This window comes from Micromesistius poutassou (genome assembly GCF_964030765.1).
Source record: "Micromesistius poutassou genome assembly, chromosome: 18".
Taxonomy (NCBI): Eukaryota; Metazoa; Chordata; class Actinopteri; order Gadiformes; family Gadidae; genus Micromesistius; species Micromesistius poutassou.
The window spans coordinates 12,168,194-12,308,792 of NC_140288.1; the positions used below are offsets into that span (position 1 = coordinate 12,168,194).

The 140,599-nt window shown below is 48.4% G+C and overlaps 17 protein-coding genes and 2 pseudogenes across 20 annotated transcripts in view; 9 read left to right on the forward strand and 10 right to left on the reverse strand.

Annotated features, from left to right (window-relative positions):
* The window catches only part of utp20 (UTP20 small subunit processome component), a 33,618-nt gene extending 33,097 nt beyond the window's left edge, over nt 1–521 (forward strand). Inside the window, 1 exon segment of the mRNA XM_084483434.1 lies at nt 1–521. This exon segment is cut by the window's left edge and continues 90 nt beyond it. Coding sequence (XP_084339560.1) covers nt 1–66 — 66 coding nt within the window. The 3' untranslated portion in view covers nt 67–521.
* Nucleotides 522–537: 16 nt separating this feature from the next.
* On the reverse strand, nt 538–4,216 carry arl1 (ADP-ribosylation factor-like 1). Its single transcript, XM_084483435.1, has 6 exons — nt 4,134–4,216; nt 3,477–3,614; nt 3,195–3,276; nt 2,317–2,428; nt 1,813–1,991; nt 538–1,370 (listed from the first exon to the last, which is right to left on the reverse strand). Exons 1-6 carry the CDS (start codon nt 4,135–4,137, stop codon nt 1,340–1,342), a joined length of 546 nt encoding a protein of 181 aa, XP_084339561.1. The 5' UTR covers nt 4,138–4,216; the 3' UTR covers nt 538–1,339.
* Nucleotides 4,217–4,676: 460 nt separating this feature from the next.
* Nucleotides 4,677–13,836, forward strand: LOC311362933 (DENN domain-containing protein 11-like; the record flags this gene model as incomplete). Its single annotated transcript, XM_084482845.1, has 9 exons — nt 4,677–5,176; nt 7,573–7,672; nt 8,012–8,170; nt 10,512–10,668; nt 11,382–11,520; nt 12,157–12,288; nt 12,734–12,884; nt 13,347–13,415; nt 13,641–13,836. The coding sequence occupies exons 1-9, from the start codon at nt 4,804–4,806 to the stop codon at nt 13,834–13,836; spliced, it is 1,476 nt and encodes a 491-aa protein (XP_084338971.1). The 5' UTR covers nt 4,677–4,803.
* Nucleotides 13,837–15,621: 1,785 nt separating this feature from the next.
* Nucleotides 15,622–22,238, reverse strand: LOC311363114 (uncharacterized protein; the record flags this gene model as incomplete). The annotated part of the gene is made up of 15 exons (XM_084483046.1): nt 15,622–15,911; nt 16,842–16,967; nt 17,248–17,331; nt 17,413–17,443; nt 17,610–17,782; nt 18,088–18,231; nt 18,442–18,500; nt 18,671–18,809; nt 19,030–19,186; nt 19,355–19,500; nt 19,734–20,104; nt 20,258–20,421; nt 20,527–21,082; nt 21,158–21,262; nt 22,118–22,238. The coding sequence occupies 15 exons, from the start codon at nt 22,236–22,238 to the stop codon at nt 15,759–15,761; spliced, it is 2,529 nt and encodes an 842-aa protein (XP_084339172.1). The 3' UTR covers nt 15,622–15,758.
* Nucleotides 22,239–29,904: 7,666 nt separating this feature from the next.
* Nucleotides 29,905–51,483, reverse strand: LOC311363368 (protein bicaudal D homolog 1-like; the record flags this gene model as incomplete). The annotated part of the gene is given in 13 exon segments (XM_084483314.1): nt 29,905–31,009; nt 31,638–31,789; nt 32,048–32,242; nt 33,904–34,294; nt 34,977–35,155; nt 35,615–36,136; nt 37,443–37,518; nt 37,520–37,598; nt 37,601–37,611; nt 38,163–38,470; nt 39,658–39,810; nt 40,614–40,826; nt 51,265–51,483. Coding segments are annotated over 13 exon segments (3,603 nt in total).
* Nucleotides 51,484–55,872: 4,389 nt separating this feature from the next.
* strap (serine/threonine kinase receptor associated protein) lies at nt 55,873–65,335 on the forward strand. The gene is made up of 9 exons (XM_084482869.1): nt 55,873–56,306; nt 56,429–56,564; nt 57,751–57,832; nt 59,535–59,607; nt 59,901–60,000; nt 60,366–60,503; nt 61,368–61,504; nt 62,297–62,446; nt 64,348–65,335. The coding sequence occupies exons 1-9, from the start codon at nt 56,195–56,197 to the stop codon at nt 64,407–64,409; spliced, it is 990 nt and encodes a 329-aa protein (XP_084338995.1). The 5' UTR covers nt 55,873–56,194; the 3' UTR covers nt 64,410–65,335.
* Nucleotides 65,336–65,667: 332 nt separating this feature from the next.
* On the forward strand, nt 65,668–80,466 carry tmpoa (thymopoietin a). Its single transcript, XM_084482887.1, has 6 exons — nt 65,668–66,272; nt 70,580–70,697; nt 71,494–71,646; nt 73,614–73,762; nt 78,876–78,976; nt 79,433–80,466. Exons 1-6 carry the CDS (start codon nt 66,021–66,023, stop codon nt 79,839–79,841), a joined length of 1,182 nt encoding a protein of 393 aa, XP_084339013.1. The 5' UTR covers nt 65,668–66,020; the 3' UTR covers nt 79,842–80,466.
* A 337-nt stretch (nt 80,467–80,803) lies between these two features.
* LOC311362948 (histone H3.2) lies at nt 80,804–81,214 on the forward strand (the record flags this gene model as incomplete). The annotated part of the gene is made up of 1 exon (XM_084482860.1): nt 80,804–81,214. The coding sequence occupies one exon, from the start codon at nt 80,804–80,806 to the stop codon at nt 81,212–81,214; it is 411 nt and encodes a 136-aa protein (XP_084338986.1).
* A 921-nt stretch (nt 81,215–82,135) lies between these two features.
* LOC311362832 (histone H2A) lies at nt 82,136–82,519 on the forward strand (the record flags this gene model as incomplete). The annotated part of the gene is made up of 1 exon (XM_084482721.1): nt 82,136–82,519. One exon carries the CDS (start codon nt 82,136–82,138, stop codon nt 82,517–82,519), a length of 384 nt encoding a protein of 127 aa, XP_084338847.1.
* A 1,021-nt stretch (nt 82,520–83,540) lies between these two features.
* On the reverse strand, nt 83,541–83,852 carry LOC311362909 (histone H4; the record flags this gene model as incomplete). Its single annotated transcript, XM_084482803.1, has 1 exon — nt 83,541–83,852. The coding sequence occupies one exon, from the start codon at nt 83,850–83,852 to the stop codon at nt 83,541–83,543; it is 312 nt and encodes a 103-aa protein (XP_084338929.1).
* An 845-nt stretch (nt 83,853–84,697) lies between these two features.
* On the reverse strand, nt 84,698–85,165 carry LOC311363470 (histone H2A; the record flags this gene model as incomplete). The annotated part of the gene is made up of 1 exon (XM_084483416.1): nt 84,698–85,165. One exon carries the CDS (start codon nt 85,163–85,165, stop codon nt 84,782–84,784), a length of 384 nt encoding a protein of 127 aa, XP_084339542.1. The 3' UTR covers nt 84,698–84,781.
* Nucleotides 85,166–86,127: 962 nt separating this feature from the next.
* LOC311362900 (histone H3.2) lies at nt 86,128–86,538 on the reverse strand (the record flags this gene model as incomplete). Its single annotated transcript, XM_084482794.1, has 1 exon — nt 86,128–86,538. The coding sequence occupies one exon, from the start codon at nt 86,536–86,538 to the stop codon at nt 86,128–86,130; it is 411 nt and encodes a 136-aa protein (XP_084338920.1).
* Nucleotides 86,539–87,544: 1,006 nt separating this feature from the next.
* On the reverse strand, nt 87,545–88,592 carry LOC311363027 (histone H1 pseudogene; annotated as a pseudogene). The gene has a single exon. The product of its transcript is annotated as a histone H1 pseudogene (transcript).
* A 488-nt stretch (nt 88,593–89,080) lies between these two features.
* Nucleotides 89,081–91,551, forward strand: LOC311363369 (annotated as a pseudogene). Its single transcript has 2 exons — nt 89,081–89,105; nt 90,834–91,551. The product of its transcript is annotated as an uncharacterized misc_RNA (transcript).
* Nucleotides 91,552–96,290: 4,739 nt separating this feature from the next.
* On the reverse strand, nt 96,291–98,304 carry LOC311363025 (histone H2B-like; the record flags this gene model as incomplete). 2 transcript variants are annotated; one of them, XM_084482944.1, is made up of 2 exons in its annotated part: nt 96,291–96,843; nt 97,944–98,253. In XM_084482944.1, the coding sequence occupies 2 exons, from the start codon at nt 98,251–98,253 to the stop codon at nt 96,578–96,580; spliced, it is 576 nt and encodes a 191-aa protein (XP_084339070.1). The 2 variants fall into 2 exon arrangements, with proteins under 2 accessions (XP_084339070.1, XP_084339071.1); XM_084482945.1 differs by lacking the exon at nt 96,291–96,843 and having other exon boundaries at nt 97,876–98,304.
* A 1,109-nt stretch (nt 98,305–99,413) lies between these two features.
* Nucleotides 99,414–100,752, reverse strand: LOC311363004 (histone H4). Its single transcript, XM_084482919.1, has one exon. The coding sequence runs from the start codon at nt 100,141–100,143 to the stop codon at nt 99,832–99,834; it is 312 nt and encodes a 103-aa protein (XP_084339045.1). The 5' UTR covers nt 100,144–100,752; the 3' UTR covers nt 99,414–99,831.
* A 44-nt stretch (nt 100,753–100,796) lies between these two features.
* LOC311363003 (histone H2A) lies at nt 100,797–101,194 on the reverse strand. The gene has a single exon (XM_084482918.1). It carries the CDS (start codon nt 101,179–101,181, stop codon nt 100,798–100,800), a length of 384 nt encoding a protein of 127 aa, XP_084339044.1. The 5' UTR covers nt 101,182–101,194; the 3' UTR covers nt 100,797.
* A 2,087-nt stretch (nt 101,195–103,281) lies between these two features.
* Nucleotides 103,282–113,591, forward strand: tcp11l2 (t-complex 11, testis-specific-like 2). Its single transcript, XM_084483206.1, has 10 exons — nt 103,282–103,402; nt 106,898–107,090; nt 107,611–107,743; nt 108,060–108,180; nt 108,650–108,873; nt 109,197–109,333; nt 109,521–109,693; nt 110,987–111,168; nt 111,683–111,855; nt 112,252–113,591. Exons 2-10 carry the CDS (start codon nt 106,919–106,921, stop codon nt 112,539–112,541), a joined length of 1,605 nt encoding a protein of 534 aa, XP_084339332.1. The 5' UTR covers nt 103,282–103,402; nt 106,898–106,918; the 3' UTR covers nt 112,542–113,591.
* Nucleotides 113,592–129,314: 15,723 nt separating this feature from the next.
* magi2a (membrane associated guanylate kinase, WW and PDZ domain containing 2a) overlaps nt 129,315–140,599 on the forward strand; it is a 148,426-nt gene continuing 137,141 nt past the window's right edge. Inside the window, 1 exon segment of the mRNA XM_084483315.1 lies at nt 129,315–129,705. Within this exon segment, the coding sequence (XP_084339441.1) occupies nt 129,429–129,705 (277 nt within the window). The 5' untranslated portion in view covers nt 129,315–129,428.

Sequence of the window (140,599 nt, forward strand, 5' to 3'; positions counted from 1 at the left end):
CGGCCGGGCTACAAGGCCAAGAAGCCCAGGACCCAGTCACTCAAAAACCTGGCCGTGCTGCGCTAACAATGCTAGGGAAGTTAGCATCCGCATTGCTGACAGACGCTAGCACAAGGGGACCTAGCGTCCCGGCCGTTGCGCTCCCCGTGTTGAGCGGCGGACTGGGTTTTGGGGTCTGGTTCACTTTGTGCGGCCACAGAAGAAACAAAAGCAGCTCATTCAGCCGTTGGATCTGAAGCGTGACCAACCAGGAGGATTGTGGGTAAAAACAGGCACCGACACGGACGACGGCTGCTTGTACAACAGGCCACGCAATGTTTTTAAACGATCCCTTAATGTTCTTTACGTGTTTGTTACGGCAGGAACTCTGTTTCTGTGGCTTTGTATATTGTGCTGAATTGACCAGATGTTATTGGATTCTTTTTAGGTGGTGTTGATATTAAAACCTTTCCAATGACGACTGTGTACTGTTATGAGCAGTTTGATGTCACAATTAAGAACGCAAAATGATTTCAAAATGGTACAATCACTGAAAGCAGTCTTTACTATGTATCATTTACAGTATACAAGCAAATATAAATATGCAATCATAAAACTTTGGGTATACAATTCTTCAACAGTTAGTGTTCAGTAACTAAATGACTAACATGCAATCCAGGTAAAGTTTTATCTTGTAAAGAACATCCCTTAAAAAAAATAGTGGAAACACAAAAAGGTTTTAACGGGCCTGATTGAGACTTGAAAGGTGGAGTGGGGGGGAAATGGGGGTCGCCAGTCGGCCCCCTTATCTTCAGTAGTTTTGGTCACAAGTTTCAATAGCGGATATTTCGGGATAAGAAAAAACAGTGAACATCCGCTGACTTGAACCTCTCCGTTGCACCGCAGACGTCTGCTCGGCCAAACCGCCGCGCCTCCAACAGAACGTATGAATGTGCAGTCGAGGGTCGGAATGAGCTACACGTCTGGTGTTCCACGGTTCTCTGAAGGCTGGCGGCCGTAACGGAATCAAACAAACAGAGCATCTGAAAGGGCCGTCTTTCTCAGCGTGGAAGAGTGGAGTCGAATCACATGGTTTAAACACAAGCTACCCCCCCCCAGTGAAACCAGCCCCGTCACGGTTCACAGAGGACCCACAAACGACGTCCTCCAGCGCGGCCGCCATTTGACCGAGACGGGAGGACTGGAGTAAGGCGCTTCAGTCTCTGGTGTGTGTGTGGAAAGGCGTTTTGGGCGGGGCATGGGGAAGGCCAATCGGGAGGCTTTATACAGCGGGGGGGGTTCAAAGATCACGGAGTATGTACAGAGAAGGCATGGCGGGGGGGGGCGGTCACACAGACATCTACTGCCGGCTCTTCAGGGACTCCACCAACCTGGAGAGGGAGGGGGGAGAGAGAGAGAGGTTGGGGAATGAGGAAGTACTTTCAGGTGGTCAATATCCAACACAACTCCACCTGTTCCCTGTGGAAGTGAGACTAAAGCAGGAACACTCGTCCAGAACCCTCACCAAACACAGCCATACCAGCGCTGCATTTACCAACATGTTGCAACTTGAGCATTGTATGACTATTGGAAAGTGTCCCTTTAGTAGTGTAGGGGGTGACACGACGGCGGTCAACACGTCGCCAAATGAATGAGGCTCCCGTTATAAGACTGCATGTTTCTTGAAGGCGGTCTCAGGGCAAGAACCTCTGCTAGTTTCAGATCGATTGTCACAAACCAGAGGTCATGCATTATTAAAACCACCCAGATGTCCGGCCTTAGTGCCCGTCTGTTAAGGAGCATTATGGGGGGGGGGGGGGGGGGGGGTCCTACCATTCCATGGCCTCGTCCAGGCCGGTGCCCTTGGTGGCCGAGGTCTTGAAGATCTGCCACTTCCTGTCCTTGAGGCAGGGCAGCCCTAGGGCGTTGGCCACCTCGGTGGGGGTCATGGCCTGCTCCATGTCCTGCTTGTTGGCGAACACCACCAGGATGGCCTTCTTCAGCTCCTCCTCCTGAGGAACACACGTTAAGACCACAGAATGTTTACCTTCAATAGCGTATACCTTCAACATTATACCATTTACCTTCAATAGCGTATACCTTTCACGTTAAACCACTAACCTCTAGCATTACACCATATAACTATTTACGTTAGAAGGATATGGTATAATGTTACACCGTAAACACAAATGTTACCGACCAGTGTGATGCCCATTAAATACATGACCCCCCATTGACCACCCTCCCATTACCGCTGTAGAAGAAAAGACCCGAGAGCCACCCCCCCCTCTCCCATTTAGCGTCTAGATGTTCTGGGACGCGGAGGAGTACTCTCACCTCCAACATGGCCACCAGCTCAGACTTGGAGATGCCCATCCTGTCCCGGTCGCTGCTGTCCACCACGTAGATGACCGCGTCTGTGTTGGAGTAGTAGCACCGCCAGTAGGGCCTGAGGAGTCAAACCGTAACCTTAGAGTCAGAAGCCAGACATCACTGGAGCAGTGACGTTACTATACGTAACATCATTGCTACAGTGATGTTTAGTTCTCACAACTCCAGTTAGTGATATTGCTGTATCACACCACTCGCTACGGTGACAGTAAAGTATCTGGGGAGGAGGTGACAGCTTAGTATAGTAAAATTAAAGTTTAGTAATACATATCAATTACTACTAAGAATAGTCCCCATAAGAATAGCGATAAAGTGGGTCAACGGTGTTATGGGCCCAGAGCGTGGGGGGGGGGGGGGGGGGGGGGGTAGGAAGGTAAGAGTCACTAGATGTAGGTCATTCAATGGAAAGTCAAGCAGCTCAGAATGCAAATGAGAGAGAGCAAAGGAGGAAAGGAGAGAGCTTTGAAGAGGTAGAGGAAGGGCAACAGGAAACCATCCACACTGCACCAGAGAACCACAGCAGTGTTGGTTCTACCTGTACCAGTCAAGTCTCTGTGGGGAACTGGCTAAGACTGGCGCTACTGGGAAGATAGACGCTGCGGTCGTGCTTTTAATGTTCTTGACATCATAAAAAAAGCAACTGTTTTATGATAGGTCAATATCAATATTTACAGCGAAGCTTAAACACACATTGAAGGCCAGCGACTAGCTACAACTGCTCCAAGACACAGCTACGTATTTTTACATTTCCTGTGTTAATCACACAACAAGGCCTTGGAACCTAGACGTCTCTGGACTTGTGAACAAACGTCGCTCCTCCACACCTGATGCTCGTCTGTCCTCCCAGGTCCCACACCTGGAACTTGAGGTTCTTGTAGCTGACCGTCTCCACGTTGAAGCCGATGGCTGAGGAGAGGGACCAGCGCAGGGTTAAAGGTCAGGCGGGTATCTGTTAACTTCAGAAAGCTCCCACATGTTCAGCCAAACACGATGAATGCGTTCCCGGTCGCTCCAGATCAACACTGAGCGCAACTGTCAAACTTCTGCTAAACATGTGTGGAGGTGGAGGAGAAGAAGGGCTGTGAACGGGTCTCGGAGCTACGTACTCGGGATGGTGGTGACCACCTCGCCGACCTGCAGCCGGTAGAGGATGGTGGTCTTCCCGGCGCCATCCAGCCCCAGGATGAGGATCCTCATTTCCCGGGTGCCAAACAGGCCGGAGAACAGGCTGGAGAAGAAGCCACCTGCAGACACAGCGGAGGAGGAGACGGTGGCGCATTACCAGAGGAACTACACGGTCCACACAGCGCGCAGGACCCGGGACCAGAGTGGACCAGCCCGGCAGACTGGTTCCATACCGCACAGGACCAGGGATCAGAGTGGACCAGCCCGGCAGACTGGTTCAGCGGGTCTGGTCGGGTCGGGTCGGGTCGGGGGGTGGGGGTGGGGGGGGTTTACTGTGAATGTGACACCAGCACACACAGCCCCATGCTGTCTGATGGTGTTTATACACATACGGCTTAAACGGGCTTCGATTAAATACACAGTTTGAAAAAAGTAGGTCCCAATTGATCCACATAGGTTAACAGTGCCATGGTATCCAGCAGCTAGCATCAGTGGTAGCAGGACCAGGAGTCCACGACCCCGGTCCACCCGGGGGGGGACGGGGATCACTACACTCGAGGGTCTTTGGATGAATAGATACTGTTGCGCATTACCAGACAAATACGTTTCGCCAAATAGAAGCCAGTGTGATTACTTACCCATTTTGACAATCGGATTCTCAGAGCAGGTTCACTAGCAGCTCAGCTGTCTGAGGAACAACCGGAGCTTCCGTGTGGCTGACGTGTCTCTGGAGGCGTCACCGACCCCGCTGCGATCCTCCGCCGCACATTCACCACCATATTAACACCTATTATTCAGACCGATTGTGGATGTATTTTAGTAATACATATGATTAAAATGATGAACATTTTTGATTTTATGTAACTATTTGAGCCGTCTTTATTTTTTCATGCGTTTTAAAGACATCCCTATCACTAAATAAAGGTATGGAAAGTGCGTCACCGAAAGCGAAGGCTCTGCGTTGTTCAGCGGACGGGTTGCGTTCAAGACACATCCGCGTTCACAACGCGTCGCGCTCCTTGAGCGTTTTGAACGAGGTGTCTCTGAACGCACCATCACACGATGGGTTTCCGTCTCCACAGCATCACGTTCATCACTACAGAGTAGAACTGGAATACCTGGAATACGGGGAAAACGCAAAGTGTTCATCTTTTTTTTTACGCGAAATGCGTGCATAACGAACCAGAAAGGCTGCACATCCTGACTTCATCTTTCGACCCGACGCATCCGAGTTCAGATCAACCGCGGATGGACCTGGCGTCTGTCCGCTGAACGTCATCCGTGAGGGGAGCCTGGGTGGGGACCGCGATGGTAGAGCGGTCGGACCGAGCGCCTCTCCTGGACTGGGAAGAGGTCCCCCCCCCGGAGAAGCCGGAGGAGGCGGGGGACGACAACGAGAAGCCCCCGGCGAGCCCCTCCAGCAGCCGGGCGCTGGGGTGGAGCACCAGTCCGGGGGGTCCCAAGTCTGTCTGCATCGACACAGGCGGCGGCGGCGGCGGCATCGCCCTGCCCGCGACCTCCATCACCCCGGCGGCCCCGGACGCCCCGCTGTGCCCGGACGCGGACGACCCTCCCTCGGACTCCACGCCCGAGGAGCTGTCGCTGGAGAGCAGGATGGTGAAGTGGGAGGAAAAGGACCAGATCGTCTCCGTCTTTGTGGTGACATTTAACACAAGATCAGGTGAGGCGGGAATACGGATAACGCCTTTATATTAACTATCACTATGGGATTATCAGAGGCGGAATTATGTGCACAGTGTGTAATAATGTGATCGAAAGTGGACAGCGATGCAAACAAAAAAAAACCAGAATGGAATTGCAGACAGAGAGAGAGACGAGGGGTCTCAGCCACGCCTAAAGCTGAAGCCTTTTATGTGGAAAACCGAACCCCGAACCCCAGACGAAAACCCGCAGGTCTACACGAACCGTCGTCCACATACCGACATGATCCACCAGACCTGAAGACCAGGCGTTTAATGGGTGGATGTTCATGTAACCCTCCCGGGTGGAGGTGGCTAGGGACGGCTCGCAGTGATTAAAAAAAACAGTCTGGCGGTGCGATTCATTTTTAATGAGGGCTGTGGTCAAGATCCACTCAGGATCTATACCTCATCTATACCCTAATCTATACTCGAATCTATACCCTCATCTATGAAGAACTTTTGAGTGTCAAAAAATATTTTATCAAGGACACTGATTGCTCTCATCAAAACGTACAATAACTGACGAAAAAATGTAAATTGATATTATAAGAATGCATTATTTATTACCCATTTAGGCTGAAGACACGAGTGCAGTAATATGGGAGGAACAGTCAGTCTGTTTTAATGTAATCAATAGAAACCTTGATGATGGTGGGCAGAGGGTATCGATCAACAGGTGTGTGTGTGTGTGTGTGTGTGTGTGTGTGTGTGTGTGTGTGTGTGTGTGTGTGTGTGTGTGTGTGTGTGTGTGTGTGTGTGTGTGTGTGTGTGTGAGACTTATGCATGGCACTATGCACAGCATTTTGGCTGAGTCACCTCCATCTCCTCCTCTCCTGTCACTGACTTGTTTCCTCTGTCACCTCCCTTCATATAGTCACCTCCTCTCCTGTCTCTGGATACTACTCTCCTGTCTCCTCTCTCCTACTGTCACCTCCTCTCCTACTGTCACCTCCTCTCCTACCGTCACCTCCTCCCTCCTCTACTGTCACCTCCTCTCCTACGTCACCTCCTCTCTCCTACTGTCACCTCCTCTCCTACTGTCACCTCCTCTCCTACCGTCACCTCCTCCCTCCTCTACTGTCACCTCCTCTCCTACTGTCACCTCCTCTCCTACTGTCACCTCCTCTCCTCTACTGTCACCTCCTCTCCTACTGTCACCTCCTCTCCTACTGTCTCCTCCTCTCCTCTACTGTCACCTCCTCCTCTCCTACTGTCACCTCCTCTCCTACTGTCACCTCCTCTCTCCTACTGTCACCTCCTCTCCTACTGTCTCCTCCTCTCCTCTACTGTCACCTCCTCTCCTCTACTGTCACCCCCTCTCCTACTGTCACCTCCTTTCTCCTACTGTCACCTCCTCTCCTACTGTCACCTCCTCTCATCTACTGTCACCTCCTCTCCTACTGTCTCCTCCTCTCCTCTACTGTCACCTCCTCTCCTACTGTCACCTCCTCCTCTCCTACTGTCACCTCCTCTCCTACTGTCACATCCTCTCCTCTACTGTCACCTCCTCTCTCCTACCGTCACCTCCTCTCCTCTACCGTCACCTCCTCTCCTACTGTCACCTCCTCTCCTACTGTCTCCTCCTCTCCTACTGTCACCTCCTCTCTCCTACCGTCACCTCCTCTCCTCTACTGCCACCTCCTCTCTCCTACTGTCACCTCCTCTCCTACTGTCACCTCCTCCCTCCTACTGTCACCTCCTCTCCTACTGTCACATCCTCTCCTCTACTGTCACCTCCTCTCCTACTGTCACCTCCTCTCTCCTACCGTCACCTCCTCTCCTCTACCGTCACCTCCTCTCCTACTGTCACCTCCTCTCCTACTGTCTCCTCCTCTCCTACTGTCACCTCCTCTCCTACTGTCACCTCCTCTCCTACTGTCTCCTCTCCTCTACTGTCACCTCCTCCTCTCCTACTGTCACCTCCTCTCCTACCGTCACCTCCTCTCTCCTACTGTCACCTCCTCTCCTACTGTCTCCTCCTCTCTCCTCTACTGTCACCTCCTCTCCTCTACTGTCACCTCCTCTCCTACTGTCTCCTCCTCTCTCCTCTACTGTCACCTCCTCCACTCTGTCTCCTTCTGGTCTCACTGGGTCTTTTCTCAGTCCTTTGATTATCTCCGCTGTGTGACCCATCCTCCCCTTCTCTGGTTGGGGCAGTAGAGACTTGTGGAGGGTCCTCACCTCCTCCCTCACCTCCTCCCCATCCTCCCCTTCCTCCCCATCCTCTGGTCGGGGCGGTAGAGACTTGTGGAGGGCCCTCACCTCCAGTCAGTCCTCAGCTGGCGGGACGGCAGCAAACCTCATTCTGCTTTGTCCAGTATAAGGATTTTAACTGTGTGTGTGTGTGTGTGTGTGTGTGTGTGTGTGTTGCTAGGTAACATGCTGGAGTGGTGTCTCCCCCGGGACATGGACCTGGACGGCGTGGAGTTCAAAGCCATCGCCAGCGGATCCCACAGGGTGTCCACTGACTTCATGTAAGACACACACACACACACACACACACACACACACACACACACACACACACACACACACACACACACACACACACACAGGATGTTGGAGTCCCAGCTGAAAGGTTCTGGGTTCGATCCCCATTCTCCACAGTCTGCCCTGAAGGCGTCCATAACTCACCCTAACACCATCCTTCACAAAGTATTGATATCAGTACACACACACACACACACACACACACACACACACACACACACACACACACACACACACACACACACCAGAGCCAGAGCCATCTGCTAGTTCCTCAATTGGTGACCTTTAATCTCTCTCTCTCTCTCTCTCTCTCTCTCCCACAGTTACTTCCGGAAGGGGAGTTACTTCGGCCTGGCGTGCTTCGCCAACATGGCGGTGGAGAGCGCGGTGGAGCGCGGCGCCAGGATGAAGTCGGTGGGCATCCTGTCCCCCTCCTACACCCTGCTGTACCGCTACATGAGCTTCCTGGAGCACCAAGTCAGGTGAGGGCTCCGCCCGCTAGCACGCCCACGGGCTAGCATGCTAATAGGCTAGCAGGCCAATAGAATAGCGTGCTAACAGGCTAGCAGCCCAATAGGCTAGCAGGCCAATAGTATAGCATGCCAACAGGTCAGCATGCTACAAGACTGCTACAGCATAGCAAAGGGCCTCACAAGGCTCTCGTCCTCCATGGTCCTCTGGTTGACCTCTGGTCCTGTGTGGAGGGCACAGCGCACACGGGAATCAATAACACACGTCGTGGGATTATTAAAACGATAACTCGAGTGCAGGCCAGAGGAGAGCCTCTCTGCGCTGATGGAGTATGGTCATTAGTGTAGGCGTCAGTGGACCCAGACACGAGGCGTGTGGGGTTAGTCTGTTTGGACCTGCAGACCTCTGTCTGGACGCGGTCCCAACACAACACAGAGCAGGTAGATAGATTTTCACCCTGACAGCTCGTTTTCCCGGAGAACGGACACACGGTTTTTGACAAACAGTGCCCGGGCCCTGGTGTCGTCATGGTTACTAGAAGGGTTGAGGCTTTCGGTTGAGCCAGTGAAGGGAAGCACAGACAATGATACCAAATACAGCCAATATACTTACCAATATACGTACAATATACAGGCAATATACTTACGAAATACATCTAATAAACATATACACTTACGAATATAAAATCCAATATACCTACCATTATACAAACACTATACATACCAATTTAATACCAATACATCTACCAATATACTGACCAATATACATCTAATATGCTAATTAACATCCTCCTGGGCCCTACATCATTTAATCAGATGATGACTTGTGGTCATAAAGGATGGATTCCCCTCCCCATCAGGGACCGTCTCCTCCTGACTCCTCTCTCTAAGCCTCCTTGCTCCTCAGCCCCAGGGTGCGTTCTGATCCCAGCCACCACACCATGTGACTTAACCCCAACCTCAGAGCTCCTCATTGGTCCATCACCCAGCTCCCCAGACCCTGAACCACACCACACACTCCAGATCACCCTTCGACCGCCTGCTATTGGCATGAGGAGGTGGTTAGGATATACAAAACAAAGGACTTTCTGTGGACAAGAATGCAGCGAAATGCGTGACTCAGTGACCCAGGGCCTAGTGACCCTGGCTCCCTGTGTCGGACGGGTCCTGGGGCTGAGAGAACCAGTGACCCAGGGCCTAGTGACCCTGGCTCCCTGTGTTGGACGGGTCCTGGGGCTGAGAGAACCAGTGACCCAGGGCCACCCTGGCTCCCTGTGTCGGACCAGGCCTGAGTGTAGTGGACCTGGTTTTGTGCCCTATACACCCCTGTACCCTAGTCCCGTCTTCGTCGTGTTGCTTAGAGGCGGTTGTGGGCTGATCTGATGATAATGGTTTTATGGGTCACATGTGGAGGATAAAGAGATGCTTGATCATTGTAAGGATCTTCATTCACAAACCCATTCATATTATTCATTCATTCATGTGACACTGAATGGCCCTACCGATTCATTCTGAATGAAGTGGATTGTGGTCACGCTTGTAACCATGGTAACCAGACAATAATACTCCGGTCGGTCTTATCTTGTAAACAGACAAGTTTAATCCCCGTCTCTGGTCCCCTGCTGCATTCTTATCCCAGTAGATTTAACTCAATTGGGTCTTGCTACTTAAACCTGGAACCCAAACACTGGATTAACCAATCAGCTGAGGGCCAGTAAGTGGTCTGTCTGAGGATCAGTTTAAATGAGCACACACATCCACACCACCCGGAACCTGTCTCACACACCCTGCACCTGTCTCACTCCTCCCTGTCTCTCTGCCGTACAACTACACAACACAGTGCAGTTTCACAACACAACAACACAACCAAACTGCTCCACGCTACACAGCTTCACAAATACACAAATACACAACACAATGCCATACGATTACACAGTAGAAGCGGTCCTCCTCCCCTGGCCCCGGGTCCAGACTACAGGTGGAACCAGAGGGCTGCCCGTGTCGTTCCATATGCATGGAGGAACACATCAGCTTTACACCATGAATAAACCATGACCCCTCCCTCCATCTCCCTCCGTCTCCCTCCATCTCCCTCCGTCTCCCTCCGTCTCCCTCTGTCCCCCCCCCCCCCCCCCGCCTTTCTCCCTCCCCCCGTCACCATCCGTATCGTCTCCCTCTGTCCCCCCGCCCCCCCCCCCCCCCTTTCTTCCTCTCTCTCCCGCCCCCGTCTCCCTCTGTCTCGGCCCCCATCGTCTCCCTCTCTCTCTCCCCCTCCCTCTCCCTCTGTCTCTCCCCCCCCTCGTCTCCCTCTGTCTCTCCCGTCCCCCGTCCCCCTCTGTCTCCCCCCCCCCAGACTGCAGCTGCAGGCCCCCGGCCACTACTCCCCCCTGGAGGCCTTCTATGAGGACAAGAGGGCTCTGCTGCCCCCCGGTGGTGAGGGGGTGGTCACCGCCAGCCCGGCCCACACCTGGAGCACCACGCTCAGCCACAGCATGCACCCCGAGATGAAGGTGGGTGAGACGCACGCACGCACACACACACACACACACACACACACACACACACACACACACACACACACACACACACACACACACACTCTGTATCATGCACGCACGCACGCACGCACACATGCACACACACACACACGCACACACACACACACACACACACACACACACACACACACACACACACACACACACTCACTCTGTATCACACACACACACACGCACACACACACACACACACACACACACACACACACACACACACACACACTCGCTCTGTATCACACACACACACACACACACACACAGACCTGTAGCAAAACACACACACACAGAATCATCCAATAGATTGCTACATCAAATCAAAAGATTTTTAATACAATTGGTGGTCGCGTATGTCTTTGTATGTCAGTGTGTGTGTGGAATGTTAACGTATTCAACTCCTGATTACACAGTTGTATAGTGCCGATTATGTATTTTAAAAATGTCAATAATAATAATAAAAAAAAAGTTTTATATATATAATAAAAAATAAAATAATAATCAGGAGGTCCGAGTTCCGGACCTCGGTGACCTGATAGCTGGCTATGGCCGTGGGTCCTCCTGGTCGTCATCTGAGTGTCACTGGGAGTCCCGGTGCTGAACGCCCCTGATGGGCATCAATCCCGGGGGGGGTTCTCACTGCAGCCCTGCTCTCCGATTGGCTCCCCCAGATCACCCACCCGGCGGGCTGCATGTCCCAGTTCACCCGCTTCTTCGGAGAGCAGATCATGGTGATGTGGAAGCTGGCGCTCCTCCGCCGAAGAATCCTCATCTTCTCGCCGCCGCCCGTGGGCGTGGTCTGCTACCGAGGTGAGCTCCTCCCCCCCGGTCCTCGTCTGTCGGCGTCAGAGCCGTGACGCCCCCTGGGTCCGTACTTCACGCAGTAGACACTCACACAGCGGTGTCAGCGTAGGACAGACACAGCTCTGAACACTGATTATGAACACTAATTATGAACACTCATTATGAACACTAATTATGAACACTAATTATGTAGACTAAACGAATGGTAGATATGGTACATACAGGTGAGTCTCAATACACTTGAATATAATATTAATTTTGATTATTCAATTTAAAAAGTGAATATCATATATTATATAGATCCAGTACAACCAAAGTGAAATATTGAGAGATATATAATGAATTTTGTGTTTTCATGAGCTGTAAGTCATAATCATCAAGATTAATACCAACAAAGGCTTGAAATATTTCGCTTTTGGTGGAATGAATCGATATAAAATACTTTCAATTTTTAAATTGAATTATTTGAAATGAATGAACTTTTCCATAATATTCGTATTCGTTGAGCTGCACCTGTAGAGGAGCAGACCCACGACATCACGACGAGCCATGACCCCTGGTGGTCTGCCTTCCATCTCCAGCTCCCACTCAAGTATCTCCTTGCCGTGTTTCATTCGTCCTCGTCTCTCTCCTTCTCCTCAGTGTATTGCTGCTGTTGCCTTGCCAACATCTCCATCCCCGGAGTGGGTGTGGCCGTCCCGGAGTTCCGCCCCTTCTTCTACGTCAACGTGGCTGACATCAGCGCCCTGGAGAACGAGCTGGCCTACGTGGCATGTGAGCGCTCGTAGCCGTGTGACGGACCAGGGTGCAGGATAGTCTAGCGGTTGGGGTGTTTGGCCCCACCCAGAAAGGGTCCTGGGTTCGAAACCCAATGTCTGCATCCTAACCTCTCTTGAGCAAGACGCCCAAACCTCCACCTGGTCCTTGATGAATCCAAAACAAAACTCACTGGAAGTCCCTTTTGATGCCAAGAAGTGAGTCTCTGCTAAATGATTGAACTGCTCAAATTGTGTGCGTGTGTGTGTCCCTGTGTGTGTGTGTGTGTATGCATGTGTGTGTGTCTATGTGTGTGTGCACGCCTGCGTGCCTGTATGTGCACCTGCGTGTGTGTGCCTGTGTGTGTTTGTGCGTGCGTGCGTGCACCTGCGTGTGTGTGCCTGTGTGTCTTTGTGCGTGCGTGCGTGCACCTGTGTGTGCGTGTGCGTGTGCGTGTGCACAGGCACGACTGAAAAGATCTTCGAGGAGAAGAAGGACCTGTACGACGTGTACGTGGACAACCAGAACGTCAAGACGTACCGGGAGGGCCTGAAGCCGCTGCTGCGCCTCAGCGCCGCCGACAAGGACAAGTACCGCCGGCTCACTGAGCAGAGGTAGGCCCCCCCAGAGGTAGGCCCCCCCAGAGGTAGGCCCCCCCAGAGGTAGGCTCAACCAGAGGTAGGCCCCCCCAGAGGTAGGCTACCTGAGCAGAGGTAGGCCCCCCAAGAGGTAGGCCCCCCCAGAGGTAGGCTCAACCAGAGGTAGGCCCCCCCAGAGGTAGGCTACCTGAGCAGAGGTAGGCCCCCCCAGAGGTAGGCCCCCCCAGAGGTAGGCCCCCCCAGAGGTAGGCTACCTGAGCAGAGGTAGGCCCCCCCAGAGGTAGGCCCCCTCAGAGGTAGGCCCACCCAGACGTACGTTACCTGAACCCAGCAGCGGTAGGCTAACTGCTCAGACTCTGAGAGCAGAGGTTGGCTACCTGAGACCAGATGGTTCCTGCAATAGGCAACACGGTGACTGTGAACCTCGTTAATAGTTTGTTTGCGTGTGTGTGTGTGTGTGTGTGTGTATTTGTGTAGGCAGATGCTGTTGTACTCTCAGGAGGTGAATGGAGACTCGATTTCTAGTGAAGAAGATCTCTTCATACTGTAAGTACATCATGGCCACACCTGAGATCTCTCCTTCAACGCCATGACATAATCAACATAATTTTCAAGTTCCTTGCCAGGAATGTCCTTCCAGAACACTCATTTGATTGCTCGGGTGATTTCCCTCGTTAAGCACTGTGTTGTGTCTGAAAAGCACTGGATGAGTAACGTTGGATTGACTGATCGACAGTCATTTCTCGTCTCTCTGGTTCCTCGTCCCTCTAGGTTCTTCTTGGAGCAGAACAACCGGATCTTCCAGACCCTGAGCGAGGTGGCCGGCAGCCCGGACCCCACCCTGACCCAGGAGAGCGTCCGGGCCATGGGCCTGGACCCCCACGGAGACCGGCTCTTCCTGCTCCACCTGCTGGAGATCTACGGCTACGACACCCTGCTGCTCTCGGACCAGCTCTGCTGCAGCTGAGACGACGGACCCACCAGCCGTCACACCCCCCCCCCCCCGGATCGCCTCCTGTGTTTAACCGGTGGGGCGGGGTCGCGGAGACCCACACAGTTCCCTCCTGGAACTGTGTGCCTGCCCCACAGCGCCCCCCGCTGCTGTGTGGTTCTCCTGCAGCCACGGGGCTGTGGGACAGAACATACAACAAAACTTTGTTATGAACCCAGCGGGGCCCTGTACTCTGTACTCTGACAGCACCCTTGGATGTTCTGATTGGTCCGAATTCGGCAGCTAATCGGCTAATGATGATGTCTGGTTTCCTTGACAACAACGAGAGACAGTGAGTTTTCAGTTGGCAAAGAGGGGTCCTTACAGGACGAAGGTTTGACAAACACACGCCGCAGACCAGTAGGCCTCCTAGAGCAATACATCCTCAGCCCTAGCTGCTTAGTGACGCGTGTCTGACTTCACTGCAAGGTGGAAGTCTGGATTAAAGTACTGAATGACGCCATCCCCCCCCCCCCCCCCTGAGAGAAGGTCAATGGTTTGTCCAAGAGGGAAAGTCGGGTACTAATAGGCTGAAAGAACCCATGTGCAGCATTTATGGAGGTTTGACGAAACACGGCCCCGTTTTGTAAATGAATGGCCAGTAGGCCTGGTTTCTAATCGATGTACAGTCGTGTGAACGCATGCGTTTGTTTTGGGATGGGGCAGGCGGTCATCACCGTCGTGTGTCACGTCATGTTGGGAGGTTCTACCGGGTCCGGGTGTAAATATCCTTTTAAAGACTTTAGAGTTTGACATAGAAGTTACACATTTAAGTCAACACACTGTAAAATCCACCAGCCAATCCGCTTGTAGTCTTGGTCGTCCGTGGCCGCGCTTTGAATATGAAACGCAGGGAGAGAATCTGTACAAAAGAAGAGCTTTTTAGTGGTGGAACGTTAGCATTAGCCATACACACTGGAGTGCACACATTAACTGGTATATAACAAACTAGGATTTGGATGCGTTTGAGTTCTAGTATTTCAATAGAAGAGTAAGCTATTGGGCTTGGTTTCCAAGGGCAACAGTCTGTTCCAGTCCACTTTAAGAGAAGAACGGAATAATGGAGTATGTTGTTCTTCCTGTGAATCCTGGGAGTGACAATCTTATAAAAGAAGAAATTGACTGAATGCACACATTAAATAGAAAGTAAATGTTAAGAATCCATTCCAATACAGGAAGATGTGTTGATGTCTGGAAGTTGTGAGCGGCGTCTGCTTAGCTGGTGTCCTTGTGGCTGGAAAACAGCCAAAGCCATAGTTATGTCCTTCAAAATGTGACATTTTTTTCTTATCATGCACTACAATGGAAGGACAGAAGTTTTAGAAACCAGTTGTAGATATTTGACCTTGGGGTTTCAAGGTTGACTGACCTCACTTTGTTTCCCTCCAAACTGTCAATCGATATTTTTTAAATGTTGGTTTTGTTTTATTTACGTGAGATATTTATGTATTTTGTTTTGTACGAGCCGTTATGAATAGTCGTCGGGTGTGGATACTCTAATGCTGTGATGTCTACGTGTGAAGTTACGGGATCAGAAACCGGCTTTGTGGTTCTGGTTTCGTGCGGCGCCCTGAATCGCTGAACCTGCTGTTCTTCGTCGTGTGTAAACGCTTGATCTAGTATCACATTTTCTCACTACAATCTATAAACACTAAGCTAAGGTCCATGCTAAGCTAAGGTCCTGATGGACCAATAAACGGCCCTCTTGTTAAAAATCAATCACTTTATTTATTTTACTGTAAAGGCATTAAGAATAAAGTGCAAAAAACACTTTCAGGATTCAACCAACGATCACTTGGTGTTTTTCTTCATGGTTTCTTGATGGTCTGTGTGGGTTTCAGTTGTGAGGCTGAGTGTGTTCGGGATGCACCCCCCGGTCGGGTTAGGGGTTAGGACGATCAGCGGCCGAGTGGATCCACCAGGTCCGGCAGGCGGGGTCTCTTGGGGTCCCGTTCCGACAGGACGCCGTGGCAGGCGTCACACACCTTGTTCAGCCTCCCCTCGTCGTACTCCAGCGCCACCTTGTGGTCAGAACACTTCCCGCACACCACCTGGGGGACCAGGAGAGGACTGCGGTTACACGGTCGGACCAGATCGACTCATCATGGATTAAGCCATATAACGATGTTGCCACTCGACAGGGGGGGGGGGGGCTGTCACTTGTCTGAGTATACACACATCGGATCAGATTGGAATAATGGTCGGAGACCTGGCTGACTCCGCTACGCCAGGTGGTGGCGCTGTAGCCCTTTCAACAAGTGGTACTAGAGACACTTCTGGTTCACGGCGACGTAAAAGCAACAACAAACTATCTGGCTGCATACAAACAAAGATCACGTACGAGGAGTTTGACGAGGCAACAGTAGCGTACATTTTGTGCATTTTTCACTGTATACAAATGCATATGAGGGAACAAATGGAGCTTTTTGCTGCTGTGGCGGCGGCGATAGAATTTCCGGGTGAAATCCCCGGCCGAAATTCTCGGGCATGCGCAGGACGCAAACTCCTGGCAATACGATACGATCGAGTACACATGCAGGTAGACAGCCGCCTATGACCGGCTCAAGCCCAGCTATCCTATCGACTTCGCAAAATCCGGTCCTGAGACGATCCTTTTGGCGAAGCAGATCGAATAAACCTGTTTACATCCAATCCAATCTTTATTCAATACGTTCATTATTACACGATTATGCTCCAGCATGTAAACGCAGTCAGTCAAATCAGAAGCCTCCCTTACACACGGTGTCCCCGCTAAACTACAAGGCTATCTGTTCAGGCAGCACTAGTGATGTTCACCAGTACAGTGAGGTGCACTGTGGTTCTCTCACTCCACTATGGTTCACTATGTGGTTTGCTCGCTCCACGTTTAAGCGTCTACAGACAGAGCGCAGGCGTGAGGGAGTCGCTCCAACAAGGACCTGCACCCTTCAGTATTTAACCATGTGATGATGATGTCATGTGATGATGATGTCATGACTCACGCAGCCACACGCCCTGCAGTGGTGGCGTCGGCGGCTGAAGGCGTTGAAGGCCTGCCGACACTTCATGCACTCCGCCGCCTCGTTGTCCCGGGTCCACCGCGGCGCCCGCCGGCCCAGCTCCTCCTCCTGGTCACGGGTTCACATCCCCTGTTACCGCGTTGTCATTTTCATCCAAAGTGACTCAGTGATTTAGTTTAAGGTCATGAGTCATGAAGGAGCCGCTACGTCGTTACGGGCGTCTTGCTCAAGGACGCCTGCCGGGTTATTGGGGATTCGAACCCAGAACTTTTTCGACTGGGAGTCAAACACCCTAGCCACTCGGATACCAGCAGCTCTATGGTTGAGATGACCAATGAGCAGGCAGTCGCATTGTGTTCAGACTTGTAGCATGAAGGTGAGAACATACCGGTTCGGTCAGAGCGGACGCCTTGGAGGCCAGCTTTAAGGTTTCAAACTTCTCATGGGAAACATCAATAGCTTCTTGGATAACCTGGAGGAAAAAATATATATATCAACACATGATATGACTCCCATATATTATATTTACATAAAACTAAATCTAAAGTCTTACCTTAATCCATTCATCTCGTTCTTTTTCAGAGCTGGAAAAGTCAAAAGTGCAATTATAAAGACAGCTCACCCTCTACCACCAAAGTCAAAACAGTAAAATCGGCTATTGACTCATTTGCAGTCTATTCCAAAATCTGTAATCATCTCTTATCATCTTTAACCATGCACTGAGCTCCTCCTCCTCCTCCTCCTCCTCACCTAGCCTCCAGCTCCAGGGTCTTCTCCTTCCCAGAGATCTGGAAGCTGTGGGGGTGCTCGGGGTTGGCGGTGCGCTGTACCGTCATGCCCTCCACCCCGATGCGCGTGCGCACGCCGTAGCGCTGGCCCACCAGGACCAGCCGGGGCGTGCAGCACAGCAGGAAGTCGTTGAACTGGGAGGGAGAACGGAACCAAGAGAGGTTACCACCACCCCCCCTCCTTCTACTGCACCCTCGGATGAGGAGACTGACGCCGCTGCGTCTCCTCACCCTTTAGTTAGACTGATGTGGGGAAACAAGTCACTGCATCATCTGTTGTGGGATTACCATTTAGACCCTGGATAAACTATCGAGTGATCAGACCAGGAAGAGGTATGGCTCTAGATAAAGACAGTGATCAGACCAGGAAGAGGTATGGCTCTAGATAAAGAGGGATCAGACCAGGAAGAGGTATGGCTCTAGATAAAGAGGGATCAGACCAGAAAGAGGTATCGCTCCATGGCAGACGTGTTCCTGGCCGCCAGCTTCAGCAGTCGTCCCTCCCTTAGGAACTCTGTGGACGGCCTCAGGATCTCCTCCTCGCTGACCATCTCAAAGATGTCCAGTCGCTTCTTCAGACTTTCCTACAAAACACCAACAGACAAGACAATACATGGTCCTCTAAAGTACGGGTTAAACCAACACAGTCATCTAAAGTACGGTTAAACCAATACATAGTCATCTAGAATACCACAAGGGGGATATTATAGGGGCCCTACTGTATCACAGGGGCCCCTATGGTATCATAGGGCCCCCTATGGTATTCTAGGGGCCTCTATAGTGGTGGTACCTACAGCCCTGTGGATGGCGCTGTTGGAGTGTCCTGCTGCCATGGCGATGGCTACCAAGGCCTCTGCAGAAGAGGAGGGAGACAACGGAGACAGGAAGTGTTGAGACTTTGTACAAGACAGGCTGGAGGCCACATGGCGAGTCCTAATATGTATGTACTGTATGTATGTTTGCGCGTGCGTGCGTGCGTGCGTGCGTGCGTGCGTGCGTGTGTGCGTGCGTGCGTGTCCTCACTCTCAGCGGGGGCGTGGTCTGGGTCGTCCCGAGGCAGTCCGGTCAGGTAGGCCGTCAGCAGCATCTCGTAGCGCGGGACTCGCTGCACCGGCTCCAGCATGTGGTGCTCCAGGCTCAGGCGCCCACACGCTTCCTGACTCTGGACCAATCACACAAGCACAAGCACGACTTAAACCAAAACATTAGAAGAACAATGATAAACTAACTCTGTAAAAGTGTGCGTGTGTGATTTAAGTTACACCCAAACTAGTGATATATATGGTGAGATGTTACGTCTTGACTTCACCGCAATGGAAGTGAATCTTTTGAACTCCCCCCCCCCCCCCCCCCTACAGTCCCATGTCCCCTGTGGTCCGGACCTCTATCTCCAGCAGGACGGTCCTGAAGGCGGCCGACCGCTCCCTCCAGGCCCTCAACAGCTCCATGGCCGCCTCAAAGTTCCCCACGTACTCCGAGTACATCCTCAGGAAGGGGGCGTGGCGCAGGAGGACGTCCCCCAGGGCGGGCCGCTCCCACCTGGGGGGGCGGGACGTGATATTTTGAAGTGCCAGGACAGTAAAACATACAATAAGTGCGTCGTGCATCGGTTTACAGAACCTGTTCTAAAAGGGTTCTGTATATACACACAGACTGATTCATAGCCGGGGGGGAGGGAGGGTGAAGGGGGGGGGGGGGGGGACCCACCAGTGCAGCATGCACTCCTCCAGGTCGGGCAGGAGGAACTGGCTGTGGAAGGAGTGGATGGAGGAGACGTTGGAGAAGAGGTTCCTCACCACCTCCAAGGGGAAGGAGCCCTGGGACGCTTCTTCAGACAGACGGGAGCAGAACACCTGAGGGAGGAACCAGAGGAACTCAGACTGATCTGCACCTCAGGTCCGTTACCGATAACATGGTAACATATCCGTTAACATGAGGCATGACTGGCTTCCTATCTTCTTATGAACGAAAAATGGAAGACTTTCACGCCTAAATTCATAAACATGATGTTAGCAGAAAGAATAAATCCTACATCAAAGAGCCTCAGGGAAGGTGTGGAAGAGACCGGATGTTTTCTAAACCGTACCTGGTCCAGGAGGTGGAGGCGAGCGACGTAGGCCCGCTCAGTCATCAGGAGCTCCGTCGCGATCTTGTACAGTTTCTTCTTCCTCTTGGACTCCTTCTGGTCCTCATCTTCTGCATCCATGTGTGGACCAACGTCCTCACCAGTCCTCCCCTCCTCCTGACCCATCAGGTCCTCCTCGGAGCCCACCTCCACTGGCCCCTGGGCCCCCCCGCTGTGGTGCAGGAGCTCCAGGCCGGTGCCTACCCGCAGCCCAGGACCGGGCCCTACAGGACCAGGACCCAGGGCTACAGGACCAGTAACTACAGGACCCCGAGCAACAGGACCAGGACCCAGAACTACAGGACCAGGACCCAGGGCTACAGGACCAGTAACTACAGGACCCCGAGCAACAGGACCAGGACCCAGAACTACAGGACCTGAAGCTACAGGACCAGGACCCAGAACTACAGGACCAGGACCCAGGGCTACAGGACCTGGACCCAGGGCTACAGGACCAGTAACTACAGGACCCAGGGCTGCAGGACCAGTAACTACAGGACCTGGGATTGGGTCTGTGGAGAGACCTCGAGAATCGTGAATCAAGGCGGTCTCGCTGTCGGTTTGATACTTTCTCTTGCAGACCGGAGACCCGGAGGTGGAGGGGCCCGATGGAGTTAGTGGAGAACATTCTGACGGGTCAGCGGGGGGGCTGAGGAAACAACAGTTACAGAGATAATAGGAGTTGTTGAATACTAGGAGGGGCATTTTGAAAAAAAAAAATGATTTGGGGGTTCAAAAGGTTCGCCGCTGTAACCTGAGTCCGTCCTGGGGGTCTGGGGTCTGGGGGGCGAGGACCTGGGGGGTTGCGCTGCGGGGTCGAGCCCGCTCCTCCTTCCTAGCGCCGCCGGACTTGGTCGGGCCCGACCAGGACCTCCTGAGCCAGACGGTGCTCCTGCTTCTCCACAGGCTGGGGCTGCGGCGTTTGGCCGGCTTATGGGCAGCGTCTCCTGAGGGAGGGCTGGGGGGGTTAGACTGGCCCTCGGCGGCACCACCTCCTCCTCCTGCACCTCCTCCTCCTCCTCCTCCTCCTCCTCCTCCTTCTCCTCCCCTTGGGACTGGACCCAACAGCGAGGTCCTCACGGGGCTGGTCCCCGTGGGACTCCTGGGGGTCAGGGGCTCCGCTGGGATGACCCGGATAAGGACCGCTACCCTCTGGGCTCTCTGGCCGTTGGGTGGTTTTCCTTCACCAGCGGGACACTGGGAGGCCAGCAGTGAGGAGACGCTGGTGGACTGGAGGCCTCGTGGTGGTGTGAGGTTCTCCTGCCCAGAGGCCTTCTCTGGGGTCCGGAGGGGGGCGGGGTCAGGGAGTACTGCAACAGGATGGGGAGACTTTATCAGTCTTGTCTTTGGATGGAACCAGATGCACCAGAAGATCCACAGCCTACCTTGTGGTTCTAAAGGAGGGGCCTGGGTTAGGTCTCTCCTCTGTGGACTCCGATGATCCGACGCAGCCCCTGAGTGTGTGTAGGATCCACTCACACCACTGCTGACTGGAATACAACCACAACCAGGTACTCAGGGAATCTGCAAGTATTTATTCTTTTGAGGTCATTTTTAAAATAAATGAAATCAGAAGAAAATAAATCAGGTAGTGGTTGGGGAGATCAGTGTTGAAGACAGCCCCTCGGTGTGGAGAAGTGAATTGTGTTCTCATGTGACTCCACTAGAGTGTGACTCCACTAGAAGCTGACTTCATTTCCTTCCTCTCACTGAGTGTTGGTGTAATTCTCTGTGTTGTAAGTCAGCTCATCCATGTCGATGGATTTCATAAGATACAACTCAAATGTAGGTATTTCAGGTTTTTTTTTTTAAGTTGTAGTTTTTGGACAATAAATACATAGGCCTTGGTAGAATAAAAAAAAAGTTGGTGTGGAGAAAGAGCAAGTATGTAGACTTCAAAAGGTAGCCCACTATCACTGTATGTTTGTATATCATATTTATTTATTTGTTTTCTAAATGCACCAAATCAACTTTTATTTAATTAATTTAATGATTTTAAAACATGTCAACTACACACAGGAAAGCCCGATATGGTCCCAACAGCACTGCACCGTTCATATTATTTACAAAGTCATATTTTGTACTAAATTTGTCCTACGCTATATATTCAATAGCGTGTAGGTCTACTTTATAGACTTGTTCTGATGGCGGCGGGCCCTTTTAATCAGTTGGAAAGTAGAGAACGTTGCTGATCGATAGTCAATCAATGCCGCTGCGACCCGAGTAGGTAGCCTACCGGGATTTTACACCAAATACAAGTTGGCCATGTTGTTGTCCGAGCGTCTACGAAGTTGACAACATTTGCTTATTAAGTTAAAGTTGATTAAATTCGTTAATTGGCTCACCATTCTCCGAGGCGTGGTCCTCCACTGCGCCTCTCGACCTCCTTCTTAGCGCCACCCGTCTGAACTCCGTCTCCGACTCGACCTTCAGCACCAGGCTATGTCTCTTTTTCAGGTCGAACATGTCGGGGGGAGGATACAGTCACGTGATCCCGGCGTTTCTCTAATCTATAAACGTGTGGACACCACAACATGTGGGTGGAGGTTGGCGGTCCGTCGCAGCAGCTGGCCGAGGGTGGTGTTAATGATGTTAACCACGCTGATCAAGTGACGCCAATCTTCGTGAAGATCCGCACCCTGGTTCTCAGGCGTCTCACGACGGGACGGCCCGTCGCGAGTATCGATCCAGCAGGATAAGCGACCATCATCGTCCTCCCTCAGCCTCTTATCTCCACGAAGCTCTGGTCGCTCAGCTGAGCGAAGCAGAGGTAGGCCACTGTGCCGGTCATTCACGCAAGAACACTTGTAGAGTTAGGGTTAGTGATAAGTAGAAAACCCCAAAATTATTTTGGGAGGTAAAGGAGATTCCTTCTCATGGGCTAGAATATGCGCCCTAATCTCCTTGAGGAAGTAAGGTAGTCTACCCTTGCTTCCAACAAAGACTGTTATTGCGTTCTATACATTTGTGCAGTTAACAGAATGATGTTATAGGAGGGATTAAGTGATGCCAAGTTGTTTACAAATCGAATATTTTTTGGTTACGCTTACTGTCATTTTTTATTATTATTTTTATGTTACATGGCACAGTGTTTCATCTGAAAAAAGTTTAATTTAATTGGTTAGTTCAGATTTAAAGGGCTGGCGGAAAGATGTTGAGTGGTATACTGATATCCGACCACTAGGGACAGTAATGCAATTGCTGTCTGCAAAAACTTACCGTTTATTATCTTGAGCACACCTGTTGATGTATGACTGCTATGCTGTGAGTGCCCTGGTGGACAATAAACCTGTGAAGACTAACGTCTGTGTCCAGCTAGTTAATCTCAGTAAACCCAATATACTACAAACACTCATTCCGTTGGTTTATTATTTTTATTGTCGACCACCATAAGGCAAGCATTATGCTAAAACAGTCAAGCACACCTTCATCTTAATCCACCTGCTCCGCCTTTATTTCATGTGTTTCATTTGTCTAAGAAGGCTTTTGTGAATGAAAGGTGTATTCATGAGATGAGGTTGGTATATGCAGTCTAATGACTGGAGGTAAAACGTAGGCCTATTTATAATGAGTAAACCATGCACATATAATTAATCACTTTCAGTGGGTCTGACCAGGCCTGGACCAAAGGGATAAGGGGTTCAGATCTTTAACAACAGTCCAGTACTGTTATCTGAATTTAAATACATCTTATACTGTGCAGCGATGACAGGAGAGCGGACCATGCCTTAGGTCTGTCATCGTGTTCCCGGTGTTTCTGAATTTAACCTTTTGGTAGAAAAGCTGTTTTTTAATACTGTGACATCACAGGCTACAGGAAAATGCCCTCAAAGACTTGTGCTGATCTCGCCTTGAAAAGTCGGATTCCTCAGAGTTATCTGATATGTGAGCTGGTTATTTTGTCACATGTGATTCAATCAACTGCCTTTGGCTAACTACTTCCGGGATCAACCGTACTGTCGTTGGCAGCTGGTTTTGTTCGTTCCTGAACTGATGGAGAGGATGAAGAAGTTCTCATGATGTCATCAAAGATCACAGCTCGTCTATAGCTGTTATCACCTTAAAGACGGGATTTAATGAGTTTAAAAGTTGAATCCCTGCATACAGATGCATCTCTTTCAACAGTTCCCTTTTTAATGATGTGTTAAATATTAAACGATTGCAATACTTTAAGAGCAGCCGTATTATTGCAATATTCACCTTGAACTGGGAAGGGGTTGGTTTGAATTGTGCTTCTACTGGGAGGTTTGTCTTTCAAATAAATGCTAGTTAAAAACTTTGGATTGATGGAAGATGATTGATGTGTAAGGCCTTACAGTAGTGTTTTAAAAACGGTTTTCAAACACACACATGTATCGGGGCACACACATTCACGCCATGTTTGCGCCAGTAAGATCTGTACAAAGTAAATTCTGGTTCAGGTGAAATCCCAATCCTACCGATAAATAGCATCAAAGCTTCAATATTATATACATAACTGTAGAAAGGTTGCGCATTTTCTTTGCTCAGTTATGAACACAAGCTCAAACTGTGATCTGAAACCAAACCTGTTGAAGACACAAGCGTTTAAATAGTCCTTTAGATCCGTCCCATTACACAAGCTCCAATACTGACTCCATTCTTCTACGTCTTTGGTAAAAACAAAGTGTGACCCACGGCCACAAACGGGAGGGTTACAATCGGCTGGTGGAACAAAGCTGTCGGGGTGGTTCAGTAACAAACAAAAAGTTTCAGGTTGATTCATGGGGTGAGTACCACTCCCCCATAGACCACCCGTTACACATCCTGTATCAGTTCCCCAGACCAGGAGGTCGGTGATGTCCACGGTGGGAGCACCAAAGGCATTGTGGGAGAGAACCTGACCCCTGAGCCCTGGGGTGATCGGTACCGGTGAACCCGTCCCGGTCAAGGTTCAGGAGGGGGCTGGGTGGAGGTGGAGAAAGGGGAAGGGGGAGGGTCTGTGGGCCAGGGAGGAGGCACTGGGGGTCCGTGGGGGGGCCTCTGCTGGGGGAGGGGGGCTCTAGGGGTCCTAGAGATAAGGATACAAGAAGGACAGTGAGCTGACAGGAAGACAAAAGTATGAAAGGGGACGTGTCGTACCACCAGGTGCCACCGCATTTTCAAAACGGCTTGTAATGGCTAATCACACTCACGCCTGGTGGTATAACATGTCCCCTTGAAGGTGTTGAGAATACCTCAATGAAAAGGCAGGTGACCCCAGTCCGCAAACGATATGTATGGGATACGTCGAGTTTAGTCCCAAGATATTAGAACTGAATGGTCAGCGGTTGTCCCTGTGGTGTCCCCCATAGCCCCGTGCTAGGAGGTAGTACTAGGATACTCTGAGTACCGGTAGTACTAGGATACTCTGAGTACCGGTAGTACTGGGATACTCTGAGTACCGGTAGTACTGGGATGCAGTGGGCTGTGCTATTACCTGGTGGGGGGGGGTCCTCTCTCAGCTCTGGGGTCGTCTGGTGGCGGAGTGGCGTTGTGGCAAAAAACTGCTGACAATCTGGAACAGACTCAGAGTGTTAGTCAGACAGACAGCAGACGCAGCACCAGACAGACAGACAGACAGCAGACGCAGCACCAGACAGACAGACAGACAGACGTACCACCAGACGACAGACGCACCACCAGACAGACAGACAGACAGACAGACAGCAGACACAGCACCAGACTGAGTCTCCTGGCATTATGGCCTGACTTACCTTGACTTACCTGAGGTTCACAGGTAAAAACCAAACTCTAATCTATTTATCAATATATCTATTTGTCCCTATTTCACCCCCATTTTACCCGCTTGGTACAGACCATTGGCTGGTAAGCGGGTCTATCCATCATTGTGCTGGATAGGCATTCCCATTTGTGATGTAACCAATGGGTGGCTGTTGAAAAGGCTTGTAATGGCTAACCAACAGCTCCCCCTTGTGGTAAAACAGGAGCAGATCTCTACAGATCAATGACTAAGGTTAGCTCAGAGAGGAGCGACAGAAGTGGGATGTTGGTCATAACGTGAAAACAAACTGCAAAGACACAGAAAATACTGTTCATTTATATATGATAATTACAGGAAATAGGAATATTGACATGACAATGTACAGGTTCAACTTTAAAATACCTATGTACACGTGCATATAAAGTGCTCAAAAGCAAAGTCAGGCATCTGATACATTTGGTGGCGTGTTGTTTAACAGTGTGCCGGAATTAATAGTTTCATGTGGTGCAAAAAACAGCATCCAGCCACTCCAAAACACCCCCCTCACGCCGCAACTCAACAACCATGTTCAGTTACGTGATACAGGCTTTTCAGGAGACATTTGTCCTCAGATTGCATATTTAATAAACGTGTGAAGGTGGAATGGCATTGCAGCTTGGCTGGTTGGTTTAAAACACACGGAGCCATCAGTTTGTTTATGACAGGGGTAGTGGGCTATGGTTTATATGGCGAAGCAACAGCGTAATATATTGAAATCCATCCCCATCGTTGTGTTTTTGATTTATACGTTATTGGATAAAGGGGATGCAATTATGGTGTCTCTCCCTCAGCTTTCGTAGGAATTCTACTCTGCCTTTACCCAGAAACTTAAATCTAACCTTGCAGAATTGCAGGGAGAAACACCAAAGGATATCAGGATATCAGTGCTTTAGTTCTGTTCTGCATGACCTCTGTCTCACATGGAATCCATTTTGTTTGGTACTCATCATCCAACTGCAGCCAAGGGAAGTTCATGTTGATGAACCAACATGTTGATAAACAACTGAACCGGCCAACCCCTTTGTCTCCAACATGCTGTTCTTCCAGATAGAATGGAAAATAGATTTTTTTACATTTTTTTGACAAGATATTAATCTGCATCAGATTGGAATTTGAATAATGGCAAATCATAAAAGTAGGAGGGTCTGTATTGGATACATTATTTCATGAAGTGTGTGTGTGTGTGTGTGTGTGTGTGTGTGTGTGTGTGTGTGTGTGTGTGTGTGTGTGTGTGTGGTTCTGTCTGGGCAGGGCACGTGGAGGAGAGGGGGTATCACAGAGAGGAGGTGGTTTCCTTTTTCGCTGATGGAATCTAATCTGGACGTGATCACTTCCCTTGTTCCCAGGAAGTGACCTACGGCCCAGGCTCAGAAGCATGTGGGTGGCAGACGAGAGGGATTGGCCGTTTACGGAGACGGACGAGAGTCATAGACATCAACAGACCAAGCGATGCACAGCCTCCATGTATGAGCAGCATGAGGATGCAGATTGAGGGGATGGGGATGGTGGTGATGCTAAGCTAGCAGCTGCAGGGCCCACACGTCAGATGAGGAGCCATCGTTTACTCATGCCCTGCCTGTCAAAAGTACTTGACTTTTGCTTTCAGATTTAAGTATAGTGTCTTGCACTTTCAAAACTTAAGACACAAACAAGGCAAGGCAGAAGTAGTGCTTTACACTGCTTTCTGCACACACACATTCTTGAATGAACATACATACATACATACATACATACATACATACATACACACACACACACACACACACACACACACACACACACACACACACACACACACACACACACACACACACACACACACACCCAAAGCAGAGATATTCAGTACTGCTGTACTCTAAGGCCAACAGCAAAACTAAATAAAGCCAGTATAAATGATTTAATTCACCTAATGATCTCATAAGTTCCTCTTTTGTCTCAATGGCCAGTGACAAGATACAAGCAGTGATGTAGATTCGATTTGCCGGTAGGATGCGGTCGGCCCCTCTCCCTGATTTTGGTGTGATGTCATTTGCAAACTCTCCGATAACAGGATGTTTCATCTTCCTCTGCAGTGGCGGTCTGAGGCGACAGGGGGCGCCAGAGTCCCAGAGACAGTCAGTTGATAAGCAGCATCTCTTTAGGGTGTTGGTCGGGAAGACAAGGGCAAGTCTGATATGTAGTCTCTGTGTCTCGGTGCATGGGTATTTGGGCTTAGAAAAAAATGATAATATGTATGGCTTATGTCAAAAGATGTGTTACTTAAAATGCTAATCTTTGCAATACATTATGTTTGTGTCTTTGGTTTAATATTATTGATGTTAATACGTGCCGATGCGCTACGTACATTGCTGAATGCAGTCTCCTTTGCAGTAAGACACTAAAAACTCTGTAGCCACAGTTGATGTTTTAATGGCGTTGATGTTAATGGTAACACTGATGCAATGAGCGACAGATAGGGGGCGCGGAACTTAGACCTAACCAGCCAATGAGCTTCAGTATTAACTCATTCATAAAAAGAAACATACAGTCAACAGTGAAAGAGCCGATGATGTAACAGAGGATAAACGATCAGATGTTGATCAGTAAAGGTGCTTTGTTCTCTGACCGACGGCCAACTGACATTTGGTGGCTGTCGTTCTTGCCACGTGTTTCTTTTTTTTGCTTTTGTGGGCCCACTATGTTCATTGAAACGTGAATGAATGGGTGAATGTTATTCTCCATTCAGCCAGTAGTACTAGACAGAGTAAGTACAAGTACTACAGCTGTGAAATCATCATCCCAATATAAACATGCATAGCTAGGTAAATGGCTTTGAGTGAAAACTATAAGGACTTTTCCAGCAGTCTTTTCCCACAATGCATTAAAGAAACGTAGACATTAGATTACAGGGGGTTGCATTAAGGTATTGTCTGAGACGGAAGATAAGAGATAGAGTTAAGGTTTTTAGACTAGAGATGGCTAAGTTTAGTTATTATGTTCAAGATTTGGGGATAGGGTAGTCGTTTTGTGATTAAATTGATTAAATTAGTGATTAAATTATTATTATTATTATTATTACTAAACTTTTAGTTTAGTAGGACTGCTGGATCCGATGTTAGGGTTTGGAGTTGTTGGGGACATTGTGGGTAAAAGCGAACATGGCGAATAAGCACCGGAAAAGTCTGTACAGTCCGTGTACCCATTTGGCTAGGCTAGAGTGAACCCTTGGCATGGCTGACTGATTGTTGACTTTAAAGTTACCCCCTTGCAGGTACAATCATGTGAATCGTAGCCCATTGTGTTTCCCGTAAAGTAAGTGATGTCACCGGCCATGTTTGGTGAGTGACGTCACCTTGAGCCAATAGGATATTGAAACGGTGTGAGCCATCAGTCCATCCGGCCCATGAATCTGAGGATTGATTTGATTGTAGTTTGGATGAGGACTGTCTTGGTTATGTACAGCCTTTCAATATTTTACTATTTAGTAATTTAGCAGTCACTTCTGTCCAAATCCCCACACATAGACGTCAGACACACGTAATCAAAGAGCAGAAAAGCATCGGGTCTTTGGCTTAAGAGTAGACTGCAAACATTGGGCTTCGAACTGAGAACCTTCGGCTGGAAGTCCCCCCCCCTTTGCCCTTAAACCAATCAAAATCAAATCCACCAATCAAGCTTTTTCCTGGATGTACTCGTGGTTCTTTCTGCCTCGACCCCCCCACAAGTCCCCTCGTTCGTAGCAGTGACATCACAACAACGCTCATGGCGTCTCCACAAACGACAACACAAAGATGACCTCATCCAAAGGCTTTGGATGATTATTTGGTTAATTGTCATGTGTTCGTATGATCGCGTGTTCCGCATTCAAAAGAGAGTGAGTATTATACTAGAGATGGAATGGAGTAACATGTCAAGTGTCGTGAAGTGAGTTTAAAACAACAACGGTTGGAACCTTTTGAGTGTAGATCACTTCATGCATATGTGACGTTCAGCCCGGGGGGGGGGCAGAACCAAGAGCTCATACTATAAAAACACTCTTTAAAAAGTCTCTGTGACCGTCCTGTAGACTAATCAACAGTCTCAGAAACAGAAACAGAAAGAAGGCGGGGCCACTTGTGCTCCTCTTGTCAAATCCCTGAGCAAAGTCACTGAACATTCAAACCCCATTGGTCAAGGCTTAGGCACAGGAAACAGGAAAAGGGAAACCACTGTGTTCCACCTCTCTGTGATCCCCATTCTCTCCATCTGCCCGGCGACAGAACAAGAAGGATGATGGGAGTTGTAGTGTCCGCGTTGAGTCAGTGTTTAGTGTGCAGTCAAAGTTAAAGGGGGGGAAGGGGGAAAAGGGTCTGCAGGAGTTTAGTGTGTGTGTGTGTGGGGGGGGGGGGGGCGTCAGTGCCGGGGCTGATGGGAGCTGTAGTAGCGCGGGTAGAGAGGGCTGTAGCTAGAGGAGTGGTTGTAGGAGGAAGGGGAGGACCTGTTCGCACTGGAAGAGGCGTAGGAGGGGCCCCCGTACGCCGAGGAGTAACCGTAGGAGGAGGCCGGGGAGTGGAAGGAGGAGTAAGGGGAGGAGAAGGACGGCGTGTAGCGGGCCGACGGCCGCGACAGAGTGGACAGCGGCCGCGCCCGCGGGGCGGAGCTCCACGTGGAGCGCCGGCCGGACGGCAGCGGGGAGCGGTACGGGGAGGGGGAGGCGGAGCTCGGCTGGGCGGAGCTCGGCTGGGCGGGCCTAGTCAGGGCGGAGGCGGAGCCGGCGCCGGCGGGGGAGGGGGAGGGGGAGGGGAAGGAGGGCGACAACGAGACCTGGGGGCCGTCGGGGGCGTGCTCCCTGGAGAGGAGGCCGCGGGACGGGTTGGCGGGGGAGACGCTGAGGCTGAAGCTGCGGGCGTCGACCACCACCGTCCGCAAGCCCAGGGTCCACGGGGAGTGGGGGGGCAGCCTCAGCGTGGGCGTGGGCGTGGGCACGGAGTGCGGCGTCCAGGCCGACGAAAAGGCGTGCGTCTCCAGGGACGGCGGGCTCCCGAGGCGCCGGGGGCCCGGGGGCTGCAGGGGCGAGGGCGGCCCGGGGGGGGGGGCGGCACCGGGGGAGGTCGGGGGGGAGGCGAGGCCCGAGGCAAGAGCTGTAGCGGCCGGACCCACGAACGAGGGGCTACGGGTCAGGACGTGGGCCTTGTCAAAACCCGCCGAGGTGGGGCTGACTAGGGTGGAGGGGGGCAGGCTACAGGGGCCCCCCGGGGTGGTCGTCGCGGGGCCCCGGGTCAGGCCCGCGGACAGGGGACTTACTTTGGGTGCGGTGGCCCGGGCGCGGCCGGGCTTGGCCCCGCGGCCGCCACGGTGGGTCTGCTCCTGGTCGAAGGCCAGGTCCTCCAGCCGCTGGGTCAGCGCCAGCTTCTGCTGGATGGCCATCCTCAGGAGGGAGTTGAGGGTCTTCTTCTCGTCCTCGGCCGCCGCCAGCTGCCGCTGCATCTCGTCCAGCTGGGTCATGTACTCGTCACACCTGGAGGGCGGGGGGGGGGGTTTACCAACCAGCCAACCGACTAGACTCCTCTCCACCAGACATTGGTTCTATCTGGGGGGTGAAGATCTGATGAAGATTAACTTTTAACTTACTTTTTTGGTATGGGGCTGTCCTGGCTAGGACACTGGTTCTATCTGGTTCTATCTGGTACGTGGTGGACCTAGGACACTGGTTCTATCTGGTTCTATCTGGTACGTGGTGGACCTAGGGCACTGGTTCTATCTGGTTCTATCTGGTACGTGGTGGACCTAGGGCACTGGTTCTATCTGGTTCTATCTGGTACGTGGTGGACCTAGGACACTGGTTCTATCTGGAGGTTGTGGTCCTACTGGATAATAGGACAGGGTGGTTCTCTCTGGTATGGGGTTGTACAGGCTAGGACACGGTGGTTCTATCTGGTTCTGTCTGGTTCTGTCTGGTGTGTGGTGGTCCTGGCTAGGACACGGTGGTTCTATCTAGTTCTATCTGGTTCTGTCTGGTGTGTGGTGGTCCCTGCTAGGACACGGTGGTTCTATCTAGTTCTATCTGGTTCTGTCTGGTGTGTGGTGGTCCCTGCTAGGACACGGTGGTTCTCTGTGGAGATCAGGGTTAGGTTAGGTCCGCTGACCTGGTGGCGAACATGGATCTGAGAGAGGAGAAGGTGGCGGCGTCCTCCTTCAGGGCCTTGAGCTCGTTCCTCAGCTTGGTCATGGTGTTGGTCACCATGGACTTCTCCGCCTCGTACTTGCCCTTCAGGTTGGCCAGCGCCACCTCCGCCGTCTGCAGGAGGTGGAGACGAAAAACACAGACAAGAGGAACAGAGCAACACACACGTCAGACGTCTGACGCACTTCCCTTTGGGTTACGGAGCAGACACTCTTCAGCTGAAGGGATGTCAGATGCAGGTCATTAAAGAGAATCCTCTCCTCCCCCTCCTGCTCCTCCCCCTCCTCCCTCCCCCTCCGCTCCGCCTCCTCCCCCTCCTCCCTCTCCCCCTCCGCTCCGCCTCCTCCCCCTCCTCCCCCTCCTCCCCCTCACCTGTTTGTTGGCCTTCAGGACCAGCCTGAGCGTGGCGATCTGCTCCCTCTTGGTGCTCAGCAGGGACTTGACCTTCAGGATCTCCTCCAGGCAGCTCTCCTTGTCCTTGTCCAGCAGCGGGGCCAGCTCCCGGGCCGCCGCCCGCTGCCGGGACAGCAGCAGGGAGCGGTCCACCGCCCGCTGGAGGTGCTTCACCTGGGGGAGAGAGAGAGAGAGACTAAGGGGCCATCCACACGGAGACGCTTTTTGGTTTAAACGCAGATGTTTTGCATCGTTTTGGCCGATCGTCCAAACGAATCCTGTAAACGCATCGCATGCAAACGGACTTTTCTGAAACCTGGTCCCAGGGTGAATAAATTCACAAACGCAGCCCTTGAGTGTTCGTCTGGACGGCCAATACGCATACTTGCGTTTCGATGATGTCATCGCCACACCCCTCGAGCCACCTCTTGTAACCTGTGACGACGTCTCATAACAACAACAATGGCCGACTACATGCTCGTGTTCCTGCTGGAGAAGATATTGTGCCTATTAGGGTTACTATCGCAAAATTAGTGGTGGGCATAGATTAATTTTTTTAATCTAGATTAATCTAGATTAATCTTGGAATTAATCTAGAGGGCGGCGGCGTTGACGGCAGACGGCTGGTACGCGTCCGCCTACCGCCGTACCAAGGCGGGCAGCTCGGAGGAAGATTTGGATTATTACAACAACAACAACAACACCAACTATTTCGACGCTCTGATGTTACGATCAACCCAAAACGTGTCATAGCTCACCCAAGTTGTTTCTATTATCATTGCTACATTGTCTCCAGCATATGGCGCGATTATGGACAGTATATTTTATTAAACACTCAGCTTCTGGTTAGTTCAACTTTGAGAATAGATTAACGGCGATATTTTTTTTATCGCCCGATAAGAGTCTCGTGTTAACGCAGCACGTTAACGCCGATAACGGCCCACCACTACGCAAAATATTATGCTCCTGTGCCACCACGCGGAGCAAAAAAGACTGATGGACAACCACATAAGCCACATTTTACAAACAAACAACAGCCATGCGTGCGCCAATTGAGACGATCAAAAGGGTTGCGTTTTATTACTTGAGTGACCGTTTCCGGTGAATTTCTAAAACTAAAACAGCGCCACCTATACGCCTGGAACATGAAGTAGCGTGTTGAGTCGTATTGAGATGGGTCCGTGTGGACGCAAATGTTCTTGATACGATGCCAGGGAAAACGGGGAAAAAAAAGATCGTTTTGGTACGTGTGGACTTGGCCTAAGGTAATGGAGGAGGCAGAGCAAAGGCTCTAGACCTGCTGTCTAAATAAGGTACTCTACTGTGACCACTCTGTGACTTCAGAGAGCTTCTACTTTACAGGTGTGTGAATGGACACTCTCTCCACCTTCCATGTCACTATAGGGGTCGACTTTGGGGTCGGTTTGTGATCAGCAAAATCACCATCACACCTTCAACAGGGGCCCTTTAAGACGGTTCAGTGTTTTAAAGTGTTTTAAAACCTTTAAAACGGTCCAGTGTTTTAAAGTGTTTTAAAACCTTTAAAACGGTCCAGTGTCTTAAAGTGTTTTAAAACCTTTAAAACGGTCCAGTGTTTTAAAGTGTTTTAAACCTCCTCAACGGTCCAGTGTCTTAAAGTGTTTTAAAACCTTTAAAACGGTCCAGTGTTTTAAAGTGTTTTAAAACCTTTAAGACGGTCCAGTGTTTTAAAGTGTTTTAAACCTCCTCAACGGTCCAGTGTTTTAAAGTGTTTTAAACCTCCTCAACGGTCCAGTGTTTCAGGGGCCCCAGTGTTCAGGGGGCCCCAGTGTCCCCGGGGGCCCGGGGCTTCGTACCTGGTCCCTGATGATGGCGTTCAGGTTGTAGATGTTCAGCGGCTCCCTGCGGAGCTCGCCGGCGGGCTCCAGGGCGGGGGAGGAGGAGGATGACGACGATGAAGAGGCACTGACGCTGGGCGAGCGGGTGGGCGGGGTGTGGGGCCCGGGGCTCCGCTGGGAGGCGGGGGGGTGGCCGTGGGGGGCGTCCCTCCGCGGGCCCTCCCCCCCGGACGGCGGCGGCGGCTCTTTGGACGGGGACTGGGAGGGGCTCCGCGACTCCCCGGGGCTGGCGGTCGCCGCGGCGACGGCGGCCAGGCGGCGGGCCAGGCGGGGGGTGAGCAGCACGCGGCTCTCGTCCGCCGACAGGGCCTTGAGGCCCGCGGCGAGACCCCTCAGACCCCGGCCCTGCCTGGGAGGGGGGTCGGTGAATAACGCCATATGTTATAGCTACTAAATATGAACACATGAAACAGACGCTGGTGGACGAGTGAGGGAGGGACCGCCCGGGATGCAGAGGTACAGGTAGAGAAAGTAGAGGAGACTAGGAGAGGGTGGGAGTAAGGTAGGGAGGAAGGGTAGAGGACAGTATTGGCTGACAGAGTACAGAGTGGTGTCATCTGCGTACAAAGACACAATGGCCCGGTCTCCAGAGGACAGAGGAGAGGATAGGAGAGGATATAGAGGAGATAAGAGGATAGAAGAGTCAGGTAGAGGAGAGTAGAGTAGAGTCAGGTAGAGTAGAGTAGAGTAGAGTAGAGTAGAGTCAGGTAGAGTAGAGTAGAGTAGAGTCAGGTAGAGTAGAGTAGAGCAGAGTAGAGTCAGGTAGAGTAGAGTAGAGTCAGGTAGAGTAGAGTAGAGTAGAGTCAGGTAGAGTAGAGTAGAGCAGAGTAGAGTCAGGGAGAGTAGAGTAGAGGCAGGTAGAGTAGAGTAGAGCAGAGTAGAGTCAGGGAGAGTAGAGTAGAGGCAGGTAGAGGAGAGGAGGGTAGAGGATACAGTAGAGTAGAGTCAGGTAGAGTAGAGTAGAGGCAGGTAGAGGGACCAGGAGGTTTTGGCCTAACTTCCTAAACGCTGTATACCGGGTGAAGGCCCACCTGTAGTAGTCCAGCATGACGCGGTTGGGAGTCTCGTTGTTGCACAGGCAGACGTGGTGGTACAGCTGGGCCAGCTCCTCGCTCAGCGTCACCAGCTCGTCCTGAGCCGCGTTCAGCGCCCCCTGGCCCTCCGTCACCTGACCCTGGGCCGCACGCAGGTCTGACTCCAGACCCTTCACCTGGGGGGGAGGGGGGGGGGGGGAGAAGAGTTGATAGGGTGGGAGGAGAGGAGTGGTAGGGAGGAGCGGACCAAGGGGAGGGGAGGAGTCAAGGGAAGGGATAAGGAGGAGATGAGAGAGGAGATGAGGGGCAGGGAGAGATGAGAGAGAGAAGAGAGCAGTAATGTAATTGTAATAAAGTAGAGTGGGGGGGGCAAAATAGAGTGGTAGGAGGATTATGGAGTGGAGGTGGTGTAGGGTAGAGTAGAGCGGGAGGTGGGGGTGAGGATGGTGGAGGGGAGGAGAGGGGAGGAGAGAACAGAGTAGTTGAATGGGGAGGAGAGGAGAGGGGGGGGGGCAGCGGTAGAGTACAGTGCAGCAACAGAAGGACAGGTCAGGTGTTTACATGCACGGACACCGGTCCAAGCAGAGATCACCACTTCAAAGCTACTGATGTGTGGCGTGGTGTTGATGGATCACCTTGTCTCGCCCCTCCCGACAGCTCATCTCCAGACGGGCCACCTGCTCCTCCATCTCTCTGACCGAAGGCCCCTCCCTCGCCTTCTCCTCCCCCGCCGCCGCCGCCGCCCGCTCCCTTATCATCTGCAGCTCCGCCTTCAGCTCCACCACCTCCGTCACCGCCACCCGGTACTTACACTGCAGGATGTCCAGCCCCGGCGTCTGGTACGCAAACACGTGACACCGGCTGCCCCTCCTCTCCCCGTCCCTGTCGCCCTCTTCGTCTTCGTCGTCCGGCGCCTCCTTCTCCTCCTCCCCCCCCTCCTCCTGTTCCGACTGGGCCTCCCCGTGGAGCTGGGAGTCCGAGTCGGAGGAGGCCCCCCGGGCGAGCTGGGCCCCGCGGCGCAGGCGGCGCAGCACAGTGACCTTCTGGCTGAGCCGGAGGGCCCTGTCGTGCTGCTCGTCCAGGGCACCCTGCGTGTGCTGCAGCTGGGTCTGGGACTCCTGCAGGCGGCTGATGAGGGACAGGTTATCCCGTTCCACCTGCAGGGGGCGACAGAGGGGCGGGATGGGAGAAAGCAGAATGACTCCACACATCTTGATGCACATTTCAACTGCTGTCCGACATAGAACCGTGACATGGCGGTGAGTTACAGAAACCCTGGATGGGGAAGCACAGCGTCGGACCTCATGAATGAAGGTTTGTCTTTGTACGAGACCTAGAGAACGTACAGACCTAGTTTTGGCCCAACACACATTTATTTAAAACATTGACAAATATCGACAAATCGCTATTTTCAATTTGTGTCACTGACAAATTGTTAATTTTCTGGCATCAGACAACCACAAACACATTGTTTGAGTGTGTGTGTGTGTGCATGCATGTGTTTGTTGTGTGGATATAGCTGTGTGTTGTACAGACAGTTGTTGTAGATCTATCTTGAGAGGAGGAGGGTGCAGAGAACGAGACAGAGCCAGGCTGAGAGCTCCGTCTGCACAGACTTTATTTATCCTCTTCTTTCATCCATTTCATTCCTTTTATCGTCCTGGGCTGGGAACCGGTTCCGTCTGGTGTTGTAGTTTATGTTTACGCCCTGCTGTGTTTCTAACGGTGTCCGTCTGTCTGCGTTCCTCTGGGTCTGATTCTATCACGTGAAGCACTTTGTAACTTTGGTTGTGAAAAGTACTGCATTGAAACATTGGGTTTCATAATTGTTTTTACAAGAAGCACATGATTTATTATTCACCCGTTCTACTGAGTGAAAGTTAACTCTTGAGAAGTGGAGAGGAGGGGGCGTTATCGTTTAAAATGGCTGAACGGAGACAACAGTATCCCTCGACGCGAGCCAAGCTGCGAGCGGTCGATAGGCTACTGTGTCAGCCGGGTTATAAATAAGCTCTTCCTGCATTCTAACCAATCAGATAAGAGAGAGAAGAAAGGCTGAGAAAAGATGGGATTACATCTGGTAGGGACTGCAGCATCTAGGTGTATCGCACACACTCCCTCTCTCCCTCACTCCCTCACTCACTCCCTCACTCACTCACTCATTCACTCACTTACTCACTCACTCTCCTTCACTCCCACACACACACACACACACACACACTGCTTTCTGATGTGTTGTTAGTTGTGGTGATAGTTTATCATTATGTGGTGAATTAAGGATAGGGTGGGGGTGGAGATTATTGGATGGTATCATTTTTTAACAATTTCAATGTACATGAATGCATTCATGTCAACATGATAAGTTCAGTTCAGACATTCCACTGGAAGTGAAAACCTTTCAACTTTATCGGCACCACCGACTATTAGAGCATGACAGAGCTATCCGATTGGATGGAGACTCACCTGTATCAGCTGCTGCCTGAGCTTCTGCATCTCCGGCAGGTTGATCTCAGAGAAGAGGTCAGGCCCCACCCCTCCATCTTACGCCCGCCCCCCGGCACTCCCCATTGGCCCGGTGTACAGACCCGACATTTGGCCCCACCCCTATTGCCCCCTGAGATGTCCATTACACCTGCGATGGAAGAAATGGAAAGAGCATTAAGACCAGACAAGTTAGTTAATGTATCACCATTTAAACACAAAGGCCACTACATTTAAAGAGGGTTAGCCCTAACCCTAACCCTAACCCTTTAAAAGAGAACCTGACAGAGAATCAATAAAATACAATGATTCTCAAGAGAATTGTTAAACCTAAAAAATATGAGTTTGTTAATAAAGTTGCATTTATATTTACATTTAGGGCATTTAGCAGATGCTTTTATACAAAGCAACTTACAACAAGTACATGTCGGTACAGTAAGGATGTTCAAGGAACCAAGTGCCCAGCACTAAAAGTCACTAGGTTAATCCATTCCCCGTATGCAACAAAGAAAGCCAGGATAAGATGCTACACAGTGCTAAGTACTATTGTTAAGTGCAAGGACGAACAACATAAGTGCGTTAGAGACGAGTGTGGGGGGGTGGGGGGGTAAGGGAGCAGATACCCAGTGCAGACCTGCACATGTCCAATTCCATTCGAAACCTCATCAGCTTCGCTTCTGATTGTGGCTCAGAGGAACCCACCTGGAGGCGGGGTCTTCGGAGGTGGGCGAGAGCAGGGCGGTGGGCGTGGCGGTGCCGCTGGGCGGGGCGGAGGTGAAGGCCAGGTGGGCGCTGCCCGTGTAGGCCACGTCGCACATGCTGAGGTGGTGCACCAGCTCCTTGCGGAGGTGGACCTTCTGCTCGCGCTCGTTCTTCAGCGAGTCCAGCGCCTCCTCCAGCTGCGCCTGGGAGATGTCCTTCAGCCGCAGCGCCTCCTCCAGCTGGCTGTTCAGCAGCTCCGTCTCCTCCACCAGCACCTTGATCTCGTGCTTCAGCCCCTCATACTCCACCTGGGGGGGGGGGGGGGTGAGGGAGGAAGGGAGGGCGGTGAGGGAGGGGTGAGAGTAGGGGAGGAGAAGGAAGGGACAGAGGGGTGAGAGGAAGGGGAGGAGATGAGAGGAGGAAGGGAGGGAGTAGGGAGGAGATGAGAGGAGGCGAGGGGATGAGAGAAGGAGAGGAGAGGAGGGGAGAGGGAGGGAGGGAGGATAGGGGGGAGGGGAGGAAGGGGTGAGACAGTAGATGGATGAAAAGTGAGAGGGGTGAGGAGAAGTGAGAGGGATAGGTGGAGGGGTATGAGAGGGAGGGATGGAGAGAGAAGGGGGTAATGGTAGCATTTAGCAGTGAGAGCTAGCATCCTGAAGTGGTGCCTCGCCCCTCCCTGCCTGCTAATGACCGTCCTCTGCATCCCGGTAAATGATACCAACACATCATCACTCAACATCATTTATGGAGGAGTTATTTTAGTCCACATGGACAGAATGGATCCAGTGTTCAGGGTATTTTAAGGTGTGTGTGTGTGTGATGCATTCTTTATTTGTCGACCTGTGTGATGTTACTAAAATAAGATCTGTTTACTTATTCACGATATGCAACCTTCTGACCCACCATCACACAAACCCCCCCCCCGCCCAACCTGTCCCTAAATACTTCTACTTCACTACTAGTATTTAGCAGACGTTGTTATCCAAAGCCAGAGACTTCTAGTGAATTAATGTCTCAAGGTGGGCAGAAATCAAGGAGTGGAAGCCGGATCCCTTGGTTTGTGGGTCGTACTTGTATACTCACAACAGAACAGGAACTAGAATAACACGTTAGCAAAGCTAACGTCCATGCTAGAAGGTTCCGTATTCCCACCAAACCCGAATGCCTAATGCCGAATCTTAGACACAACATAACCACACACGCACTTTGTTCAGTCTGAATCAGAACGCTCTCTTTGTGCTTTTGGTTTCATGGTTGAGCCCTATAGGCAGAAGCAAGGCCAGTGGTTGGACTTAGAATGGGAAAGTCGTGAATCATGTAGAGTTAAACATGACTGTGAAGTTAATAAACTAAGTTCTTCAAAAGACACGAGTGCTTCAGTTGTTCGACGTAGTATCTATGATGTGATTGGGTGGGCAGAGCTCCGCCCACAGCTCTGCCTGGGCCCCCTGAGGTGCGGGGGGGGGGAGGGGGGGGGGGCGGTGGAGGTCAGCACCTGGTTCTGCTTGAGCGTGGACACCAGCTTCTGCAGGGAGATGTTCTCCTCCTCCAGCTCCGTGTAGTCCTGCAGGAGACGCGCCTCCCGGAACTTGTACTCCCTGATCTCCTCCCGCATCCGGCTCCTCTGCAGCTCCAGCATCTCGTTACTCTGAGGAGGAGGAGGAGGAGGAGGAGGAGGAGGAGGAGGAGCAGGAGGAGGAGGAGGAGGAGGAGCAGGAGGAGGAGGAGGGGGAGGGGGAGGGGAGGAGAGGAGGGAGGGGAGGAGGAGGAGAGGAGGGAGGGGGTGGAGATGATGGAGCAGTATGGGTGAAAAGAGGAGGAGGAGAGGAGGGAAGGAGTTGGGAGGGGGGAGAGGGGAGGACAGAGGAGGGGGATGGGTGTGTGAGAGGAGGAGAGGAGGAGAGGGGAGAGGAGTGGGGGTTGAGAAGAACAGGAGGGCGGAGGAGAGGGAGGAGGAGAGATGAGAGGAGATTGGACGATTAGAGGATAGTGGAGGAGTGGGGAGCGACAAGGAGAGAACAGAGGAAAAAAAGGACGCAGGTCGAGACGTTGATATCCACTTTAGCTCTATTTTACCAGCACCAGAACAACGTTACAAGCTACACTGGTACAGTTGCCATAGAGCACCCCTTAAGGCATGGGAATAACAATGCAGACTATCCATTGCATACAAAGCAATAGGGTCATTACATTACGTTAGTGTCATGCTCCGCCTCCTCAGGTTCCTCATCCTGCTCCCCGTGTTCCTCCCCATGTTCCTCCTCTCGTGTCTCCTCCCCATGGTCCACCCCCCGCACCCCCCCCCTACCTCTCGTGTCTCCTCCCCATGGTCCACCCCCCCCACCCCCCCCTACCTCTCATGTCTCCTCCCCATGGTCCACCCCCCCCCACCCCCCCCCCTACCTCTCGTGTCTCCTCCCCATGGTCCACCCCCCCCCACCCCCCCCCTACCTCTCGTGTCTCCTGCAGCAGCCCCCCCAGGTGCTGGCTGTCGGCCTGGGCGCCGCTGGCGGTGGTGCGGCAGTGCTTCAGCTCGGCCTGCAGCTCCAGCAGACGGCCCATGTAGTAGGCCTCCTTGGTGGCCGACTCCTGCAGCAGCGTGGCCTCGTTGCTCTCCCCGTCCTCCGCCACCTTGCGCTGGGTGGAGTAGGCCTGGCCGAACGCCTGCGCGAGCAGCGGGGAGAGAGAGGGGAGCTGGTCACAGTCAAGGGGTCTTCTGGAGGTCAGAGGTCGTGGTCGTGATGTAGGGTGATGTCATGGGATAAGGTATGGATCATCCCATGAGCTTATGAAAAACGATGTAGTATTTTAGTCTAAGTATGATAACATACAGTCCCGACAGACGTGGATTAGGAAAGAGATATTAATATGTAAGTTGTGATATTGAACTCTGTTTTTGTCTTAATTGATGTCATCATCGTTATGTTTTGCAGAATTGTGACCCCATCCCTCTTCACTACTACTAATACTATCACTTCTTCTAGTACTAGTGGTACCACTATGTCAAGTACTACTAGCACTGATGCTACTACCACTATCACGACTAGTTGTACTACTACAGATATTAATAAAGAAATGTACTACTACTATCACTCCTACTACTTACACTACGACAACAAGGGTGCACTTTGAAAAAGTCCTTGCGGGCAAAACGCACACACACCCACATTTGGGTTTTATCAGAGGAAACCCAAATGTGGCCCTGCTCCAGAGCAGGGAGGGGTTCTGCTACCCAGAGCCCCCAGCCCGGGGGAGGGGGGGGGGGGAGTTGGCTGCACCCCCAACCCAGCGGGACCAGCTGCTCTGTGGTCTCTCTCTCTCTCCCTCGTTCTCTCTCTCTCTCTCTCTCGTTCTCCCTCTCGTTCTCCCTCTCGTTCTCTCTCGTTCTCTCTCTCTCTCTCGTTCTCTCTCTCTCTCTGTCCCTCGTTCTCTCTCTCTCTCTCTCTCTCTCTCTCTCTCTCTCTCTCTCTCTCTCTCTCTCTCTCGTAGTGTTTATAATGCATTAACCTTGTCCTCATCTCATCTCATGGTCGAATGTGTGTTATTGGTGACCAAGAGGGTGGGACTTCGGACCATCTTTCAGAGGAAGTGATGAGTCTAGGAGCAAGAGAGAGGGCGGGACATCTGAGCATGTTTCAGAGGAAGTGATGAGTCTAGGAGCGAGAGAGAGGGCGGGACTTCTGATAGAAGGATGTCCGTCTCCACTTCCTGTTTTGGATATCATCAAATTCTTCATCAAAAACATGTATATGTATTCCTTTGTCTCTGTTGTTCTCATTGCTCCAGAGACGGGGAAAAGAAAAGGAAAGCTCATAAAGAAAGGGAAATGGCGTCGCACTAGACTAGGATAACACTAAAATGGAAGAACCGATCGCCAGGCTTCTTGTAGGCATCCTTGAGCAAGAGGGCTCACCCATCCCTGACGACTTAGACAGTCTCTTTCTGTCACTCTAATCCCAGCTGTAGTGCATCGATGCTTATCCTACACCCCGTTGTAGCCACTAAAAATATTTCTAAATATTTTTGAGTTCCTCTTGAAAGCCATTAGGAGCGAAGGACTGAGTGTTTCCTGTGGTTCATCGTCTGCAAGATAGAGACGTGAACAGACAGGAAGAACACACACACACACACACACACACACACACCGTACACACATACACACATACACACACACACACACACACACACACACACGCACACACACACACACACACACACACACATAGAGGCACATACACACACACACACACACACACACACACTGTATACATATACCGTACACACACACACACACAGACACAGACACAGACACACACACACACACACACACACACACACACACACAAACTGCCATCAAAAAATCAACCAGCACCCAGAAGGTGTCCAAACACCATTTCAGCACCAAGGAGAGGGAAGATCTGAGCCATCTGGGAGCCAGACGCAGACACTGGCCTGTTTGAGAGGAGACGGGACAGAATGACCCCTCTGGGATTGATTCGTTATGTCTGCCCCCAAGAACAGCTCTGAGCCGTGTCCCGCTCACCCCCTGACCTCTAACCTCTTCTCACACACTTAACACCTGTTTCCAGGACAACATGCGTACAACACAACTCACACACCCGGAGGAACACGCACAAGCAGGGTTTATTCACAACACCAACCCTCCCATGGTAGTGATGTAATCCTCTCTCCCCCTCTCTCTCGCCCTCTCTCTTTTCCATTGTGTTTTTCTCCCTTTTGTTTGCCTGTCCCCTGGTTTTCAGACAGGCACACTGCTGGCATACTAATGGGGCCTTCCTGGAGAGTTCCCAGGAGAACTGCCCATCGATCACTTCCTGGGGGAGAGATTCCATCACGTCCTGGTTGAGGCGTGACGTCGGAACAAGTTCCCCCATTGTAACAAAAGATACATAAATAAACATTATAAAGGCTGGTGGAAGGGGGCCTACACACACACACACACAAACCAACATACACAAATAGAGGTGCACACACACACACACACACACACACACACACACACATAGAGGCACACACAAATAGAGAGACACACACACACACACACACATACACACACACACACACACACAAACCAACATACACAAATAGAGGCGCACACACACACACACACACACACACATAGAGGCACACACAAATAGAGACACACACACACACACACACTGGCTATTAGCTAAAGGTTAGTGTGTGTATCCTTCTCTCTCCTACTGGGAGAGCCGTCACTAACTGACTGGCTTCTCTTGCTCAGGACATATCCTATAGGATGAAGAAACAGACCATAATAACCACTATTACTGCAATTACTACAACTACGATTAGTACTACTACCACTACTACTACCACTACCACTAATATCACTATGACTACTACATTGTTCTAAGCCTCACTTCTAGGCCTGGGCGATATGGCTGAAAGACATATCACGATATAACTTGATCATATTGATCGATATCGATAACTATTGATTATTTTAATGACCTTAAAAGACTAATAATTACCATGCTGGATTTAAACTGTTCTGTTTAACACTTAGTATGACCTTGCACTGTTCTTCGTTGATAAATACTCCAATGTCGATACTACAATGAAAAACACTCAGATATTGTAAATAAGTATGGAACCGTGTTTGTGTAACAAAACCAGCTGCTAGATTCAGTGGTCCGGTCTCTTATCGATATATATTGAACATGTTTTATATTGATATTGATCAAAAGTCTATCACGATACGATAAGTTATTGTTTTATTGCCCAGGCCTACTCACTTCGCTTCGTGGCTTTGGACAAAAGGGTCTGCTGTGTGTATAATGTACACGATAATATCAATCATCCCATAAAAACAGGAGGCTCATAGACCAGGCAGACCGATGGTGAGCTGGTAGGTGATGTAACCCGGGGCGTCTGTCATAATGCAGAGCAGAGGTTCAGTCACATGACCCACACTGTAACTGGACCCAGGGAGGCTGAGGAGGAGGCTCCTTTGGGAGGGCAGAGTGTACGCGGCGGCACTGTTCATCACAACACCGTGATGTAGCTCATTGTCTCTCCGGCGGACGCCTGGTCAGTAAGCTAACATCTAGTGATCGCCCATTCATGGTTTTAGCCGACCGGAGACCTGACAGACTACCCCCCCGTTACGATTACTTTCATGTTTTGCTCTGCAGTAAAACCAACCGACCGCGGCCTCTTTGGTGAGATGATGATGGTTTAGTGGATATCTCCGGCTCTATGCTGGAACGGGGGGCGTACCTCATTACCCCCGGAGCCCCACCCTGCCCATTCCCCCCGGCGCACTCCGGGGAGATGCTCAAATGATGTCTTGATGGTCCTAATAAAGACAGCTCTCTCTCTCTCTCTCTCTCTCTCTCTCTCTCTCTCTCTCTCTCTCTCTCTCTCTCTCTCTCTCTCTCTCTCTCTCTCTCTCTCTCTCTCTCTCTCTCTCTCTCTCTCTCCTTATTTCGCATTCTAGTAGTCTGGGCCTTTGCTCTGCCTCCTCCATTTCCTGATTGATATTCTCTCTCTCTCTCTCGCTCGCTCACTCACCCTCTCTTTCGACCCCTAGAGTCTCCTTAAGTGTTATATTTGCTGCTATTGCATTCTCTTAAACCAGGGATTATGGATGGGAGGGAGATAGAGAGGTAGATAAACATACAGTATACATACACTCTCTCTAAAGAGAGGGGAGACAGAGGGAGAGAGGGAGACAGGAGGAGAGAGGGAGACAGGAGGAGAGAGGGAGCATTGTCCGATGGAGTAAAGGAAGGAGGTGAGAGTGATGGAGAGGTGGAGAGGGGCAGAAGGTACAAAGGCAGAGAGTAGAGAGAGAAAAGAGAGTGTATAGAGAGAGAGAGAGAGAGAGAGAGAGAGGAGTGGGTGAGGGAGGTGAGAGAGTGATGAACAGAACAAAGGGGGAGATGAAAGAAGGATAAAGGAGGGAAGAGAGAGAGAGGGGGAAAAAGAGAGGCAGGGAGAGAGAGAGAGAGAGAGAGAGAGAGAGATGGAGAGATGGATAGCTCGAGGAGCAGACAGGCATGCAGGGGGGAGGGGGGGGTGGGGGGGGGTGGGGGGGAGAAGGCTATAATCACATTTAAAAGATCTTTCTACCGTTCCCTCTGCACCCAACCTTTGTTCTATTTCATTTAACTTCCTCACTCATTCAATCCCTCCATCCCTCCATCCCTTCATCCCTCGCTATGCATTAGTGGTTTCCATCCCTCCAGGACATCTGGTGAAAATGTACGGAGCAACAACAACCACAGAAACCCTCATTTAGACCTAGTCGTTTATTGTATTGATTGTAAATCATCTGAAAGGCATCTAACGATTCCCCTCATTAAGAATCTATCTATCTGAGGGCCGGGTGCTGATTATGGTGAGCCAACCGAAGGGTCGTGTGTTCGATCCCTAGCGTCCGCAGCTTTACCTGTAGGCACCCTTAAGATGCCCTGACCCCCTTAGCTTAACCTTTAAGACACACATCTGAATTCACTGTCACATTCACTTTGGAGACAAACATCTAAATGACCAAGAAGTCGATGGTTAAACGTGCTGTAGGGAAGATTAAGAGATCAAGAGAAAGTCATAGAGAGAGGGCCGAAAGAGAGAGAAGGAACTTTGAAACTTTGAGACTTTGAAACTACAACCAGAGCTGTACCCTACCACTCGGTTTCTCCCCTCCCTCCCTCTCGTCACCATTAAGGTGCGTTTAATTTCACACACTTGTGATCGCCAACAATGGACAGATGCCCTGATTGGTCTAAAATCAGAAATTGGCTCAGACAGCAGGAACAACCCACTCAGGACAGATATCCTCACAGCACATTTCAGTCACGGTTGACGGATGGCAGGACCATCTCTGACTAATTGCACACAATTAACAGCTTTTAAATCATAATACATGTACAGCACCTTTTAATATCTCTAAATGATTGCATGGCCTGGTGTGTGTAATTCACTCGCTTAGGTTAGAAAAGAGAGGAGACATTGAATCATGGACTACGGGTTAATTGCTGCACTCATCAGGACAAATAATGGACGGATGTAGGAATGTTGGTTATGGAGGGAGATGATTTATGTTGCAGGGAACAACCATGACCTCATATTTGATCAATAATTCACAATCCTTTTCACTGTGTGTGTGTGTGTGTGTTGTGTGAGTGCCTGCATGCATCTGTGCCCATGTGTGTTTACACACATGTGCGTGCGTCTGTACTGTTGTTGCAAATGCCTCCAATGTGGATGTGCTTACAGCAGCATACACACGTCCTGTTCTGCGTACACCACGGCGCTAAGTGCTTGTGTACATGAACTCTGGACTGGCTCGTGATTTAAGGCCGACAGGCCGACGTGCGGAACACACCGTCCAGCGACCAGGGAGAGTGCTGGGGAGGTCCTGATTCCAGCTAGCTTCAGGAGGGACCTGCTGGGCATCTAGAACCCTGCAGAGCCCTAAGTGTACCACCAGGTGTGTGATGTCTTATTCTAGCATACTCCATACTGTATTACGTCTATCATATTTAGTTATATCGATCAGGCTGCACTATTACTTTACACAGAGGTGTCCTCGTATAGTCAAAACACAGGCCTAATTCTGGGTCTGCTCCTCAGGGTGGTAGAGTTAGTCTCCACCCGTGCCCTGGTACATAAAAGCAGCAGACAAATAATTTGTGTCATTAGTAAAAACCTGTCTTCATCCTATGATGTGAAAAAGGTGTATTATGTCATCATACATCCGGGAAGACCCTCCCGCTGACTCCTCTCTACGGGTAACTTTAAATGACTCGATATAAGGGTGAATCAACACCACAGCCGAAGGTAATACAGGGCGCTCTGAAGATCCATGCGTCCCTTCAGCCTCAGAGAGGAGGCTGAGCGGTCGAGGGCTTCTGGTGTCTGGTGGAATCACACAGCTTGTCCCCCTCTCAGAGATGACAGGGGAAGCGATCGGAACAAAGTCCCACGTCCTGGCAGCAGGACACTCGCCAGCCTTCTGAACGTTGCACACTGGCTTAGAGAGATGGTGGGAGGGTGTCCGATGGCAACGTCCGGCTCAGACGGAGGCGTTCCATTGGCTGTCGCGGTCTGTGTGTCGTCACAGTGTGGAGATACAACATTCCAGGGGGACGGTACCCTTGCTGTGTTTCTACTTTTAGACTTCGTCTGCAACGCACACACTGCATTTTTAATTGCGGTTTGTCAAACCAGCTGGTCCTATCCAACGATGTGCCCCCTCTCCCCCTCTCCCTCCCCCGTTCCCTTCCCCCTCCTCCCTCCCCTGGCTGCTCCCTGGGTTAGACACTCTGGGCAACCCATAAAATACAAAGGCTGGACATGTAGGTTAGTGTTATACTGCTACGGGCGGAGGCCCAAGCTGGGAAGTAGTACTCGTCTCTACGCAGTATTCACATTCAGATTTACAACTCAGAAAATCTGCATTTATGTCACAAATGTCAAGAAGATTTTGCGTTGAGGACATAAATTGTTGCAAATCAAGGCCACCCTAGTTCCCAGCACCGCCATCATCATCATCATCATCATCATCATCACCACCATCTTCATCATCATCATAGTCTTCATCTTCCTCATCATTGTCCCCACTGTGGCCGACACTCAAACAAGAGATCAAAGCGGCGAATCCATCTGATGAACTCTATAGCAGAGTAGAGGTAATTAGATTTAAGCCATATTTAGATCTTTGCTGTACAGTGTGACCTTTTGCAATCAACCGGCATCTATTAAACCTGTCGCTCAACGTCTCCCACTTAGCTAATGACCGCGGCGCGTATGTTTTCCGTCCTGGCAGCTCCTCCTTGTGTCCTCGTTAAAAGACCACTTTTTATCATCTTCAGATTTTTCTATTCATAGAATACCCTTCCCTTCCGGTCAAGGTTGACAGGTTCGATGTACAATAAATACAGTGAACTGACGAGCTGGCTGTGATACGCAGAGAGACCTCCAGTGAATTCTGATCCATGTCATCAAGGACCGGGAGAATGCTCAGGGATCTGACCCAGAACCTTCTGGATCAGCAGCCACCAGACCTATCCTCCCCTTACTGGCAACGTCTGTACTGACGACAGACCGGAGAACCACTCCTACACCACCTCCACCCACACGAGGTGCACCAATTCGGCTTAGCTTAGGAGGTACAGCGAGTTGACTTGTAACCGGAAGGTTACAAGCTCCCCCTAGCTGAGTGTCAAGACACCTCACCATAACTGCTCCTGACGAGCTGGCCGCCGTCTGTGTGTGAATGAATGAACCGCTGTAGGTCGCTTTGGATAAAAGTGTCTGCTTAAAGCCGTGAATATAACGTAACCACCTCCTGCTCACGGTCGCCATGACGGCACAAATGACGGGCCCCCCTCCCCCTCCAAAGTAATGTGGTCCTTTAAAATGGGATGGCGCTAGAAGCGGTGGACCCCCGCAGAGCCACGTTACAGAGCCAATCGATGCTATTGAGTCAGCTGCGACGGAATCTCACTGAAATACAACCGCACATTATATGGTAGTGTGTCTGTCTGTTTGTGTGTGTGTGTGTGTGTGTGTGTGTGTGTGTGTGTGTGTGTACGTGTGCATCTGTGTGTCTGTGCAGGGGGGAGGAGGGCAGATATGAATTATGGATAGATAAAGGAGTGTGTGTGTGTGTGTGTGTGTGTGGGGGGGGGGGGCTCATGTGGGGAAGTAGTGATAGCCCTTTTATTGACGATAAGGCGAGACATGTCATTGGAAAGTCGGGAACTGTTTTCAACAGAGAGGAGGAAGATTTCATTTGTTTTCCCCACTCTTGCACACACACACACACACACACACACACACACACACTGCAATGCAAACTGACCTTCAGTAAAAGAAAAATGCCTGGTCAGCCTCGTCTGTTTTCCGGGCAAACCGGTAAAAACGCGCTGCCACAGGTGAGGAGGGGCCGAGCTGTCCTTTGGCTCTGACAGATTGATTACATGGCACACAAGTGCAGTTCATTAGCAAGGGGTCGATGGCCGGGGGCAGAGCCAATCAAATCCCTCTTCCACATCGACATGAGACACCGTCATTATGGCCGAGGCGCTCCCCGTGTGTGAGCAACACCCGACCCGTTTCCTACACGCCCATAACGGAACCTGGAACCCGAAAGACGCTGTATATCTTGAACCTTTTATCTTTAGCCTCGAGTAAGACCGTGAGAGAGCATGGATCCTAAGCATGGGTGAGCCCAGTGGGGAGTCGAACCCTCAACCCTGGCAGAGCTAATGCCTTGCTCTGCTCAGCAGACACACAGGAGCTCTCAGTACGCTAACAACACACACTCAAAGACAGCTGTGTTATAAACCGCGAGCCCTAATGAATCCGAGGTGCAGAGGATACTGTCATGCTGGCTTGATTGTTCTTAATGTGTTTCTGACTTTTCTCATGCTGGTGTCCTTCCTCTAGTGTCCGGTCCCCCCCACAGAGTGTCCTGCCCTGCCCAGGGGCCCCCCACATCTGAGTGGTTTTCGGGTGGTGTTTGACCCCCGTCTCCTGTTGTAGCTAGACACCACACACTGGTGGTGTGTGTGCACAGAGCACATCCTGTCTGACAAAGTGTGGTTTGGATATTGAAAGAATGTGGACGGGGGATTGTAGCATGTTTGCCTTGACAGCAAACCGGGGGGAGCCCAGGTTTCAAGCACTTTTCCAGTGGCAATAATCATTGGAATAATCATTCAAGCAATAGGATAAGTGTGTGATCTTCAGGTATCACTCGTTAGTGGTCGGAGCTGTATTACCTCACCATTGGCCCATCGTTGACGCTTGATTGCTAAATATGGACTTGAAAGCTGATCAGCCATCTGTTCATGTTCCTTCCTATGGCAATGGTTGTCTTTTGTATTACTGCTGAAATCCAAATGCCTTCTACGCAGTCCCGTTTCATGACCGATTACACCCTCAAATAGACGTACCTCCTCACCGCTCATGGTGTTCGTTGGTTCACTCCTCCACCCACCATGTTGTGTGTCTGTGTTTGCCCCTTGAGGTTCACCCAGAGAGCATCCACCCTAAGAGCTCAGGTCCTCCCCAGATGCTTTCGTAAGACGACTCCATTCTCGTCTCGTGAAGTTGAAGTTCTCTTCCATAGGACCTGCTCTTCCTCCCACCAGCTCAGGACCCCTGACTCAAACCTGACCTCCACTCTTGGGGAGTTGAGCACCCCAAAACACCATCAGCACCATCAACACCATAAACACCACCAACACCACAGCGTGTCCGACTCTGTCCCCACCTATCTGGACTCAGGAGGGTCCGAGAAACTTTCTGCAGGTTATTCCCACAAGGTCTAAGTTCCACGCTGCATACTTGTGCCTCACCGTACCCATCTCTAACCACCACGTGTGCATTGTGTTAATCCAACACAACAACTAGCACATTATATCTCCACTAGTCACTACCACAGGTTGACAAAGTAAAGCAAGAACATTGTGTGTCTTTCAAGTCCCAAAATGTTGCGGTGGGGTCTGTTGGTGAAATGTTCAACGCCCTCACCCTCATGACAACATCGGCTGCTGTTTGTGCATGCTCAAGGGACTAACCTCAACGCTAGACCTAGAGTGTTCCGAGGTGTGAGAACACCGGACGGCACGCGGAGGTGATTTGCTGCATAGCATCATGTTACTACCAGCCCCTCCCTGCAGCCTCCGGACACAAAGATCTGCCCCGGGATCCTAGCGCTTCTGTTTTGGTACCTAACCCCCCCCCCACACACACACACACACACGTACACGCACACGCACGCGCACACGCACGCGCGCACACACACACACACACACACACACACACACACACACACACACACACACACACACACACCTGCCGAACAGAAGCGCTCAAGTCTGAACTCCCTCCGACTTTGCAGCCTCCCTTTGTCCGCGTGTCGACCTCTCTCCATCATCCCTCCACTCTCTCTCTCACCCTCAACCAATCACAACCACCACCTCTGCAGGTAGACTTTATCACTGTATATAATCACTCTACCGCTAATAATGACGGATGATGAACAGCCACCAGTAGGGAACCACCAGACCGTGCATACACGGGCACGCCGCCGGGGTCTCACCTCCTGCAGTTGCTCCAGCTCCTGGCGGAGAGCCTCCTGCTCGGCCTCCAGGTCCGCGTACTGCTGCTTCAGGGTCTGGTTCTCCTCCAGGACCACCAGACCGCACTCGGCGGCGCGGATCTTCTCGCGGTTCGCCTCCGCCAACTCCCGCGTCAGCCGCTCCACCTCGGCCCGGTACTGGTCCACCCCGGCCTCCCCGGAGCCCCCGCCGGCCGCCATCGCCCCTCTCTCCCTGGGCCCCCCGCCGTGTCTCCCCTCTCCTCCCCCCGTGTCTCTCCCTGCGTCGGATGAGCAGAGAGCCGCCCCGGAGGTGGACAGTGAACCCACCACTCCCCCCTGACAGTAAAACCCTACAATGGTGGAAAAAAAACCTAAACAACAGCTATGTGTGTGTCCTCCAGAGATCCTGTGATATCCTCAAAGTGTCGCCATCATCGACATCGTATCTCCCGTCGTGTTCTCCATCCGATGGTTCGAACAGCCTAGTACGCAGCATCTCAGCCCCGGTCTCGGTCTCATCGTCTGGGGTTTTAACTTGGATCTCGGTCTTGATTTCTGCTTATTCACCGGCGCCAGGACGCCATCTCTTCTTATAGCCGCGGAGCAGAGTGCCCATCGCTCCCATCCTCTGGTGACGTCGACCCGCTGCTGGCTGTGGACGGTGGCCGTCTCTCCCCCATCGCCCTCCCTTCTGCGCGTCTCACCTGCCGTCCGCCCGGCATCACTGCGGGGGGGCGCCCCCCACAGAGAGGAGTCAACACTACATGTAACACTGCACTTAAAGACAGAATATGTACGATTTTAAGCATTCATATATGTAAAAAAAATAATAAACAGACTTATGTTGTATATTTTATTTTCTTGTGTACTTACGTTATCCCAAATGTTTTCAACCCTTGCTCACCTCGAAGAAATCTGTACTTTTAAATGGAAACGTCCCGGGCAATTTGGTCGAGTCTAACGGCGTCATATCCGCTTAACTACGAGCATCGGGGAAATACGGGGAAACACAGCCGTTTTCACATATGACCTCCGTCTTTTCTCCGCAATTGTGGATCAGGAGGTTCGACCGTGAGGGTCATTCACACTTGATGCCTGATATGCGGACATCGGTGTCACTCAGTCATCAGTATAATCTCCGGCTGGTTTAAGGGGGCGGACTTGCAAGCGGCGGGATATGACATAGGGTCTCGGTTTGTTTTGGTTTGACCGCAGACAGCGCGGAGGCAGATCGGGCAGAACTCATCGCGATCATCTTAAATGTTGCTGCAGCGATGCATATATTCCATTGCATCCACAACATCTGCATCGATCGATGAAAGATTGGAGCATGAGTTAGAGACAAATAGAAGAAACGACGAACAAGAAAGGCGTTGCGAATGACTGCGTTACCAGAGGAGGAGAGTGTCTTTTTTTGGCTTCATTTCACATCTAACAAACACTGGGACAAATGCAGTTGATTTCTGTGTTTAACTGAGAAAACAGGGAGTGGAAGGACGGGACCCTATAATGTTCAGCTAACTGTTGTCAATAATAATTGTTACGAGAGTAGCGTAAGTGTGTGTGTGTGTGTGTGTGTGTGTGTGTGTGTGTGTGTGTGTGTGTGTGTGTGTGTGTGTGTGTGTGTGTGTGTGTGTGTGTGTGTGTGTGTGAGTGGACGAGCGAGGAGAGCGAGCGCGCGTGTCAGTTTAGTGAAGTAATAAACAAGTCCGGTTGTGTCTGTGCAAACATGTTCTGGAAAGTTAGTGAAACTAAGAATAAAGTACACAGCCTGTCAAGAATCGGTGGCCACTTCATTCTGACTATATTCAAACCTGTAAGCAGACCCAGGGGCGTACTTAGTCATTTGGGGGCCCAAGGCAAACCCAGTCATTGGGGCCCTCCACATTCTCGTTCTGCACTGTAGAACGAGAATGTGTCCGTCCGTCCCGACGCGTGGTATAATGAACGTATACCACTGACTGAAGTGATCTATTGCTTTTATAAAACGGTTACGTAAGTATGGCGAAATGAAAGTCATAGACACCCTCAATTTTGAAAAAGCTAGAAAGTCAGAAAAGCATTTTTTTAACGAATACAAAAAAATAGTCCCTCCTGGCTGCCGGCAAAGTGTACGGCGGTTGCTATGCAACACACTGTAGCGTCCTTCAGAGAGAAGGCTAGAGACGGTAGCTCGGTTCGCCGGCAATTTAGCCTACTATCGAGTTCACTCACCGTGTGCCTATTGCTTTACAACATTTCCACCCTCTCCACCAATCAACATGTTTTTTAGGCTTCAGTGAACTATGCTATTGCTTTTATATATAAACAAACAACAGTTCAAGTTAGGCGCGGAGTGATACTGAACTCTGTAAACTGAACGGGCGTCATAGCTGTGTGTATACGCTCAGTATACAACAGTCGGGAACCAATCAGATCGCTTGATTTAAGCCACCTGTTTTATAAATATATATATATATATATATATATATATATATATATATATATATATATCGTATAACTCTGCTTCATTTTCTCAACCCGCGCCAACTAGTTTGTTTTGGTACCGTCTTCCTGAATCAAGCCTGCACATGCACAGTAACATGGAATAGTCCATTGCATGAGAAGGGAAGGGGGGGGCAGTCAAAAGATCATGATAGATTAAGCATTTTTATGGATTTTTAAGCGTGCGAATTAAGACTAAAAAAATAATAATTGCTTTAAATCGAAGAAAACTTTGTTAATCAGTTTTGTATGAGACATTTGGGGGCCCCTGGAAATCTCGGGGCCCCAGGCAATTGCCTGTGTTTGCCTAATGGTAGGTCCGCCCCTGAGCAGACCCACTGCCGTTACCCCCGAGAGAACATCAGACCTGGAGGGAACGACTTCCCTGTGCTCCATGACTACTGTCTGGGAGCCGACAGCAGGAAAGATGTAACATAATAACAAAAAAAACATTTTCTATATACGCGTGCCAGGTGAGCAGCATTTGGCTCTCAACAGTAATAATATTTAATCATAAACCATGATTATATTCAGTGCTTGTGTTTGGTTTGAAAATAGCGAGGCTCACTCTGATTTCACCGGGGCATGTAATGATTTGAATGGTTGTCCCTTAGTTTCTGAGTATCCCCTGTCTTCATTTTTGCTATCAATGTATTAGCCGGTAGTGGCACATGCTAAATAACTTTTTTTTACTTCACATTGTAGTGACCAAACACGTCAACACCTAGTAAGAGACCACAAAAGCCTGCTCAAGTCCTTTCTACCCAGCAGCCTCCACTATAGCACCATCCAGTGACTCACCGTCACATATAAGGAATACTGACTTATTAGAATATCACTTCTCCACTGTTTTATGGAGCCAAGAATTTAAGACCTCTCCATGTCAGAAATAGAATCACAGGTCCTACATGAAAGGGTATGTGGTGTTGGTTGTTTTAAATTAACCCGAGGCCATGCACTTTTAATCTTTTAGCATTCAACAGAAGGTGAAGACATTCGTTTTGAAGAGGACTATATATTTATCAGCAGCCTGTAAAGCAGAATTTGGATATGCTGATCTATCTGAATGAATGAGTGGTATGGCCGTGCGGTTGACATTTTTCTGAGCATGTCCATTATGGTTATTCCTACTAGAGACTGAACGTAAACTACAACCTCATTCCTCCGAACCCTGGTGTCCCAAAATCAACGGCCAAATGAATGAGCTGCACTTTATATATTTGTTTCATTTATTTCATTGAATGTAAATACATTCATCACAAAGCAACATTTTTACTAACCCTTTTTCTATAGATATAAATATATGTCTTGTACTTTGTATAAAAAACATTGCTTCTGGATTTAATCACTCATACTCTTGCTACTATTTTAATAAGCATTGCCTTATAAAGAAGGCAGGATTGAACAATATAATCTATAATATATATAGGCTATACATAAATACATAATTATCAAGTCAGCCTGTATCACCAGCTGTGCTCATTATAAATTCAGCTTTCCAACACCGTAATAACTGTAACAGAAGGCTACAAACCGTATTTAACCTTTTTACAGTACTCTTACAGTACTTTTACAGTACGTGTTCTGTAAAAAAAAAAAAATTCACGTGTGGCCCTAATCCTCTTCTTTAGATGCGTGTGCGAGTACAAGAGTGCATTGGTGCTTAAGTTAATACATGAAAGAAAGTCCACGTCATGGTTTAATATCTTATATTCTGTTTTAATCTTCATGGTTTAATGGCTTATGTTCTGTTATAATTATCATGGTTTTATAGCTTATATTCCGTTTTAATCTTCATGTTTTTATAGCTTATGTTCTGTTATAATTATCATGGTTTTATAACTTATATTCCGTTTTAATCGGCACGTTTTTATAGCTCATGTTCAAGCGGCTGGTGTCGCATTCGCGCGATACGTTCAGTTGCGAGGGGCAACCTCCTCAAACGCAAACGGCAACGTGCGGATGTTCTATACTCTCGCGTATTTTCCGCTGATCGTGAAGATACCGCTGGAGACCTGCGGAGGTGAGCGAGCCCCGCGGAGCCCCCCGGTGCGACCCTTTTAACCGAACAGAAGAAGAAAGAGCCTCCACCGGAAGCGGATCATCCATGTTTATCCCGCGGCGCTCGGCTAACCGAGTCCACGCTTCTTGCTAGTGAGCTGCGATGTTGTAGCTGTTAGCATTAACATTCTACTGCTGGGAGGCTGCCCGTTGTTCCGTTCACTGACAGATCCGACTCGTATTCATCCACACTTCACACACACACTTTTAAGTTGTTGTTCTTTTACGGAGTGAACCGTTCAGTCCTCTCCGCTGATTCGCCGGTTAGCATTAAGACAGCTCGACCCCCCCCCCCTGACGCGCCGCTAGCTGACACCCCGCTCCGTCCGCTGGAGGTTCGTCTCGATTCCTTAAGGTTGTGCTTGTGTGTGTTTGCGAAGAAGCGATGGCGATGAGACAGACCCCGCTGACCTGCTCCGGCCACACCCGGCCCGTGGTGGACCTCGCCTTCAGCGGCATCACCCCGTTCGGCTACTTCTTAATCAGTGCCTGCAAAGGTGAGCTGAGCTGAGACCTGTCCCACCATTAACGTCAGTGCACAGTAAAAAGGGGGTCGTACGTACGAACGTGTCATTTATAGACACCCCCGGAGTCAACCCCATGTCCTCTCCTCCCTCAGACGGCAAGCCGATGCTGCGGCAGGGGGACACGGGGGACTGGATCGGGACGTTCCTGGGCCATAAGGGGGCCGTCTGGGGCGCCACCCTCAACACTGACGCCACCAAGGCGGCCACCGCGGCGGCAGACTTCACAGCGTGAGTCCCACTACTGACCGCCACCCTCCATGTGGGTCCCGTTTTCTAGGAGACGGGAGATGGCTGTCGGGTCATGTTTTAGTCAAGTTTTTTTTTTTTAATCCAGTGGTGACTTCAGTAGTGACTTCAGCTATAGGTCATTCATGAGCAGGTAGTAGGCGTTGGGCATCTTGCCCAAGGATGGCACAATGTGGGCGAACCCAGAACCTTCCAGCTGAGAGTTAGACCCATGAACCGCTACACACCTGAATGGTATCACAATGTGACCTCCTTTGGAAGTTGAACATATTTTGACTTTGGGTTTCCGATGGCTATAACTATCTTACACTCTAACTCACACAAATGTGACATTTTGTTTGTTGAAAAAGCAATTTGCCTTAAAAGGCAGTGTGCTGTTGTAGCGGACATCTTTGGCCTTCCAGTCTTTATAATTGGCAATGATTGGGGCAGGATAGGGTAGTGGTCAAGGTGTTTAACACTGTACATACACATTCTTGGTTCTAACCCCTATGTCGGTGGTCCACCTGTATGCATCTGTAGCAATGCCTGACACTGGGCTCCTCCAGCACATGGAAACTGAGGTGTGATGTTGAAAGCCGGTTTATTGTAGAAGTTGATGGACGATGGTACTTGACCTGGTGCTCCATGCTTCCATGTAGGGGATTTGTGTGTGGTGATGGCTGGTTTCCCCTGTGCACTTTGATGGCTCAATGTTCTACAGGTGTGCAGCCTCACCCAGCCCCAGAGTGTAATCAGTGACTCGGGCCAGGTGATGCGGCTGAAACCAGCCTTCATCCACCCACACTACACAGCATCCTAGAGCAAGATGTCTAGCCCTACCTGCCCCGTAATGACATGTTTAAAAAATCATGTATGTCTTTCTCTTTGTGGAACACAAGACGGGCGTCGTTTTGTGCTTCCTGTCCGTTTCACTCACACATGCATAACGATAACGGGGCTCTGACTGCCTGACTCCAGTCTGCCCCACTGGAGCTGCAGTCTGTGGAATCTAGCTGACAAATTCAAATTGTTCCCTAATCGTCCCTGAAAATCGTGTAGAGAGGCCCGAGCTATAATTCACTTGGACTGGAGTATCTTCTAAGTGCTAAACGTTAAGAGGGAAACATGCCCGTCACTGTTGGTGTCCTCCTCATCTTGTTCTCTGCGTCCCTCCTGAACCTTGTAGGAAGGTGTGGGACGCGGTGAGCGGCACTGAGGTTCTCACGCTGGCCCACAAGCACATCGTCAAGTCCGTTCATTTCACTAAGGTAGGTCTGGACCGCAGCTGCTTCTCTCCTCACAATAAACAACAAGCTAAGGCAGCGGTTCTCAAAGTGTGGGGCGCGCCCCACTGGTGGGGAACAGAGACGTGACAGGTGGGGCGCGACAAACGGGAGGAAATTTCACTGAAAACTCCACATTTCTTATGGTAGGAGTGAAGGCTTGACAGTAGGGCTGGGCGATATGGACCAAAAGTCATATCTCGTATTTTCAAGCAGAATGTCGCTATAAGATATATACATGCTATAAAATAAGTGCTGTCGCCGCGCTCCAACTCGTCATTCTACATCGGGGGCGCCGCGTCGCTGTGCTCGTTAACCTGCCTGTAGGCCAGGGTGGCTAAACATTTTAAATTTAGTCAGTCAAAAACAGTCGGAGCAAGATGTGGCAAATACATGTTTCTCGCTGAAGGGGATTTTAAAAAGTGACGCGAGCGGAAGAGCGGGGGCTGGGGGCAGAGCGTGTGTGAGCCAGAGGCAGAGCGGGACGGAGAGACGGAGTCCTGCACGGCTCTCATTTTGCAAACCCGCACCCGTCCTTATACCCGCACAACTTAAAACCACATCCGACCTGAATATCAGATCCAGCACCGGAGAAGTCTCGCTCTCTTGCTGCGCGGGACGCACTGAGCAGGGGTGGCGAGGATAAATCTGTCAATCTGAGCGATATTGGGAAACGAACGACCGTGCTTCTCCCCACCGCGATCACACACCGACAGAGTCGTCTTTAGGTGTTGTAATCAAGCAGCAGCTTCGTCCCGATTCAGAGCCTCGTCACTGGAATCCTCCCCGTCCCATAGCGTGTCCGCTGACACTCCAGCTCTCTTCTCGGCCGGGGGGCACTGCTCGCATATTTTGTAGATGTGTCACTAATAATGATTTTTTTTAATATTTGAAATAGGCCTACATTTGAACATTTTAAGCTTGCAGCTTTGCAGCCACTCATGCAGGTATAGGTCTCATGAGTTCAATTGCTCACCTGTCTTGCCAAATGCATTGCTCGTCTTTTTTTATTTTTTTTTACCAGATTGCAAAGTGGCACTTTTATTTTCTCTTTTTCTGAACTTGATACAAGTCTTGACACAGCTGCACTTTTATTTTCTCTATTGTTGAACTTGCTGTTATTTGATGTTATTGAGTTAGAATTTAGATACAACATGATGTAACTTGATGTTACTTCAATAAATGTGGAGATGTTAAGCTTGGCGTATTTCGTTAGCGTTGTGTTGGGGCGATGGGGGCAGGTGGGGCTTGAACATTCCCCCTTGTCCAAAGTGGGGGGTGACCGAAAAAGTTTGAGAACCACTGAGCTAAGGGATGATGTTATGCCACCAGGTGTGAGTGTGATTAGCCGTTAGAAGCCGTTAACTTTCCTGTGCCTTAGTGTACAAGTGGGCATGTCCACCTAAATCTGTGCTGGATAGATCAGCCTACCCAGTGGATTGCAGCAAATGACCTATCTATCATACATCTAGGTGGACACTCCCACTTGTGATGTCACTAAAACACAGTAAGAGGGACATTTTCAAAAGGTTTGAAATGGTCAATCACACTCACACCTGGTGGCATAATATCAACCCTTTAAGTAACCGAATGCATTACAATATCATCACACATTCATTCAATCATGTAGTATATACCAGAAGTGTGTTGAACGGCCGAGGCCTCACTATCTCTCTCTCTCTCTCAGGACAGTAACTGTCTGCTGACTGGCGGAAATGACAAAGTAATAAGGATCTACGACCTAAACCAACCAGATGAAGGTGAGCAGGTGTTTCAGGCAGTTGTTGTTGCAGGACTCTCCTTTGGCCAGCTGTTCATGACCCATGACCTTATTACCAGCCTCCTTTCCCTGAGCTTTTGAGGGGCCCTATTCTCACCCTACCGGTGGCACAATTGAAGAAACACTCCCACTTTGTTAGGTTCTAAAATATGGGCCCTGTAAACGTCAACAGGTCATTCAGACCAACGTCTTCTTCCCAATGTCGTTTTACAAAGCACTAGCATGATGAATAAATAAACATCTTGCTCCTTTCTTATCGTTTTTCCCCCCCAGCACCCCAGGAGATTCCTGGCCACACAGCATCCATTAAGAGAGCGCTGTGGTGCCATGACGACCAGCACATCCTGTCTGCCTCTGAAGACCGAACCGTCCGGTCAGTGGGCCGAGCTCAGCCCGGGTCTCTCTTCTCCCCCGATGAACTAGGACCCCCACCCCCTCCCACCTTCAGAGTCAGCCAATCAGTGCCTCATTTGGTCTATTGATTCGATGACTCCTTATTCATGCGACGATTGGATAAACACCCAATTTAACCACCTTTTAATTTGAGATGATCTAAACTATTCTGTGCAGCCTCACTTACTTTAAGTGAGTTTACGGTTTTGTTTTCATTATGCATATGGTAGCAAATGGCAAAGTGCTCTCTATGAAGCCCAGCAAGCAGTGTGATTTCAGTGGAAGTACCGTGTGTGTGTGTGTGTGTGTGTGTGTGTGTGTGTGTGTGTGTGTGTGTGTGTGTAGACTGTGGGACCGGAACACACCTGAGGCGGTGAAGACGCTGTCCTTCGACACGTCGGTGAGCAGCATGGAGTACCTGGCGGACGGGGACGTGGTGCTCATCACCTACGGCAAGACCATCGCCTTCTACAACGCACACAGGTACGCACCACATCTCTACTACGCACAGGTACACAGCATCTCCTCCACAACACACAGGTACACACATCACTTCCATAACGCACACGGGTAAACAACATCACCTCTATAACACATTCACAGGTACATGACATCGCTTCTAAAATGAACACTGCATCATTTGGGGTTTAAGGGATTTATGAAGAAAATAATTTATGAGATTGGTCCAGTGTTGAGTGAGAACGTTGCATTCATAATCCCCAAAACATCTCTAAAGGGGCTTGTTTTCTCCACGGACAGGCTGATATTAGATTAAATAATTCTGGAAACGAAATTAGCTGTTTTACAAGATGACATTCTTAAATACAAAGCAGGGCTCCAGACTAACCTTTTCTACTGGTGGAACTGGTCCCAGTAACTTTTTCATTTGGTGGCACCCTACCAAATTGGGAGGCAACCCTATTTTTGCAGATTTGTCTGGGGATCGGCATCCACTGACCATCTGTGAACATTAATTTAAAAAGATGTTACAATTTACTTCAAATTAGGTCATGTTTCATTAGTTCAGGTTCAATCTCTACCAGCTGGTAATTAGGTAATTTGTCTCTTTCTGCTGATCTGTCATCCAGGATAGTGCCTTTTTGTATTTAGTTTGAATGCTATTCCTTTGAACTTTGCTCGGTGTACAAACCACATTTCTAGCCGTGTGTCTGAGCCGGAACGGAGTTGGTTTGTGTTTCCAATGAGCACACTTCAGCGCTGAGTCCAGCCTCTCTTTGACACTCAAACCTTCGTTACCCCCCATTACATTAAACATTACTTTACAATGAACCTCTGCCCTGACCGACGAAGAGTTGATCCCACAGCCACTGACTGTGTGTCTTGCAGCCTCGAACTGATCAAGACGATAGTCACCCCGGCCAACATCCACTCCGCCTCACTGCACCCAGAGAAGGACTTCATCGTTGCCGGTGGAGACGACTTCAAGCTGTACAAGTACGACTATGGCACCACGGAGGAGCTGGGTGAGTACATGACTCTGGACTAGGGATGGGGATCGTTAATATTTATTGATATTGATACCTTTATCGATACTCCTTATCGATCCGAGTCTTTATCGATACCACTATCGATACTTTTCTATTATTTGGTGGAAAGACGACGCGACAATATGTTTTTAACAGAACTGGTATTGCTTTTATTGCTTAACAAGTGAGCATAACAAAAACGTTTCTAGCCTTCATGTTTTTAGTGATTAGGAAAATATTTAGGAAATAAATAATTGTATTTTAAATTAAATGTCATTTTTAATAAATATTGGCATCAGTAGTTTAATTATATATTCTAAAATGATTAGAGAACTATACAACTGTATTACTCATGTTTCTCGCCAAAAACTCAATTTCCCTTTTCTTTACGTTACACTTGAACGCATCATGATAACCTAGTGGTCGTTTTACTGAGCCAACCTGAACACATCACCACGCAGCACGGCTGAAACTTTATTTACTTTTCAAGCTAACTAGCTTGTATGCTGCCGATTACAACACGGATTTGGATTGGATTACTATTTTTTTTTTATTAGATTGATTAGATTTAAGTGCCGTGACGCGACTCGAGGGACACACAGTTACGTTACAGGACCTACGGGAGAAAAAAAAAACGACAAGACTCGATAGTGGTATCAATCCTTGATAGAACCGGGTTTCAATCCCCATCCCTACTCTGGACCCCCCCAACCAAGGGGACGGGCGTCGCTGCCTTGACTATTTCTGATTTTTATTTATCTTCCATGTCTGTCCTTTCCCCGCCCACAGAGTCGTATAAGGGCCACTTCGGGCCGGTCCACTGTGTCCGGTTCAGCCCCGACGGGGAGCTGTACGCCAGTGGCTCTGAGGACGGCACCCTGCGGCTGTGGCAGACGGCAGTGGGCAAGACCTATGGCCTGTGGAAGTGTGTCCTGCCAGGTAACCTCTCTCGTCCTGAAGCAGTCCGTTACATCTCCCTCACACCTGGCCTTCAACATAAGATCTGCTTCATTCATTCATTCATTCAATTCATTCAATTCAATTTTGTTTGTATAGCACTAAATCCCAGGTTGAGTCTGAAAGGGCTTAACAGGCCGTATATTTATGACACCCCCCTGACCCTAGCCCCCTGGAGAGCAAGAAAAAACTCCCTTAATTAGCAAGGAAGAAATTAACACAGAGTGGGGGATTCCTTCTTCAAGGGATGATCAGGAGTGCAATTGGTGCTATAAATGACATGCATGCATACAGGCAAAACATTTGAAATTTGTGATGGGGTGCTGGCCGGTTAACTATAAGGGGAGTCCAGGTATCCAGTTGCAGTCACCGCAACACGCTAGAACAGACAGAATAAGGAATTAGGAGGGGAAAGTGCTTACAAAAAGTTCAGGCCTGGGGATCTGGGGATATCTTTACACAACCACTGTCGTTTGAGGCTTGATCGTTTCATCTGACATCCGTCAATCAGTGGGGTGTGCTCGAGCAAGAGGCACCAGACTTTGATTGAGAAGTTGCTAAAATGGCTGCTTGCGTTATTGCCGCAAGTTCAGAGTAGAATACGATTATTATTGATGGATATATTGATGAATGAAATTATTAAATATAATTTGTTGACTTTAAATCCTCAATGAATCAAGTACATCTTAGGCTACATAAATACAAAGGAGTACAAAGTGAGGGTGCATTTCTGTAACTCCACAGCCTTTAATAGCAGGTAGGATGAGCATGAAGGTGTATGATATAATTATGTCTCAAACTATACCGGCTTATCTACAGAATAAGAAACATAAAATACGATGCTATTGCTGTTCTGAAACTGGCTGGCTGCAGTGCTTGAGTCCCGGGAATCTGCTTGTCAAATGACCCCGGTTGAGGCAACTGATAATCTGTTTATAAACTGATGTAATCATTCCTCAGGGCTTATAGACCTAGCCTGTTAACACCAAGTTAAGAATAGCAAGCTTTTAATCAAGTCATCAATAATTGCTAGTCTATTACTCAACACTGCCCCGTAGAGTTATACTGGATGTTATTGGGTTTATTATGTATGAAAGAAGAATGGGCAAAGTGATTTACAGACGAGTGCTGCCTCCCGGTGGCAGAATAGTACATAGCAGCTCATGATCTATTGGAAACTTTATATGATGCACTCTGGCTTGACCATATGTTACTATAAGTTACTTATTGACACTCAAATCTGTGTTGCCCTCCATGTTCATTCCCATATGTCTTGGATTCATAAAGTACATTTACTCTTGATAAGGAAGATTTATAATATTTGTCATGTGGTGAGGCGCACTCGAGTGTGTGTGTACAGAACTTTGACAATATTGGTATACTGTCCCATTCTAGGGCTAAATAATTTAAGATTTTGAAATAAGGTAATCGTAGTAGGAGCATAGTGCCCCATTCCTCTCATGCATTCTTCCAGAAGAGCAGCCATTCACCAAATCATGCCCACGTTGTACATTTGCATTAAAATGCAGTGAGCAGTAGTTTATTTTTTCGGTCAAACCCTTTGATCACGACTCTGCTGCGTGTGAGTCCCGCCCCTCATCCCTCTTTCTCATGAAGTACTTCACCGAATAGAATAGCAGTTTGAGCACTGAAGGCTAATCATTGAGATGCTTTGAGACAATCTTACAGTGAAGTCGTCAGATATGTTTTTTAAGGTCCCCCACTTTTCTAATGCAGTCGCACATAGTTTATTTGTGTGTGTGTGTGTGTGTGTGTGTGTGTGTGTGTGTGTGTGTGTGTGTGTGTGTGTGTGTGTGTGTGTGTGTGTGTGTGTGTGTGTGTGTGTGTGTGTGTGTGTGTGTGTGTGTGTGTGTGTTCCACAGAGGACCTGGTCTCTGAGAACCCTGAGCCACTCTACCCGGTGCCAGCCGAGATCAAGGCCTGAGCTGGCGCTCCCTGGAGGTGTAGGGGGGGGAGCTGTCCCCTCCCCCCCAGCATGACGCAGACACAGTTCTGGTTGAATCTTCGTTGGGGTTGGAGGATAACGGTTCTGTGAGGGAGGGGCAGGAGCATCTGGGACACACATGGGATTGGGGGATGAACAGGGGGGGAACAGAGGCGCAATACACACACACACACACACACACACACACACACACACACACACACACACACACACACACACACACACACACACACACACACACACACACACATAGAGACACAGAGTCACAAACACAGACAGACACACAGGCGAATGGTCGTCGGTCCCTAGTGCCTGAGCTGTCGTCATCGCTGCCCTCTGATCCATCTGAGGCCTGCGCCGCCCCACCCCGCCCCCCCCCCCACCAGAGCCGGACCAGGGCGGCTTGTCTTGTTTTACTTCAAGTTTTTATTTCATTGATGTGAGAAGAATAAACGTGGTACCTTTGCTCACGGGAGAGCCGAAGAGTGCTTTAATTTCACTTTGTCTTGCTCGACCTCGGCCATATTGTTTGAGGGGTCTGTCCTAGTGATGAAGTTGCTTGTTTTGGTGCCGAAACAGAAAGAAAAAGTCATTGCTGGAGTTTTCTTTTCTCCCCTGTTTTACTATGTCCAGTGATACAAATAAACAAATGCATTACTATTTTATTTCAACGTAATGTGCAAGAGGGCAAATTCATTGTGTTTATATTTATTCATCCGTTTTGAGATGTGAGGGTTTGTGCTTGAATGTGTCTCTGAATGGTTTGCTTTAATGAAGACTGTTGATCGTAGGGAAATACAGATGCTTCAGGTGTAGGCAAGAGTTGAAAGAGCTGATCCGAGTGCCTTATGTAATTCATAACTTTTTTCAAAGGGAACTGTCAAACACGAATAAAGCTATTTTTTAAAGCATTGTATTGAAAAATACGCACATAATGCATACATCGTGATATGTACACGGGAAAGCTACAGTACATATTTAAAAAAAATAAACTAAAGCTAGATGACAAAAGTAAAATGATTTGGCATTATTCAGGTCGGACGTTTTCCATCATCTGCTCTTCTAAAGAGACATGACGTAGCACTTAATACTGACGAGCGCCTGAGTTTGAAATACTGACCAATAGCAGCGGCTCTTCTAGCGACGCCGGAGCAAATGAGATGCTCCTTCTCACCGGCCCGCTGGTTCCGGTCACGCCCTTGTTTGGTCACGTCGACTTCCCGCGACATGCTGAGGCGCCATATGCTCTTATTTACCTCGGTGTAGTCGGAGTGCTCCAGGACCCCCAGACCCCCACCACAGCACTGGGACTTCACCAGTAGCGGGACTCACTGGTGTACTAACGCTCCGTGTGTTATAATATACTCCTATTATAAGTATATATACTTGTATTATAGCACACTTTGGTTCGGCGACTTAATTCCGACAAGTGGCGCTCTCGTGTCGGGCTTTGTACCCCTGTTCCTCCTCCACCCCCCCCGCCCCCAGACCGACTCCGTTACCGACAGACCGGAGGACCCAGCAGCCGCAACCGGACTCTGTCACCGCCGGAGACCAGAGGAACCCGCGGCCACACAGCCCGCCGCCGCCATGCCGCAGTACCTGGACGACCCGTCGGTCCTCACCAAGGAGAAGCTGAAGAACGAGCTGCTGGCCCACAACGTGGAGCTGCCCGGGTCCGGCTCCCCGAAGGACGTGTACGTGCAGCTGTACCTGAAGCACCTCACGGTGCAGAACGCGAGGAGCGGGGGGCCCCTGGACGCGGGCGCCACCCTGGACGGGTTCTCCAGCGACGAGGAGCTGCCCCCGCCCGTGGTCGTGATGAGCCACTCCTCCGGACGGGTGAGACTTTCAAACTTTTACGGGACGCGCTGATGGTGAGGTTTGATTTCTCTCCCCCCCCCCCCCCCCCCCCCGGAAGTAGATGGGTTAGGTTAGTGAAAGTAGAAAGCTTTTTACTAAACGGAGCACATATGATCTGGTAATTAGTGTAAAAGTAACTGAAAGCAGCCTTTCTGGAGCAGGCTGCGGTGCGATTCCCGCTTGCCTTCCGGCTGTGACCCTTCTTGACCCGCAGACCTCCCTAAAGTCATTGATCATCGAGTCTGAACGCGAGGATTTAAAGTCGGACTGGGTGTGAACGCGTTTCTATCGTGATTGTTAAATTAAATCTGTGTGTGGCGATGATGGTGAAATCACCATAGAGGCTCGTCATGGGGGGGGCGTTGATTTTTGAATCGGACTGGGACGAAACCAGTCCGCACACTGAAACCACACTGAGATAACTGGTTTATCCGGAGTGGTTCGTCTAATCTTCGGGTTCTTGGATCTCTCCTCACCCCTCCTGTGTTCCGCTTAGCTTTCTTCGTCCTGGTTTTGAATTCTACTTTCTGGCCACTTTCCATTTACTTTAGCGGCCATTAAAGCTGGAATCATATCATAAGATTAAGAAAAACTCAATGTCCCACACTTTTAGATGTTGGTCGTGCGTCGATTATGTTTTTGAAGAAGCTTTCTGAACTCTTTTCTTGGTTTCATTGTTGCCTCTGAAGGGCGTGGTCCCCTCTCCCCCACCTGCCCACAACAACATGAGGCATGGAGGGGAACACGAAGTACTCAGGCGCTGTCGACTCAAGCAATTAAATGTAAATCGTATATTTGACACGTTTGACACATGATGAGGTTGTTAAGATAATGCATCCGTCACTGAACTAGTAACTAGGACATTGAAACTCAAGTTTTTGTTCATCTTTGGTTTGTGGGGCATTTCGTTTTGTACATTTAAACCAAAGTCTGATAATTTATTCTGAACAAAAGTCTGTATGGGTGTTTTTGTTAAAAACCTGTTCGCCTTCAGTTAGGATTGGCGTCCTATCTAGTTGAATGTTTTATTGAGTGATTATAAAGACCTCCAGGTGACAGACATTACTGCTGCCAGGGCTGATTCTGGGCCAAGCTGCTAATGCAGCTGACTTCTGCTTTATTGAGGAAATGCTTTCTCTGGACTGTGTCTGTTTTGAGTGAGAGCGAGAAAAGCACAACTCACACGTGTAATTTGTTGGGTCTTTGTGTCATAACGCGGAGTTCTCTTCTGAACGTCGTCCCTCACCATGCCTCTGAGATTATAGCCTTGTGATTGAGGCTGAAGTCGCCTCAACCCAAACCCTGCATTCCTCACATGCTGCACATAGTTTACACACGCACGCACGCACGCGCGCGCACGCACGCGCGCGCGCGCGCGCACTCGCTCTCTTTCATAAGGTCTTACGATTCACCCATTCACCTGAAATTACTTCAACGTGAGAGTAGAGCATAATATCACGATTGGAGAAAAATACCTCAACCGAAAGTGCAGAAAGTGCATGGTTAACAACTCCTTTGTTGGGAGATGATGCATTTTGCCACAATACGTTTTGCGTGGTTTCAGCCCCCATGCATTCTTTGTTTCCCCCTAAAGTTGTATCCCCCCCCTCTACACTACGCTGTTAATCATATCAGTAGCAAAGTTGTTCATCTCTCCAACAGTTGGAAGTATTTGATATTCTTCTATCCATAAATGTGAGACTTGACGACTGGCAGAGGGGAACCACAAACTAGTCTCTGAGCCGTGACTTTTTCCACACAGCTAACACACGGGGGGGGGGGGTGGGGGCTTGAGAACCCACTTGGCGTTACCGTGGTGACATCAGCCAGCTGTGGAGCCAGCGGTTCCATTGGGTCACGGCTCGCGTGTGTAACATGAATGGGGGAGGGGGGAGAGTGGCGGCGTAGTGGAATCCATCTTGTTACGGCAGCTATGGGAGCTGGTAGATTGTGTGTGTGCTGTGTTGTGTGGTAGACGATGGTTGTTAGTTGTGTCGATTATTTCTTAGTTTCTGTAGGGCTTTTATTTTACATGTCTTGTTTGATGGATGTTTTCTACATTCCATACTTTTCTACAGTCCACATGAAGCCTATTTTCTCTATTCTATTTTCTACTCTATACTTTATTACATCCTTTCTATTGTCAATAGTGTCTTTCTATATTCTCTACGTCTTTAGCAGGTCTGTTTACTTTGTGTTGGAGCGCAGCCCCCAGATGAGCCAACTTCAGCTATTTCCTTTTTTGTAGTTTTTACTTAGCGTTGAGGGTGTGGCGTCGGGAATACCAGCCTATTATTTTCTTCCCTTTTCCCGTTCTCCCGCGTTCGCAGCTCTCCTGGAATGCTGCTGGTTACGCAACAGGCCAGCGGGCCCCACGTCCTCCGGTCTGGACCAGACACGCGCCCGGCCCGCCTCTATCGCTTACTCTCTCACTCTCTCTATCACTCTCTATCTCTTACTCTCTCTCCCTATATTGCTTACCCTCTCACTCGCCATCTCTCCCCATTCTGTCACATGCAATGTGTTAAATGTGCCGCCTGATATCCGGAAAGATAATTAGCGTTGACTGGTTGAGCGTGCTCCATTATGTTGGATGCATAAACCTGCGCTATGCAGCCGTTTGGCTGCAGGCCTCTTGTCTGGGTTGAGGAGTTTAGACTGCTTCTACCTCCTGGAGGTTCATAGTCGAGCTTCAAGTTGAGGCTTTCCTAGCCGTGGTTCCTCAAAGGTCAAATGGATCTAGAGGGGAAGAGAATTAGAACTTGTTTTTCCGTTCAGCTCTGTTTCAACTTATCAAATCCCTTTCAACAGAAGTGTTGGCTGACGTCTGTGCTCTGGCTCCGAGCCATAAGGCCTCCTCCTCTGTCTCTGTGTCCCTGGACTCCAGGCTTTACTTTGAATCCAGTTTAATTTCCTGTAGGCGGCTCTGTCTGGCGGCTAGCACGCCATTGTTTACACTGCGTTGCTCGCTGCTGGCTCTGCAGTGTGAAGTTGTGAAGTAGAGACTGTGTGACTTGATACTCTCTCTCATTACGGGCAGAAGTTTTGTAATTTGTTAGGGTTTGCTTGACAAGTTCTCCTTTTACTCAAGTTTGCATCCCAAGTTTTAACAAGAGAAGACCTGTGCTGATGACTGCAACTTGTGTTTACATTTATGGGATGTCGGTTACTAACGGTTATTAACTTATCGTAACAGCCATGAGACAAAATTAATTGTCTCTCATTTCTTTACATCCATATTGTCTATTCCTGCTGGCGTGTATTCACCTGCTTAAAGAGAAGCTGCTACAAGGATTTAGAGAACCTTATTCATGGGGAGTTGGGACCGTCACAGGCTCTGCCCAGGGGGAGGGTGTAGAGAATGGAAATAAAGTCAAAATACATCATCATACCACAAAACGTAACTATATACATTTGCATTATTCTACATAAAATGTAGATAATTATCCACAGGCTCTGCTCAGCAAGGCTGGCAATCAGGGCACACAATCAAACATGATGTGTCTACAAACTATTTCTCTGCCCTGGGGCGTCTGTTGTGTTGGGGGTCTTGCTGCCCTGGGGCGTCTGTTGTGTTGGGGTCTAATGGCCCTGGGGTCTGTCGTGTTTAGACCTGTTGGTGGTGAATGGATGTGACCTGGTGGACAGGTTCTCGGCACATTCCTGACCTTGGGCCAGTCGCTGTGTAAACACGGAGGCTTTCATCCGTGCTACTCACTCAACGGCTGAACTGCAGCCATGTCATACAGAGTAGTTGTTGTGGTTGTAGTAGTAGTAGTAGTAGTCTTGAGGGTGTGGCTTTCTGGTTTCGTCTCCCTCATGTTTGTTTGTTTATGATTGTAACCGATGTCAACAAAGCAAAGGTGCAGACATTAAAAGGTGCAGTATGTAGGATTTGCTGGCATCTAGAAGAACAGACTTGACATAAATATAATTGGTTGTAAGATTGGTTTCTACAGGAGCCCAGAATGAATTAATAACGGGTATGCCAGAAAAATTCATGCCAGTACGTGAAACAGAGTGGTTGCCGGTTTGGCAGACAAGGATCTGATTACAAGTTGTTAATGTTGAGGATTGAGTGACACATTTATGACCATTTCAATAATAACTGAACAAAGAAAATGACATTTTACTATCTTGCCAACTGTCACAAAAATGACTGCCATTAAGATTATAACAGTTTGATGGTCTTGGGTGCTTTATAATGGTTACTTTGGCATCTGCAAACCCGTGTTTACCCCCGTTGAGTCACGGAGGCTGACCTCTGACATGTTGTGCCCCCACAGAAGGCCATCCGGAAGACGGACAAGGTCCAAATTGAGGCCCTGGATGTGGCGGAGCTGACGGCCGAGGGCCTGAAGGAGGAGCTGATGAAGTACGGCGTGGACGCGGGGCCCATCGTGGGTGAGTTCAGACACGTAAACAAACACTGTATCTCCCCCGACTGGTGAAACGTGTTCAACATATCATGTTCTCATATCTGCATATAATCACCAACGCACTGGGAGCGGGCCAACAGTGCCGACTTTCTTATTTCTGCCTCCACTTTCTTATTTCTGCCGTCAGACCAAAACACACCTGACTGACGGGGGCTGTCCTGTGAACCTCGACCCTACGTCATATCCTGCCCCTTGCAGCCCGCCCCCCTAAACCCCCCATTGATTCTACTGATGTCTGAGCGACAATGTCATGATCTTAGGTCATGATCATATATATGGATATGTGTGTATGTTATCGGTATCGGCCTTTTGGAGCTGAAAGTTATGTTATCGGTATCGGTTTAAAAAAAAAAGTTTGCGTGCATCCCTAGTGTCAACCATGCAGCTGGTCAGGAGCAGTTAGGGTGAAGTGCCTTGCTCAGGGACTCAGGGACACCTTGACACCAAGCTGGGAGGAGCCGGGGATCAAAGGTTACAAGTCAACCCGCTCTACCTCCTGAGCTTAACCGACCCATTTAGAATGTTAGAGAAGTCCTTCCCTTCCAAAAAAACGTTGGAAGCTGGAAGTTCATGTTGGAGAAGGTAGTAATCAACAGACTATTCAAACCAGAGGGGGGGGGGGGGGGGGTTAAAGCTAAGCTTACTATCAACCCCTTTCTTATGGACTAGTGTTGACCATCCACTCCTCCTATGGGATGAGTGTGGTTGACCGTCAACACTACCTATTGGCTGAGTGTTGACCATGTGACCTGCTGTCCCAGCGTCGACCCGTCGTGTTTACGAGAAGAAGCTGCAGAGGCTGCAGGAAGAGAGCATCTCTCCGGCGACCCCCGAGCTCCCACCCATCGTCATGGAGACGGAGGTCCACCACAACGGACACGCAGACGTGGACCAGTTCAGCGACCAGGAGGATGGTGAGTCCATTATCATCACTTAACATTTAGGGCATTTACCAGATGCTTTTATCCAAAGCAACTTACAATATAAGTACATTTGTCAGAAGAAAGAGAACCCATTCCCTGTGTGCAAGTATAGAACAAGGATAATAATGCTACACAATTCTAAGTAGTATTTCTAAGTGCTAAGACGTACAACACACAATAAGTGTGTAAGGGGGAGGCTCTGCAGAGTCCAGCTGAACTCTGAACAAGTGAGTCTTGAGTCTTTTTCGCAAGCTCATCATCATCCTCCTCCTCTCGTCTCTTCACCTCTGTTGAGCCGGAGATGGAGAGGGAGGTTGTGATGATAATAAACAAATGGAATCTATACATGAATAATAATACTATTGCTATTCAATGAATGAAAAATAAAGCGTTGGACTTCCTCCCTGATGAAGTTGTTCTAAAGAAATTATATCTATGGATGCCTGCATCGTACTGCAGTAAATTTTCTATTAAAAATAAATTTATTATTATTATTATTTATTTTTTTTTAATTTATTTTATTTATTAATAGAGGCGAATGAGGAGAGAAACACCATCCTGGTTATCACTCATCACCTGCTGTAGTTCGAGGTGTGATGTTTACCCATCTAACCTCTTAACTTGTCATCCGCATAGGGGACATATTTCAGGCACTGTTTTGTGAAGTTTGCATTCCTGAGATTCCTGACCAACTGCCACTCAGCAGCCCAGGGTTATGACTTACTGCTTTGTAGGGATGTCACAATACCAGAAATTTAGTAGTCGATACCAATACCAGTGAAATGCCACGATTCTCGATACCCAATTCGATACCACGGTCAAAAACAAAACAATAAATCCCATGTACTCTATTTATTAAAAACATTTAAACATTACAAAAAACAGTGGCACTGGCATGTAGCCTTCAAGTAATGATTAAAAATAAACCACTATTAACATTACAAAAAAAGAACAGTGGCATGTAGCGTTCAAGTAATAATAATTTTAAAAAAAAATACGTTCTGAAAGCAGGCAGTCATGCAGCTCGCGTTTACACTTGCGTGCATGGCGGGGTTTAAAACATAACTTCCAACCTAATATTAAGTAATATAACGCAGGTGGCAAGGCAGCCACAGGAGACGCCAACATTGTTTTCAACCGCTCGGTACCGCGACGGATTAATTACCAAGTTTTGAAAAGAAAAAGTATTTGAAGCGAATAAGCAACGCTGTTTTTGATTTGTTTATTTGGTTTTGAGCGAATAGTTTTGGATGCATGCATCGGCTTTGAGTTGGTTTGTTTACTTTGAAATTGCATACGCTCGCAACACACGCGCACACGCACGCACACATTCACCGCCGCACCCACTACAACCTGCCGATCTTCAATCAAAACAACATCAAGTAAGTGATGCCGAACGCAGTCGTACCGTGCGTGTTTAGAAGCGCAACATTGAAACGGGTCCTGTCTGAAACAGTCGTGTGGCGCAGTGTTCCAAACGCAAAGTACTTCCAGACAAGACTCTTGCTATTCTTTTTATTGACGAGTCGAGGCGGAGCCGTCGCACTCGCTGCAGTTGCCGTCTTCCATGTTCCCGTGTAGGTGTATATGCTGCCCATGTGACGTCGGAGGAATTGCATCTTCGGTACCTACGGTACTAAGAAAAACATCTTAGGTTCTCGTGACATCCCTACTGCTTTGTGAGACAAAGAACACCTGAATATTAGTACCTTATCTGAAGTCACACCAAAGAATCTATTGAGTTTGGACAGACAATTTAATTGTGTGTGTGTGTGTGTGTGTGTGTGTGTGTGTGTGTGTGTGTGTGTGTGTGTGTGTGTGTGTGTGTGTGTGTGTGTGTGTGTGTGTGTGTGTGTGTGTGTGTGTGTGTGTGTGTGTGTGTGTGTGTGTGTGTGTGTGTCCGTGGGGATGAAGAGTGTGTGTGTCACCAAGCTAACCGCTGCTCCATGTTTCTACAGAGGTGGTCCCGGTGGTTCCCGTTCCTGAACCAGAACTGATCCCGGAGCCAGAGCCGCTGCCTGAGCCCATCCCCATTGTGGAGAGACTGGTCCGCAGCCGGGGCAAGATCCCCGTCACCTCCAGGACACGGAGCAGCCAGCACCACAAGGTGAGGAGGACAGCCTAGGGCAGCCTAGTGGACTTTATGGTCGTTGGTCTGTGGAGAGATGTTGTTGTTGTGCTTTTAAAATTGCATCCAGATGTTCTCCAACTGTTGACGGCGTCACTGGAGGTGTGTCTGTCGTTTTGGTGTCATCACTAGACCTGAAATAGCTTGGTTTCTTTTCGTCAAATATTGGGATGCCAACAAGTCTTAAATGTGTGCTCTTTGAATTTTCTAAAAGATGCAAGCGTTGTCAAGGCCTCTGAAGGTCCTTACCTCTTCGTGGACAGATTGGGTGGTCTTGACGTCTTCAGCCTCTTCACCGTGCGAGGGGCCTGAGGCTGGGAGAGTGACGTATGTGGGGGCCGATGGCCGTGTTGGCTCGAGGGGAGCAGGTTGGAACGGGAGGCGGGTCGTTCAGTTGCTATTGGACATGACAAGCCACGCCCCCGTCCCAGCTCCTCCTACTGGTGTTCTGTTCTGCCACAAACTCTGAGCACATGATGGGAATTAGCCGTGTTGTTCTGTCTGTCCCACACTAGCTGTCCCTTTAACACGGTCTGCTCTTTTACCACTTGGCCCTTTTCACGGTCTCTGTCTCGTAGGAAACATACTTTTCCACACACCGATGCACCCTTCTGTGTTGATCCCTTGTTCTCTTTTGTCTCTTTCTCGATCTTAGAGAGAGATATGGGAAGCGTGCTTATGACATCACCGCTCGTTATCGACCTGATTTGTGTTTCGTTGCCACGGAGGTCATTGTCGAGATGACAAACCTATCTGCTTATCTGATACCCAACAGGCTTTTATCTTTGACCGTGATATGGTTTCCGTTTTTGATATGAACCTTTCTCTTTCTGGGTGCTTTGCTCTGGTGAAGTGGAGCTGCTCCCCCTGCTGGTTGGTTTGGGGAAGATCACCTGTTGAATGGGATGGGGGGGGGGGGGGGGGGGGGAGCAAAGGAATGTGAGAAGATTGTAGGTATGCTTCTCTTTCCCTCCGACCGTGTGTGTGTGTGTGTGTGTGTGTGTGTGTGTGTGTGTGTGTGTGTGTGTGTGTGTGTGTGTGTGTGTGTGTGTGTGTGTGTGTGTGTGTGTGTGTGTGTGTGTGTGTGTGTGTGTGTGTGTGTGTGTGTTCGTCTGAGCAGACCAGTGATGCCTCGGAGGAAGAGGAGGTTCTGAACGTTAAACGCCCGCTCCGCAGGACGTCGTACCGGGTCCAACCGGTTCCCAGCCCCGCCTGTCAAACCGTAAACGTCCGGTTTAGTTCTTCACATTCGGGTGCTGTTGTTTCTCTCCTGGGAACCTTAATCCAAACAAGACCATACAAGGTTCTGATTAGTGGTTGTCCTTACCAGTACAACCACTGCATGGTGACAGCCAAACCAGTACCAGTATCTGAATGACGACAGACAAACCAGTACCGTATCTGAATGGCGTTTCCACGTCTGACTTCAGCTACAGTAAACGGTCCTCATTATGTAATCGGTGTAGATTTAAGTGTTGTTGTTGTGATCTCGTGTTTGACTCGTGTGCTCCGTGAGTACGATGGGGTCAGACCCATTAGGGAGCTGGAGGGATAGTTCTCTGTTTGAAACGGAGCTCTGTTCAGCTCCCTCACTAACGGGGCGGTCATGTGCTCCTCGGGTTGTTGATTGGTCACAGTGGTTTGGAGTTCTTCACCAGACGCGTGTTGGGTGCACTGGACCTTTTTTTATAGTGGTCTTTTGTCTAGACTAGACTGTCTCTTTGCTTAATGGTTTCCCTTAACTGGCTTCCAAACGTGACTATTTCTAGTAGAGTGGAGCTGGTGGTCTCACATCAACAGGATTAACTCAGATCACTCATCACGTGATCTGATCTCGTGTGTTCTCCTCTATCTTATGGTTCTCCTCACTCTGTGGTCACCAGCACCCTTGGTTCTTCTAGCCTCTCTCCTCCTTGGTCTTTTTTTCACAACATGTATTTCATATCTACCGTCAGCATCAAACAAGTTTTCCTTGTTTTCTTTTGCCGCTTTTCCACCGCCAGTACCAACTCGACTCGACTCGCCTCGACTCAACTCGGTTTGGTTGCGTTTCCATCTAAAAAAGTACCTCTTCAATGTGGGCGGGTCGTAGAAAAGAACCTCTCCACCATGGGCGGGTCGTCATTAGGTTTTAATCACGGGAGACGCGATTCCCGGGAAATCTGAATCTGATCAAGACTATTTCCTGATTCCCGGGAAAGGTTATGATGGGAAATAAAATAAAATAAAAAGCGCAATGACTGCGCGTCTATTGTTGTCATACGGTAACGTTGATAGAGGCGAAACTCGAGCCCTAGGAAAGGAACGACACTGAAACGAAACAGAGACGCTGATCCTCCGGAGCCGGTCCGTGGACTCCAGCCACGCCGGACACACACAACCACGCCCGACACACATAACGACGCGCAGCCTAACTCTAGCCCCGGGAAAGGAGCGACACACACGGCGAAACGCTGATCAGTGTCCCCCTCGGGAGCGGGTTCGTGGACTCCAACCACGCCGGACACAACTTAACTTTGAGTGATTATTCCCATTTACAGCCGCTGGCCAATCAGTTACCAGCAGCCTGTTTACGTCACACAAAAGTACCTACTCCTCTCGCTTGGAACCTCGACGGAGGTAGTACTAAAAAAAAGTACCCTGTACTAGGTACCAGGTACTTTTTTTGCCAATGGAAACGCAAAAAAGGCGTGGCGTGGCGAGTCGAGTCGAGTCAAGCTGGTACTGGCGGTGGGAAAGCGGCATTTGTTTTGCTTCTCATTTGGTTTCCCTTCACATAGTTCATTTCTTTAGCACATCTCAGACTTTTTCTCATTTTCATTTTGTCCTGTATTTTCTCAACTTTCTCTCAATGTTCTCTGGCGTTTAGGCTTTTCTACTGCTTCTATCTCTCAGTGTTTTCTTGCCGTCTCCCGCCCTCCCTCCTCCCAGGTCGGTCCTAACAATGTGTGCTCTGTACTGGAGCCTGAGCTTCAGCCTCAGCCCCGGCCCCTGTTCACTCAGGCTCCAACAGACCCCGCCCCCTCTCCGTCCGGGAACACCCAGGTACCTCCAGGCCACGGTCCGGCCAATGGGAGCCACTCTGGGTGTTGGAATCTCCTGATATATTAGCATATTGATTATCATATTGGTCATTAATGTGGCGGTCTTACGGGTGTAATGTTTTGCAATTAACAGAGATGCCGTGTGTTTATGCCAGGGCATACTTTTTAGGCCAGCCATTGTTTGTATGCAGTTGAGTGCAAGGTCTTAAGAGAACAGTACTGTGTTACTCTGATCCACCTTATTCATCCTGGAGGGGACATCGGAGTACACTTGAGATTTCATTCTGTGGCATCTCTACAGCGACCGCTCCTTTTTTGAGGCGTTTCATATTATTTGCTACTTCAGAGATTGAGTGAAGACTCTGCCGCTTTGAGACTGAACTACGTGACGTTGAAAGGACGTCAGCCCTCAGGGGGCAAGACCCCCAGGATCCAACCCTCGGGGGAGAAGACCCCCAAGACCCAGCCCTCGGGGGCCCCAGGGCCACCAAAGACCCCCAGGATCCAGCCCTCAGGGGGGAAGACCCCCAGGATCCAACCTTCGGGGGAGAAGACCCCCAAGATCCAGCCCCTGGGGGCCCCAGGCTCGAAGGTTCTCTCCCTTCTTGTTTTCTCCCCTCTGGGTGCTCGGTGATTCTCTGTGTATTAAACTACCGGCCCTCCTCCCAGGACCAGAGCAGAAAGACCGCTCCTCCTCCTCTGCTGATGAAAGGAGCTCTCCACACGACTGTGGTGGAGGTCGGATAATTCCATTCCTTCACTTTCACTTTTCGTATTATTTATTTGTGCTTTGTGGCACCTGGTTTTCTTGAGGCTACTGTGGTGTGTTGGTTTGGTTGACTCTATTCTTAGCTGAGTAGAGTTGGTGTTATTGATGGGGTTCACATGGTGAAGAATGGGTTCCTGGACCAAAGGTCTGCAGTCTGAGGTTCTTCCTGTAACATTCTTTTTTTTTTGTTGTTGTATTCATGATCGCAGGGACCGCAGCTGACAGCCCAAACTTTTCCTCAGAAAGCAGAGGCAGTTCTGGTGGGTAGGACTGACCCAGACTCTAGGACTCAAAACCAATTTTGTCTAGTTTGATGATTTTAGATCAAACTTTTTTTCTATTGTCACTGCAGTCGGTTGAATAGATTTAGATTTTTATGTATCAAGATTGGCTATTTTACCATACACTAAAAAGAAGGGGGGGGGGAGGCAGCCCCTGGTCCCCCAGTCCTGGTGTGTGTGTGTGTGTGTGTGTGTGTGTGTGTGTGTGTGTGTGTGTGTGTGTGTGTGTGTGTGTGTGTGTGTGTGTGTGTGTGTGTGTGTGTGTGTGTGTGTGTGTGTGTGTGTGTGTGTGTGTGTGTGTGTGTGTGTGTGAGACAATGTGCACACATGTGTGTCAGAGTGACTGTGAGCACAGCTGCTCTACGTCTGTCCAGAAGCGCTGTGTGTTCATCTGTCCGTTCCCTAAACCATCGGTCTCTCACCCATCAATGCCCACCCTGTCCCTGGAGAAGGACCAAACCAACACCCATGTGGCGAAGGGGAAGCAGCAGCAGCAGAACTCTCACTTCCTCCCCGACCTCAGTCCGGTCAGGAGGCGCGGCGGCTGTGTGGCCGTCGTTACCAAGCAACCGCACTTCAACAAGGTTTCTTATCTTGAGTTTGTCCAATCACAAACCGGGGGTGGGTGAGGCACTGTTGTAGTGTGTGTGTGTGTGTGTGTGTGTGCGCGCACACATTGGATTCATTCAAAGGGAGAAGTGTGGACGTTGAGTTTTTTTTTGGGACGGTCACGTGGTGAGCGGTGGTGTCGGGTGTCTTGGCAGGCTCCTCCTGGTGGCCGTCTGACAGACCTGCAGGTGAGCTCAGTCTGAAGGTACACTGGGTAATTGGAGTCATATGATGCAGCCTCACGTCGGGTTCATTTGGATTTACAGAAAGGCTGTGTTGCTAGCCACGGCCGGTTTTAGCATCTTGCTTTTCCACTGGTGTGTCACGCTGAGCAGCTGCTGGTGACGGTGGTGCTGATGGTGTTCCCCTCTCTCTCTGTCTCTGTTCAGGTGGACAAGGTGGTGGTTGTGGAACAGACCCAGGGAGCCGAAGCGAGGGACATCCTGAGGGAAGTATTTGCCAACGACCTCAACAGTCCTTCGGGAATCATGTAAGCCAACAGCACCGCAGACACACACACACACACACCCACACACTCCTGCTGTCGCACCAGGAGAGGGACCCATTTGATCCACTTGTGACATCACAAGTAGGCGTGTCCGTCCAGGTGTATGACGGGTCGATCCCCCTCCCTTGTGGACTGGTGATCGATCTATAACTGATCGTTAAGGTTGGAGTTGGCTCCGTCCATCACATACATCTGTATGGAGCTGTTTGTTGATTATTAACCCCTGCTGACTAATCAGCCTCAAACCTGAGTGAAACAGTCAAGTATTAAACATTGGCTTTGGTATCGGTGTGGTTGTTTATTGTCCTATTCTTCATAATCATTTTCTCTCAAAAGGCCTATGTAGATTTCATCAGTGTGAGTGTAAATTCAGTCATAAGGCAACACACTGAACATGGCTGAATGCACGTGACCTTTGACCTTTGACCTTTGTTTCAGCGCCTCTTGTCGAAAGCCCATCCGCGGCGCGGCCGGGCGCCCCATCCAGCCCAGCGACTTCTGGCAGGACGAGAACCTGCTGCTCTCCCCGAAGAGCTACTCCTCCACCACCACCACCACCAGCAGCTTCTCAGAGACCCGCCACAGATCCTCCAACCTGTTCCCCTCCGCCCACTCCACCTCCATCGCCGCCGCCCCCCCCTCCGCCCCCAGACTGGTCCTCGCAGCGCCCCCCACCGGCCACCCCCCCGCAGCGCGCCGTGGCCTCTCCGTCTGGCTGAAGCTCTTCCTCCTGGTTCTGCTGGTGTCCTTCCTCTTCTTCGTCTACCAGACCATGGAGGCCGACTTCTTGAGTCCGTTCAGCCGCTCGGAGGCGGAGCCGGCCGGAACCGCAGAGGGTGTGGCTTAGAACGCCCAGAAAATGGCTCCAAAAAAATGTGTGTGTGGGGGGGGGGGAAGGGGAATACAGTTCGCTTTATTTTTGTTTGTGAATCAGTCGTGTATCTAATTTTGAATTATCATGATATGACAGCAACTGTGGAGGGCAGTGATGTGATCTGTCCGTCACTATTATCTTTATAAATCTATATTCCAGTGTTTTTTCCAGCCTACTCAGTCTTGAGGGTGTAAACTTAGAGGCTAACGTGCCACTAGTTTCATGGTGCGAGTAATTAAACACGTGACTCTGGTCTCCGGACCTCGATCCAACATGGCCGCCGTTTCCCAAATCACGCTTTTTCCCCCCCCAAGTGTCGCTTTGTTTGTCTTTTGATATGGGGATGAGTGTTTATCTTCATGTCTCGTTTTTCTGTTGCTATTATCCTGCGTCAACAGAATTTGAATGGTTTGTTTTATGCAATAGGGAGTATTAACATTTCCCAATGCATTTATTTGAATTGTATTTCTTTAACTAATATGATATTCTCATTTATTTTGAAAATGTAAAATTTCGTTCCTGTTTTTCTTATTTGAATTATGTAAACTCAACATACAAATTATGAAATGGCTACCAAATAAACGTTATTGGATTAAAATGTTCGAATAATTTGTTTGATCCAAATAAATGGCAGTAACCTGTCCTAATTAACTGATTTTGCATATGGCCTCATACAAAGATGGCAAACTTAAAAAATAATTTAACTTCGCAACATATAAATACCGCATTAATAATATCTACAAAACTTAGAGATCGAAATAAAAAAAGCGCCAAAGTTAATTACGTAGGCGTGTTTAAACTGTGACGTCAGAGCTCTCCATCCAATCGTTATCCTTCCAGTGATCGCGCCACCTTTTAAAAAGGCCAAGCTTGAGAAGGTAACACACACGATTCTACATAGTCTCTCTCGGAAGGTCAACAGTCCTTTCACAAAAATGGCAAGAACCAAGCAGACCGCTCGTAAGTCCACCGGTGGCAAGGCGCCCAGGAAGCAGCTCGCCACCAAGGCTGCCCGCAAGAGCGCCCCGGCCACCGGCGGCGTGAAGAAGCCCCATCGCTACAGGCCCGGGACCGTGGCCCTGAGAGAGATCCGTCGGTATCAGAAGTCCACCGAGCTGCTGATCCGCAAGCTGCCCTTCCAGCGCCTGGTGAGGGAGATCGCTCAGGACTTCAAGACCGACCTCCGCTTCCAGAGCTCCGCCGTCATGGCTCTCCAGGAGGCCAGCGAGGCTTACCTCGTCGGCCTGTTCGAGGACACCAACCTGTGCGCCATCCACGCCAAGAGGGTCACCATCATGCCCAAAGACATCCAGCTGGCCCGCCGCATCCGCGGAGAGCGCGCCTAAACCTACTTCACTCCGCCTCCCCAACAAAGGCTCTTTTCAGAGCCACCTACATGTCTTAAAGAACGTTGCTCATTCCTCTTCTCTTATCTTAATGTATTGCCGACAACTACATTCATAAATCAATGTTCTCTCCAAATCCTCAGTACTTTCAAAACTGGTTCACCTAGAAACTTTACTACACTGGAAGTGATTACATCTGCGGTTTCTAGTGTACAATATTAAACGTTTAAAATATTATGGAATGAATGTTTTAAATGTACATAACTTAAAGGTGTTCCTTCCATGTTTCTCCATGATCGGCGAATTAATTAAATGACTCGAAATAATAAAGTGAGCATTACACGGTAGTCTGATACTGCACCACGATCTAAAGTAAATATAACCCAAAAATTGTAAAGCGTCAAATCGCATTCATAAGCATGGGTGAACTGCTAAACAATGTCTTTAAAAGAAAGATGCCTCGATCTGTAATGTCATAGTATTGTGCAGTCATGAGTGAAATAGTAACCAATATGAAGCGCTAGAAATACGCATATAGAAAGCATATCAAATGTACTCTGTAATGAGTTCAATGGCTTAATGTTAAAAAGCCAATTACAGCAGTAGTTGTATAGTTAAATCAGCATTCCCAATATTTCAGTTTCACATTTTCTGATTTCCAAAGGTTTACATTCGGATTAGGTACGTCATCAATAATTAACAATAATAGTTGTACATTTTATATCTGTTTTACTCTCTTCCTTTTCAATAGGGGGCTATTATGTCGAATAGTGCTACCGCTTGGGCGGGAAGGTATTCTACTGTGATTGGTCAATCCTTTTGCAGTCTCAGTCGGCCAATGAGCAAGGACTTCAATGGCTATATAATCTGGCGTGCTCTTGTAAGCATAGTACTTTGAATTTATCCAGAAATCAATTCAAAATGTCTGGAAGAGGTAAGACCGGAGGCAAAGCCAGGGCGAAGGCAAAGACCCGCTCATCCCGTGCCGGACTCCAGTTCCCCGTCGGCCGAGTGCACAGACTTCTCCGCAAAGGCAACTACGCTCATCGTGTCGGTGCCGGAGCTCCCGTCTACCTGGCGGCGGTACTCGAGTATCTGACCGCTGAGATCCTGGAGTTGGCTGGAAACGCCGCCCGCGACAACAAGAAGACCCGCATCATCCCCCGCCACCTGCAGCTGGCCGTCCGCAACGACGAGGAGCTCAACAAACTCTTGGGCGGGGTGACCATCGCCCAGGGCGGCGTGCTGCCCAACATCCAGGCCGTCCTTCTGCCCAAGAAGACCGAGAAGCCCGCCAAGAAGTAAACCATCAACCTGACTTCAGAACCCAAAGGCTCTTTTAAGAGCCACTCAAATGTTGACCTAAGCGCTACTTTCCTTTTTCTCTAACCTATATGAACCAGAAGGCGTCCCAGGTAAAATAAGGGCTATTTTATTTAGACTAAGATATAACTCATTTGTACTCTAACCCGGTCCCAACACAACCTGGATGTAATAAAACAATGTAGAGTATGGAAGCCAATAATAAGCCACATTACAATGGAGCGAACATTTTGGCGGGGACGGGTTTGAGACATCTGGTTAATTGTTTTAGAAAACAGCGACAGACTACCAGTTGGATTAACTACAAACATGTCATGTCTCCTACAACGTCTCGAATAGGATCTACTTTTTTGTTTGATAATCTATTTTACGCGTACATCTCTTGCTGACAGTTTAAGTCATGTTCTGTTGAACGTGAATACATGTTTTGCTGCAAGTAATTATTTTAGGCCAGTAAGGACGTTAAATAACATTTGCACTCGCAATGATCTTAATGTCTGAAATTTAACTTGTTGAAACCGGCAGAAATCCTAACAGCCCTATCCTCGCCTGCTGATAAAAGGAGGGTCGGGGCGGCAGCCCCGACCCCCCCGACCCTAAACTGTTAATTATAAGACAGGATACTGCTCCACTGCCAGTGTAAATAGCACCATTTAACACCTCACAAAATGTATACATTAGTTGAATGATTTAGGTTGTAAGCTTACATTGTAGTTATTTGCAAATTGAACCGTTCTCCAACAAAACGTATTAGTTGGCCTCATCGTTGTGCTGGCATAGTCGCTTAACTGAGAGGTAAAAAAAATAAATAAAAAACATTAATTAAAAATCCTACCAATAACTGGAGCCCTGAGTACTTTATGGCACCGCATACAATAAGTTTGTTACCATAATTAACGCGGCAGGCCTACACGGTTGGAGAACAAAAATAACTACGGGAAGCCTCTTGAGAATGTGTGGGTGGCTCTTAAAAGAGCCTTTGGGGGTTGAAGAGAAGGTCAGTTTAACCGCCGAAGCCGTACAGAGTGCGGCCCTGCCTCTTCAGGGCGTAGACCACATCCATGGCGGTGACGGTCTTCCTCTTGGCGTGCTCGGTGTAGGTGACGGCGTCACGGATGACGTTCTCCAGGAACACCTTGAGGACACCGCGGGTCTCCTCGTAGATCAGGCCGGAGATACGCTTCACTCCGCCGCGACGAGCCAGGCGGCGGATGGCGGGCTTGGTGATGCCCTGGATGTTATCACGGAGGACTTTGCGATGACGCTTAGCGCCTCCCTTTCCGAGCCCCTTTCCTCCTTTGCCGCGTCCAGACATGTTTCAGTTACTTGTAGAAGTAGAATGAATACCTCTGGGCTGGCGCTCCGTGCTTATAAAGGCTTGTGAGACGAGGGGCGGGAGCTCCAGTACAGACCCCGCCCACCGTCCCCATTCATATGTTAAATACATTCAACCTAATTCTTAGGCCTACTTGTAATAAACGATGCGAGCTTTTATATTTCGCTATTCAATAAATACCAAATCTAGGAAGTCTATCTAAGAGAAAAAAAAGTATGTTCCCTGTCGTTTATTTCCACATAAATGTGATATTTTAAATGCCATACATAAACAAATATATTTTCCATCACATGATACATAGGCCTTTACAAGAGCATTAATTATCCTAATTCAAGCATGCTCCTATCATATTATCTGTATAAGTAGTGGTACTGGTATGGTCATTGTTAACCCTAATTCTGAGTTGATACGACTCATACATTGCACCGAATCCCGCTGACGGGTAAACTGGTTATATAAACGTATCTAAACGCCAGCTCCGTAGTCAAATATGCCTACACCGTGACAAATGAAAAACAAAGTTTAGAGGAAACTAAAAGTCTATGTTGATCAACAAGGTTGTCGCGCTTTTTAGTGAAGATTTGGGGGTGGCTCTTAAAAGACCCATTGGGTTCTGAAATCGGATTTGTAGTTTACTTCTTGGCGGGGGCGCAATGGTTGAACTAAAATTCTTTGATTTTAGACTTTTAAAAATGGACCTGCATGGCACCGAGCACTATCAGTTGCTCAGTGTTTGAGTTTATCTTGATGTGACCGCGGAACGGCGACACTTAAAATTGTCTGTCGGATTGAAAGGCCTTATAAACTACCTGGGACGTCACGTAGTCATTTAACAGGAGATAAGCGCTTAAGTTAACATTTGAGTGGCTCTTAAAAGAGCCTTTGGGTTCTGAAGTCCGGTTGGAGGTTTACTTCTTGGCGGGCTTCTCGGTCTTCTTGGGCAGAAGGACGGCCTGGATGTTGGGCAGCACGCCGCCCTGGGCGATGGTCACGCCGCCCAAGAGCTTGTTGAGCTCCTCGTCGTTGCGGACGGCCAGCTGCAGGTGGCGGGGGATGATGCGGGTCTTCTTGTTGTCGCGGGCGGCGTTTCCAGCCAACTCCAGGATCTCAGCGGTCAGATACTCGAGCACCGCCGCCAGGTAGACAGGAGCTCCGGCACCGACGCGATGAGCGTAGTTGCCTTTGCGGAGAAGTCTGTGCACTCGGCCGACGGGGAACTGGAGTCCGGCACGGGATGAGCGGGTCTTTGCCTTCGCCCTGGCTTTGCCCCCGGTCTTACCTCTTCCAGACATGACTACCTTATGTTTCGAGAAATTTTAGTGAATGAGGGAGTCTGTCCGCCCACTGAATATAATGCCATTCAGGTCTCTACTCATTGGCCAGCTGAAAGTTGAAAGAAATTGCCCAACCACAGTAAAGCACATATTTCCGCTTCAAGCCCAAGAGGGGGCAGCATTGGACCCAAAAATAATGGGCAAGAAAATTCAACTGTGAGAGCGAAAATGATTTACTGGTGTGGTGAAAGCATGATGTACTGTTGGGGTAACCGTATGCGTGCGCTTGCGTGCGTACAACCTGGAAAAGTGTGTTCACAGAGTGATATGGTCTATCCCGTTATAACGTGAAAAATACAGTTTTTAGCATCATCTAAAGCAATTAGCTTTAGCATTTAGCTTCTACCGGAAGCACACACCCGGAAGAAGAACCTATCCTCTAGCCATAGCACGTTTTCAAAAACTATTTTGCCACCCAGAAACGCCCGATGCTCTACAATTATATTTCAAATGGATTAATCGTTTCGACGTATTTAACATGACATGCCGTAACAAAAAGCCTAATGTTGTGTTTCTAGGTTAAAAATCGACGTAAGGCTCCACGACGTTCAACTTGATAGTATTAGCCACCTAGCTTTGCCCTCCGGAAGTCAGACCAACTGACAACATACGAGGCGGGTTTAAAACAGTTTGAATTTATAATGTAAGCTCGATGTGACCGTTGGTGACAGTCTGACTAATATTTTATACTACTATAGAAGCGTTACTAAAATTAGAATGAAGGCTCTAGATGAATTGTTTAGTAGTAGTAGTGAGGGGGTTTTGTGGATAATGTTTTACACCAATAGCTGAGCGCTACATTCAATTATGACTAGTAGTTGGTGGCAATTGCGGTCAGAGAAAAGGAATGAGAAACGTTCTTTAAGACATGTAGGTGGCTCTGAAAAGAGCCTTTGTTGGGGAGGCGGAGTGAGGTAGGTTTAGGCGCGCTCTCCGCGGATGCGGCGGGCCAGTTGGATGTCTTTGGGCATGATGGTGACCCTCTTGGCGTGGATGGCGCACAGGTTGGTGTCCTCGAACAGGCCGACGAGGTAAGCCTCGCTGGCCTCCTGGAGAGCCATGACGGCGGAGCTCTGGAAGCGCAGGTCGGTCTTGAAGTCCTGAGCGATCTCCCTCACCAGGCGCTGGAAGGGCAGCTTGCGGATCAGCAGCTCGGTGGACTTCTGATACCGACGGATCTCTCTCAGGGCCACGGTCCCGGGCCTGTAGCGATGGGGCTTCTTCACGCCGCCGGTGGCCGGGGCGCTCTTACGGGCAGCCTTGGTGGCGAGCTGCTTCCTGGGCGCCTTGCCACCAGTGGACTTACGAGCGGTCTGCTTGGTTCTTGCCATCTCGTCGTTTGAGAAATTGTGTGAAGCGCCGAGGCGGTGATCGGAGCTTATATAGCCTGCCCCGGAAAGCCCGCCCCACACTGAAAGGTCCTTTTACAAGAGCTGATGTCCCGCCTTTACTTTGAGAGACACCCTTTCTTTCATTGGTTTTCCATAATTCAAAATAAATTAAGTTAACGGTTTTCTGTCAGAGAGAGCGCTCTTTACATTCTCTTTTGTTCTTTTTGGGGCATTTGAATACAAATTTGAGCGCGGGATTTATTCTGTAGCTAGCAAACTTGAAACATAAGTGTGTGTGTGTGTGTGTGTGTGTGTGTGTGTGTGTGTGTGTGTGTGTGTGTGTGTGTGTGTGTGTGTGTGTGTGTGTGTGTGTGTGTGTGTGTGTCGGTTTATTTATTTATTCATAAAAACATTTTCTAGATATAATTGAGTTAATAGATAATGGCAATGTAATATTGGATTTCTTTGTTTGGAAAATTCCAAGGTGAAACGCTGTGCTGGTACTATTTGAACATTTGATCAAATAATTTGTTTAAATAATATTATATGATCAGTTGAATCGGTTGTTGGAGTGAGTGGCACCCATCAGAAACGAGGCTCATGCATTCTCTCACTATTAGGCAAACTTTAAGCGTCACCATTTTCAATGCAATACCCTTGGTCTCAGCTGCTGTGCTCACATCCCGGGTTATTCGGGCCAATAACTCCAGGAGCAATGAATCCCGGCCGCCTGGGGTGGTAACGGTGTTCAGGCCTGCATTTGAGATTTAGTATGAGATAAGCAGTGCACAGTCCACCCAAAGCAATACAGTTACACTTCAAATACCAACTTAAATCTAGAAATCTATGTATTGTTGTCAATATAGGCTACAAGTGATACATAATATAATAATATGTATTAGTAATAAGAAAATGAGCACTGTATATCAGGGTGATTGCCAACGGACGTGTAGATGGCTTTTGTCTTGAAAGTACTTCTTAAGTACTTCTACTTCTAGCGGCTGACTTTATTTTTTATTTTTAGCATTTTTTTTATTTTTTATCTGGTCTTAAAAAGAAATACGATTCAAACCAATTGACTACGCTGGTGTCTCACTATGTCACATGTTTGGGTGGTAAATTACCAAAAGCTTAGGGCACAAGTCTTTTAAATACAACAAGGAAAAAGAAAGCATTTCAAACTTCACCGTCCTTTTGCAATGCAAGGATTCATACGTATTGCACATTCTGGCAACTTTTCAATAAACTTCACAATTGTTTTGTTGATAACGTAGTGCGTGGATATCTCTTGTGTGAGAGAAAGGAGGACAGAAAGGAGATGCTACAAGGAGAGTTGACGGAACGTTTGCTCTTAAAGTCGAGTGGTTGGCTCTTAAAAGAGCCTTTTTTGATGGAACACATGAGATCTACTTCTTCTTGGATGCTGCCTTCTTGGCGATCTTGGGCTTGGCTGCCTTCTTAGCGGGCGACTTCTTAGCCGCGGGCTTTGCTGCCCTCTTCGGGCTCTTGGCGACCTTCTTCGGGCTCTTAGCCGTCGCCTTCTTGGCTGCTACGGTTTTCTTTACCTTTTTCGGGGTCGCCTTCTTAGCTGACACAGGCTTCTTTGCAGCGGGCTTCTTGGCTTTCTTCGGGGTAGCCTTCTTAGCGGCCGCGGGTTTCTTGACTGCGGGCTTCTTCACTTTAGGCGCAGCAGCCTTCTTGGCTACTGGCTTTTTCGCCTCCTTGCTGACTTTGAAGGAACCGGACGCTCCGGTGCCCTTGGTCTGGATCAGAGTACCCTTCACCACTAAGCTCTTCACGGCGACCTTGACGCGGGAGTTGTTCTTCTCCACGTCGTAGCCGGCAGCGGCTAAAGACTTCTTCAGAGCGGGCAGGGAAAGTCCGCTGCGTTCTTTGGAAGCAGACACGGCCTTGACGATCAGCTCGCTGACACTCGGTCCGGCTTTCTTCGGCTTGGCCGCCGTCTTTTTCTTCGTTGCTTTGGCCGGTGCGGCGGCGGCAGCGGCGGCGGTAGGTGCGACTTCAACCATCTTCTCGGGTAGTTCTGGTACAAAGGTCTGAATCAGAGTGGTGACTGGCCGGCGCCGGTGGGCCGTGCTTATACACACTATGAGAACCGTAGAGACTCAACCAGCGAAGGGTTTCTCGGTCAGGAGGAAATATGGTCTCATTTGTGTTTCCTCCTTCGTTGTATGTGGATACAATTGTCACACGATGTCAGTATTTGACACGTTTAGTCAACAAAGTACAAGAAGACATGTTAAATTTCCAACGTGGCGAATTGTAGGTTCCAGGGATATCGGGAATATTCCTAAAAACGCTTATATGGCGATGTGTCATGGTTTGGATACAACGAAGACTTCTTTGAGATGTCTTTTTTATTAATGCCTAAACACTTTAATAATGCGGACAGTGCTTTTCCATATACCTGTGACATCTGACAAACGTTTGGCAGTGATCAACTTGTCATATGTGTTTGTTGCTTAGGTTTAAATTAACGAATAGAGTGGCTGGTAAACACACGCGTCAGTAGAGGCTTGCGATGCCGCAGCAGGACAATCAGACACGTGAACGTCTGCCTTGTTCTAAAATAGACAGCATATATTTCGTTTCGTTTAACAAATATGTTAGAAATGTTACAAAATGAATTATTATTTGTATCGACTGTAAAGGTAGTTCCTTCCGTGGTGTTTTCTGTCCCCAGTGTAACTTGGCGTCGGTCATATCCTGCATCGTTTGAGAGATATTTATGGGTTGTGGACGAACTGCATTTTATTGTTAAGCAGGCCTCCCTACTTGTACTTTGTAATGACTGAATACGATTGAACCCAATCCCATCTAATTGAACGACTTTTTCGTTGTGTAGGCCTAGTATATTTTACATAAAACACATAGAATATATTAACATTTAGCAGACGCTTTTATCTATAGCGGCTTACAGTCATTCATACCCACATTCAGGGTGAGTTGCCTTGCTCGGGGACACCTCGACAGCAATATATAAATTACTTTATAGGTTAACCAGATCATATTGATTAATTTGTATAACCATAAAGATTTTTTTTTTCATTTTTTGTAATTATGTTTGTTATATCAGTATTATGTCAGATGGTGTAATAGATGAGATATACCTTATTTATCCCATTTGGGGACTTAATGATCGTGTATCACAAACAGTAGCCTACATTAAAAAGGTTGGAAACTTAATTGTCTACAGAGAGTTCTTCTAGGAGACGAAATGTGAATGTTATATTTAACACTAACAATACATTAAATTCACAATACATACTTTGGATAGCAGCATTTAATGTCAGATTTACACATCAAGGGTAGAAATAGTACAAGTCCAAATTGTTTTTTCAGTTACCAAAATTCTAACCACACTTTGGAGTGAAATCCAACTACATGTCCCTGACCTATTCAAGTTAGACTCATACAACACACAACCCTATAAAATAAGCGACCACAATGTGCACATTTCGAGAACAGGACAATATAATACAATAAATAGACCATGTGGTGTATCAGCTTAGCATGAATACGACATACAAAGTATTGCAAGATATATAACATTAGAGGACGGTTAAAAATGACATGAAAAGTAGCACAAAACTACTTCCAGTTGCAATTACTACATTATAAACCCAGTTCCAAAAATGTAAAATGTAACATTTCTGTTCATGTTCATTCTGTGTGTGATTGTTTGACCTTGTACTCGAACACTTAGATTGAAAAGAAATAGCTGTAGGGCTGGGAGTTCTAGGCAGGAGGGTGGAACATCTTATCCTCATGATGATGGTGCTGTCCATTTGTATGGTGCGCCGGTACGTCCGACCTTGCGCGTGACGTAATATCCGGGCTCGTAGCGCCTCAAAGCGTTCCAGTTTTTCTTTGTGTACGACGAGTTGGAGAAGAATGTACCTCATTTCAGTATGTTTGTTCGTGTATAGACGTTTTTGCTATTATAAAAAATATATATATATTTAACTCTTAAGCTAGATGCCGGTGTGCTAAAAACAATAGATTGTTAACTTTAGAATAAATGCATTTTAGGAGCTTAAGCTCATGTTTGGCTAATGGTAAATGTAACCTGGCATCAACATGCTAATGCGATAAGTACGATGAACACCCATATCTTAACCTTTTTTTCCCCCCAGATTTCCAGTTAATGATAGATTCGCTGCGCTGTGATGTACTGCAATAGAAACACAAAACTGAACATGGTTGATGTGAATGAATTATTGTTATCTACATTGATCACAGTTTACCTCCCATTTTCTCTCTCTCTCACACAGGGCTGAGGCTGCGGCCCAGAATTCAGATCATCATCAAGTCTGGCCCAGAGCGGCAGATAATGCTGGACATGGAAGACCACACATTTGCCCGGCATTTCAGAATACCAAAAACACGGTTCAAGGGTACTTACAGAAAGTTGGCATGCAAAGTGACCAGTACCAAGGGTGGCCCCCCCCACCTATTTCCAAGAAGGTGCTCATGTTCCTGTGGTACATGGGCAACAAGAACAGCTTTCAGGAGATATCTGACAAGTTAAACGTCTTATCTTCATCAGTACACCGTGCCATACTCCCAATTGCTGTCCATCATGTCCGCCCTTGGCTGGACTTTTGTCTCTTGGCCTACAGGCTGTGAGAAGACGCACATGTGGCCTTCCAACGCACATGTGGCCTTGAGGGGGTCATGGGAGCGATTCATGGCTGCCACATCAGGATCCAGAGGCCACCGGTCAGAGGAGGAGACTACATGAACAGGAAGTACTCTGTCCTCCAGGGGATTGTTATTGCTGAAGGCCGCTTCATCAACATCTTCAGTGGAATCCCTGGCAGAGCGCATGATGCCAGGCTGCTGCGGTTCTCCTGGTTTTTCCAAGAATGGCAGGAGAAGATGGGGCATTACCATCTACTGGGGGATGGTGCTTACATCGGTCAGGCTTCCCCCCCCCCCGGTCACAACGGGGTCACAATCCCCCCGATCACAATCACCCCCCCGGTGTGACAACGGGGCTCTCACAGATGCAGACCTTCAGTGTGTCAGTGGGGACTTGCACTGGAGTTTGTCTGGAAGCAGCAGGAGACAGAGAAAAGGAGCTGGTGGAAGACACTGGTGAGGGAGCTCTCCTGTGTGGAGCTCACACTGCTTTGGCATCGGTACGTTTCTTAACATCATTGGTATTGAAAGGTCCATGACAGTCTTCTCACCCCGGGTGTGGGTAGTTCTTACAAGCGTTATGAGCAGGGCTGCATTAGAAAAACCTGATATAATGTAACCCAAATGAAATTATTATACTGTGTGTGTGTGTAGCTGATGTAAGCAGCCTCACCTGGCAGAGTCTGATTGGACTCCAGGCTGCACACCTGTTGCACATTGAGTAATCGGTGTGCACAGGTTGGACCAGCCATCGCTGCACAAACACACACTGGAGAGGACTCTTGCATGCAGCGGAAAGCCATTTGGCTTACACAGTGAGCTAGCATTAGAATGAATTTGATTGAATTCACTTTAACATGGCTCACTACATATACATGTATGCCATCTGTATGAAAAATACCCTTTTATTATTTAACCAACATTCATTTACTCTTTTAATCTATTTAGGTATCAATGCCGCAATAGCGACTACATCACAGAGATTGTTAAGATGTTCTGAAATTGGGAATGTATTTACAACTGGTGGAAGGGGGTAAATTTGAGCACATTGACTCAAAGTTCTCATGAGTTACAATATTATATTTTGTAGCGACTAGTAGGGACCGTGTTCAGTGGGCGACAAGGGATCCAGGGGGGGTTCGGACTACCGCTGGTTGGACCTTTGTCTGGTTGCAGCCTGTAGGACATGAACATAATTTACTAAACAACATTGCTGGCGTAAAACGATTTTGACGGTAGCAGTTGAATGTTGATGTCCATATCTTACAGGCTGCAGCCAGACATTATTGTCTGTGTATGGCCCATTGCTGTCTCCGCTATTTCGGAGACAGCAATGGTTGAGATCGGTTGAGAAGCCATTTCTCAACCGATTTCAATGAATCTTTTTTTTTTATATTCAAGGGTTTATGATCTATATGGAGTAGGCTAGACCCTTTTTCTAGTCAACGTATCATAAACGCATTATAATGTAAATGTAATGTATCGTATCCAGAAAAACCCCAGCTCCACTGTTCCCTTGTGTTTGTCACAACCACTCCAAAATGGTGGCGATGTTAATGTACGACCCGAAGGCCGGCATTTAATGCTCATTGATCGGACTCAAAGTGTGATCTGTGGCAGACTGCTGCTAAACCTGAATGGTGTTTTCTGTTTTCAGTGTGCAGAATGATCAGCCCCATAGAACTGGGAGTAGGATGTAGTGTAGATATTGACTGGTGGTTATGTGCAGCTCTGAAGTTCTGAAGTGTTCTTATGACTCTTGGGAGGAAAATGTTATGTAGACGGAAGACGTCAGGTTTTGGTCATACCTTCAACGTCACCATCCCTTTTCACTCCACTTCAGCTGCAATCTGTTTATTTATCTGTTAAACCGTTCAATCCATTGGTTGTGAACAAAGCTTCCCGTACTCAGAGTAGTCTCTCTGACACTCAGTGCAGTAGTTATGTGCAGTGGCCTGCCAAACTCCTCTACTGCATGTAACTATTCAGTGGACACCGTGTTAGCTCTGTTTGAGCAACAACAGCAACATCACCATTCTAATGTATCCCCTAACCCTCCATGGTACCATTGACTACTGGCCTCAACCTGATCAGTTGAAGTTTGGGCATGGCACAGCATAGAGGTGTCGGTGATTGATCCCTTCTGAATCCACCCTAAGCAATGACTCTCAAAGGCGTTTTCTCTGCACAGCGATGCCCCTGGATCACAGATGATCATAAGCCATGGCCTCACCAACATTAGGGTGCACTGCTTTAACTTTTCTGGTGTTCATCTGTTACAGATGAATATTTAGAGATCTGCAACCTGTATTTTCTCATGTTATCCGGGATGGTTCCTGACATCCCTTAATGTGAGGCTGCATGTGATTTTGTAACTCGTAATTAAAGATTCTGAAGCACTACTTCTTTCTGATGATTTCTCGCTCTGTGTCACCTGAAAACGCGTAAGTACGAGTAATACTATTCAGTGTATTTCATGAAGCACAATCAATCAGTAAACTAAATTTTAATTCTGCAAGTCTGGATAGGTTCTTTGATACCTGTTACCTAACATTATACAGCCATTATTAGCTTGCTACTGTAAATGGAACGGCATATACCACTGACACATGGCAGACATTGTGCCTCTCAGGTTTATTTGTTATGTTAAATTTTCCAAACATGTCTGTTAGAGACTGGACAAACAATACATGTTCGGAGGGCTTTAGAACAGGTTTATAATCATATTCTTTAACCGTTAGTGTGTGTGTGTTGTTAGTTTGTTGTATATTCGACGGATATTGCTTTTCACATAGGGACCGTCAATAAATTACTCCATTTTTTTTTTTGCTCAATTTTTGCCCATGGTATGGCAATGTTCTACTAGGTGGTACTCATTAGACACACCCAAGGATAATATAATTGTTTGCACCTACAATTTGATTTTACTTTTTTAAAGAATCCCATTCATTTCCTATGGAAAATAGCTTTTTGCTATTGGAAGCTACTTGTTGCTCAATAGCTTCCATGATATGGCACCAAAACACCCCAAACCAATGCAAAGATCAAATGGGTAGTTTTTACTGGGACTTAGAAATTGTCTGATTATAGTTCCATGTGTCAAAGAAAGCTGTTTATTTTGGATCTTGGTTCTTAAACTGGGAAAAAAAATTCCCCATTTTTAAACTAATAAAAAAAAAGGCATGAGTTTGTAGACTATTGAATTACCAGAAAACATGCTTTTATGTGATTAATATATATATATGAAGTATTAATTGGCTACTGGGTAGAAAGTTTCAGCCATATTGCCCCAGCACAATTCCACAGCAGCTTGTTTTCCTAGACTCAAGGATTTTTTTTCTCTTAAAGGCAGAATATGTAAGTTTTCTGCATTTCTTTTATTATCAAAAAACGACCATAACTATTATCTATTTTTTTTTGTGTACTAACATAATCCGAAATGTTTTCAACCATTGCTAATTTCAAAAATATATAATTTTTTATATTTGTACCGTCCCCCCCAAATATTGTCGAGTCTGATTGACATAATTTCCCCTTAAAACTAGCATCCAGCGGAAATACCAGGAAACACAGGGAGTACACAAGTCGTAGAGCTAGATAGGTTCCACTCTGTTTTTTTTCATTCAATGTTTTTATTGCTCCCTCTTAATGGAACACGATTATTCATGGTGTGTCCCAGATGCCCCGGACACCAGACTTCCGAGGTCGAAGTTGGTAAATCTCCCAGCTTTTTGCGGCATTTCTCGGAGGCACGCCCCCTTTTGGTTGCACCCCCTCGGAATTCTGAGAGTATACCGAGCTCAGTGATGATACGCTCAACAATAATGGTTGCACCCGTGAAGAGATTTTTTTTCTTTGTATTTGTACCACGTTGGTCATTTTAATGTTGATTACATTTGATTACATTGCTACTTTATTCCAGTCACCAATGTCTGCATTGCACAGTCTTGCTGTGCGAGCAATACAATGTAAAGTTGTGTTGTCCGTTTTCGAGTTGGTTTGCTAAAGAGGCTAATGTAGCTAACAATAATAACGACTAGCCAATGACATGACATGACACGATCACAAAGACAAACGGGAATGCTGTAAGTGCTACGAGACAGGAAATTACATCACAAGTGAAACTTGGAAGGCTGGTGTCCGAGGCATCTGGAACACACCATCAGTCCAGTTTGGCACGACTTCTGTTGCCAAAGCTTCCCATGGGTGATTAAAATGACTCAAGAAGATTATCTGACAAGAGGAGTGATACGAGAGTCAACATTTGTGTGCATTTCCAGAAGGAGAGCTTTGCGAGGAGCTAGGAGCTAACTACTACTAGACAGGTAAGCGCCATTTGGCTCATCGCGTTATCGGAATAATATACAGCAGTGGCAGTGGGTCAATAGAGGGCGCTAGGGCACCGCCCCTCTGTGAAATATTCACTTGAATATATCTGCCAACTTTGAATGAACTATTATACATAAGAAATAAATCAACAAAAATACATAGCGTTTATCCTCGTTTAATTGTGTGATAGACCGTACTTGCAACTGCCAGCAATAAATGCGTCTGAATGTCAATGATTTGGGCTAGGCTAGTTATTGGTCTTTCGAAATAAAGCCCTCCCTCAGGTCAGGGGCACTGGCCAAGTTGAAGTCAACGTAAGCTCGCAAACTTTTTGCTGTCTATCAAGCAGAGACGGCTTTTCATTGGCGCAAAAAAATTGCCCTTGGGTCGCACCAGTGTGCACCCCAGGCCAATAGACCTCTGAAGAATATGTCCCGCCTCCGAGGCTCCGGTTCCCTCGGTCAATTGTGTATGGGAAATAACATGGTGTTTTTGAATTGAACAAACTCTGTAGGTGGCTAAGTAAAAGCTGCATCACGTTTTGAACTACACACTTTTTCTATCTAGTTTCGACTGGGTTTTTGGAATGTCTGTGCAGTTAAAGAAAAAGTAGGAAATGATTATTAATGCTACTTTAACAGCACTGAAAATAAAAAAAAACACTACATCCAATGAGGACTACTAACCCTGCTGAACGTAAACTACAACCTCCTTCCTCCAAACCCCAGGTCCCAAAATCAAGTCAACTGAACGAGCTGCACTTTATATATTCATTTAATTTAATGCAAATGCATCTCAAAGCAACCTTTTTACTTGAAAACAAGTTTTTTTCCTAATCTGTATTAGAGATAATAATAAATGTCTTGTACTGTGTATAAAAAAAATGCTACTGTATTTAATCACTCATAATACTATTTCAAATAAGCAATGCTTTTTTATAAAGACGGTAGCATTGAATCATATAAAATAATTACTAACCATTGACTTCTATAAAAAAGGAGGATATCTCTAAAGAAGATAACAGGGGTGATGTTTCTAACAGTAATTATAACAGTGCTGCCATGAACCCAGTGTGCGGGCCATTTGGGTCGGGGTATTGGTCACATATCCTGCAAACTCCTGCTGATGCCGTCCCTCTTCCTCTACGCACTGGTCTTCCTCTTGCCACACCGCTTGCTCTTCCTGTCCTTTTTCCTGTGGCCGTCACACTTATGTTTCCCTGTGTTGGGTCTTGCCCCCCTGCTATAGGGGGGATTCCAGGTCTCATCAACAGTTGACATTGGTACATCCAGTGAGGAGCTATCAGTCTACCTGCAACATACAGTGTTCACATATCAACAGAAGCACTTGCAAAAATCTTGAGATACAGAGAGGACAAGATGAGCTGTCAATATTTATGTGGCTACATTAAAAGGGCTGTCATGTGTTTTAGCAAACGTTAGTACTTATACTTATTAATGTGAAGTGCGTATACTTATTAATGTGACACCAAGCTTTGCCTTCTGTTTGTCACTATAAATACTACGGTTTATTGCAATGCTTTTGTGCTAATGCAATTACAACAAAGGTAAGGCAAGACCATGCATATGGCAATGACTTCCAATGCAGGACATCTACATAATATAATATACACATGCGCAAGCCAGCCTGTTGCACCAGCTGTGTATCATTTCAAACTTGGCTTTCCAACTGTTATAGAAGGCTACATACCTTTATTATTGATGTGACATTTTATATCGATCAAGCCTACTACGATGTGCTACCATATAAAAGGCATAACAACGTTGAACACGCTGAAACGTGACTTAAGTTTGATTGTTTTGACTGCAGATAACGGCTAAGCTAACCTAGCCTACGATGTAACTCTTCAAGCAACTCGTCTACAGCTCAACTCAATTTATAAGCATAACGCTACTTTTACTGATGTTAGTTGCGGCTATTTCATTACAATGAAATTGCATACATTACCTCGTCCGTGAACATGTTTGCTGCGGAGTCGCGTCAGATAGTTTCACCGGCAGTTGTGAAAACAAAACTCCCATTAACCCACCCTGCTACACGACGTCAAACCAGAGGTCAAACTAAGACATCGGTTTATTTTTCTTCTACGTTTGATAAACCGACGAAGAGTAATTTAGCGGATAAAGTGCCATCTCGCGTCCAAATGTTATATACCTTTAAGGTTATCAAATGCAGACCCTACTACCTCACATTTACAGTCACATTAAATGCTCGATGTTGTAATTCAGAGTGGATCCCGTTTACAAATAAGGGGAAGCTCTTTAATAAGCATTTGGGTGGTCCTTAAAAGGACCTTTGGGTTTGGTTTGTAAACCATCGAGTCTACTTGGAGCTGGTGTACTTGGTCACCGCCTTGGTGCCCTCAGACACGGCGTGCTTGGCCAGCTCACCGGGGAGCAGCAGGCGGACGGCGGTCTGGATCTCCCGGGAGGTGATGGTGGAGCGCTTGTTGTAGTGGGCCAGGCGAGAGGCCTCCCCGGCGATACGCTCGAAGATGTCGTTGACGAACGAGTTCATGATGCCCATCGCCTTGGAGGAGATGCCGGTGTCGGGGTGGACCTGCTTCAGCACCTTGTACACGTAGATGGCGTAGCTCTCCTTCCTGGTCTTACGGCGCTTCTTCCCTCCCTTGACGGCGGTTTTAGAGACGGCTTTCTTTGAGCCCTTCTTGGGCGCGGGTTTGGGTGCAGGCTCAGGCATTGTTACCGTGTGACTGAAATTGCGGCGCCTGGTCTGGTCGCCAGTAGGCATATTCATACAGAATATATGCAAATAGATGTGGAGATCCCTTGGTGTGATTGGATGGAGTCCGCTCTAGAATTACGTGTTTGAATGCGATTCACAACGAATGTGATATTTGCAGCAAAGCTGCCGTTCATAATTATGCAGACTACTACTGAAATATAAATATTTGTTCATTAAACCCACATGTATTACCGTTATTTCGTAGACATATCCGTATGCCGCATGTCAAAATCAGACCACTATTTCAGTAGGTAAAACCTATGGTCATTAATTTACATTTTTGAGTTTTATTTATCACTTTATTTATCACATTATTATTTATCACAATTATTACGGTCTCATATTGTTGTGATAGCATTAGCATTTAGAAACGGAAGGGCGGAACTAAAGTGTTTGCGTGGTAGCCGGACTCATGGTTGAGGGGCACTTCACGCTTCCTCGCCAGACGGATTTTTTGAGTTGAGTCGCTTCGCTCCTTCCACTGTCTTCCAGGTTTGTACGTTTGTGTAAACCACACCAATCACTAAAGTCATTAGGGTTGAGTTTGATGTCGGTAATGTTGAGTTAATTCACTTTTTAAAAACTTCCTTTGTTTGTTTCGCGACAAACGGCAATATAGAGAAAGGCAGTTGGCCGTTTGTACATTAATGTGGAAACACGCAGAATGTATTTTATTTTATTTTGGCCCTGAACACCTGACGTACATGTTTAATAATATATTTCATATGATTAAGAAATATATAAGATATTAGTTAGTTATATGTATTAGAGTATATGAAAAGGGTGTGTTTCATAGCTAAATGTTTAGTCTGTTAGGCTGACAAAAGGCCGTGGTTTATTGTCTGATTGTTTTCTTTGGTGGAACAGTCTTTTTAAATTAATTGTTATTGTGGTTTAAAGCCTTGTGAGGTAGTTTACTACCAGTAAAGAAGCTGAATACACACATAGGCACAACTGATGTGAATTTTGCCAAGAGGTGTGGAGTATTCATTTGAATGTGAATTAGAGTAAACGTGAATACGTGAGCCTCACTTTGTTATTGCACTTTTTCTAACGAGAAATTACAAACGGACAATTTAGTTTAACCAGGGAAGAGTCCATATTTATATTTGGTATTTGTGAAATAAAGCGACGGATTTTGGAGGGCGATGAGAGTTCCGTTGCTTCGCTCCTTCCACTGTTATCAACCTGTTTTTCAGAAATCCGATCCGATCATCTAGTCGTTACTACCGTCCTGGCCACTTGGGACAGGTAACACCGCCGTAAGAGCAGGTACAGTATATTCTATCCAAAGTATTGCGTAATGCACGCAGGTGGACTGGACATCCGCCAAATGTTCTTTGTTAAGTTGTGTACATTGGCCATTAAACTTAGCCTGGCTTAATGGGTTACATCCAAGTCACGGTTCGTGTTCATTTTATCGTTATACACCATAACGTAACGGTAAGAACAAGCATCTCATATGGATGTGGGTGGCTCTGAAAAGAGCCTTTGGTTTCGTTTAGTCGTCGTCGTTCTGGTGTGTCGGGTAGTTTAACCGCCGAAGCCGTACAGAGTGCGGCCCTGCCTCTTCAGGGCGTAGACCACATCCATGGCGGTGACGGTCTTCCTCTTGGCGTGCTCGGTGTAGGTGACAGCGTCACGGATGACGTTCTCCAGGAACACCTTGAGGACACCGCGGGTCTCCTCGTAGATCAGGCCGGAGATACGCTTCACACCGCCGCGACGAGCCAGACGGCGGATAGCGGGCTTGGTGATGCCCTGGATGTTATCACGGAGAACTTTGCGGTGACGCTTAGCGCCTCCTTTTCCGAGCCCCTTTCCTCCTTTGCCGCGTCCAGACATGTTTCAGTAGTGGTTAGCTGCTGAGAATGAGTACCGCTCAGCGTCTCTGTGATTATATAGGGTAGTTGCGGACCTAAGTGAGAGCAAATGGGCGGGCTTTCTCGGGGCATAAATTAATCGGCCCAGAAGAGAACCGTTAATGATACCACGGTAGAGGGAAATGCTTTTGATTATTAACTTCAATATACGCCTACTCCTTCGATAATTATGGAATTATAAATCTAGTTAGGCCTATATGGTTGAAGGTGTTAGATACACAGGAATCCCGTATTTACGTACCACACAAACCTAAAATAACATTAACAGGGTATAACGTAAGGAGCAGTTGGATATCTGCATTACATTATTCAGTTATGATAAAATTGTAAACACTTGCAACGGATACGAGTGGTGTGGGGTGTATTTGTGTGACAAGACTTCTTGGCGTAGCATCGATTTATCGAAAGCCTCATCACCCTAATATATAATTTAGTACGTCGTACAATGTGGAACATAAAGACAATATTATGCCTTATACACATGGTTGATTTTTTTTTTTTCGGGGTGTTGAGAAAGCTGGGTTCGAATATGTGAATATCATGTAGAGGATTGTCTCTTGAAGTATATTTGGGTGGCTCTTAAAAGAGCCTTTGGATTTGAAGTGAGGTTGGTGGTTTACTTCTTAGCGGGCTTCTCGGTCTTCTTGGGCAGAAGGACGGCCTGGATGTTGGGCAGCACGCCGCCCTGGGCGATGGTCACGCCGCCCAAGAGCTTGTTGAGCTCCTCGTCGTTGCGGACGGCCAGCTGCAGGTGGCGGGGGATGATGCGAGTCTTCTTGTTGTCGCGGGCAGCGTTTCCAGCCAACTCCAGGATCTCAGCGGTCAGATACTCGAGCACCGCCGCCAGGTAGACGGGAGCTCCGGCACCGACGCGATGAGCGTAGTTGCCTTTGCGGAGAAGTCTGTGCACTCGGCCGACGGGGAACTGGAGTCCGGCACGGGATGAGCGGGTCTTTGCCTTCGCCCTGGCTTTGCCTCCGGTTTTACCTCTTCCAGACATGATTACTTTGAATACCTTGAATAATGCAGAGTGGCCAGTAGTCCCCTGGTAAACTACTTATAGATCTCTAGGACTCTGCTCATTGGCCAGCTCAAACGTGAAAGAATGGACCAATCGCGGTAAAATGCATAAATTACCTCCACGCCCAGGAGGTGGCAGTAATGGACCTACATCCGTAATAGCCTATCTATTATGCACTTGCATCAGTTTGAGACTCTAGGGTAGTGTCTTGATTTATGAAGCAAATTATTCAATTACGTGATTGGATGGCTGTCTACCAAGGCATAGCGATGGAGTCAACTTTGGGAGGGACCCAATTTAAAGGCGAATCCCATTTCTGAACATTGTGTTGGGATTACATATCCTACATACACCCAACTGGAATGTATTACAATTATTATTTGATCTTTATTAATGTAAACTTAAACATGATGACTGGTAATGCACTGCAGGGACATTTTGGGGACCGGGCCGCAGTGAGCCCTAGCAGTCGAATACGGAAGGCCATAAGGGCCTAGAAATGTTGCTTTTGCGTGTAAACACGTAATATTTGGACGTGTTAACGCCACAAAAATAAAGACCTGATTAACTTCCATTTTCTTGTTGTGGCCAATGAATCAAGGCAGTCTTTCATATTCATGAGGTTAAAAACTTTTCCAGCTGAGTACAAAACATTTATTTGGAGAAAAAAAACTAATTAAATTAACATAAATTATGTATGTGCGTTATATTTGGCAGCTTCAACATAAACATTAAAATGGTGCAAATACTCACAATTCAGTGAGAAACATGGGCCTGTGCTTCAAGCAACTGTTGGTTAATTTATCCCCTCAAAAGCAGCAGAACGAGGGTCAGAGCATGTAGAGATGAATCAAATAAATCATTCCTGAAACTGACGACATTTGGTTGTTTAACTTTAGTTAAGTTAAGTTATCCTTTATTGTCCCTTTTTGGGGGAAATTCTTTCTCTGCTTTTGACCCATCCGGTAGCCGGTGAACACAGGGGGGCTCACCGGCACACCCGGAGCAGCGGGCAGCCGCAGTGCAGCGCCCGGGGAGCAGGTGGGGGTTTCAGGTGCCTTGCTCAAGGGCACCTCATCCGTGGACCAGGACGTAGGAGAGTGCTGCACAAATACGCCCCCCGTCCATATTTTGCCTACCGGTAGGGATTCGAACCGTAAACACTTAACCAGTAGGCCACGGATGCCCCCCCATGTTTTTGGATGCGCTTTCTTTTTCACCGGTTGTCCTTTCTTCTTGGTGTCCGATTTACATTTGAAGTTGACCCTTTTTTAGTTTTTTGTTGTTTGTAGAAATGGTCAGGAGTAGGCTATCCAAGCCAATATAAACTATCAGCGGGGGACGGTGAAGTTGAAATAAACGTGTTAATTGCGCTGGAAATGTCCGTCTTAACGGCACTTCTAGCGAGGGTTTTCGACTAGCAACATTGGACGACAAGGAAGCAATCCAAGCAGCTTTGACAAGGAACGATACATCACTATAGCTTTATGCTGTAATGTTTCTAACCCCCCGATAACATAGGAATGGAACAACCCGTTGGCTGTGACCGCCAAAATTAGACATTACCTGTTAACATGTCACACAAATATAATAATACATATGCTTGGTAGGTATATAGTATGATAGTGATGGGCCATCACTACTATATACTGTGTATATTCTTTACAATAACGTGTGTGTGTGTGGGGGGGGGGGGGGGGGGGAGTGATTTTGTCTTCATTTTCGATACAACCCATCAACTAGGCAACGTATGTTTTATATTTTATATATATTATATATTTTTTTTTTCCACCAAATAAAAACGGGGGTATTATTTATACCTGAGGTCATATCCGTAAACAAGTCTCTGGGCCATGTGAAGTGGAGCGGAACGTACTACATTAGACGACGGGATATACTCTATTAAGACAACTTTTGGTCCGACTCATGTCAACATGTTTATCATTAAAATGTTGACGTGTTGTTTATTATGTAGTGCTTCATCTAATATGGTAAGAATATTCCCCTTATTATTCGATGTTATTCGTATAACACGACGTACAGCTCAAAGTCGCTCCCCTGCTGGAGGAATGGTTCGTCCTCGTACTTAGAGGCCAGCTGGAGCAGAGCGAGGACCTTTAAACGACGAGGAGCACCGCAGACCGTCCGGACTTAATCCAACGCGTTGGATTAAGTCTTCTTTAACGGAGACCTTAGTAAGGTACGAGGCTGATATGTTCATATGTAATGTCACCGTTCTATGTTAACCATCGTCACTTTGTGGGGTTCTGCGGTAACTTCCTGGTAGTTTTCTAGTAAAACCAGATCGCTCTGCTGTGTTGTTCCGCGGAAACGACCTCGAAAGGCTCTCTACTGGAAACGTTGATATTGACAACACAGATTTTCCTGCATTTTATTTGAAAATAATCTGTTTTGTTTGAAAGTGGAACGTGTTACATGACAGTTGTGCACTGCACATAAAGACCGTGACATTACAACAATCACACAAATAAACGTGTCAACCGAGCCTGCAGGTCCTAACAGTGGAGTTGTTGTGTTACATTTATAGATGTTTGTTTACATGTATATATGTGTGGTTGGTCTCATCGTGCAGGACTCGGCTCTGCTCGTCTTTGTTCGAGTGTTTATCGTTCTTTACTCTGGCACGAGAGCTCTTGTTTTGATTCTGCTGCTGAGCGTCACGTGGTCTTATAAGGGACGTGGTCGTGCACCAACGAGATCCCGCATCAGGGGGAAGGACGGATGGCTTTAGCCAATGGGGAATTTATTCTTAGTTTGGTCCCGCCCCCTCATTGAGCTAAGTTAACCTATATGGATGGATGGGTTGAATAGATACACGATCACATGCAGTCTGCATATGATGCAGTGGAAAAGGAATTGTTTCTTATGCGGCAATGCAACTAAGAAATATATATATTATAATTATTCCAACTGCTGCAAGCTTACCACGGTAGAATGCATTTAACAGTACTTATGGCCCTAATATTGAAAACTAGTTGGAATAATTATAATATATATATATAATTATAATGTATATGACTGATTATTTTGATGTCAGGATGTGTGTCTGTCTGTTTAAAACACACACACACACACACACACACACACACACACACACACACACACACACACACACACACACACACACACACAGAGTTAGTTGTGTGAGAGAGTTAGACAGAGACAGAGGGGGGTAGGGTACTACCCCCTGACTCGGTGCATCACTATCTTTAACCCAGGCTTTAAAGATAGGGTCCCAATGGGCTGGCATCTCGTGCCACAGATATGCTGACCGCAGAAACACCCAAAGTCTTCTCCCGGTCCCGGTGGATAAGAATAGCTTGTGATGGTGGGGAGATACTATGACAGAGGAGGTGGATCCTTATGTTAAGTTCTCTTAAGGTTATAGGAGGCTTATTATATGGTATTAATTTGACTAATATCTTCACTGCTGGCCTGCTCAGCTGTGTCTGACTGAAGCACAAGGTGACCTAGTTTTGTGTAGTGCTGTTACCAGTCCATGGTTGTATCATATCAGCCTCATAAATAAATGCATTTAATAATTATACAGATAACGGTGTTATTGAACTGAAAAAAGAAAAGAGAAAGAGAGAAAAGAGGCATTCGTCAAGGAGAGTGTAAGGCTCTTTTATGTAACAGGATCTCTTGACGGTTTGTAGCGGCTGCGAGGGCCGCGTTTCCATGGAAACAGGTTCTGTGTCAGACAACACAGGTGGGCCCCAACGTCTGCTTAGGAGCCCTCGTGTGTGTGTAAAGTCTTTGTCTTGTTAAACTGAATTGTGTGCCAACACAATTCACAATTCAGATACAACGGGCTTGTAAGCATAGGATCCTTTTTGAGGCGGTTAAAGTCTCGCTGGTTTGAGATATAAAACCGGAACAGTTACCGTGACAACAAGACTTAAGAGTTTGGGTTTTGTTTTGCTCAAACTGTAGAACCGACTTTGTTGGTTCTACTGACTTGGTTATAGTAAGAGGGGGAAAAGTATCACTTTCAATCGTTTGAGTGAAAGTAGTTGAACTTGTCCAATACCAATAAAGTGCATTGTACTACGAATGGAGACATGATTCTCGTAATTTTGTCAATAACAAAATCCGATTCTCATTTGAAACTACTCAGCGACGACTACACAAACCCTGTGGACCTTGAGACACAACATACGTAATCTAGAGACTGTGTTCCACCAAGTAAATAATCTGATCAATCTTCACCTAACCCTCTGGACCCCCAGACCCCCCCACCACCATTCTCTACTAAGCGTTGACGACGTCACCAAACTTTCCTTAAAGCTCTTGCCCCCCAATCCCTGGATCAGTCCTCCCTCTCATCCCAGGCTGTGCAGTCTTTGAAATCTTTACCTGAGAATTTAGAAGTGATTGGTTGCATTGGAAACTTCCAACCGTACACAAAAGCGTGGTTCATAGACCCCTTAACCGTTTACAAACCATGGTAGATTGGTAGGCAGAGTGCGGCGCAATGAGGCAACACCAGTGGGACAAAGTGCAATGGTTTGGTAATGTGTGCAAGAAGGGCACCTGCCACCAAAGTTCAGGAATTCAACCAAAACAAATTGACTTTAAAAATGGTGGACTGATTTCTAGATCCGTGTGCAAGTGAGTAGGTAGAAGAATTGAGCAACCGGCTATGTTCAGTGGATAGGCATGTATGCACGATTTTCCTTGAGCAACCTAGCATGTACACTAGACATTAAGAGCATACAAGTCTCAACATGACGCTGTAACAGTCAGGCTTCCTGCTGGTGTAGTCCCGGGACAAATACGAATAAGAGAACAGATCTATCATCGATATTACAAAGTGTTTACTTGGATGTTTTAATGAAGTGAGAATGCATCTGATCTTCTCTCTCTCTGTTCTCTTCTCTACCGCTCAACACAGCCACTGTCATTTGAGAGAAAAACTTTGATGTGATAAATGATAATTCGTTTTTAACACTTAATAAATAGCAATGAGGTTTTATTAAACCCCGGTAGGATAAAAGCAATCCGAGGAAACACACCATGGCTCCAAATTCATGGCTGGTCACTGGGTTCTGACGTCGATGGTATAACTGCCCTAAGGCTTTGTTAAGGGGACATGGTTAAGGGGACATGGTTTAGGGAAAATGGTGGACCTGACAGCAGGCCGGCTCTATCTCCAGCCCACAAGTCACTGGGCGCTAACGATAACACTATCTGTGTTCGCGGACAGAGCGTCAAACATCCTCCCCAGACAAGGACAATCGTAGGCATGAGGCCGCGGTCGTGGTGTCATATTGCCTCGTCCGCCTGAAGCCGTTTCCTCACACAGGTTGTTGCGAACCGGCTGGTGGTCCCGCTGTTGTGGTGTAGAACCAAAGGCCCGTTGGTCCGCGTGTCATGGGTTTGGTTCTTAAAACCAAACCCATGACAACCGGTCATTTTGATGCTGCCCAGAGTGAATATCTGAATGAATGGGGGAATAACGGCACTTTTGTTTCCCAATCTGCCGCATATCTTTCTGATGACATAGTCATCTGTAAAAAAAAAAGTCTGTAGAAAAACACATCTGAAATTGTGTATGAAATGAAAGTGGAAAGTCTTTCTTTGGATAAAAGCTTCTGCTAAATGCCTTCAATGTAAATGTAAATACTAACAGACCCCCCCCCCCCCCCCCCCCTGTAACCCCCCCCCCCAGGCCCGAGCCCACCATCCCACCATGCCTCTGAACAACGAGCGCTCCTCCCCCTCCTCTGTCAGCTCAGAGGACACGTCCGGCCGGGACGAGGGCTCGCCGGGCCGCTGCCACAGCCTCACGTCGGCCAGCGACACGGACTGCTCCCGGGAGAGCTTCACCAGCGACTCCTCCAGCAAGAACAGCTCCCCCTCCTGTAAGACCGCGGCGTGGCATGAGCTGCATGCACGAGAGTTGTAGCATCTTATCCCAGCTATCTCTGTTCTGTACGGGGAATGGGTAAACCTAGCGATTGTTAGTGCTTGGCACTTGGTTCTATCAACATCCTTACTGTACCGACAGCGATATATATACGTTGTTTCACGACTTACAAAAAGTACATTTGTCAGAAGAAACAGAAACAAGATTATATCGCTGTCGCTGCAGTAAGGTTGTTCATGTTAGCTAGGATAAGACGCCACACAATGGTAAGCGCTATTTGTAAGTGGACATACAGTAGTACATACAATAAGTGCGTAAGAGGGGTGTGGGGGGGGGGGGGGGGGGGGGGGGTAAGGGCTATGCAGGTGAACTCTGAACAAGTGAGTCTTGTTTTGACATTGATTACATTGATTGGCTTGGGCTACAGCTATGACAACCATACAACTATGACTACTAGGGGGTGTTTACATTCTACTTAACATCATCTTTTGAACCCATCCTTGGTGTCATGACAGCCAGCCCCCCCAAGAACATCACCCTGGATGACATGATGTCATCAGGCAAGGACCTCTCCAACCTCACCCTGGCCCACGAGATCATCGTCAACCAGGACTTCCACTTGGAGCCTCCGAAGCTGGCCCAGAACAGGTACACGTGGCGGCTGGACTTGGTTGCTTGTTCGATCCCGGGCCTCTCCTGAGCTGAGCTGAGATGTCCCTGAGCGAGACACCTCACCCTAATCGCTCCTGACGAGCTGGCTGTCGCCCTGCGTGGCGTTACCTGCCGACGGTGTGTGAATGTGTGCATGAATGGGTGAATGTTTGGCCATATTGTAAAGTGCTCTGAGTGGCCACTGGTTAGAAAAACACTGTATAAAGGCAGTCTTTTACTATTTATGTTAGAAAATGTTGGCAGGAAATAGTACGTTTGTCTGTCTCCAACGTCCCTTGTCCTCCTCTCCCAGTCTGGAGAAGCTGGTGAGGGACACGCTCCACCGGGCGTACTGGGACGTCCTGGCGTCTGAGCTCCACGCCCACCCGCCCGTGTACGGGCACGCCATCAAACTACTGGAGGAGATCAGGGAGGTCAGTCTGCTCTCACTTGGCCCTCATGACGAAGGTTCAGGATTACCCACACAACATTATAGTTGCGGTGTTGGCGGGTTTGCCCCGGATTAAAGTGCTGCTTTGGCCGCACTGGATGCACGGGGAACTCAAACTAGTCAACAGGTCCCTCACGCTGCCGTTACACCACTGTCTACGTCTGGTCAACACCACCGCTGTAATGACTGCGTCTCATTTTCACCATCGAACGAGCAGCCCACACATCCCTATGACCAAGTGGAAACAGCTGTGTCCATACTGCAGTTCAGGAGCCTATTTGAACACGCCAATTTCAATTGTTGGTTTTTCCAACAATTTAAATTGTTGGACAAACATAAATTCATGCTGTTTGAATCTGTTTAAATAACCATGCAAGTAACTCTGTTCTTAAACTTGCCTAACGTCCTGCCCCGTTTCATAATGTTATTATTATTATCCCACAATGCAACAGATTCTACTCTCCTTCCTGAACCCGGGGGCCAATCGGATGCGGACCCAGATCTCAGAGGTGCTGGACATGGAGCTGATTGGCCAGCAGGCGGCCAGCGACGCGGTGGACATCCAGGGCCTGGCCTCCTACGTCATCTCCACCATGGGCAAGCTGTGCGCTCCGGTCCGCGACGAGGAGGTGAAGGGGCTGCAGGAGGCCCGCGGCGACGTGGTCACTCTGTTTAAGTAAGCTTGATGTCACTTCACTTGTTCTACCGTCAGATTATGAGGAACCACAAGTCTTTAATTGTAATATAACTTACCATGAAATGGCTTTTGGGTGGCTTCATTCGGAAAGATCATCAAACTGCCCTATTGTGACACAACCAGATGGTACAGCCTACCACTGTCGGTTGATCGTACATCTTCATAGATCTGGGTGGGAACTCCCACTTGCGATGTCACCAGTGAATAGATTTCTGAACGGCTCCTCAGCCTCACACCGTGTTGTCCTTTACTGATGCGCCTCAAAGGAAGGACGTGAGACTCTGGTCTTCTGCCCTCTCTAGGGAGATGTTCCGGGTGCTGGACCTCATGAAGATGGACGTCGTCAACTTCACCATCCAGGGCCTGAGGCCGGAGCTCCAGCGACAGTCCGTGGAGTACGAGAGGGCCAAGTTCCAGAGCATTCTGGAGAAAACGCCCAGTGAGTTTAAGAAACCATTCCAATCCAGCAGTGAAGAAACAGGATGGACTAGTTAGGGTGTTGGACTCGCAGTCCGAGGTTCCCCGGTTCGAGCCCTGATCTCACCAGCCCGCCCGCAGGCCTCTAGATCCGACCTGCTCAGGAGCGGTTCCGATCCGAATAACTTCATGTGAGGACCTCCTTTCAGGTGCCCTGGACCGCACCACCTCCTGGATCAGGGGGGCCCTGGAGGAGCTGACCCCCCCTGGCCAGAGCTCCGGACCAGGGAAGGGCCAGAGAGCGCTGCCTGGACCCTTCCTGGTCATGGACACGGCTTTCCTTCGCATCCTCTCCTGGGACCCCGCCACCCTGTTCCCAGAGGTGGGTCCAGTGGTTCGACCCAAGACAGATCTTGAGTCTGAATTGAATTGTAAGGTCCGACCGAGCCCACACAATAGTACGATCGTAGAACTAAACGCGTGGAATTTTTTGGGAGGGTGTTAAAGACGATTTTTGTATGGTCAACTTTTTTCCGATGTATCTACACAGAAAGTAATGAATGATTGCATCCATAGTGGTAAAAAAAACATGGACAGACCTTTTATTACTGCTACATCCGTTTTGTTTTGGATGCCATGTTGTCTCTTCAAAGTGAGAGACTTTTAGTTATCGTTTAGGAAAACAATCAACCAAGACTCAAAGTCTTTCCCATAACCTCCAGCACCACACTGCTTTACACCCTAAAAGGGAAGTATAATAACAGATCATTTAATCTAATAAACACACAGATCGTTTGGAGGTTGAATCCATCATTCTCACTGCCACGTCTCCTAATGGAAAAGGCTGCAAATTAACGTCTGTAAATACGATTTGGTTTCTCCAATTATTTGTTCAGATTTCTCTAATTTTTTACGATTATGCGTCTGAACCTTTTCGGAATTACAATAAGTCCTGATTGCTTTAGCTACTATGCCATCTGTTCGATGGCTCTTTAGTAACTCAGATGTGGACAATCGTCTTCTATAGCTGCTCGAAGTGGGGTTGTAAGCTTTGATCTCAACGGCCCTTTGGTAAAGTGTCTGCTAGATGACTAAAGGTTAATGCCTACAAACCATACTTCTGTAGCACCATATAAATGTGTGTTGTGCTTTTATATATATAAAATATATAAAATATTTTATATATATAAAATATATATATATATATATATATATACTATTTAGCTATTACTTCACACTCCACAATAGGAAGGTGTTAGGGCATCTTGCTCAGGGAGAACTGCAGGACTGCAGACAGTGTGGTCAGAAACCAAAACGTGTGGGCTTGTAGTCAAACCCCCTAATGGACGGCATGTGGGCCAGGAGGTAGAGCGGGTTGGCTGGTAACCGGAAGGTTGCTAGTTCGATCCCCGGCTCCTCCTCCAGGCTGAGTGTCCTGAGTGTCTGAGCAAGGCACCTCACCCTGACTGCGCCTGACCCGCTGGCTGTCGCCTTGCATGGCTGACACCGCCCCGTCGGTGTGTGTGGACGAACGGGTGAATGTCTGGCAATATTGTGCAGCGCTCTGAGGTTAGAAATGGTTAGAAATATGTGGTACAAATGCAGTCCATTTACGTAACGGATACTGTTCAGGTGTGAGCTCCTTCCTAACGCCCCCCCCCCCCCTCCTCCTCAGACCCTGGTGACGGATGAGGGCCGGCTGATGGGGCTGCAGAGGGAGCTACGTCAGCTGGAGCTGGTGGCCCAGGTGCTGCTCATCGTCTACAGCGCCGTGGGCGGGCCCATACAGGGCCTCCCGTCGTTGGCCGAGAGACTCAAGAGGACGACCTGCGTCCTGCTGGAGGGGATGCACAGCCCGTTAGTACACGCATGCATTAATGCACTCACTCGTTCATTCAGTCATTGCGACGCTTAAAGGTCTTGTAGGTAAGATTGAGGAGATACCATTTGAGTGTAGATTGTTAGAAGTGGTATAGATAGTTTGTTTCCAGTCGACTGCCCCTCCCTGTGTATGAGACGTTTAGGATCAGGACCGTCCCCGGCTAGTTTCTGACCAATCAGAAATGCAACCTCAGGCATAGAGAGGGGAGGGAGCAGAGTGGGGGGGGGGTTGTATTTATGGTTGTGATCTTGTTATCTTTAAACTCCTGCCCTCTGTCTCCCTTTTTTGCTCTCTCTCTTTACGACTCTTGATTACCTTCAGCAGCAACTGCACAACCCAGTCAGATGGTTGATGTAAGAGTTGGATGTAGATGGTCTGTGGTGGTAGGAGGCTGAGGTAGCTGCTGATGCTACTGCTGTTACTACAGTGCTGGGACGTACGCACACGTGTGACGCTGTCCTGTCCCCCCCCTCCCTCCCCCCCTCTTAGGGACTTTGACCTGGAGGAGGCTCTCCGGGGGGTCAGCGCCCAGCTCTGCGGGGAGCTGAGCCGCTCGCTGACGGAGCGGGGGTACCCGGGCCTGTCCCCCGACCTGCAGGCCACCCTCACCGGACAGGTCCTCAGCGTGGTCCAGGAGGGGAACCCCGTCCGCAGCCTCGTCGGTGAGACCTCCCACCCTCCTCTCAACCAGGAGGAACGTCTGGAGACTAGAACTCTCCTTCTTACTCCGCCTCAGAGTAAACTCTCCTAACCCTTTCTTGTTTTCATGGATTCTCCTCCTCCATGGATTCTTCCGATTTACTTTTCAACCACTGGTTAATTTTCCATTTTCCAATTTTTTTCCAGCTTTCTGAATTTAAACTTGCTCAGGGTGAAAAAAAACAACAAGTTTTTCTGAGTAGGGTTAGGGTTAGAGAACCATTTGAGAACCACTGGTCTAGACTATGCGGTCTTGATTGAAGACCGCATAGGCCTCAGCAGCTTGTGTTCTAAGAGCTTCTCTCCCTTCCCTCCCCCTCTCTCCCTTCCCCCCCCCCCGCCCCCCCCCCCCCCTGCAGAGGAGCGCGTGCGGCAGTACTTCCTGTCCCTCATCTCGGCGCCGGCGCCCCGGGCCGGTCTGGACGCGGTCCCGGCCGGTCTGACCGCCGTGCGGCCCGAGCTGGCCTCACTGGCCGCCCGCTTCATGGCGCTGGTGGACTTCAACCGCCGGGTCTACGGGCCCTTCTACTCCCGCGTCCTGAAAAAGCTGATGTTCGAGGACGCCCCGGCGCCGCCCCTTCCCCCGGCCCCGCCCTCTGCTGCTGCTGCTGCTGCTCCCACCGAGGAGACCGCCGCCAGCCCCAGTTAACCCGTTAACCAGTCCACCTCCCCGCCGTGCCCCGTCCACCCCCTCCCTCCTCCCTCCACCACAGACCTTGGCTCTAGCTATAATAGAGATTAGCCAGGGACAATATTACGGCATCTGTGCCTGCAATACCCCCCTACCGCCTCTAGGTGTCGCCATTTTTCACACTTTGGTTAATCAGGAGAACGCCCTGTGGACTGCAGTGTGTGTGTGGGGGGGGGGGGGGGAGGAGGTCAGAGGTCAGGCTCCTGCCCTCTCTTTCCTGGTGTTTTAAATCACGACCAATAGGACTTCCCATGTGGGGATTTAACTTGTTTAACTCGACGTTTGGATGAAAGGGAGGCGGCCTCCTTTTAAGTGTTGTGTTGGAAGAATCTAAAGGAGGAGGAAACAAGTTAAAATGCTGTTACTATAATAGGTAAGAGCAGAGAACAACTTTAATGTTCACGTTAACAAAAAGATGTAACATTTCAGATTGATGTTATGGATCACACAATGTGCTGGTATTTTTTTTTCTGCACAGATACGTTTAAAAAGCCAGAACACTAGGATGAGTGTTGACCTCGAAGAGGTGGCTGAAATCCTTCTGGTAACTTGATTAACTTGTGGTTAACTTGTGGTTAACAATTCAAAATGTGTTATTTTTATCCGTCAGACCGATGGAAGACACACCGTCCGATTCTGACTCCTTTTCAGGAAAGATGTTTGCGTTATCCGTTTGTTCATTAGTACAACGTTTATGGTTGTTATGTTACCCTACTTGTGCTAGTTTATTCAGTCAAGCATTTATCCCGTTTATTTACCGCTGGTAGAGATTTGTATTGGTTGTGTTTGTTTGTTTGTGTCGCGTTTGAGTGACGGCTGGTACTGGTCGTCATGGTGACGTCACTCGTATCTGCATGTGTCTTGCTGAATGCCATCCGTCTGCTCCGATGAGGAAGGTGAAGAAGGTGCTAAAGACCTGTTTATGTTTGGTGAAGAGAAGATATTTTGTCGATGACCCTTCTTTCTGTAATATTATATTAATATAATAAAATGTAATGGAAAAACTTGGATGATGTGTGAAGTTACTTATCAACTGAAGATTGGCGTTTTGACTATTGTGCGTTGTTCAAAAAGAAAAATATTACCAAACGGTTAAACCCTATCTTTTAGAGTTTAAAAGTAATGGCCATTGGAATTGATATGTGATAGCCCTCATAACCTTCAACCGTTTACATATCAGGTTCAACTGTGTAACAAAGTCCACCCTACACGCCAGATGGTTTCTAAGTAGTGCGGTACGGAGATCTGTTTGATATTGTTATGATCAGATAACAGGGCCTCAGTCCCAGGGGAGCTGTGTGTGTGTGTGTGTGTGTGTGTGTGTGTGTGTGTGTGTGTGTGTGTGTGTGTGTGTGTGTGTGTGTGTGTGTGTGTGTGTGTGTGTGTGTGTGTGTGTGTGTGTGTGTGTGTGTGTGTGTGTGTGTGTGTGTGTGTGTGTGTGTGTGTGTTGCTAAGCCTTTCCTTCTGCTTAACCAGAGCTCAGCCTTAATGAGAGATGAGCAGGTTCTAGGGCTTCACCAGGGAGGATGCATACTCTGAGATAGATTTAATTATGCAGTGATAGGACCCATTGGGCACTTTGTGTGAGGGTCTCAGCCAGCCAGCCAGCCAGCCACAGGTCAGGCGAATTCGCTTCAGCGACTCATTCGTGAAGCTTTTCATCTCGTCCAGCAGGTGGCAGTGTTGCTTCTTCAATCCGCCGAGTCGACACGAAAGTATTTTTGGTTTCATAATCTGACAGAAAACCCATCTAGTCCTCCAAAACAGACTCCTGGTCCTCGCTGAATAAATGATATTATTCAGTCCCACAGTCTGGTGATAAAAAGGATAACTTTGGCGGTGAAACATAAAAACTTGACCCCTTTAGGGGGTCATCAAAGGAGAGACCATCACCACATCAAACAACACCGCTGGATCCGAATAATAAACAATAAAGCGGAATACATTGAAGTGACAGAGCCGGTCTACAGGAATACTGATTCCACCGTGGAAGAAAAATAACTCCTCGACTCCACATGTCTGGCCAAACCAAGCGACGCATTTCAATTCACTCTTTAGCAAGGAGGATTGATATTCATATTTATGCCATGCATTAGAATGCGAGTCTAAGGCAGGGGGGTGTTGAATATTAAACCTTGTCAGGGGGAATGGTGTCGCACAGTGTTGTCCCGTCGACCTGACACTGACCTGGTTAGAGCCGCGGTGTAAAGGGACACACCGCCCAGACTCGAACCAACGGCCAACTGCCTTTATCTGACCACTCCGTTCTCCGCCTCTCGTCTGGCCCGTTCGGCAGAAAGGAAGTTGCATTGAAACACAGTGCGAAGACCACCTGCCATCTGCACAGCAGCATGTACGTTCTGCGCTTGCGCGAGATTCAGGCGCTAGTCTTGTGGTGCTGGCAGCACACAGCCAATCAGAGGCTCTATTCCTCAGACGCCAACACTCTCAGACTTTGCATGTCTGCGAGTCTGAGGTCACTCTTGGGTCTTCTTCATCAGACAGTCAAGGCTTTGCTCTCCAGGAGTGTGTGTGTGTGTGTGTGTGTGTGTGTGTGTGTGTGTGTGTGTGTGTGTGTGTGTGTGTGTGTGTGTGTGTGTGTGTGTGTGTGTGTGTGTCCTCCACGCCCCCACTCCATCATCACCACCGCATCCACCTCCTCTGTTCCCCCGACCAGGGGTAGCAGCTCTTGTCTGAAGCCGCCCTCCTCCGTCACCTCCCCTCACCTCGCTCTAAACGCTTCACCTCTGTCGGCTCGTTTTAAACGGTTTCCCCTCCCTCACCTCCGATAAACGCTTTACCTCAGTTCACCTCCCCGCGCGTCCCCATTAGAGGGACCGCGGCGAGACGGAGAAGCACTCTCTCCCTGCCCACGGCCCCTCCTTCCAGCCCAGGCTCCTCGGTGTCCCCGTCCCCGTCCCCGTCCCCGTCCCCGTCCCCCATACGTCACACCGAAACACCGCCAGCCTCTGGGTCGCTTTGCTTCGAGAGCCGCTGTTTTTTTTGATGCTTCAAACGGCCAAAAAGTCAACGTCGTTGGCCGACCGCTGAGGAAAACAACCTCTCTCGGTGAACTCAGAGAACATCTCCCGGCCAGGAGCGTTCAGGAGCGATCTTCACCGTTACTCCGTACCACAATAATCTCTTTGGAGTTTGGGTTTACTGTGAGGAGCAGCCAGAAGGTCCAGACTGTTTCCTGGCCAGCACCCACATCAGGTCTGCTGACCAGCACCCACACCAGGTCTACTGACCAGCACCCACAAGACACCAGGTCTAGTGGCCCCCGTCTCGCTCATCAGGGTGCAGATGTCTTGCACATACGTGTGTGTTGCGATGTGTGCATATGAAGCGTGTTCCGGTGTTCTGCGGTTTGTCATCTCTGCCACTGGGACTCCCAGACGGCCAATATAGACTACTTCTGGCTGCGGCTGAATTGCCGTGATTGCTACTCTGATGCCATTATGCGTAATACTGTAGAGAAAAGAGCACTTAGCCGCTGGCGCCACTCGTTAAAACGGCCGTATGAAGAGGGGAGTCGGAGCCCCAGGAAATGAAAGCCATCATTCTTTCTACTCGGTTGTTTCCCAAATGAAAAACAATCGAAAATTACACTGAACTTGTTTCTTGTACTCTGGAACAACATATTATTGTGTATGATGTATGGTGTATGATTTGCGGGGAAAGAACCCAAACTTATTGGCACAATAATGCTTCCAATAGTTGTGGCACTTCTCTGTGCTGCTAATGCTGAAGGATTAGGGTTAGTCTTTATTCTGCTGTGTGTGTGTGTGTGTGTGTGTGTGTGTGTATGGTAAACATGCTTGATAAGAGGGAGAGTAACACACGGGAAGCCTCAGAAATATAAAAGAGACACCATTTGTCCCGCCAAAGACGTGAAGAAAAGGATTTACACGTTCTTGGTGGAGTGAAACATCTCCCACCACAGAGCCTCCATCTTACGGATCATTCCTCCACAAAGTTTGGACCGACTGCGTGACCCTGGGTCACCCCAGTCTTCATCACCACTAGTGGGGGGGTCAGGGATCACTCTGACCCCCATCAGCCCACCTACTCCCATCCCTCCATCAGCCCTCGGTTACCCCCGCTCCCTGCACCCCTAACCCTCCTCCCCCCACCACACCGAGGTGGTGATCCCACCCACTCAACCTCCACCTGCCTGTAGGTTATACCCCCACATTCAAACCCCACCCCGCAGGTCATTAGGTCACCACACACACACACACATGCACGCACACACACACACACACACACACACACACACACACACACATAGAGCCACACATACACACACACACACACACACACACACACACACACACACCGAGAGCAAGATACAGAGAGAGAGAGAGAGAGAGACAAACACAGACACACACACACACACACACACACACACACACACTGAACTGCCTGGATAAAAGCGTCCACAGTTCCCATCATTCTGCCCGTAGTCTCATCCGGTGTTGAGCTCTGTGAGGTCGTTCCCAGTCCTCCCCTCATAATGGCCGCACTCAGGACTGGACCATCACAGATTGGCTGAAAGCTCCTCTTTAATGACCCCTCCCCCCCCTCTACCTCTCTCCCGAGCGTGTGTTGAGGGGAGCTCATGGGCTGATTTCCAGAGATGGTGTCTGAGCCCCGATGGAATACAGATACAGAGAAAGATGAAACTGTTGTTGTTGTTGTTGTTGTTGTTGTACCAAGTAAATGACCCCTGAATGACCGGGGAGGCGATCATCAACAGCCAATCGGAGTCTCCAAAGACGACCTGCAGCTCTTCCTCCCCCCCTCACACATGAACCTGACAGAAGAAGGTTCCCGCCTGATGGGCAAAATAGCCTAACGAGCACATCACATGACATGTACATTACGAATATAGTTAACTCTAACAAACACATCACATATACATTACGAATATAGTCAGCTATTTTTTCAGGTCAAGGCCTGAGCCGGAGGCCGCATGTCCCAACTATGGGAGATGTTGGAGACTCAGACAATGCACAACACATTCGCAAGAACAGGAGTCAGTCTGCTGATAACATTCGGCCACAGCTCAGGGTCAAGATACCCCTCGAGAAGCCCTCGCAGCTGGTTAGGAGAAACACAGGAGACACTCATAAAGACATCAGAGCCCGGAGGCTCAAGGTCAAGCTAAACATCCAGAAACACACACACCTCGAAACGCACACACCTCGTTGGGAGGGAAAATACAGCATAAGACTGTATCACACAGGAACACCTCATGCTCTTCTGAAGCAGAACTTCCACGGAGGCGAAGCTCCAGATGACCTCAGCACTGCTAGGGACTTATTATATATATATTCGATCTCTCACGCTTTATGAATCAGTATCACCTTTGCTACTTTACTCAATAAATCCGAGGCTCTCGTGCTGACAGACTTTATTACCTCTCCGTCTCATTTTATCTGGTCCAGTAACTAGACAGACTGTTTTTCCCAACACACCAACATGCAAGCGACCCTCGGACCCTCGGTCTATTACACCTTTGCACTCAAACCCGTCGAGAACATCAACATCCACCACGCCGCACCCCGCCCTGCTCCTCTCTACACCCGCCTGTCAGCCCCCGCAGAACCTCCACCCTCGGTCCTCTCTCCCCCACGTACCCTGGTCCCAGTACCTCCCTGCCCCCCAGTCCCCTCCGTCTGGTTGTGTCTCCTTCGCCTCCTGCCCCACTGAGACGCAGAGCATACGTCCTTCTCAGCCCGCCCATGAGGGTCATTCTGACGCGCCTGACAGCCAAGGGCTGGGTCTAGACAAGGCCACGATGTCGGGGCCCGGGGCCGGCGGCGGTATACAGCAGCCTCGGAAGGCGGCGTTGGGGTTTCCGCTCCAGTGAGAGTCTAAATTCTGGGCTGAGCCTTAGCAACCTTCGATTCCAGGTCACATGCAAGTTTGATGAAGGGCTCCTTTAATGGGTTTTTCTAAGAGTCTGACACAGCTCAGTCCCAGATAACCCGACTTATCCCTCCGCAAAACGTGTGCACAACAAAGTTCAAGTTACATACGCGCGGCTTGTTAAATAATGTGCTCTGGAGTCGAAGTTGCCTTCAGTTCCAATTACCAGTCAAGCTACGTTTTCGACATTTCAGCAGAGCCCAGACACCCGCAGTGTATTCTCCTCCAGCTTTAAGGCGTTCCACATCAAGCTGAAGCCTGGAGGTGCTGAAGCTAATCTTTGAAAAGCACCACACTCCCCTTCCTCCGGCGCTGTGTACACACCCTGCCTGTGTCCTCAGAGCCACCTTATCATTTCGCTCGCCGGTTCTCAGCTCTCTGGCCCCCGGGGGCCCGCATGTCATCAGTCATTAAGTTACCACCCAGAGAGAAGTACAGTATTTATGCACCAATCCTGCCTTCATGTACCGTTAAACTCAACCGAACAAAAAAGTTGGAACATTCGGGGCTAAACCAATAAAATAGTAAGGCCGTGAAACATGAATAAACATTGGATATTAGTTCGTTTAAGGGTTTCTTTCTGAAGATGGGGGTTTGCCGTCTGCTCTGCGACCGGTTTTAATGCCTTGGCAACTCCCTGATGGTTGAGAATCATTGGTTGAGCGGATGGCTCCAGGTCTCTCTGAGCGGGCCCAGCCAGGGCTCCACACCACCACCTCCCACCACCCAAATGGCAGTGGCGGAGGCACGTGGTGGAACCTGACTGGCCACCCCAGGTGCCACCCCTAGTCAGTTCACCGTATGTTCCGATGAAAGCGCGATCGCCCCCCCCCCCCCCCCGTCCCCGTCGACAACCGCGTTCGTACCCACCCCCCCCCCGTTGACAATCACAATGGCCGCCCCGTCACCCCCATTGTTTGCTGTCTGACGGTTCTCTCGGTCACCTTCATTGTGTTTTAAGTGTTTCCCAGGAGGAGAATGGGGTGTGATTGGGTTATGGAGGGAGGTGTATGAAGGGAACACAGCCATGTCAAGTTCTCCAGATGACGTGAAGGCCATGTTCCCCTGTTGACCCCTTTTGAAATGACTGACAGTTTTATTCTGGTGGCCAGGTAGGGAGCCTCTGAAGTCTCTCCACCAAGTGAATACTTGTTCCTGCTCTAGGTGCACATAAACCACATGGTTGGTGGTGGGGGTGCTGGTGGTGCCGCCATGGTGGGTTCAGTGTGGTGGTGGGGTTCGATGGTGGTGGTGGAGTTGGTGGTGGTGGCGGAGTTGGTGGTGCCATGATGGTGGTGGTGCCGTGTGTTTGTGTTGCTGTTGGTTCAGTATGGTGGTGTCGATGGTGGTGGTGGTGGTGGTGGTGGTGGCGGCGGTGCCATGGTGAGGTTCAGTGTGTTGTCGGTGGTGGTGGTGGTGCTGATGGGGATCAGTGTGATGGTGTTGCTGGCGGCCTTGCTGTTCACGTGATACCGTCCCTCTGGCCCCATCGCCGTGACGCCTGGCTGCTTCCAGCCCATCACCACCTGCTCCACTGCCCCCACTCACCACCTCCGCCCTCCTCCTACCCCATCTCCACGTCCGGCCCGCTCCACCTTGGCCGGGAGCTCAGCCGTCCATCACTCCCGCGGCTGAGAGACCCCCTGTGGGGAGCTGAGCGGGAATAAAGAGATTCGGGGAGAGGTGTGAAAAATAACTAGTTCATTGGTCTGTGAGCAGTTGAAAATAGCAATGAGGGGGAAATCTTGGGTAGGAGAGGTTATCTCGATACCAGAAAGTGATTGTCCGATTATCCTAAGCCGTTTGAATCTCGATGGTTGAATATTATTCTGCAGATCTCCTGTGCTAAATGTTTCATGGATGGGCATGATATAACCTTCCCTTCTAATAGGGTTGCTGGTTTGATCCCCGGCTCCACCTAGCCTGGAGTGTCGAGGTGTCCCTGAGCGAGACGCCCTCACCCTGACTGCTCCCGACGAGCTGGCTGTCGCCTCGCATGGTTGACTCCGCCGTGAGTGTGTGTGTGTGTGTGTGTGTGTGTGAACCGTTGTAAGTCACTTTGGATAAAAGCGTCTGTTAAAACGCCCTGAATGTAAATGTAATGTGAGCCGTGTCCTGGGAGAGACCTTCTGAGAGGTGAAGCTCTGATCTGAGACCTGCCTCATCTGTTCAGACGTCACTTTAACGAAGGCTTCGGGATGGAGCCGTCGGGTGACTTTGAGGAACAGATCAGATCTCTTCTTCAGAGGCAGACACAGCCGGCTCCGTCTCCTTCGTTACCTTGTGATAAGTCTGTTCCTCTTGGGATCACCGGGGAGGTCAAAGTCAAGTTTCAAACATAAATTATACGTTTTCACTTTAATGATGCAATTAGATTAGTGGGTAATTACTGGATGATGAATATGACGCCCTAATAGAGCTGGCTATTAGCTGCTGGTGATTTAAACACCGGACTGCTGCGGGCTCAAGGTCCCAGGCTTTGAAGCAGACATTTGTTTCGTATGTCTGGAGCAAGGAAGGAAAGTCTGAACCCACTGTTGATCTGATCGCCCGGAATCTGTGACATTCTGGGGGTCCTGTTCTGTTTGACCGTGTGTGTGAGTGTGTGTGTGTGTGTGTGTGTGTGTGTGTGTGTGTAGCTTCATATTACGTGTGTTTATGAGAGAGAGAGAGAGAGAGAGAGAGAGAGAGAGAGAGAGAGAGAGAGAGAGAGAGAGAGAGAGAGAGAGAGAGAGAGAGCATTTTTATCGTCCGCTCCAGTCGAGAAGTTGCATCAGCCTTTTGTTTTCTGTGTGAGTTCAGGTAAACTAAAAGTCAAAAGAATAACCAAGCTATAATACTAGCGTGTTTACCAGTCATGTTGCTATGTTTGCAGTCAGTGAAAAATGCATTCCTAATGTGTAAATCAAATAAGATGATGACAGTACAGTTTGGGAAATAGATAACACCCTAGCTGTGAATAAAAAATAACATTGGATTTATTCACGCATGCTACGCCCTTCTCGGAAGACCTTCTTGACTTCACCTCTGCCTTCAGTTAAACCGACTGAAGGGTAGTTCCCATCACCGCCAGCAAGGGTCCCTGTTGAGCCGAGCTGCTCGGCCAACGTTCACTTCATCTCCCCTTCAATCGTTTGGTTTTTCCTCTCGCCCTCCTTATTTTTTTTTCCATCAACATTTTTGCATGACAAGACAAGAACAACGACTTGATTTAATATCTAGGCCAACTCCGAAGTCGTCTAATCGCGGCAAAGGGAATATGTATTGACTTGGAAGTCGGAGTTGGCTTGTAAACTGCCAATTAGGGTCAGATTGGGGACCAATCAGGAAACCACGCGACGCCTCTGCATGATGGATGAGACAGGGGGCCTGCAGCCGAGTCAGCGAGACGCAAACCCGTCAAATCCTCACAATAACAGGAAGACTGTATGGGGTTGGTGTTGGGGGCGGCACATGTGGTGATTGGAATAATAGAATCTAATAAAGTGGGTGTTGGGATTTTAAGGTCACCAGAGAAATGTGAGCGGGCTGTCTGACGTCATCACACAGCGATGGCGGGCAGAGTTGGTTTATATTTTTGCAGGACCGCTGTGGTTGTAAAAGGGCGAGGAATCTCATGAGTCGTGGAGAAAAGCGTTGGTATTCATGGTGGTATTTCTTCTTTACGAGGTAAAAGTGATCAGAGGAGTAGGCTGCGACCTGTGATGGCAGACTCCGAGCAAAGTGTGGTAAGACTGGGATTGTGCTGGTTTGACAGCGAAAGCGTCTAGCCAGCTCGTCTAAAAAGAATGGTGCCGGGTATTAGCAGATTGTCATTGTATCGTACGAATACAGCGACAAAACATATTACACCGCTAAATCAGTAAATATATTCCCACCTTTCCAACTGAAACGTCATTAAAAAAAAGAAAAGTCATTACTGTAATTCTCAGACTCACAGACGAGTTGCCAAGTCGAGGATATGAGACGCCACACTCTGACTGGAACAAGGTGCTTGATAAAAAAAAAGATGTGCAGGGATCCTGCCTTCAGACACACTCAAGCCCGAGGGAGAGGAGTATGTTGTATGTGATGGCCATTTAACCGTCACCGGGGGGGGGGGCATCAACAGAGGGGCCTCACATCGGGCCCCTGTGTGCTGAATACAGAAGAGGGGGCGGTCGGGGTGTCTCTCAGCGGCCCGGGTTCTGAGCTGGGAGGGTCTGAGATTGATTTCTTCGACTGAAGAGACTCCTCAATCTGGAGGAAGCAGTGGAGAGACGGCAGCCTGGATGAATATTAGAACGGCTCTAGGTGATGGGAAGCTCTGGTCCTCTCTCTGTCTCTATCCATCTCTCTGTGTCTGTGTGTCTCTCTCTGGCTCTGTGTGTGTGTGTGTGTGTGTGGGTGTATGCGCCTCTGTCTCTCTGGTTTTGTGTGTATGCGTGTGTGTTTGTGTCTCTGTGTGTTTCTGTGAGTGTGTGTGTTTGTGTGTATCTGTGTGTGTGTGTGTGTGTGTATACACACACACACAGATACACTCACAGAAATATATATCTTTCTGTGTGTGTGTGTGTTTGTGTCTCTTGCTGTGTTTGTGTGTCCTTCTCTCGCGGCCTAACATTGACTTTATTGCTGCGTCCTGTTGGATGACCTCCAGGTGTTGTGGTCTCACGGTCAGCTGGCTGCAGGTGGGACGCTACCTCCCAGGACCTCCTCAGACTGCAACTCTTTTGATTGGTCCCCAGAGACCCAGGATGCTTCCTCAAGTCCTCCACGTTGGACTATCTCACTGTCTCACTCCAACACTGGCATCGAACATAACGCTAGTGTCCACATTTGAGTAAACCTAGCCCACACATTTTTAGAGGCTGTCGATACAACGTGAGCAAAGGGAGAGCAGAATAATTAGCATAATATTAAACCAATAAAATCCGCTCCCTCCCTCCCTCCCTCCCTCCCTCCCTACTCAATGGTGCGTTTACCCTTTGATTGACAGGCGGATGTGCGGGCGGATTTCTCAGCGATTTTTTTTCTGACTCAGATTACAGCTCTTAAATCGTAGAGATAGATAGTTAAAATATGTGGCCATAATCACACATCAGTCAAATATGAATCCGAGCCATTTACAATGCATGCCATAATATTTAAAGACAAATATGATCATAGTTATGGCTGAAAAGTGCCGTTAACGAAGGACTGCTGCTTCTCGTTAATATTTACAGGCACACGTTCACAGCTCAATTTATTAAAGGGTATGCTCACCTCATTTAAGTAAACAAATACGGAATCAATTAAATAAATCCTAGCGTGGCTCTACAGCAGGGGTGGGGAACGTTTTAGACATCAAGGGCCGTATCAATTTTTGTAACTTGTTTCGGGGGCCGCACTTTTTTTAGGCCTATAAAAATAACTACTACAAATAACTCTACTACACTACATAACTTGTATGCACAACGTTTTCTCTCTCTAAATTTTGTCTGGTGAAAGCTGCTTGTTGGGCACCTAAACTTCGCCACTGAGTTTATTTTGTCCTTGTGTAACTGCCCCTGCAATTCACTTTGCCTAGCATGTTTAGTACAGTCATGACATTCCAGGTTGGTCTTTTTCATTACAGCGAGCGATTCTCCACGCACAAGGCAAACTGGCCTTCCCTTTACTTCAACAAAGAAGTAATCATCAGTCCATTTTTTTTGGTTGGTGTCGGGAATGTCGGTTTTGGAAAAACCGACATTCATTGTCAACCTTTTGTTTCTTCGCAGATGCCATGCTAGCCGTCAATGGTTAGATTTAGAAATGACACTGGGACTTGTTTAGGCTACCCCAATGTGACCCTCAACATTCCAAAGGAAAGGAAATTAACCTTTTTCTCCTTAATTAATTTCTTTCAAAAGTTGTCACTTATGCTTGTATAACTATATTGTAGGCTAGGCTATATGCTTGTTAACATTTTATTTAATTAAAAAAATACATATATATTTTTTTCTTTTTTTTTGCCCTTGCCTCCGCGGGCCAGATGAAATGCTTTGGCAGGCCGTATCCAGCCCACGGGCCGTACGTTTCCCACCCCTGCTCTACAGGTTGAATAGGAAATGAAATATAAGAACTATATAATAGAAATGGTGTAGATGGAGGTTTGTGAAGCCAAGCCCTTTTGACCGCTGGGTGATGGATAGGGATTAAACAGCAACGCCTGAACTGATAGAAGACGCTCTGAGGCTGAGATGAAACGCATACAGACAGACGAGAAGAGGGGTGAGGACTTCACTAGGAGGATGACCCGTGATGGGGAGGACCAACCGGAGCTACTGTCTGGAGGTCTGGCTGGAGATCCGTCTGTCTGGAGGTTCTGCAGATCTGTCTGTCTGAGATCTGTCTGTCTGGAGGTTCTGCAGATCTGCCTGTCTGAGATCTGTCTGTCTGGAGATCTGTCTGTCTGGATCTGGAGATCTTTCTGGAGAACTGTCTTTCTGGAGATGTGGCGTGAGATGCTGGGATGTTTGTTGATGCGTTCTGTATTATGTTGCATTATGCATGATGTATTCAGCAGAGAGAATGCATGTTTGGAGAGGGTAGGTGGTGGATGGTTGGATAGGTGTGTGTGTGTGTGTGTACGTGTATGTGTGCACTCGTGTGTGTGTGTGTGTGTGTGGATAAACTAGGCTAAACCCATTCCCTCTCATACATCATGCAGAAAGACTAGATTACATGGAAATCAGACGAAAGCGGTGTGTTGAGATGAGGCGCGGTGGACCGGGCGTCAGAGTGTGCGTGGCGCTGCAGAGGGGAGAGAGAGTGCTTGTGGAAGTCTATCAAACTGTCAGGCCGCTGATTGCATGCGGAGAACATCAGTGCTCCCCAGAGATGGAGATGCGTACGCGGCCGTGTGTGACAGCCCTCCCGGTTGCTGGCTCCTAGGAGAGGATCAACACCGTGGCTGTTGGTTCGTCTGCTGCTGAACCTGCGCTGTGTGTCATCACCTTCCACTCATGCAATCTGTTTCTACTTTCACTTTCATTTTCCATGGCTGGGCTACGAGGGCTGAGGCTCACGTTTTGGTCCAAACGGTCCCTCTGGGATTGGGTTCCAACGTTCTATGGGAAGGAGTTTGTTTTTCAAAATAAACAGTAAATGGTAAATGTAAATGTAAATTGGTTATAAAATATTACAAATAAATGCAGTTTAAAGAAGTATATCTGTACACCAACTAATCAGAAGTCAAACAAACATACATACATACATACATACATACATACATACATACATTTCAAATTAATTCAAATCAAAACTTGAGGCATGCTTAGTAGTGGAGCTTATAAGTGGTTTCAAAACCAGGGATTCGATTCAATTTTGCATTAACCACATTTTAGAAAATGGAAAATATATTTTGAAGGAAAAGCATTTTGTGCAGTGAAGAAAGGGACACAGTGCAGGTTTAATAGCACTTGATTAATTCTGTCCACAGTGCCACTGAGTGCTGGACCCAACCTACATGGCAGCACAGCCGTTATCATCCACTCCACCGTGAAAGCCCCAAATATATCTCCATTCAGGGCAGAGGACCGGAGAGGTGGACTGAAAAATGAATGAAGTGCCAGATACCGTCCACACACTTCACTTTATTTATCATTTAATAGACTGTTCTTGGAGCAGCATTCTGATAATATCTCCTCCTTCTTTCTTCTTCTGGGTTGATAGCAGAGTGATTCAAACTTATTTTCCATGTCTCCACACAACAAGAAGCAGATTCATAATCATGTTTACTCTCCATCTCCAACAGTGTATTCTCCCACTACCTTTCACTCCTTTCTTCATTTGAGGAGACTGCACCCAAAGTGACTCACAAGGAAGCTGTAATTATCTTTTGTGTTTATATTTATTACTGAAAAGTTGCAAGCATATGTTTTTATTAGAATATCCACATAAAGATCAAGACATTGTTGTTTAAAGGAGCAGTGTGTATAATTGAGTGGCACCTATAGTGGAATGGAATATAATAAGGGTTTTAATTTGTGTATAATCCCAGGTATATAATAACCTTTTTTGTGAGGTTCGATTTATTTTGGGAGCTGGTCGTTTTGCACGGTGCCACCATGTTGCAGCACCATGTTTCTATAGCAGCCCAGAATGGACTAATAGCTCTTAGAGAGGGTGCATTTTTTTTAATTTAAATCTTCAATAATAATTGTATTTTGCATGTAAGCTATGACCACTAGTTTTACAGACTTAATAACTAAGAACAATTTATAAATCATGGGACTTCATCACATGACACTTGGACAGGGAGAGGGGAGGTTACGGGGGGGTTCAGTTTTTTGCAATCTGCAGTCTCACCATCGGATGGCACCAAACTCTCCAAATGGCCCCTTTAAGCCACCAAACCCTCCACACTGCCCCTTTAAACTGGACTGTCAGCACATACAGTGAGACATGATAATCTAGGCAGAAATACCCAAAAAGGGGGCGGTAGTGTGGAGGAGACAGGGCAGGTTAGGGTTAGGTCTCATGCTCAATAAGGCCTACAGGTATGTTGGGAAAGGTGGGCATCGAACCCACGATTCTGTGGCCGGGCTTGACTGATGAAGACTGCAGCACCCTATGGGGGCCCTGTGTCTCTCTGACCACTGACTCACTCTGCGGTCGCAGCCAAACCCGACGTGTTGTTGGCATCGTGTTGGGGTGCCGCTGAGCATTTCTTGGCATCCCTGCCTCCCCATGGCCAGCAGGGTCAACCAGACAAAACAAACAAATCAGTCCAGAATCCGTCTAGTTAAAATACCTCCCCCGTGGAGCCAATCGAGGAGTGAAGGAGTGAAGTATGCATCGTTCTGACAACAACTGCATGCCTGGACTCTCCTTATGGTTAACCGGCCAGCACCCCATCACCGATTTGAAATGTTTTGCCTGTATGTGTGTGTGTGTGTGTGTGTGTGTGTGTGTGTGTGTGTGTGTGTGTGTGTGTGTGTGTGTGTGTGTGTGTGTGTGTGTGTGTGTGTGTCAATTATGGCATCCATTGCACTCCCCCACTCTCTTCCATGAAAATTAAGGAGTTTTTTTTCTAGGGTCAGGGGGGTGTCATAAATATATGGCCTGTTAAGCCCTTTAAAACCTTAATCACCGAGTAAAACCTTAATCACCGAGTACCGGTGATTAAGGGCTATACTAATAAAATCGAAGTTGTCAATGTGCAATTGTTACCTTCCACCCCCCCCAGCAATGGCCTTCAGCTCCTCCTCCCAGCTAGCGCTCAGAACCAGGAGGAATATTCCGGCCCCTGGCAGAGACTTAATTGTGCACATCTGCTAGAACGACGTTGATGGGAAGTGGCAGCCGTCATCGCGCCCCGCCGGCCGAGTTGTGACCGGTGGTAATTACGCGGCAGCGAGCCGTCGCCGCCATTATGTCACAGAGAGCGTAGCATGGCGAGGACGCCACAGTCCCCGTGGATTCTTCCAGAGGGATGTGATGAGGCATGTGACTCAGGAGGTATAGAGTGGGTTGACTGGTAAACGGAAGGTTGCTGGTTCGATCCCCGGCTCCTCCACCCGTCGAGGTGTCCCTGAGCCAAGACACCTCACCCTAACTGCTCCCGACGAGCTGGCTGTCGCCGTGCGTGGTTGACCCCGCTGCCGTCGTCGGTGTGTGAATGTGTACATGAATGGGTGAATGTCAGGCAATATTGTAAAGCCCCACCAGTGGCCACTGGTTAGAAAAGTGGTGTACTGTATAAAGGCAGTCCATTTACCATTTAGGTAGCTGGGGAACCCCTCCCCCAGGGCCATCGTCCCAATGCAATCAGTACAGCTGAATCTAAATGACAACTGTTCAACGAGCTTTTAAGTACCGGTATACTTTTTTCTGATGCACAAAAAAAAGGTATATTGAACCCAGTCCACCAAACAGAGTCTCTCCAGTGCACGTCTTGTTGACATGCTGATCTCCTCCTCCTCCTCCTCCTGGTGTGTTTGGCTGAGCTCTGAGCATTCCCCTCCTTGTTAAAACAGCCCCCCCCCACCCCCCTCGCAATGTGCCGACGCAGGACCCTCTCTGTAAGACTCCTTCTGCAGGAATGCAGGAACGCGCTTCTGCGGGGAGGAGGAGGAGGAGGGATGACGCGGTCTACGTGCGGTCAGCGTTTCTCAGCCAAGGTAAACACGTGTTAATGAGCCGGAGGTCCACCGTCAACTCATTAGTTCGTTAATATTGTTCCTACAATCCAGCCGAGTTCAGACGTCTGTCTGAACTTGTCCGGGAAATACCCGATCATTGAAAAAAACAATTGAAAAACATTAGACTGAAAAACATAATTGAGGGCAATAATCCATAAAATACAATCAACTAGTCCTTAAAGTATCTTTAACACTATCGAGTGCACAGTAGACGGAGACTCGTATACAGCGGCAGAAAACTACAAGTTAACTTTAACCTAACTTTAACGGAGTGTTCGAGGCTCGACTCCTGCTGCGGGAGGGATTCTCAATCCATCTGCTGCACAACGTTTCAACCCCAGACGAGGAGGAGGACAACAACGCATATCTAAATCACAGTAGGCTTGTCGTGTGTTTAAAGGTTCTTAGTTCTCCAGCAGGCCTACAGCAGCACATTAGGACCCATGCGTCAGTCTGGTGGTGAAGAACACCGCTCCTCTCCAGTGGAAACACACAGCTCGGAGCGCTTCCCTTTTTTCACGTGGAAAGCTGGATTGGGAAAAGCTCTCTTCTCCTCCAGCCTTCACATCCGGGTCAGTCGACCGATCTGAAGCTGAGCCGAGCAGCAGCCCACCACAGCCCACCGCAGCCCGGTCCAGCCGCCGTGTGTCCGGGCTGACATGGATCCACCCACCGGAGTAGAAGACGCACCGCGACGACACTGAGACCCTGGATGGAAGACTTCGTGTGATTTTTGCTTTATTCTTCCCGTGCTTCAGCCATGTCCAAAAGCCTGAAGAAGAAGAGCCACTGGACCAACAAAGTCCACGAGAGTGTCCTGAGCAGGACCCCGGAGGGGTTCGAGCTGGGGTTCGAGCTGGGGGGGGGCGCGCAGCTCGGCCAGTTCCCCGTCCTGGGAGGAGAGGGGACCGGTGGGACCCGGGGTGAGCTCCTCCTGGAGGTCAACGACACCCCGGTGGCCGGGCTCACCACCCGGGACGTCCAAGCCGTGGTCCGGCACTGCAGGGACCCCGTCCGGCTGAAGTGTGTGAAGCAAGGTAGGCTGAACGCGTTGATTCACGCACGCGTTGTGTTCTTGAGTGGATTCACGCACGCATCTTTGTGACAACATCGACCGACGTGTTTACGGCGATTGAAATCAGATTCGAGTTTTGCGTTTGAACTTTCGTGTTGAGTTGTGTCATTGTTGTAACGATGGTTGGTGGTGATGTGGTTGTGTTTTCATGTTCTCATTGTTGTCTAGATCTAAGGTTTAATTTCCTGCTGCTTGTCTGTCTAGAGATGCTGCTGTTGGTGAATGTTAGTCAGGTGATGGTGGATATTCATCCTGCTGATGTTGGTGAAGGTAGTTTCAGTCAGATGATGGTTGATGTTCGTCCTGGAGGAAGTTGGAGAGGAGCTGTCACTCTGTTGGGGGAATCGATTTGGAGCTGGGTTTAGTGATGGATATTTCTGCTCGAACTTTACGAGGGGATTTATATCAACATCATGGAAACAAAGAACGAACTTATTATTTCATACACAGTGTTCTAATTATGGCTGAAACGATCGATTGGCAATGGCACCGTGGTGATCGATTTATGTGTTCAATTAACGTCACAAGTGTCATGAGTCCATATATGAAGGAAATTAACGGATGAAAATATGTCAGCCTTACATCCCACTGCCATCCCATTGGTTTTTTTTTGAAGAGATGACTGAATCACCACAGTTATAGACAAGAAATCATCTCCTCCCCAGAGAATAGAGTGCATACATGAGACTGGCGAGCCTGTGATTCAGATATATTATTACATTTATAACTATATATCTATTATTGAAAATCGTCTTGTGTACTCTTTGTACATCTTGTGTACTCTTTGTACGTCTTGTGTACTCTTTCAAATATTAGGATGTCCCTGAAATTAACTTATTTACTCGTGCTTTTAGAAACGATTTGAGTTTGTTATTACACACACACACACACACACACACACACACACACACACACACACACACACACACACACACACACACACAGAGTTTATTTTTCAAAAAGAGTTTACTTAGAGATTAGGTTGGCCTATTTTAATATTCCGATTTATGCACTAGAAAGAGTGCTGCTCACCCGTATTCTCACACACGTCTCCTAAAATAACTCTTGAGAGCATAGAGTGAGCCCTATCAGGCAGAGCAGCGTGGGCCGGCTGATCCGCGTCAAGCCTCGCTCCACAGCCGCTGAAGTCCTGCTCGTCAACGGCCGGGACATATTTTGCCGGCTTTTGATTGGCTGAGCTAATGGCATTGGACGCATACATTAGAGTGCACCCTGGGAGAGAGATCCGCGGGGGGAATCTCGTTTTAGGACGGGAAACTGCAAATACCCATAAGGAGCTTTGGCTCAGGGTGTGTGTGTGTGTGTGTGTGTGTGTGTGTGTGTGTGTGTGTGTGTGTGTGTGTGTGTGTGTGTGTGTGTGTGTGTGTGTGTGTGTGTGGACAGGGGGGCTCTGTGCAGAGAGGATTTGTGAAGAGAAACAGAGTTGTATCATGTCTCCTCCCGTGCCCGTCTCTTATCGTGAAGTGGTGACAGTGGTACTGATGTTGGTGTCTCTGACAGGACGCCTGAAGTGATCCGCAGATCTGAATCTGTAAGACGCTCTGTGCTCGGTGAGTCGAAGTGTTTCTTAGTTTGGCGAAGAGATACGAAATTGTGAACAAATCTTGCACACAAACGTTGATGGCTTTGGTTATCTCTCGCCTTAGATGCCTCAGCCAAGGATTTGGTGAACAAAGTGTTTTCAGTTGATGTACTGGGACACAAAAGCATGTTCATATATTATGTGTTTTAGTAAAAATGTGAGCAGAAAGAGTTGTGTTGTGCACAAAGCTGTGTGTGTGTGTGTGTGTGTGTGTGTGTGTGTGTGTGTGTGTGTGTGTGTGTGTGTGTGTGTGTGTGTGTGTGTGTGTGTGTGTGTGTGTGTGTGTGTGTGTGTGTGTGTGTGACAGTTACTACAGTATCTTAAGGTCCGGACCACAGATGGTACGTCTCAATGACTGGGGCTGCAGGGCTGTAGTTACGGCTAAAAGAGATGTTATGAGTATAATCGGTCAGAATGGGCCGTCCATCTCTGAGTGGGGCAACTCTCTGTGAGAAGATCTGTTTCAAGCTGACTGCGTCTGTCTCCGAGACCGCTCACTTCTGACCAATCAGGGCATGTCTTCCCTGATTGGCTGGGAGTGCATCCTACATCTCAATCCCAGGTGCTTGGAAGGCAAGAGAGGCTAGCGACGGGAGCGAGGAAGCAAAGGGGGAGGATGATTATTTGGGTTGTTCAGTTTCAAAATCGGTCTCTGCTGCTCTTTTCTGCTCTCCCTCTTCACAGCTCTCTGATCAGCAGCTTTAAATAATTCATTAATCCCCACGAGTATAGCGGAACAGCCGCCTGATCCGGGATGTGTTGATCAATGACGTCTGGAGGAATAAAGTTACAAGACCAAAGGGTCTGGACGGGCCTCTGGTCTTATGCTGGAGGAGGACTAGCCCGGTCCGTCCTGGTATCCCTAATCCCCCTCAGGGGTCTGCAGGTCGGTCTGATGCTGAAAGACGTTTCCCCAAACATCTAAATGCTCTGATCAGACGGTGTGGGCGGGGAAAAATGTGTTTCGCGGGGGGAGGGACCTATGCAGACCGATGCATTACATTTTTGGGTGATATTGTGTTATAATATAATATAATAATTATATATATATATATATATATATATATATATATATATATATATAATAATTATTATGAGTACAAAAAATATTCAAGGCTCCGCGGTTTCTGGTCTAGTCATCGTATGGTTGAATGGACGATGAGACTCAGGAGACAGGAGGTCAGAACTGGGTCGCAACGTCATCTATTAGGAACGTTAAACTAAATGGAACAAAACCTTGAATCCAATCTTCTGACTGACTTGTGTTATCTTTTACTTTGCAAAACACTGCTGCTCCAAACAGCACAGGCGCGTGATGTTCAGCTATCAATTATTATTACATTTTTTGATTTCCCCCCATCGACCAATCGATGGTTCGTAGACACGGTCAAACTTCAGTCGACCAAGACCTTCTTTGATTGACTGCAGCCCTACTCAACTGAATAACGAAGTGAAGCAATGCGTGTTTTTCTCAGATGAGAATGGATCTTTGCTTTACTTCCAACTGGATTTGGCCGAAGCCTGGAGACACACTGATTGGCTGGATTGTATAGTACAACTCAAGGCGCCGACCACATTTGGAAATCAATAGCTGCCTGCCGATGGCCAGACTGATCAGTGGGATCCGCAGATTAGAGCCTCAAGATGTTCCAGGGTCGAGCTAGGACACATCTGTATGCTTCTGTTTGGAGAACGAGGAGGAAGGTTTTTTTTATAGGGTGTGTGTTGTACTGAGTTTGATCTGCTTCAGTCAGAACATGTATGCCTGAGAGATTTTTGGTACCATCAAACTTTTAATTATCTCTCTCACTCGTCTTTGCTGACTTCTGTGAAATCTCAATGTTGGGTTTCTTTCCATCTCACCCAAGCTCGGCGTTAGGGCTAATATAGTTATTATAATATTATTATATATTAATAATCAGCCTGTAATATTGTAAAATGAGTTCCATAGTAGAAGTATTGGATGAAGTATGATTCATGAAATACCATCTTCTCTTTCAATATTACGATGTTATTTACTCATTGACATGATTTCAGGAAGAATTTCAACATTGTTAACTCACTCAGTCACTCACTCACTCACTCACTCACTCACTCACGCACACCAACACGCATGCACAGCCTTTATTTTCCAAAGGGTTTTACTTAAAGATTAGGTTGGCCTATTTTAGTATTCCAATTTCTGCAGCAGAAAGCGAACGGTCCCCCCCCCCCCCCCGCCCCCCCAGCCTGTGTCCCCCCGGATTACAGAGTGTGTACGCTTGTCATCGGAAGCCCTGACGGACAGGCCCGCAGTGAGACCGCCGGAATGTTCCACACGCCGTCTCTCTCGTGGAAATGGCAGATTTATTGCCCGTGGAGGGGGGGGGGGGGGGGGGGGCTTTGATCGCAAAGCTTTTCTAAGTCCTGTTCTGCAGAATCTATTGGTTTGACCTGGATCATCTGCTGAAGGCTAAACAGCTTTAACTACTTTTTTTCTCCCTGTTCTCTCTCGTCTTTTTTCTGCTCACTTTTCAAACTTTATTGTCTCTCTCTCTCTGTTCCTGTGTCTCTTTCACACGCACACACTCTGCAGTAGCTAAACAGCCCAACTAGCTACAGCGAGTGCCTCGTGGTGTTGGTTTGGTTCGGGTTCTTCTTGGTCTTGATTGCAGCAGGAGAGCTGAACCTCTGCACTGGACACTCGGCGCTTGACATTCTGTTCGGTCCGTTGCTACGGTGCGCGGCCGCGCCCTGCCTCTCCGTCCGGCCCGCGGAGGCCCAGGCCGCTGCTGTGTGTGTGTGAGAACCTCTCCTCATGCCCTGAGGCGCTTGTGACAGATTGGCAGGCGGGCGCATGTTGTTATCCAGGCTGGAGAAGCTGTAAGCAACAACAAGCTACGAAGGCTTGGTTACTTAACTGAAAGTGTGTGTGTGTGTGTGTGTGTGTGTGTGTGTGTGTGTGTGTGTGTGTGTGTGTGTGTGTGTGTGTGTGTGTGTGTTAGCCTACAGTGCTTGTGGCGGTGATGTTATGACGTTTCATTGAGCAAAGTGTTCCAGAATGGCTCAGTGTGAAACGGCACTGCAGGGACTAACCTACCCGGGTTATGTAACCTGCAGGGACTAACCTACCCGGGTTATGTAACCTGCAGAGACTAACCTACCCGGGTTATGTAACCTGCAGAGACTAACCTACCCGGTTCATGTAACCTGCAGAGACTAACCTACCTGGTTTATGTAACCTGCAGAGACTAACCTACCTGGTTTATGTAACCTGCAGAGACTAACCTACCTGGTTTATGTAACCTGCAGGGACTAACCTACCTGGTTTATGTAACCTGCAGAGACTAACCTACCTGGTTTATGTAACCTGCAGAGACTAACCTACCTGGTTTATGTAACCTGCAGGGACTAACCTACCTGGTTTATGTAACCTGCAGAGACTAACCTACCTGGGTTATGTAACCTGCAGAGACTAACCTACCTGGTTTATGTAACCTGCAGAGACTAACCTACCTGGTTTATGTAACCTGCAGGGACTAACCTACCTGGTTTATGTAACCTGCAGAGACTAACCTACCCGGTTTATGTAACCTGCAGGGACTAACCTACCTGGTTTATGTAACCTGCAGGGACTAACCTACCTGGTTTATGTAACCTGCAGAGACTAACCTACCTGGTTTATGTAACTCATAAACTGACCTCCAACAGGTGGTTACAGTTTAAAGTCCCTCCCTCCCCCCTCTGGGAAAGAGTCCAACATCATCATCATCATCACCATCGTCTTCATCATCATCATCATCTGCTCCTTTATGTTTATTTCCAGGAGCAGGCGTGAGATGAAGACTCCGCCCCCTCACATCACTGGACCGGAGCGCTCCACAGTCGGGGGGGGGGGGGGGGGGGGCGGGGTGAGTCTCCCAGTGAACCGCGCGGCTCCTGGCTCAGAACAAAACGTGTAGGCTGAGGAGTTATTAATACACACGAGAACTTCAGCTCCTCAGCGGGCAGCGGTGACGGCGTCTGTTGGGGGCGCCAACAAGAGGAGCCCAACACAAACAGGAATCATGAAGAACCAGTAACTATACCAGGAATGGGTTATGGTACACGTATTGAACAGTTTTTTTTTTTTTTGTAATGGTGAGATTATTTGACGGCGGTGGAGATAAGTGGTGTGTGTGTGTGTGTGTGTGTGTGTGTGTGTGTGTGTGTGTGTGTGTGTGTGTGTGTGTGTGTGTGTGTGTGTGTGTGTGTGTGTGTGTGTGTGTGTGTGTGTGTGTGTGTGTGTGTGTGAGAAAGGCCGACAGACATGCACGCACGCACACACATGCGCAGACACACGTCACACACAGTCACACACGTGCGCAGACACAAACATGAACACATGCACAGACACACACACACACACACACACACACAGAAAGACATAGACAGATACATTAGGGGTGTAACAAAAAACGATTTGAATCGGAAAATCGATTTTGATTTAAAAGATGTGAATCTTCTGAATCGAACTGAATCAAATCGTTCCATTTTAAAAATTTATCGTTCCTGAACGATCCTGATCCGTATCGTACCCCATGTATCGAGATACGCATCGAATCGTCTTTTATTGGAGAGATGCACACCCCTAACAAACATGCACACACAAACATGCACACACATATATAAATCAAAGCATAAACACATATGAACACAGAAGCACACATACAGAGGAAAGATCAGGGACTGAGTATAGTTAACGCAATTCATTCATAATTAAACACAAACACTAACTTTTCTCATGAAATGAATGCTATTTGAGTCAATATTAAGTAAATAAATAAATATAGCTGTGAAGTAAATAAATATGGCTATGAAATAAATCCTAAAATAAATGAAACGTTTTTCAAAAGGAATACTTTAATCTATTTCAGGAGACTTTTGTTTATTTAATACCCCATTGATTACATAATGACATATTTCCAAATGGTAAATTCAAATGAGGAGACGTGGTTACCTCAGACCAAAGCAACAGCACAAGAACGGCAATGAACCCCTGAATTAAAGCTGCACTGAATATACAAGACATGTTGCTAATGAGGACGCATTCATTGGTGAACATGTTGACCAATACAAAGTGGTCAATATGGTCATCCAGTTTATAGACTAAAATGACCTGGACATCTGTTGTCAGTGCTGATCAATAATATTTTCAGTGATGTTATCAATACATATCATTACATAACATTTATTAATTTGCTCAAAGGGAATCAAACGATGCAAATAAACTGCTTTCTAGTGCTACGATATACAGCGAGGAGATAGAGACGGATAGAGAGAGGTTTATTTATTTATTATTTATTTATATAATACATCCTATATTCGACCAATACAACCCTCTCTGTATACATGCTGTCCATGTTTCAGAACAGAAGAGCAGAACGCTGCTCTAGAGAACGCTCTCCTATCTGATCTTTTCTAACGATTTTCTGTGCGTTTCTGTGAGCTATGACCTACAGTTTTACAGACTAAATAAATAAAAACAACTCACAAATCGATCAACACGACTCAAGACTATATTTTCTACGAAAGGGAGGGAGAGAGAGACGGGGAGAGAGAAAGAGGGAGGAGAGAGAGAGAGACAAACAAAGGCAATAAGCATCTGCTTGATGTAGCCACCGGCGTCGCCAGGACGACACAAGGTGTTCAGATCAAAGACAGAGCGGGAGAGCTCTCTTCAGCCGACTCTGTCCCACGATGCATCTGGCTGATCGGCCGACACGGGGGCCCCTCAACAATACTGGAGTGTAGTGAACGAGTGTTGTATAGATTCGGTGTGTACGAACGAGTCTGTTTCCCTCCTCATGGAGGTTTGCATTCCGCTGTGTTGTTCTCACAGAGCAAGGTCGAAGTCCTGTTGCTCAGGACCACTACATCTCCTGTGTGTTTGTGTGTGTGCTTGTCGGCCTGCCTCCCCCTCTCCATCCCAGCATGCATTTGTGTAATCCGATGTGTTCGCATGGTGGGGTCTTGGTTCTTCCTGGGCATCGATCCTCATCGACTCACCCCCGCCCCCCTCCCCGCCTCACGTTAGACCCGACGAGTCCAGCCAGAGAGGAGATGATCCTCCTCCTCCACCTCCACCCCCTCCTGACTGACTGACTGACTGGATGGTTGACTGGTTGACTAGCTGGCTGGCTGGTTGACTGACAATCATACATACATATATATCCTTGCCTCCACCACCTTGTTAGGGATGGATGTGTCTCTCTCTCTTTCTCTCTCCCTGATACACAGAAGCAGGGAGTGTGTGTGTGTGTGTGTGTGAAGTTTGAAGCCAGAGAGAATAAATCAGACCGCAGCGGTGAGGACACTAAATACTCTCCTCTCCTCCTCCCCTCTCCTCCCCTCTCCTGTCCTCTCCTCCTCCTGTTCCTTCTCCTCGCTGACGCATGGTGATTGACAGGCTTGACCTGGTCATTTATGGCGCATTTCCACGGGAGGGTGCAGGTCGGTTCAGTCTGCTAAAGGTGCGGCACGGGTCACGTTTCCACCGCCAAACGTGGGCGTGACCCGGACTGAGCCGCATTGAGCCGTACTCGTCTCACAGTATTACTCCGTTGAGGTACTGAGACGCCTGAAAGGATTCCCTGCAAGTTTGAGCTACACACGCCGTCCATTGATTGGTCGACAGAATTGTCCCTTACGTGCGACAGGGGGATAACAAACAAACACAGTACCCGAGAGGTATTTCTGGACAACGGCGAAAGCTTCGTTTATTGAAGAAAATGTTGCGCAAAAGTTTTTCGTCCTTCTTGGACGTCCTACATTGTGGCTCTTTGTTCATTGTGCCCGTTCTTCTTTTTCCTTGAATTTATCAGCAGGCTACACTGTGTCGGGCTGCTATGAGATCACAATGCTTACGTAGCTGCCGCGGCTATCGCCGTCCGGCTTAAACCCCGCCCTACCATAAGGGTACTGTCTTAAACCCTGCCCTACCATAAGGGTACTGTCTTAAACCCCGCCCTACCATAAGGGTACTGTCTTAAACCCCGCCCTACCATAAGGGTACTGTCTTAAACCCCGCCCACCATAAGGGTACTGTCTTAAACCCTGCCCTACCATAAGGGTACTGTCTTAAACCCCGCCCTACCATAAGGGTACTGTCTTAAACCCCGCCCTACCATAAGGGTACTGGCGGCGGTGGAATTATGTGCTCGTTCTCAGTGTGCTGAGTGACAGGATGTGACATCAGCTTGGCTGCTTCCTGTGCTCTCTATCAAGTGTCTAGTTGAATTCTTATTTTTCATACACAATAAATCACTTTTCCAAACGATCGATTAATCAATTTTTCTATTGAATTTGTATTTTTTTTTTTCAGGTGAGTTGAAACCAAAAGATTCAAAAGTATTTTCTAAATCAATAAGCAGCCAAATAGAAAATATGTATTTCTTATTATTATTATTGTCTTGATAAGTAGCTCATTGATTGATGTATTGATTTTGGCACCACTTCAGAGTGTGCTGTGTAGAATCGAAGTGTCTAGCAGAACAGACAGAAATGGGTTATAACATTCAAAAGTATGTTTCATGTATAATAAGTGTATATATAAGTGTATAATCCCATGAAACTAAGAATTGAATAACAATTCAACTACATCAACTCTACATGCCACTAAACCCTACCTGCTTCACCTTAAACTAACCTTTAACTAAATCAACTCTACATGCCACTAAACCCTACCTGCTTCACCTTAAACTAACCCTTAACTACATCAACTCTACATGGTACTAAACCCTACCTGCTTCACCTTAAACTAACCCTTAACTACATCAACTCTACATGCCACTAAACCCTACACGCTACACCTTAAACTCATGGGATGTTGGACGGATGTTCTTAACTATCTTAATGTTCTTAACTATCTTAAGGCGGGAGGATAGAGAAACAAGATTCAATACGTAATGAAAGTGACTTCAACACTGAAACGATATACTATACTATAAAATACTTTATTTAGTCTACCAGTTAATCGAGGTCTGCACAGCTGTAGCTGAGCTGCACGTGTCACTAGTTTTGGAGTGCTTTATCCCTCATGCTGTTTCCCGACGGTTCTTTGTACTAATGCTTTTCATCAGCAGTAAACTGACAAAACATTTTTCAGTTGATGAATTACTGCCGACCCAGCCTCGACCAGACATGCTAATGACTGACGCACACCGGCTAACTTCAGACAGTTTGTTATTGTCCTCATCAGGCCTCGGAAATGAGTGCTAGGGCCGCACCTATCACCCCCTTCCTCCTCTTCCTCTCCTGGTCTGGTTTCCGTAGCTGTTGTTCATCACCTCCACCACTTTGTTTTCTTCCTCTCCTACTTTTTGGTCTCTCTCCTCTGGCCTGTCCCATCAGCCTCCCTCAACCCCATCACCTCCCCTTAACCCCATCACATCACCTCCCCTCAACCCCATCACCTCCCCTCACCCCATCACCTCCCCTCAACCCCATCACCTCCCCTCACCCCATCACCTCCCGTCTGCATCCCACCTGTCAGCCTCCTGTAGTAGAGCGCCCTGACGTATGGCAGTCCTAGCCGCCCCTTCTGAATGACGTGAACCTGAATCTCTCTCTGGATAAGGCCTCTCTGTCCGACGGTCGACTGAAGGGAGATATAAGCGGGACATCACAGGACGGTTTAACCCGGCTCTACTCGTCGGTTATTGAAACGGACCCCATTCCAGCGCTGGACCTCTGAATCACTGGTCCCTCGCTGGGTAACTGATCCACAACCAGCAGCATCACTTGATCTGATGCACTGTCTTCACATCACTTCAGACTTCCTTTTTATCTATTGACCTTTGTGTCCACAAGAGTATTGTTGATGTTACCAGATGTGGAAACATCTGGTTTGCATTGGCCTCCTATATTATCTAATATTATTATTGGAATATTAGATTATAAATTGTGAGTCACTTAAGCAACGCTTTAGCGTCTGCTAAAGTCTGCCCTAAACGTAACGGTTGTCTTCATCCTGTCGTGTTGCCGTGGTGATGCTCGTGGTGGTGGGCGTTGCAGTTATTGTCGTTCTAGTCATTGTCATGACCCTGTGTCCAGCCATGGGGTAACCTCGGCCCTCTGTTCCTCTCCTCTGTCTTCATCACATGCTGAAGGGTCTCCTGCTGATGTGCAGAGAGAGGCTCTCTACAACAGGCTCTACCCAGAGGCTCTGTCCTGCAGTGTCCTGTGTTTTCCTGTGCAGTCGTTTTCGACCCAGAGGCCCCAGACGGAGGATCAT

Coding starts and splice junctions, on each gene's coding strand:
- arl1 (XM_084483435.1), bottom strand. Junction 2,429..3,194: donor GGAGGACAGACGAGCATCAG/GTGTGGAGGAGC, acceptor TTGACTCCTCAG/GCCCTACTGGCGGTGCTACT. Junction 1,371..1,812: donor CTGGACGAGGCCATGGAATG/GTAGGACCCCCC, acceptor CTCCCTCTCCAG/GTTGGTGGAGTCCCTGAAGA.
- strap (XM_084482869.1), top strand. CDS start 56,195: ATGGCGATGAGACAGACCCCGCTGACCTGCTCCGGCCACACCCGGCCC. Junction 56,307..56,428: donor CTTAATCAGTGCCTGCAAAG/GTGAGCTGAGCT, acceptor CTCCTCCCTCAG/ACGGCAAGCCGATGCTGCGG. Junction 60,001..60,365: donor TCTGAAGACCGAACCGTCCG/GTCAGTGGGCCG, acceptor GTGTGTGTGTAG/ACTGTGGGACCGGAACACAC.
- tmpoa (XM_084482887.1), top strand. CDS start 66,021: ATGCCGCAGTACCTGGACGACCCGTCGGTCCTCACCAAGGAGAAGCTG. Junction 70,698..71,493: donor GGACGCGGGGCCCATCGTGG/GTGAGTTCAGAC, acceptor CTGCTGTCCCAG/CGTCGACCCGTCGTGTTTAC. Junction 73,763..78,875: donor GGAGCAGCCAGCACCACAAG/GTGAGGAGGACA, acceptor GTCTCTGTTCAG/GTGGACAAGGTGGTGGTTGT.
- LOC311363004 (XM_084482919.1), bottom strand. CDS start 100,143: ATGTCTGGACGCGGCAAAGGAGGAAAGGGGCTCGGAAAAGGAGGCGCT.
- LOC311363003 (XM_084482918.1), bottom strand. CDS start 101,181: ATGTCTGGAAGAGGTAAAACCGGAGGCAAAGCCAGGGCGAAGGCAAAG.
- tcp11l2 (XM_084483206.1), top strand. CDS start 106,919: ATGCCTCTGAACAACGAGCGCTCCTCCCCCTCCTCTGTCAGCTCAGAG. Junction 109,694..110,986: donor CCGCCACCCTGTTCCCAGAG/GTGGGTCCAGTG, acceptor CCTCCTCCTCAG/ACCCTGGTGACGGATGAGGG. Junction 111,856..112,251: donor CCCCGTCCGCAGCCTCGTCG/GTGAGACCTCCC, acceptor CCCCCCCTGCAG/AGGAGCGCGTGCGGCAGTAC.